This window comes from Aotus nancymaae, unplaced genomic scaffold (genome assembly GCF_030222135.1).
Source record: "Aotus nancymaae isolate 86718 unplaced genomic scaffold, 86718_ANA_hifiasm-v0.15.2.pri h1tg000006l, whole genome shotgun sequence".
Classification (NCBI taxonomy): Eukaryota; Metazoa; Chordata; class Mammalia; order Primates; family Aotidae; genus Aotus; species Aotus nancymaae.
In genome coordinates this window covers 44,570,340-44,714,518 of record NW_026988417.1, presented here as the reverse complement: position 1 = coordinate 44,714,518, position 144,179 = coordinate 44,570,340, and the positions used below count along the sequence as shown (strand labels likewise).

The 144,179-nt window shown below is 33.8% G+C and overlaps 1 protein-coding gene across 1 annotated transcript; it reads left to right on the top strand.

Annotated features, from left to right (window-relative positions):
* The first annotated feature begins 51,680 nt into the window (after positions 1-51,680).
* On the top strand, positions 51,681-136,948 carry GABRG1 (gamma-aminobutyric acid type A receptor subunit gamma1). Its single transcript, XM_012441179.3, has 9 exons — positions 51,681-52,216; positions 75,375-75,523; positions 94,858-94,925; positions 112,520-112,740; positions 113,582-113,664; positions 118,669-118,806; positions 118,914-119,066; positions 123,794-124,008; positions 134,337-136,948. The coding sequence occupies exons 1-9, from the start codon at positions 52,113-52,115 to the stop codon at positions 134,601-134,603; spliced, it is 1,398 nt and encodes a 465-aa protein (XP_012296602.1). The 5' UTR covers positions 51,681-52,112; the 3' UTR covers positions 134,604-136,948.
* Positions 136,949-144,179: the final 7,231 nt, after the last annotated feature.

The window sequence follows — 144,179 nt, the reverse complement described above, 5'->3', positions numbered from 1 at the left end:
TGAAGATCTGTCTAATATTGTCAATGGGATGTTAAAATCTCCCCTTATTTGTGTGTGTCAATCTAAGTTTCTTTGTAGGTCAGTAAAATCTTGCTTTATGAATTTGGGTGCTTGTATTAGTCCGTTTTTATGCTGCTGATAAAGACATACCTGAGACTAAACAATTTACAAAGGAAAGAAGTGTAATGGAGAACTCACCATTCCACAGGGTTATGGAAGGTGAACCTCACATGATGAACTTCAAAATCATGGTGAAAGGCAAGGAGGAGCAAGTCACATCTTACATGGATGGCAGCAAGCAAAAGAAGCTTGTCCAGGGAAACTCCCATTTTAAAAACCATCAAGTTTCATAAGACACATTAACTATAATGAGAACTGCTTAGGAAAACCCACACCACCTAATTCAATCACCTCTCACTAGGTTCCTTCCATTACAGGTAGAATTGGGTGAATTACAATTCAAGATGGAATTTGGGTAGGTATACAGCCAAACCATATTATTCCACCTCTGACCCTTCCTAGTTCTAATGTCCTCACATTTCAAAAGCAATCATGCCTTCCCAACAGTCCCTCAGAGTCTTAACTCGTTTCAGCATTAACTCAAAAGTCCACAGTCCAGCATCTCATGTGAGACAGGGCAAGTCCCTTTTACATATTAGACTGAAAAATCAAAAGCAAGTTACTTACTTTTTAGGTATAATGGGAGTACAGGCATTTGGTAAATACAGCCATTCCAAATGGGATAAATTGACCAAAACAAAGGGCCTACAGGCCCCATGCAAGTCCAAAATCCAGTGGGGCAGTCAAATTTTAAAGCACCAAAATAATCTACTTTGACTCCATGTCTCACATCCAGGTCACGCTGATGCAAAAGATGATTTCCCATGGTCTTGGGCAGCTCCTCCCCTGTGGCTTTGCAGGGTACAACCTCCCTCCTGGCTGCTTTCATTGGCTGTCATTGAGTGTCCACAGCTTTTGCAGGCACATGGTTCAAGCTGTCAGTGGATCTACCATTCTGGGATCTGGAGGACAGTGGCCCTCTTCTCACAGCTCCACTAGGTGATGCCTCAATAGGAACTCTGTGTGGGGGGGCTCTCACCCCACATTTCCCTTCTGCATTGTCCTAGTAGAGGTTCTATATGAAGGCTTTTTCCCTGCAGAAAACTTCTGCCTTGGCATCCAGGTATTTCCATACATCCTTTGAAATCTAGGTAGAGGTTCCCAAACCCTAATTCTTCTGTGCATTCGCAGGCTCAACACCATGTGAAAGCTGCCAAGGCTGGGGCTTGCACCTTCTGAAGCTACAGCTTGAGCTCTAATATGGTCCCTTTCAGCCACAGCTAGAGTGGCTTTTGCTTTATCCTTCATTTATGAAGCTTAGTTTGGGTTGATATAAAATTATGGGATGAAAATTCTTTTTTTAAAAGAATGTTGAATATTGACCCTCAATCTCTTCCGGCTTGTAGGGTTTCTGCTGAGAGGTCTGCTCTTTGTCTGATTGGTTTTCCTTTGTAGGTGACTTGGCTTTTCTCTCTGACTGCCCTTAACATTTTTTTCTTTCATTTTGACATTGGAGTATCTGATGATTATGTGTCTTGGAGTATCTTCTCATGGAGTATGTTTCTGGGATTCTCTGCATTTCCTGAATTTGAGCATTCACATGTCTTGCTAGGTTAGGAAGGTTATTCTGAGTGATATGCTGAAGTATATTTTCCAACTTGATTGTATTCTCCCTGTCTGTTTCAGGTACCCTAATCAGTCAGAAGTTCAGTCTCTACATAATCCCATAATTCTCAAAGGTTTTGTTCATTTATTTTTTTTCTTCTATCATTGTCTACCTGTCTTATTCAGAAAGACAGTCTTCCAGTTGTGAGATTATTTTTTTCAATGACCTACTCTGCTATTGATACTTGTGATGGAATTGTGGGTTTCTCATGTTGTGTTTTTCAGCTTCACTAGTTGGTTATGTTCCTCCCTAAACTGGCAGTTCTGACTATCAGCTCCTGTATTGTTTTATCATGATTTTTGGCTTGTTTGCATTGGGTTACAATATGTTTTTTAGCTCAGCTCAGTTTATTATTACTCACCTTCTGAAACCTATTTCAGTCAGTTCAGCCATCTCAGCCTCAGCTCAGTTCTGTGTCCTTGCTAGATAGGTGTTGCAGTCATTTGCAAGAGAAGAGGCATTCTGACTTTTTAGTTTTTAGTATTTTTGCATTGATTCTTCCTCATCTTTGTGGGCTTATTGACCTTTGATCTTTGAGTTTGTTGACCTTTGAATGAGGTTTGTGTGGGGTCTTTTTGTTATTGTTGTTTTCTGTTTTTTCATTTTTCTTTTAATAGTCAGGCAACTCTACTATAGGGCTGCTATAGTTTGCAGGGTATCTGCTGCAGTCCCTAGTTGCTTCAGCCACTCTTGCACCAGGTGGTCTTACCAGTGAAGGCTGTGAAACAACAAAATGACAGCCAGCTCCACTCTCCAGAAGCTCCATCCTGGGAAGGGCACTGACCTGCAGTCACCTGCAGTTGACAGCTGGGTACCTCTGGTGGGAGATCTAACCCAATCAAGAGGGGTGGGATCAGGGGTCCCCCCAAAGAAGCAATCTGGTTGCTTCTTGGTAGAGCAGGAGTGTTGCACTGGGAAAAACCCTTTTTCATTGTGACTGTCTGGATTCTCCACAGCTGGCAGACTGAAATGGCTGAGTCCCACAAGCTGCAGAGTTGGTGGCTGCCCCTCTCCCAGAGAATGTGGTCCCATCGCAGTCAGACTTTGATCTGCTGCCACTGGCTGGCTAGGATTCCAAGCTAGTGGGTCCCAACCCATGAAGTGTTGTGCAAATGGAGCACAGAGATTGATGCTGCTTGGCTTCCTGGATTCAGCCTCCTTCCTAGGGATACACACCGACAGAGTTTTCTACCTTATCAGGGATCTGGGAACCAAAGCATGTAAAACTCTTTGGTCTTTGAATGCCTGAACAGCTGATCTGCCAAAACTTTACACAGCTCTGGGTATTGGACCCAAGGCCCTGGTGGCATGGACTCGTGACTGGATCTCCTGATCCACAAATTGCAAAGATCTTTGGGAGAAGTGTGACTTCCTAGGTGGTGTTGCACAATCACTCACCACCCCTTCTGGCTGGGAGTGAGGGTTCCCTTGGCTCTGTGCTGCTCCTAGGTAGGCTGTTGCCTCCCCGCTCCACCTGTACTTCTCCTTGTTCTCTGGGTCAAGCTACTTGCCTTTCAGTCCCAATGCAAGAACCTGTATACTTCAGTTGAAGGTGTTGAATTCACTTGCCCTTTTTCTTTCTCTCTGTGAGTTCCACAGACCACAGCTGCTTCTTATTAGCCATGTTTGCCTAGTTCTGCAGGCTGTACAAAAGAATGCCTGGGAGGCCTCAGGAAACTTACAATCATGGTGGAAGGCAAAGAGGAAGCAAGCATATCTTATGGCTAAGAGATGAGAGAGTGTGAGTGTTCTTAACTTACTGCAGACTATCTGAATAAACGTACTGAAGAAAATGGCCCTCTACTAGAACAAAAAGCCACATTAGTACTTCTTTAGTGTCTTGTAGGCATTAGATTTGATGCTAAGTTTTTAACAATGAATGAGAAACAGAATCTGCCCTTCAGTCAGTTGTAACACACTCATTGAGACAAGCATATTGACATTTAACTAGGTTTAAATTTAGAAATCCACCATGGAGTGCTTTGGGTGCTTTTAGGGAGCACCTTTGGAGTTCTGGCAATATTTCCAAAAACAAACAAACAAAAACACAAAGCATTTGAACTGAAGAGGAAGAGAGGAAAAGTTATGTACTCTACAACAGGAATGTACTCTAAACAAAGAGATCTTTAGGTGACAGCGGATGGATGCAGTAAACCACCATGGCATGTGTATACCAATGTAACAATCTTGCAAGATCTGCTCATGTACCCCAGAACTTAAAATAAAATTAAAAAAAAAAAAAACAGGCCTCATAAGCAAAAGCACAAAAGTCTAAACCTATTAGATGAGTTAGAGAACTCATAGCAAGAAAAATTACGGGCAAAAAGGAATGGTAGGAAAAGACTTAACAAGAGTCAGAGTCAATTAATTTATCTCCTGAAAGTTAATTAACAATTAGTTTTTCATTTGTGAACAATAAATACACAGAGCAAATGAGATTTTGCTTGAGAAAAATAAACTCTTCATATTAATTGACTGACTCTTCTATTGAGGTCTCAACAATTGGGAATTTTCTTTTAACTAACCATAGTTATTTGATAATTTAATTCTATAGAATTTAGTTTCCTTATCTGAAAATTTTATTGCTTACTTTCTGCTTCTTACAAAAATGACAAGAGAGGAAGTACAAAATGATTTTTGTCTAAATAGGCACCTTTAAAAATGCAGAATATAATAAATGTCTAAGTCACATTATCAAGACCATTGGAGTTTAGAATATTATCTATTGTAATAATTTGGTTAGAAAGACTGTAAGAGATAGTTTAAAAATCATAAAGTATGGCTCTAACAGAAGGCATTAAGAATGAGATTTACTAGAAAATCTTTAATATGAGTAAGAAAAAGTAAAACATAATCAGATATAGATCTCTGGATAAATCCTCTATGTTGTTTGCTTTTACAGTCCTTATATAGATTCAACATTATTTTATTCAAAATAAAGCTATTTCACAATGTTGACAAAACTAGGCATTTGAATTAAAGTGGAGAAAAGAAATGACAAATACAGGGCAGGATATTGAACTCTATTTTAGCTTCAGGCCTCAGACTACTATTCTGGAATTATAGGTCTCAGGTTCATCATAACTTCAAAATCTTGCATTGAAAATAGGGATTGGTTTTTCTGTTGTGTTTCAAAATGATTTCTTTTTGTAAAGACAACAATGACTTGTTTTTTGCTATTTGACTCCTAGGCATGATGTTGACTTTTTGATTTAAGAAAAAAAACAGTAAGTCAGAAGCTGTGTCCCTGTGATACCATTAATAACCAACTGAAAACTAGTTATATTAAGCTACAAGAGGGGGAAAATGTGGACAAATATAGAAATATTTCTTTTTTATATATTTAAAAATAATAATGCCATTGGATGTTTGACATTATTCAATATTAAAGTGAGGTTGTAGCTATAAAATTTTGAAAGGCAGAAGATAGAGTACTTATTTTATTGACATAAAAGAGGAAGAGTCATTTATTTGAACATTGCATTCAAAATATTAGCTTTTGAAACTCTGGCATAATAACAATGAAATAAAAAGTTAAATCCTAGGTGATCAGAATGGAGGCAGCAAACCAGCATTGGCATGTGTATACCTATGTAACAATCCTGCAAGATCTGCACATGTACCTCAGAACTTAAAGTAAAATAAAAAGAAAAAAAATGTTAATAAATGTTCTCTCAAAAGGAATTTGGAGGAAAGAGGCATTATTTATTTGAAAAGTTTGCAAACTGGGAAGACACAGCTTTTGTGTAAAACAAAGATAGATTCCAGAGAACAAAAAGGGAGTTCAAAGTTTATAGCAAAATTTGCCACCCAGGTTCCCAATCATATCTGTTCGGTCTGGTTACAAATAAAGGATTCATGCTCACTTATTTCTGATTGGTGGGTAGAGCTCATTCCTGATTGGTTCATACAGTTAAACCCTAATTGAGTAGAACAGGTGATTTCTGATTGGTTTCCAAGTCCAAAACTGGAAGTCTCTGTCAGATGTTTTTTTCAAACTATAAGTTATTGGGAAGGGAGGAAGGATCTATTTGCAGCTTATTTTGACACTAACAACAAAGAACTGATTTGGCTTGATTGTAGAAATGGAAGTACTGTGATAAGTTGACAACATCTTTCTAGGAACACAGGGCACACGCTTATGCTCTCATCCAGCTATGGCTTCCTGGTTCTGATTCAAATTTTAGTACCTCAGTTAGCCATGCGAAATGCATTCTCTGTGTTAGCTGGGGCATAGTTTAACAGAACAAATGGAAGAAGGAACACAAAATGAGACATTTGATAAAGAGGAAGGAGGAAAGTACTTACATGTTTCTAAAAATTGTGTTATATAATCCTCACAATAAGCTAGTGAGGTGGATATTAACTTGATTTAATAGATGAGAATATTAAAGCAAAGCTATGTACCTCATCAAAGTATGTGTATATGTATTTATGTATATGTGTGCATATGCACCTATATAATCTTACCTCTTATCTACCTGTCAATCATGCCTATCACCATGTCTAAAAGAGAGTAGATGCTAAATATATGTAGATTTTCTTCCCTCATTCTCTTATTAAAAATCCTATATTTACCATGCAGATAAAATAAAATCTTCTTGAAATGGATCAACATTTTAGCCTTTTAGAAGAATGTATAGTCGCAAGGTAATTTAAACAGCACATTTTTTTTCTCTCTCCCTCATAATAATAATTGATTTGGCTAGCTTCTTTCCCAGTAACTTAGAATAAGATTTTTGGGTCTCAATGTTTATAGGCACCAGACTCATTCAAGGATTTTATTCATTTTCACCAAACACTTGGAATTTCTTTATACTTCAAATAAATTACAATGTAATATATCATATTTTTCACATTATTTGAATTTGTGTCTAGGGATTTCTAAAGTCTAAGAGCTTAAAAGATATACACAATGAATCTGAGAGCTAAGGAAATATAAAATTTAAAGAAATATATTCATTTTGAATGTGCTAACCTTTCCCCACAGACTCTGAATAAAATTACTTCTTGAAAGGAACAAGTTCTCAGAGGCTTTAGGCTTTTGAGCAAATGAGGTCAATACATAAACTGTGGTTAAATGCATCCATAAAAATGGTGACTTAAAAATCATATATGCTAACAAGAAACATTTATCAAGTCATATAGAAGCTTTTCTTATAAAACGTAGGCATCTCGATGTTGTTGTAAATAATGAAATTAAGTCAGAAATAAATGAGTTCTTTGAAACCAATGAGAACAAAGAAACAACATACCAGAATCTCTGTGACACAGCTAAAGCGTGTTTAGAGGAAAATTTATGGCACTAAATGCCCACAGGATGAAGTAGGAAAGATCTAAAATTAACATCCTAACATCACAATTAAAAGAACTGCAGAAGCAAGAGCAAACAAATTCAAAAGCTAGCAGAAGACAAGAAATAACTAAGACCAGAGCAGAACCGAAGAAGATGAAGACGTGAAAACCTTTCAAAAAATTAATGAATACAAAAGTTGGGTTTTTGAAAAGATTGAAAAAATAGATAGACCACTAGCCAGACTAATAAAGAAGAAAAGAGAGAAGAATCAAATAGACACAAACAAAATGAAAAAAGACAGATTACCACTGATCCCACAGAAATGCAAACTACCATCAGAGAATACTATTAAAAACCTCTACACAAAAAACTAGATAATCTAGAAGAAATCGACAAATTCCTGAACACATACAGCCTCCCAAGACTAAACCAGGAAGAAATCAAATCCCTGAATAGATCAATAAGAAGTTCTGAAAATGAGGCAGTGATTAATAGCTTACCAAACAAATAAAGTCCAGGACCAGACAGATTCGCAGCTGAATTCTACCAGTGGTACAAAGAGGAGCTGTTGTCATTCCTTCTGAAACTATTCTAGACAAAACAAAAAGAGGGAATCCTCCCTAACTCATTTTATGAGGCCAGCATTATCCTGATACCAAAACCTGGCAGATACACAACAAAAACAGAAAGTTTCAGGCCAATATCCCTGATGAGTATTGATGCAAAAATCCTCAGTAAAATACTGGCAAACCAAATCCAGCAGCATATCAAAAAGCTTATCCACCATGATCAAGTCAGCTTCATCCCTGGGATGCAAGGCAGGTTCAACAACACATGCAAATCAATAAACATAATCCATCACATAAACAGAACCAATGACAAAAAATACATGATTATCTCAAAAGATGTAGAAAAGGCCTTCTGTAAAAGTCAATAGTCCTTCATGCTAAAGACTCTCAATAAACTAGGTACTGATGGAACATATCTAAAAATAATTAGAGCTGTTTATGACAAACCCACAGCCAATATTATACTGAATGGACAAAAGCTGGAAGCATTTCCTTTGAAAACTGGCACAAGACAAGGATCTCTTCTCTCACCACTCCTATTCAATATAGAATTGGAAGTTCTGGCCAGGACAATCAGGCAAGATAAAGAAATAAAAGGTATTCAAATAGGTAGAGAGGACGTCAAATTGTCTCTGTTTGCAGATGACATGAGTGTATATTTAGAAAACCCCATCATCCCAGCCTATGTTCTCCTTAAGTTGATAAGCAACTTCAGCAAAGTCTCAGGATACAAAGTCAATGTGCAAAAATCAAAGTATTACTATACACCAATAATAGACAGAGAGCCAAATCACAAGTGAACTCTCATTCACAATTGCTACAAAGAGAATAAAATAGCTAGGCATACAACTTACAAGAGATGTGAAGGACCTCTTCAAGGATCTTCAAGGAGTACTACAAACTACTACTCAAGAAAATAAGAGAGGACACAAACAGATGAAAAACATTCCATCTTCATATGTAAGAAGAATCATTATCATGAAAATGGCCATATGGCCCAAAGTAATTTATAGATGCAATGCTATCCCCATCAACTTACCACAAACTTTCTTCACAGAATCAGAAAAATTTACTTTAAATTTCATATGGAACCAAAAAAAGAGCTCATATAGCCAAGGTAATTTATGCAAAAGAACTAAGCTGGAGGCATCATGCTACCTATTTCAGACTATACTACAAGGTTATAGTAACCAAAACAGCATGATACTGGTACCAAAATAGAGATATAGACCGAAGAAACAGAACAGAGACTTCAGAAATAGCACCACACATCTACAACTATCTGATCTTTGACAAACTTGACAAAATGTCATTGAGAAAATGACTCGTTTAATAAATTAGTTGGGAAAACTGGCTAGCCATATGCAGAAAACTGAAACTAGACTCCTCCCTTAAACCTTGTACAAAAGTTAACTCAAGATGGATTAAAGACTTAAATTTATGACAGAAAATCATAAACATCCTGGAAGAAAACCTAGGCAATACCACTCAGGAAATAGTCATGGGCAAAGACTTCATGAGTAAAACAGTGAAAGCAATAACAACAAAAGCCAAAATTGACAAATGGGTTCTAATTAAACTAAAGAGCTTCTGCATAGCAAAAGTAACTATCATTAGAGTGAACAGGCAACCAACAGAATGGGAGAAAAAATTTGCAATATATTTATCTAACAAAGGGCTAATATCCAGAATCTACAAAGAACTTAGGCAAATTTATAAGAAAAAGCAAACAACCCCATCAAAAAGTGGGCAAAGGTATGAATAGACACTTTTCAAAAGAAGACATTTATGTAGCCAACAAACATATGAAAAATATCTTATCATCACTTGTCATTAGAGAAATTTAAATAATTGTTGTATCTAAAAATAATTAGAGCTGTTTATGACAAACCCACAGCCAATATTATACTGAATGGACAAAAGCTGGAAGCATTTCCTTTGAAATGTTTTGTAAATAAATGTAATAATTGTTGTGTTTTTCTACTTGGTAGATGTAAATAAAAACCACAATGGGATACCATCTCATACCAGTTAGAATGGCGATCAGTAAAAACTCAGGAAACAACAGATCCTGGATAGGATGTGGAGAAATAAGAACACTTTTACACTGTTGGTGAGAGTATAAATTAGTTCAGTCTTTGTGGAAGACAGTGTAGGAATTCCTCAAGGATGTAGAACCAGAAATACAATTTGACCCAGGAATCCCGTTACTGGGCATATACTCAATGGATTATAATTCATTCTATTTAAAGATACATGCACATGTATGTTTTTTGCAGCTCTATTCATAATAGCAAAGACTTGGAACCACCTCAAATGCCCATCAATGATAGACTAGATAAAGAAAATTCAGCACATATCTACTGTGGAACACTATGCAGCCATAAAAAAGGATGAGTTCATGTCCTTTGAAAGGACACGGATGAAGCTGGAAATCATCATTCTCAGCAAACTAACACAGGAACAGAAAACTAAACACTGGATATTCTCTCATAAGTGGGAGCTGAACAATGAGAAGACATGGACACAGGGAGGGGAACATCACACACTAGGGCCTGTCAGGGGCATGGTGACTAGGGGAGGGATAGTATTAGGAGAAACACCTAATGTAGATGACAGGTTGATGGGTGCAACAAACCACCATGGCACATATATGCCTATGTAATAAACCTGAACATTCTGCACATGTATCCCAGAACGTAAAGTATAATAAAAAATAAAAAAATTAAAGCATAAAACACTAAATTATCAGTGATATACTTTCTCTAGGATAAATTAATCACACTGGATGGGTTTATATGTATTGATCACTCAAAACTTGATGTAAATAATAAATTATGTGTGTGTATGTGCCATAAAATGCCTAGTATATCAGAATTGATATATAATATATGCTGTGTTTACTTTTACCTCCACTCTTATACCTATACTGTTCAGTGAGTGTCTAGAAGGTTTTGGGCACTATAAGAAGATATAGTTATTATTCTTCCAGAAATGCCCATCTTGTCTACTACATTCTTATTTTGTCGATTCATAAAAGACATTTTGTTAACAATTTCACGTTTGAATTTTCTAAGTAGTTTCTGACGTACATAAGTGACAAAAGAAGCAGCTAAACATAATTTGATTTTAACTAGTTTCATATTATAAATTTTGTCATGATGAATGTTGCCACTTATATCCAGGAAACAGCCCAGTTCTGCCACATTTCCTTCTGCCAACACCTTAATTTTTACCTTTAGCATTTCACAGAGATAAACATGATGTAGTTTAACTAGCTGCCTGCACCACACTGCTTTTTCTCTTATCTATTCTGCATTAAGTCAAGTAAGCCTTCTGTTTCTATTCCTTTTTTTTATTGCATTTTAGGTTTTGGGGTACATGTGAAGAACATGCAAGATTGTTGCATAGGTGCATATGTGGCAGTGTGATTTGCTGCCTTCCTCCCCTTCACCTATATGTGGCATTTCTCCCCATGCTATCTCTCCCCAACTCCCCACCCACCACCGTCCCTCCCCTATTTCCCCCCAACAGACCCCAGTGTATAGTGCTCCCCTCCCTGTGTCCATGTGTTCTCATTGTTCAACACCCGCCTATGAGTGAGAACATGAGGTGTTTGATTTTGTGTTCTTGTGCTGAGAACGATGGTTTCCAGGTTCATCCATGTCCCTACAAAGGATGTGAACTCATCATTTTTGATGGCTGCATAATATTCCATGGTGTCTATGTGCCACATTTTCCCTGTCCAGTCTATCATCGATGGGCATTTGGGTTGGTTCCAGGTCTTTGCTATTGTAAACTGTGCTGCAATGAACATTCATGCACATGTGTCCTTATAGCAGAACGATTTATAATCCTTTGGATATATACCCAGTAATGGGATTGGCAAACACAAGCCTAACATAGAGTTTTTATGGCATTAGGCCTCATGTTTAAATCTTTAATCCATCTAGAGTTAATTTTTGTATAAGGTATAAGGAAGGGGTCTAGTTTCAGCTTTCTGCATACGGCTAGCCAGTTTTCCCAACACCATTTATTAAATAGGGAATACTTTCCCCATTGCTTGTTTTTGTCAGATTTGTCAAAGATCAAATGGTTGCAGTTGTGTGACATTCTTTCTGAGGCATCTGTTTTGTTCTATTGGTCTATATCTCTGTTTTTGTTACAGTAACCTTATAATATAGTTTGAAGTCAGGTAGCATGATGCCTCCAGCTTTGTTTTTGTTGTTGTTGTTGTTGTTTTTTTGTTTTTTTTTTGTCTTTTTTTTCTTAGGATTGTCTTGGCTATGTGGGCTCTTTTTTTGGTTCCATATGAAGTTTAAGGTTTTTTTTTTTTCCATTTCTGTGAAGAAAGTCATTGGTAGCTTGATGGGGAAAGCATTGAATCTATTAATTACTTTGGGCAGTATGGCCATTTTCATGATATTGATTCTTCCTGACCATGAGCATGGAACGTTTTTCCATTTATTTGTGTCCTCTCATTTCCTTGAGCAGTGGTTCATAGTTCTTCTTGAAGAGGTTCTTCACATCTCTTGTTAGTTTTATTCCTAGGAATTTTATTCTCTTTGTAGCAATTGTAAATGGGAGTTCACTCATGATTGGTTCTCTGTTTATTATTGGTGTATAGGAATGCTTGCTATTTTCACACATTGACTTTGTATTCTGAGACTTTGCTAAAGTTGCTTATCAGCTTAAGTAGATTTGGGGCTGAGACGATAGGGTTTTCTAAATATACAGTATGTCATCTGCAAACAGAGACAATTTTATGTTCTCTCTTATTCGAATACCCTTTATTTCTTTCTCTTGCCTGATGGCCCTAGACAGAACTTTCAATACTATGCTGAATAGGAGTGGTGAGAGAAGTTATCCTTGTCTTGTGCCAGTTTTCAGAGGGAATGCTTCCAGTTTTTTCCTAGTCAGTGTGATATTGGCTGTGGATTTTTCATAAAGGGCTCTGATTATTTTGAGATACAATCTATCTGTACCTAGTTTATTGAGAGCTTTTAGCATAAAGTGCTGTAAATTTTGTTGAAGGTCTTCTCTGCATCTTTTGAAATAATCATGTGGTTTTTGTCTTTGGTTCTGTTTATGGGATGGATTATGCTTATGGATTTGCAGATGTTGAACCAGTCTTACATCCCTGGATGAAGCTGATTTGATCGTGATGGAGAAGCTTTTTGTTGTGTTTTTTGACTTGGTTGGCCAGTATTTTATTGAGGATTTTTACATCTACGTTCATCATGGATATTGGCCTGAAATTATCTTTTTAAATTGCATCTCTGCCAGGTTTTGGTATCAGGATGATGTTGGTCTCACAAAATGAGTTAGGGAGGATTCCCTCTTTTTGTATTGCTCCTCCTGGTACCATTTCTTCTGAAACTATTCCAAACAATACACAAGTGTTGGAAGAGTGTAAGTGTCCAGTAATTTATCCATTTCTTCTAGATTTACTGGTTTATTTGCACAGAGGTGTTTCTAGTAATCTCTGATGGTAGTTTGTATTTCTGTGGGGTTGGTGATGATATCCCCTTTATCATTTTTTATCGCATATATTTGAATCTTCTCTGTTTTCTTTTTTATTAGTCTTACTAGCAGTCTATTTTGTTGATATTTTCAGCAACCAGCTCCTAGATTTATTGATTTTTTGGAATGGTTTTTTGTGTCAAATGTTTCAAATCATAAAGATTTGAGTTTTGAGACTTTTTGAGAGATGACAAAAAATTTAGTTTCAAAAAAAAAGTTTAGAACTAAATCAAGGCAGTAGAAAATATTTTAGAAAAGGGATTAGAACACAATTCTATGATCTTTCTCTTGGCATTAACCAAAGAAAGCACTCATTCTTCTTGAATCTTAGTGATGATTATCTAAGGGCACTAATTCCCTAATGTCCTATACACAGAGAAAACAAACTTCATTCAAATGCATGATGATTTAGTTGTGAAACTTTTACAACTTTAAAGTCTCCAGATTGAACTACCAGTCTTCTTTGTATTTGGAAGTCTAAATTTTGTAATGTCTTACCTCAAAGTTTGACATGTGGCAAGGACAGATTTTTATCAGTAATAACTGTTGCAATATGGAAGATAGTCCAGGGTGAACTGAACTCAAATTTGTATAGAAGTGACTGGGCATTTTAAAGAGAAAATGACAGAGTAGGGAAGGGGACAAACACAAGCTCAAATTCAGAGAAGTAAAAAATTTAAAAATTACGAAGTTTTAATTAATGTAAATGCAGTTGGTGCAGCTGTGTCTGCTAGTTGGCGGTTATTGAAGTTAGGATTCTATTCTCCAGCAGAACTTAGAGACAGAGGCCCTATTTTTAAGTGTTGGCTGAACCCAACAATAAATTGTTTTGGTGTCCTTGAATGTTTTCAAAAAGGCACTTTAAGGGATGGGGAGATGGAATAGCATCCTATTTGCAATACAGTCTTCAGCTGTTAGAACCATGTTACTGCTTGTTCAAGTCTTTATAGACCAAGGTTGATGCATAGTGGAGGAGGCCCAAAGGAGCCTAGCTAGAGTTCTGCACTGAGCAACTCTCCTCTTCTCACCTTTCCTTCCATTCCCATCCAAACCACAAAACTCCTCAACATGGATTACTTTCTCTCATTATTCAACTATAAATGTTCCTTCATGTCATGCCCCTAATCAATTCTCCAATCAAGGACCAAGTTTTCTCTAAAAGAAAAACTCAGGCTTGGTCGCTTACACCTGTAACCCCAGCACTTTGGGAGGTCGAGACTGGCAGATCACCTGAGGTCAGGAGTTAGAGACTAGCCTGGCCAACATGGTGAAACCCCATCTCTACTAAAAATACAAAAACCATCCAGGCATGGTAATGCACACCTGTAGTCCCAGCTACTCGGGAGGCTAAAGCAGGAGAATTGCTTAAACCCAGGAGGTGAAGGCTGCAGTGAGTCCAGATTGCACCACTACACTCCAGCCTGGGTGACAGAGCAAGGCTCTGTCTCAAAAAATAAATAAATAGAAATAATTTAAAAAAACTAATGTAACAGCCAGTAAGTTGTTTTGTTTGTTGTGCTTGATAAGAATACTATCTTTGCTCTTTTATTTAAACTTTCATTTCACATTCAGGGGTATATATTTAGGTTTGTTACACAGGTAAATATGTGTCATGGGCTTTTATTGTGTAGATTATTTCATCACCCAGGTATTAAGCCTAGTAATCTTAATTACTTGTCTTAATTACTTGTCTTAATTACCCCTCCCTACTCCCGACCTCCACCTTCTGAGAGGCCCCAGTTTCTGTTGTTCCTCTCTTTGTATCTATGTGTTCTCATAATTCAGCTGTTACTTACACGTGAGTAAATATGGTATTTGTTTTTCTGTTCCTGTGTTAGTTTGCTAAAGATAATGACCTCCAGCTCCACCCATGTCCCTGCCAAGGACGTAATCTTGTTTTTTTTTTTTTTATTTGATTTTTGTTTTTGTTTTTGTTTTATAACTGCACAGTATTCCATGTTCTATATGTACCACATTTTCTTTATCCTGTCTATCACTGATGGGAATTTAGGTTGATTTACAATGTCTTTGATATTATAAAAAGTGCTACAATGAATATACATGTGCATGTTCCTTTATAATAGAAAGCTTAGAGTTCTATACATACCTTTGAGTATATACACTGTACTGGGATCGCTGGGTTGAATGTCATTGCTCTCTTTAGGTCTTTGAGTAATTACCACACTGTCTACCACAATAGGTGAACTAACTTACACTCTTACCAACAGCGTAGAAGCATTTCTTTTTCTCTGCAACCTCACTAGCATTTTTTTTTAATTTCCTTTTTAGTAATAGTCATTCTGACTGGTGTGAGATGGTATCTCATTGTAGTTTTGATTTACATTTCTCCAATGATCAATTATTTGGAGGATTTGTTTTTTAATATGATTGCTGGCTACAGGTATATCTTTTTTTTTTTTTTTTTTGAGAAGTGTCTGTTCATGTCCTTTCTCCACTTTTTAATGGAGTTGTTTTTTTCTTGTAAATGTGTCTAAGTTTCTTATAAATGCTAGATATCAGACTATTTTCAGATGCATACTCTTCACAAATTTACTACCATTCTATAGGTTGTCTTTTTACTCTGTTGATAGTTTCTTTTGCTGTGCAGAAGTTCTTTAGTTTAATTAGGTCGCATTTGTCAAGTTTTGCATTTGTTGCAGTTGCTTCTTTTTTTTTTTATTTGGACAGGGTCTCATTCTGCGCCATCCTGGCTGGAGTGCAGTAGCATGATCACAGCTCACTGCAGCAGCATGATCACAGCTCACTGCAGCTTTGACTTTCCAGGCTGAAGCATTACCTCATGCCTTAGCCTCCCCAGTAGCTGGAACCACAGGTATGTGCAGCTATGTCCTGCTGAATTTTTAGAATATTTGTAGGGATGAGGTCTCCCTATATTGCCCTGACTGGTCTTGAACTCCTGGGCTCAAGAAATCCTCCCATCTTGGCCTCCCAAATGCTGTCACTACAGGTTTGAGTCATTACACCTTTTTATGAACACTTGTTAGAAGGAGTAACAAGTTTATTTTTCAGCCTGCCCTATGGTAAACACTCAACAAATACACATGATGGTGTGGGCAAGTTTACAACCACACTTAACATATGCACACAAGCCAAATCCCAAATAGTTTGATTCAGCAAATAAGGTTAGCAGTTCTGAAATCTTAAAAAAAAAAAAAAAAGGAAGGAAAGAACAACACATTACTGTTAAAGAGCCTTGCATTTCCCATAGCTTCATCTTTGATTTTAAAATTTTTTAAATATAATAATAGCAGCAGCAAGATTAATGTTTATGCTGATGATGTGCCAAAGTGCAAAATAAAAGGTGGCTTTAATTACTTTCCAGTTGCTCTAAATACATAGAGATAATCCAGTCCACAGAGAATAGTGGTTACTATAGCCATGTGGACAATAGTTGCAAAAAGTTTAATTAAGTTCTCATCTTTATAAATGATGGCATCAGTAGTTAACAGTGTGTATTAAGTGCCAAATGATGTGGAGAAGACTAAGTCTTGATAACCTTGGCCCACTAAATTGTTGCTGATGTGATATAAATATTCATATTTGAGATTTAATCTCAGAAAATTAACTCTCTTTCTCTCCTGATTTCTTCTTTGTCTCTTCTTTTGTTTGTTAAATCAGATCCTTGATAGAAAATTTTTATTTTTTAACAGAGTTTATAGACATGAAACATATTTATATTTGTATCTATTTTTTATAACTTAAAAATATTAGTATCTATATATATTTTTTCAAAAGATTTCTTAGTTTTCATCCCAAGCATATGATTTTTGTGAGTTACCTTTTAGGATCAATCCCAGGCATTGTTATCATTTTAGTTGTCCCAAGTCCCTGGATTGCCATTATAGTATTACCTCTCTTTGTACCAAATACTTTTTTTGTGTTCAGCTATAGATTCTCCCCTTTAGTCTTAAGTCCATTTTTACTTCTGTTGTGTATATGGGTGCCACATTGATAGTATCTAGAAAAGAAAAATTATTTTCTCCCATATTTCAGTGACACATTACCACTTCTTGCTTAAACTATATTATCTACACAAAATATTGCATTGGAACATGCAAAACAGTTTCTAGGTCAAAAAACTGAATTCTGTTTGCTTTTTTAGTATTGTTCTGCTATGTACGTTTTTGAATTTTGTCAGTTTTCACTGTTCTAGGTATATCTGGCCCCCACTATCCCTCTGGTCCATACATGCTATGTCTGCTTTTCTTTCTTAACTTATGTCACAGACTTGGTGTGTGACATGTGGCACAAATACCTGTAGGTTCCATGCTGGAATTCATTTTTTCATGGCTTCACCTGTTGAAAGTATCAACAAACTTTCAAATATTTTTTCTTCACTCTCAGTTGTGAAACGTGATGCCCATTGTCATTTCAATTTACATTTCCTCTTTTATTGCCTAATATTGCCTATTAACATACACAATCACAAGCTCCCACAATAGGCTTCTCTACAAGCTTGAGGAGCAAGGAGAGCCAGTCTGAGTATCAGAACTGAAGAACTTATAGTCTGATGTTCAAGGGCAGGAAGCATCCAGCATGGGAGAAAGATGTTGGCTGGGAGACTAGGCTTGTCTCTCCTTTTCACATTTTTCTTCCTGCTTTATATTTTCTGGCAGCTGATTAGATGGTGCCTTCCCTAGCACACTGACTGAAATGTTCATCTTTTTTGGCAATACCCTCACAGGCACACCCAGGATCAATACTTTGTATCCTTCAATCCAATCAAGTTGACACTCAGTATTAGCCATCACAAGTCCACCCCTTGTCATCTTGAACCCATACACATCTCCTGAGTTCATACTTAATCTTCAAATTAAGGCAATAATAAGGTCATGATTATGCGTAACATAATGCAACTACTTATAATGTACGACTGGAAATGCACCAATTATCAACCAAAATACTATTACATAAATTTAACAATACTTAAATGCTGATATTAATTCAATAAATCTTATGTCATAATATAAAAGAAAAGAAAATAATATGAAGATATTGTCTTAGTATGATTGTATACATGCACAAATATGTGTTTAACAAAAGAAGGAGGAAATTCTCATGACAATTACAGTCCTTGTTTCTTCGATTGGTCATGTGGTCATAGCTGGTATTGATGACTACTTTCTTATACTACACATTCTGCATTCTCTTTGCCATCAGGAAGCACCTCAGCAGGTCATGTTTTTTGTTGTTGTTGTTTTTTCCCAGTGCAGTGACTCAAACCTTCATTCCTGAGGGATCTGGGCTATTTTTAGTCCTGCCTGGATTGGGCTGTTGTATTTTCCCATTGACCCTAATTGCAGGACATTGTAATACTAAAAGACACCCTAATGTATCTCCTGTATTCCATTCATACACTTCCTTGCCTCCATTATAGAGTAGTAGACTGAATTCATCTTAATAGTCTGGGTCAGTCGCCCCAGCCAACACTGTAACTCCCTTCTTAGCCTGTTGACTTTAAGGTAAGAGGAGCCCAAAGTGTCCAGGTGGCAATTTTAACTTCCAGTTTAATGGAATCATTGTTGCGTCTCCTGGTGTCAGTGTTCCTCCCTTTGGAATTAAGATCTCTAGGCCAGCAGAATGTAATGTCATGGGAACAGAAAGCGGAAATTTTGCTAGTGGATTACTAGGGGTGATGGTGACTCCTTCTACTCCTTGACTCCTGGACCTGTGAATCCTGGCTACAGGAGAAACAGTGTCATATATTGGATGCTGATTCAGAGCATGCATGGCCTTCTGGAGAACTTTGACCCAGCCCTGAAAAGTATTGTCACCTAGTTGGTGGTGTAATTGTGAGTTCAAAAGGTGATTCCAACATTCTATCAATCCAGCTGCTTCAGGATGATGGGAAACATGGTAAAACCAGTGACTTCCATGAGCATGAGCCCACTGCCACACTTCTTTAGCTGTAAAGTGAATGCCTTAGTCAGAGGCAATGATGTGTGGAATACCATGATGGTGGACTTGGCAGAAGCATTGCATGCAGGGTAAGCAAACCCATATCCAGAGTAAGTGTCTATTCCAGTGATGACAAACCTCTGCCTTTTCCATGATGGAAGAGGTCCAATATAATTAACCTGCCACCAGGTGGCTAGCTGATCACCCAGAAGAATGGTGCCATATTGAGGGCTTAGAGTTGGGCTCTGGTGCTGGTAGATTGGGCACTCAGCAGTGCCAGTAGCCAGGTCAGCCTTGGTGAGTGAAAGTCCATGTTGCTGAGCCCATGCATAAGCTTAATCCCTTCCATTATGGCCACTTGGTTAATGGGCCCATTGGGTGATGACATGGGTGTTGGGGGTGGCTTCTGAGGAGAACAAACATTATTTTGCCAGGAAACTCCCTCAGGGGAGGTCATCATTGTTGCCTCATGCAACACAGGGTATATATTTTCAGACAAAGGTAGAAAGACTGATGGCAGCATGGATTAGGGGAGGGGACAGTGACACTACAGGTGATGGGTCAGCTGTTTTTTTCTGGAAAAAAAGATTCATCAGAGTTTACAGGATCAGTGTCCCTAGCTTCATCATGATTCTCCCACATGTCCCCATTCCAAGTTGCAGGGTCCCATTCTTTTCTAATCAGTGTCCTTATTTTAACAGTAGACACCCAGCGAGGCTGTGCATGCACCTTTTGTTGCAGGTAGCCACTTGCATGATATGAGTTTGGGTCTGTTTTTCCATAATTTCAGCTCTTTCTCTACAGGAGATAAAACTTTCACTCAAGGCAATCTTAGCAGATTTGAGGCTCAATATCTGCTTCTGAAGCCAGGAGACAGAATCCCTGAGTTCATTATTTACTTTCATCACTTTGTCCAATCAGCTTCATTACGTTTCTTGGTTCTCCACATACAGTCAAAGGTATTATGGATAGGGTCACTAAACTTCTGACTTGTCATGATCGATGAATTAGCAGTGTCAATTGCATTTATTTTGCATAACTCTCCAAACAGTTCATGCCAACGACTATCAGTGTTCTCCATACTATTAGAAGTAGAGTCCTTAGTATTTTTGAGTCTAATCATATTAAGCAACCAACTCCAGAAACCCAAAAACCAGCAAAAGAACTCCATCCTTAATATTCTGTTCCTCTAGAACCACTGGTACCCAAATCTGTATTAGTCAGGGTTCACTACAGAGACAGAACTGATAGAACATAAATATTCTATCAGAACTTATATATATATATATATATATATATATATATATATATATATATATGCACAAATATATATTCTATTAAAACTAATAGAATGAGAATATATACATGTTTATAGTTCATTAATTATTAACTCACAAGATCATAAGGTCCTAAAGTAGGCTATCTGCAAGCTTGAGAAGCGAGAAGAGACAGTCAATCTCAAAGCTGAAGATCCTGGAGTCTGATGTTCAAGGCAGGAAGCATCCAGCACAGGAGAAAGATGTAGGCTGGGAGGCTAGGACTGTCTCACTTTTTCAGGTTTTTTAATTTTTTTTTGCCTGCTTTATATTCACTGGCAGCTGATTAGGTAGTGCCCAGCAGATTAAGGGTAGGTCTCCCTTCCTAGCCCACTGACTCAAATGTTAACCTTTTTTGGCAACGCCCTCACAGACATATCCAGGATCAATAATTTTCATCCTTCAATCTAATCAAGTTAGCACTCAGTATTAACTTTCACAGTACTGAAAGAAAATGCAGACTGATTTACATAGCTACCTAATGTAGGTTTCCTTTGCAGTGGTGTAACTTTATTCCTCAAAGAAATCTCATCCCATAATTGAAGTGACAGGCTGGAGTGATGTCTGCATTTTCTGTGTAAATGAGTGAAATGTTATTTGGCCAGTGTCACTTTAGAGTATATAGGTTGAGTGCCGCAAGTCTGGTTTTGTGCTCCCCTAACTGCCAAAGTAAAGATGATTTTCTTCCTGTAACATTCACTATTGATTATTTTGGAAGACCTAATTTCTAGAAGCACTTTTCTATATACTGTAATATTTTAGGCTCCAACATACACATACTAATAAACCTATTTAGACAGCCATGCTGTTGTTATAAATTTAATTCAGGGAAAAGAAAACTGTATTATTAACTAAATAATGATCCTAAGAATTGACTAAGGGGCCCTTTTTATCACTCATTTTTTGACTCTAATTTTGGAATATTTTGAAATTATAATAATCAGTGCAGTAACCTGCTCTGGTATGTACTTTGCATCATAGTATGTTTTCTATCTTGTTTCTTTATTGTCATGATTGCAAAGACTGTTAATCTCCAGAAGTTTTTAAAAATATACACTGTATTTCTGGTTCATTTTTGTTTTTGTTTCTTTTTAACAAAAAGTAGCATTTCCACAAATCCATGATGTATAGGCTTGGAGAAAGTATAGTTTTCTGGCTTCTCTGTCTTGATCCAATCTTAAAATATCCAATTTTAGTATGTAAAATAATGTACTATCTTTTTACACAAAAGTGGGATTTGGGGTTGATAGACACAGTAGATTGGCCCACTTGGAAGCCTACTCCAATCTCCTTCTAGTGTGCTAAAACTACACTTCATTGATTTCTTGGAGCTAGGATTCTACACTTGATTTCAGCTTTGTCAACCAGATGAATCAGTATGGCATTTGAATTTAGGAATAATCTAAATAAAGTGAGTGGTGTACAAATAGTCTTTTTGTTTTGTTTTGTTTTTTCACTGCTGAGGAATTAGTGATATGGCTCATAGTTCAACAGTCTGGAAAAATGTTCTTGATTCCTGGTTATTACTACAAAGCAGTGTGCTTTTAGGACCAATATTTCCAGGAGTTGCTTTCTGGTTCTTCAATTTTCTGATTGTGAGAGAGCTTTAGGGACTCATTCCTGAAGGATTAGTCATGAATCTGTTTCTATGTTTCTTCCTGTTTAACATTCTTAAAAATATTTAAAACAGTGCCTGGCACAAGTTAAGTACCCACAAAATTTAAAGTATTATTATTAATCTAATTTTTGCTTCTTCTTACTGTATACCTAGGGTCCATGAAAGCTAGGACTGAGTCTGGTTTAATATTCTACACAAATATTGTCTTGGTGAATAGAATATGTACGTACCAAAAGATATAGGAAATCTTAGTGTAAATAATTGGTATTATTTACAAATTCATGCTATAAAACCTATACTGGATTTATATTGTACATTCAAAACATACAGCAGAGTCTTTTTTCTTCTTCTTTAGTAGTGAATACCCTTAAAAGAATATTTGCTTTTCATTTTCATAAAAAGGAAACAATATATTGTAATGTATTCATCAGCGCACACTATTATTATAAAGGGCACTAATGGAGAGGAACTAAATATGCATGATTATATTCAACCAAGGATATTAATAATTATTAAGAAAAACACAACCTATACCATTTTTAGTAATAATACACCAGTTGTAGCAAATTAAGAATCATTTTTATTAAGAGTGTGATGATGTGTTTTTAATAGAAAATAGTTACCCTACAAGTTTTCTTTGCCTTCGTTAAATTTATTACTGGCAGCACGAGCATGGCAATATTTTAATTAGATTAAAATTATCTTTTCAAAGCAACTGAAGAGTAAAATATGGAATTTAATATGAACCACACTTGAGAGAGAATCCTTAATATTTAATTAACTTCCTTATTTTATATATGTCTTTAGGAGTTGCAACTACATTGAACATTAAAAATAAGGTCCTTTAGAAGGAGTTACACAACATTGTAAGAAAAGCAAATTTCCTTTAAAAAAAGCTGAGAGAAATGTTTATTCCTAACACTTTGTTGATCAATCTAATTGTTTTAGATAGACATAAGTTTATATAGAAAGGCCCAACAATAGCTCAATCATATCAAGATAGGCAATGTAGGAGGGGATTGTGATGAAATGTTAACTGTAAAATATTTTGTTATTTAAACACAAATTATAGTATATTTTATAGCTACTAATTGATAAAGATCATATATTAGGGCAGTGGTTCTCAAGCTGTGTTCCTTCAAAATGTCATGGAAGAGGTTGTTGTTTTTGGATAGTGTAAATAAAAGGAAGAAACAACAATGAAAGAAGCACAGGAGTCTGTATAACTTGTGCCCTCATTCACCCACTTTAGGCCTATTCTTATTCATTGTATATATTGGGATTTGTGGTCACATTTTATTGGATAATAGGGTTCCATAACTAAAACAAAACTAAAAAATTTGAAAAATAAACCAAATTTTTATAAATAACAGATCTAGTTCAAGCCTATATTTTTGAATGAGGGAACTCAAGCCTGAAAACATCCTTTGATTAATGGCAAAGCCACAATTTAAGACCAATTTCTCATCCATGATCCAGTCCTCATCATGGAATGACACATTGCTTTTATTTTTGTTAGTCTTAATTCATTCAGACCTTATTCATTTTATGTCAACAAATATATTGAGCCTCTCATGTATTCCATGCATAGTATTAAGCACTGGGGACATAATGATGAATAATACACAATTCTCTCCCTTCCAAAATCGAAGCTGATTTAGGAGACAGATAGTAAATATAAATGTTAAAAATACATAGATAAATGCTGCTGTGATGTACAGCATGCCCAAATACAATGAGGCTTTGTTAAGGCAAAATTATTTGAGAAAGAGTTGTTATTTCAGGTTTTGTTCACTCCAGACATCAGAATCTTGATTCTAACATTCCGAAAATGTTGATGTAATTCATATAACGATATAGAACAGTATTTGAGTGTTTTCATTTTTGTTTTAACTGATAATTTTTGAAGTGGATAAAAGGATTTATTCAGCATAAGTAAATCCATGCTTATTTATAAAAACTACCTGGAATGTACTATACCATTGTACTGGTCCATTTTCACACTGTCACACATCTATAAAGACATACCTGAGACTGGGTAATTTATAAAGAAAATAAGTTTAATTGGCTCACAGTTCTGCATGGCAGGGGAGGCCTCAATACACTTACAATTATGGTTGAAGGAGAAGAGGCACATCATACAAAACAGCAGTTGAGAAAGGGAGAGAGAGAGAACGAGTGAGCAAGAGCTGAGAAAACTGCCTTATAAAACCATCATACCTCATGAGAGCTCACTCACTATCACAAGAACAGCATGGAGGAAACCACTCCCATGATCTAGTCACCTCCCATCAGGTCTCTCCCTCAACATCTGAGGATTACAGTTCAAAATGAGATTTGGATGGGGAAACAAAGCCTTATCATTCTGCCCCTCCCAAATCTCATGTCTGTTCACATTTCAAAATGCAATCATGCTTTTCCAACTGTCCCTACAAGTCTTAACTCATTTCACTATTAACCCAAAAGTCAAAATCCAAAGTCTCATCTGAGACAAGGCAAGTTTATTTCTGCCTAGGAGCCTGTAAAATCATAGGCAAGTTAGTTACTCCCTTGGTACAATGAAGGTACAGTTATTGGATAAATGCTCCCATTCCAAATAGGAGAAATAGGCCAAAATGAATTGGTTACAGGCCTCATGCAAGTCCAAACTCCGGGAAGGCAATCACTAAATCTTAAAGCTCTGAAATAACCTCCTTTGACTCCATGTCTCACATCCTGGTCATGCTGATGCAAGAGGTGGGCTCCCACAATCTTGCTCTGCCCTATGACTTTTCAAGGTACAGCCCCCTTTTGCTCTATCTTGGGCTGGCATTGAGAGTCTATGGCTTTTCCAGGTGAATTGTCCAAGCTGTCAGTGGATATACAATTGTGAGGTCTGGAGGATGCTGGCCTTCTCAAAGCTCCACTAGTCAGTGTCCCAGTGGGGACTCTGTGTGGGGATGCCAAATCCACATTTAACTTCCATGTTGTCCTAGCAGACGTTCTCCATGAGGGCTCTACCCCTGCAGCAAACTTCTGCCTGGACATCCAAGCATTTCCATATATCCTCTGAAATCTAGGCAGAGGTTTCCAAACCTCAATTCTTGAGACTTCAGTGTACCCACAGGCCCAACACCACATGGAAGCAGCAAAGGTTTGAGGCTTGCACACTACATATAGCTCAAGCAACAACTACATATAGCTTGAGATATATGTAGGTCCCTTTTAGCCATGACTGGGACACAGGGCATCAAGTCCTAATGCCACATAGAGCAGCAACGGGGCCCTATGCCTAGTTTATGAAACTATTTTTCACAGGCCTCCAGGTCTCTGATGGGAGGGGCTGCTGTGAAGGCCACTGACATGCCTTGGTGACATTTTCCCTATTGTCTTGGCAATTAATATTTGACTTATTTTTATTTATGCAAATTTATCCAAGTGGCTAAGTGACTTGAATTTCTCTGCAGAAGATGGGATTTTCTTTTCTGCCATATTATCAGGCTGCAAATTTTCCAAACTTTTATGCTCTGCCTCCCTTTTAAACATAAATTCTAATTTCAGATAATCTCTCTCAAGTTCAAATTCCACAGCTCTGTAGAGTGGGACAAAATGCCACCAGTCTCTTTGTTAAAGCATAGCAAGAGTGACATGTGCTCCAGTTCCCAATCTCATCTCCATCTGAGACCATCTCAGCTTGGGCTTTACTGTCCACATTGTTATCAGCATTTAGATCAAAATTATTCAACAAGTCTCTAGGAAATTAAAAACTTTCTCACATCTTACTGAGTTTTGAGGCCTCTAAATTGTTCCAATCTCTGCCTGTCACCCAGTTCCAAAGTTGCATACACATTTTCAGGTATCTTTATAGCAGTACCCCACTCTCTGTGGTACCAATTTACTGTATTAGTCCATTTTCACACTTCTAAAAAGACATACCCAAGAATGGATAATTTATAAAGAAAAGAGGTCCATATGGTCAATATGGCTGGGGAAGCCTCTGGAAACTTACAATGATGCTGGAGGGAGAAGAGGCACATCTTACATGGTGGCAGACAAGATAGAGCAAGCAAGAGTAGGGAAACTGCCTTATAAAACTCTCAGATTTCCTGAGAGATCATAATCACTAGAACAGCATGGGGGAAACCACCCCCATGAACCAGGCACCTCTCAGCAGGTCTCTCCCTCAACACCTGGGGATTACAATTCCATATATTTGGGTGGGAACGCAAAGCTTAACCATAGCAACCATTATCTTAAACAACTTTAAAGGATAGTAGCTTTTGTTATAAATATCCAGTTCTTCACCATGAATAACCAATAATAATTATAACCAATAATTTATTCATTCAATAATAAATAACCAATAATTTAAACCATTCGTAAAAGAGAATCTCTAATCTGTGTTTTCTTTGTCCTGATATTCAGCCTGTTGTTCTTTCCACATCTTCTCACTGATCCCAGAATGTTGTTTATGTTTCACTTCAAGGCCTTTGTTACTAATTTTTTTTCTGATACAATGATTAATCTCTGTCTCTAATCTAAATAATTATGTCCTGGGCTTACCATTGGATCCATATGTTCCTCCAGTGAGTTCCAGTCTTGTTGTTGGAAATAGGTTGTACTCAAGTCCCGTTAGCTACAATACTTCCTTTACTAAACTCAAGATGGAGTCCCCAGTTTACACAGATTCAGTTCTGGTCAATCATCATTAACAATAGCTCAGGACCCATTTCCTCACATGCTAGTCCAATGTCACATAGATCATACCCAAGTTGAAGCTCAATGTAAGATGAAATTATTAGAACTTGCAGTAGATTTTACTGGAAACTGTGTCCTGCCAGAAATGATGTTATAAACTGACAGATTTATCTCTGTTTTGAGTTATATACAATGCTGACTTCAAATATCTTTGAGATATAACCAATCATCTATTTTACTACTAGAGGGTGACTTAAGGCTTCAGAGAGCATGGCTTAATATTTGCTCATATGAAAGATTTTTACTGTATAGTATTCCTCTGTAGTCATGTTTACTTTTTGTTCAGGTTAAGTATACATTATCCAAAATGTTTGGGACCAGAAGTGTTTCAGATTTAGAATATTTTTGGATTTGGAAACATTTGCATATACATAGTAAGATATTTGGGGGTTGGAGCCCAAGTCTGAAAGAATATGAAATTTATTTATATTTCATATATACCTTATACACATACCATGAAGGTAACTTTTATAAAAATGTTAATAACATTGTGCAGAAAACAAAGCTTTGATTGCATTCTGCCCCATCACATGAGGTCATGGGTAAAATTTTCCACTTGTGGCATCATGTCAGAGCTCAAAAAGTTTCAAGTTTTGGAAATTTGGGGTTTTGATTTTTGGATTAGAGATGCTCAACCTGTATTTCTATACCTAATAAATTATGTTCACCTCAATAACACGGTGATCATTTAATTTTTGAGTAAGCCTATATTATCTTTAATTAGATATTGTGATAAAGACACTTGAGTTGATGTTTGTGAGACTGACTTCTTCATTAATAAATTCTAATACCCTGAATATAAGTTGTAATTATAAAAGTATTATCAATGAAGCCATGTATCTAATAAATGAATTAAAAGAACAAAGAAAAGTCATTGTGAGGATATATTTAAATTTCTGTTGCAAAATTAATTTTATTTGGTGTATTCAAGCCCAATATTTCCTTTGTGATTCACGAAATCAGTGATTTTTTACCATAGGTATTCAGTTTGCAAATTTCTTCTTTGATGTTTTGTGAGCATGATGTTACTTAAATGAAACAAATATGCTCTTAGCTTTAAGCAGCTATTTAAATCTTTTTGAAGCAGAGTAGAAAACAGCAGGGTATTAGAGTTAGGAAGTTCTGAGATTTCAGTATCAGCTTTGCCATTTAGTAGCTGTGTAACCTTGAGCAAGTTAGCTTATTTGAGTATTCATTACTCCATCTATAAAATAGATATATTAAACTGGAATAATTCTTCTAGGGATAAAGAAAATAATAAATCTATAAAAAGACAACACAGATTCTACCAAAAAGTAATTGTTCATTTAGTTGTAATGATTATTATTATATATTTTTTGACATCAATGAAATCCTATAGAATTAACACTTTTTTTTTTGGTAAGACATTTGGGAAATTCTGGTTTAAGGCTTTGACACTAAACGCTTATGTGGAGTTTTGAACTTTGAGGAACAGGGTTGGACTACGCATACTTGTTCCAGAAAGACTTTATGTATTCCTTTTCTATGGTCTTCATTGAGTAGACCAATTTGCTTTCTTGACTCCTTTCTAATAGACTCAAAAATTTCATTTTAATTGTTGTAGTCTTAATGGAAAGAAGAGTAAATTACTAATACACTCAAATAAAGGAGACTGTTGGCACTAGGTATATTTCTGATCTGAGAGTTAAATACTAGGTTATACTTATGGAGGTGCAGCAATTTGACGAAGACATAGTGAGAGGTCCCTGAACTTCAGCAGAGGTAGATATAGAAATCTAACAGAATAGACAATGGAATTATTGTTAAAACACAGATAAACTTTATACATTTATTTTAAATGGGAAAATTTAAATAAGGTACATAACAGTGTGATTAGCATATAATAGGTATATACTAACTCATACATTGATTCATTGTTGGTATTCTCGACTTTTTATGATGATAATCTATTTTATTTTTAAATATACATTTATTACTAATTTTTTATTTCTATATATTTTTAATTACAGTTTTAAAGTATTTTTTAAATTGCAAAATATTTTTGCATACCAATCAACTAATATGTGAAATAAAAATTTTATGCATTTTACACATCTATATTTTGAACACTAAGGTGCTCCATAATTTGTTTATATTCACATATTTAGAAAAGTATAAGAAAAGGGAATCTAAAGTATAAAACATATTCTCAATAACATTTCTCATTCTAATAATTTCTAAAAGAAAACACAGATTTTCTTTTCTACTTGTTAGTAGCAGTTTATTTTCCACTGGGAGCAGGGATTGTTATCATATTTTGCTATTAATTTGATTTATCATCTGTTTTCTAAATAACTTCAGTTGCATAAATATGTCTTTTAGTCTCTTGAATGATTCTCCACCATCATAGATTTTTATTTGTCAATGTTCTTAAAGTAGAAATACACAGAATTCAAATAGTACAAATGAAGTTTAATTACTTGTATTCAATATAAACTTTTTCTTGACCCTTATATAAAATTTTTATTAATTTAAATTTTGATAGATATATAGGTAGTCTTCACTTTCAGACTACACAATTGATTTATGTTAAAAAATTTTGAATGTGTAGTTGCATAAAACATGTGGTATTTTTACTTCTTCAAATGGAATATAGTCACACTAATCCCTTTATTTCAGAAATTATGCAATTATTATTTTTTTCTTTTCTGTTTCTTCCCTTGGTCATGTGACAAAGAGCAATTTTTTTTTTTAACTAAGTGTAGACTTTTGTTTCTGCTTAGGAGGTAAGAAGCTGTGAAGAATGTCACCACCACTCTAAAATCAAAAACAAAATAAGGTGAATAATTTACTTTTTTTGAGCTCATCAGAAAGATAAGGTTACCAACAACTAAGTGAACTGATTTCCAATTAGGACAGATGAGACACAAGAATTATTTCACTTTCAGCAAAGCACAGAAGAAAAGGGAAATCAACATACAATTGTACAATAAAAAATTGATTAAAAGTTTAAGAAGTAATTAAGGGCTAATTTCAGGGTAATGTACCAGTGTGGAATAGGTAAGGACCCCCAGAATAAATGGAAGTTCATTTACTAGGAAGCTCTTTCTAACAGGACTTCACCTTTTGGAAAAAGGCAATGAATGAATTTCAGTTTTGTCTGCTAAAACGTCCAGAGGTAGTACAGCCCTGCCAACACTGTAATTTAGGCCCACTGATATGGATTTTATACTTCTGGCCTCAAGGTACTGTGAAAAGAACATCTTTTTGCTGTAATCCTTTATGTTTGTACTAATACCTCTTTGCTATAGCACCAGAGGAAACTAATGTAAGATTCCTGAGGAATAGGCCTTTCTCCACCCCCAATAAAATGAATTGACAATTCCTAACTTCTATTTTCTGGAAGAATTTGTGTACCACTGAGACTATTTCTTCCTTTAATGTTTGTTAGTGTTTGCCAGTGATGTCATCTGAGCATAAAGTTCTCTTTGTTGGGAGGTACTTAACTAGAAATTCCATCTCTGTAATAGATATATAATCAATCCTGTTATCGATTTCTTTTTTAATGAACGTTGGATGTTTTTCTATCACAAAGACGTTTTGCATTTTATTTACTAGACTACATTTATTGGCCTAAATCTGTTCATAACTCTTTCTTATTATCTTTTTAATATGGGGCTGGCCAGATCAGTCTCACCACCTTTTATACACTTAATGAGGTAAAAAAAAAAATTATATTCTAAAGGTCCTAAAAATAAGCAAAATTATAAGAATATTCAACAGAGACTGTGTATGGCCTGAAAAGTCTAAAATATTTACTTTTGGTCTTTTTCTAGAGAAAGTTTGCCAATGTTTGCTTTAATGCCTGTAGAATCTAAAGATGTCCTCTCTTTCCTTCCTGATTTTGGCAATTAGACTCATCTCTTGATTTTATGATCAGTTTAGCTAAAGATTATCAGTTGGATTGATCTGTTCAAACAATCAGCTTTTTGCTTCATTGATTTTTCTTTAGTGTCTTTTCACTTTTAATTTGAATGATTTATGTCATCTTTATTATTCATTATATATAATATAGTAGCAGAGAAAGCAAATTCTTCCTACTCCATATTTTTCTCTATATAGACCTCTGAAAGATTCAATGAGGCTGACCCACATAGAAGAGGGCAATCTGATTTACTCAGAGTGCAGATTCAAATGTTAAATTCATCCAGAACACCCTCACAGATATACCCAAAACAATGTTTAACCAAATATCTGTGTACCCTATGTCCCAGTCAAACTGACACCTAAAAATAACCATCACACATAAATTGGACTGTAGAACTAAACCTTAAACCTACAAAACTTCTAGAAGAAGATATAAGAGAAAATCTTTCTGACCTTGGATTAAGGAAATATTTTTAAAAACATACAAAGTACAAATGATAAAAACAAATTGATAACTGTACTTTATAAAAATGATAATCACTCGGTCTTCAAAAGGTACTGTAAAGAAAATAAAAAGATGAGATACAGACTTGGGGAAAATATTCAGAAATTATGTATTTATTAAAATAATTGTATCCAGAATACATAAAGAACTCTCAAGATTTAGTAATAATAATAATAACAATAGGAAGAAGAATACATTTATTAAAAATTTAGGCCGGGCGCGGTGGCTCAAGCCTGTAATCCCAGCACTTTGGGAGGCCGAGGCGGGTGGATCACGAGGTCAAGAGATCGAGACCATCCTGGTCAACATGGTGAAACCCCGTCTCTACTAATACAAAAAATTAGCTGGGCACGGTGGCGCGTGCCTGTAATCCCAGCTACTCAGGAGGCTGAGGCAGGAGAATTGCCTGAACCCAGGAGGCGGAGGTTGCGGTGAGCCGAGATCGCGCCATTGCACTCCAGCCTGGGTATCAAGAGCGAAACTCCGTCTCAAAAAAAAAAAAAAAAAAAAAAAAATTAAAAAAATTGTTATTTTTTTCCAAGATGGCAGATTGGAGGCAGTGTTAACATTCCTCTCTTACTTGGAAGGAGAGAATAGTGTATAGAGATTCACACTGTAAACTTTTTTTCCAGGAAGCAATGCAGGAACTTAACAGGAAAACTGAAAGAATCCATAGACCCTTTGAAAGCAGCAGCAGACTGCAGCCTACTCCAAGAAAGGCAAAAAAAATGTAAGTCCCCAGACTGTAAGAGAGGGAGAGACTACCTCCACAATACAAATCCCCACCAAGGAATCTGAAAATTCAAGTCATGGAAGATGGCCTTGCCCCTATTTAGAGATAAAACTGATTAGGAACTGATGAGAAATATGAAAGTAGAAGTAGCAGTGGGAAGTGCCTTGAAGGCATTCCCAGTCTCCAGTATGGACCAAGGGGAAGCCATTCCTGATTATATTTCACAGGGGCCCTTGGGGAAGTCAGCCAACTAGCTCTGGGAGGACTTGCAGGGTGAAAGTAGCTACCAGTTGAATTTTGTGATCTAATCGCAAGTTGGAATGAACTCCCTTGACCAGAACCTGGGGAAAAGTAGGAAGTGCACTGCAGACACAAATGCAGGAGCTGGGCCTTCCAGGCAGACAGGGAAAGGCATGGCCTGAAAGTTGTGCTTGCTATCTCTGTGGGGAATGCTTATGCCCTGGAGCAGGTCTGAGTTCTGTGCATAGACAGCCTGGGTCTCAAGTCAGTGCTGTTAGGGGAGCACTGCAGAAGTGAGATCAGCCTTGCCAGCTGCATGGGAACTGAATGATGCTTACTGTCACCTGCTAGTCCCCTCTTCCTTTCATAATTCTTCTGTTCAGGATAGGCAGTTATAGTCCCTGGGGACATTGCTTGCCCCTGCCAAAGAGAGTCAGAGAACACACCCTCCTCATTCTGCCCCCAAATAGCTGTACCTTTCCACTCACTCTGGTAGCTTAAAATAAAGGACATAAGCTTTTGGGAGCTTTACATCTCCATCCATCACCTGAGAAACCAAAATACTTTCCCTGGGAAACTTAGGGCAAGCTCAAATCCCACTGCTACTACCGCAGCTGATGCAAGCACCACCTCTTGGCTGGAGGCCTGAGAATCCATTACAGCACCTCTAGGGAGAATCATACTATACCCAGGAAAGAGAAAACCACTGTGTGACCTAAGCTATAACCACTGCCTGCAACACCCTAACTAACTAGGTTCTGAGTCTGTCCATGTGACAAATTCACTACAATTATAACAAGTATTTAGGAAAGCCAGCACACTAAGCCTATCTACAACCAAAGAATCACCCAGAGTCTAAGTCACTCCTCTGCCACTGCCATCAGGGTTGATGCTGGTACCCACTTCTGGGAGACATGAAGACAGGTCACATCACTGGATCCCTTGAAGATATTCCTCAGCACCAACATGGAGTGTGGCAGTCCACTAGCTGGCTAGATCCAGAAGAGCAATAGCAATCACTGTAGTTCAGCTCTCAGGAACTCCTACTCTTAGGGGAAGCGGGGAGTGCCACATGAAGGGAACATCCAGTGAAACAAAAGAATCTGGATGGCAGATCTTGAGTCTCACATTTTTCTGCTAGTGGGAAGTTTCTTACAGCAGAGACACAATTGCAGTGCTGGGCACATCAGGGAATCTGCATTTCTACCCAAACAGGCAGGCAGCATTTGTGCTCATGAAGGATCTTGGAGATGGGATGCTTGTTATCCCCTAGTCCAACACTGCAGACGCAGCTGAGGCTTCTCCCATGGGTACTCAGTGTGGATACACTTATAGAGAGCCTTACTGAAACAATTCAAGGTGATTGCATCCCCAAAGGTAGGGCCCCAACCAGGTTTAGGCTTGTATGAGAAACAGAATCACAATTCCTCTCTACTTGGAACATCAAGTTTTCTACAGACAAAAAGAGGTCTCAGTTTTATCTGAATAGCCAGAACACTGGGACAGCAGTGAGACTGGGAGGTGGATAGCTTTCCTACTGATCTGGCAGGAGAGATGAGGTAGTTACCACCCTTCCCTCTGATAAAACTTTAGTACATCGAATTGAGAGTTCCCTCAGGCACTTTCATCAAGGCTGGGACTTCTGCCCACCATGAGGCATTGCATCTACTCAACTGTTTTAGCTACAACCAGTTCCCATCCAGGGATCCCTCCTATACTGGCCTGAAGCCTGATCCCTCAACTCAGTAAATAAAATACTGGGGAAAATACAAATCAGAGAGTAAAGTGCACGCAACAGGGGACTGAGATACACTTCCAGGAATTCTTGCCATTTCAACCCCAAAGGAAACAGTCAACTTGCTGCACACACATACCATGTATGTAGTAGTAGTACATAAGTACTACAACCAACATATGAGAAACCCAACACACAAAGACTCTTCATAACTAAGGAATACATACAGAGTTTTCAGCCCTGAAATCACCAAGAACCAAATTGAGTTTTAATAAACTGTAAACATTAAAGTCAGGTCCTTAAGAGGGAAGAAAATAATTTTTTAAGAAAATATAGCCAAGTCAGAAATAAATTCAAGAAAAATTTGAAAAAAATATAGTCTACTCAAATGAGAAGGAATCAGAAACGTAATTCTGGTAATATGACAAAACAGGGTTCTATGATACCACTAAAATATCACACTAGCTCCCCAGCAATGGATCCAAACCAAGATGAAATATTTGAAATACTAAATAAAGAATTAAGAAGGTTGATTATTAAGCTACTCAAGGAGATGTCAGAGAATGGTAAAAACTAACATAAACAATTAAAAAAAATTCAGGATATAAATACAAAATTTTCAGGAGATATATTCATAATGAAAAAATCATAACTTCTAAAAATGAAAGATAGAAAGACATAACAATTCAATGGAAAGCTTCAACAATACAAGAAGAATGAAGAATTTCAAAGCTCAAAGATAAAATTTTCAAATTAATGCAATCAGACAATCACTTAAAAAAAATCAAAAGAAATGAATAAAAGATGCAGAATGACAGAATGAATAAAAAAGGACCAGGCAAATATCTGCTGTCTTTATGAGACTCACCTAATACATAAGGATTCATATAATTCAAGATAAATAAGTGGAAATAGATAATCCATGCAAATGAAAACTAAGAGCAAACAGGAGTAGTTAGTCTTATGTCAGACAAAACAGACTTTAAATTAACAATAGTTAAAATAAAAGGACATAGAAGCACATTATATGATGATAAAAGGATCAGCCTAACAAAAATATATCAGAAATCCTAAATTTATATGCACCTAACATGAGAGCTCCCAGATTTATAAAACAATTACCACTAAACTTAAGAAATGATATAGCAACAAAATAATAGTGGGAGACATCAATACTCCACTGATAGCACCAGGCAGATTATCAAGCCAGAAGGTCAACAAAGAAACAACAGATTTAACCTATACCCCAGAACAAATGGACTTAACAGATATTTATATGACATTTTCCCCAACAACTGCAGAAAGTACATTCTTCTCATCAGCACATGGGACATTCTCCAAAACATACCATATCAGGCCACAAAACAAGTCTCAATAAATATAAGAAAATCAAACTTATAACAAGGATCTTCTCAAATCACAGTAGAATAAAAATGCATATTAACTCCAAAGGAATGCTCAATACTATATAAATACATGGAAATTAAATAATCTTCTCTTGAATGATTTGGGGGTTAATGAAATCAAGATGAAAAATTTTTAAAAATCTTTGAAATGAATGCTAATACTGACACAACTTATCAAAATCTTTGAGATACAGCAAAAGCAGTACTAAAAGGAACGTTCATGGCATTAAATACCTACTCGAAAAAGTCTGAAAGGGCACAAATTGCACAAATTGGAAACCTAATATCACACCTCAAGGAACTAGAGAAGCAAGAATAAACTAAACCCAGACCCAGCAGAAGAAGAGAAATAAGAAAGATCAGAGCAGAATGAAATAAAAATTGAAACAAAAAAATACAAAAGCTAAATGAAACAAATAGCTTGTTCTTTGAAAAGAGAAATAAAATTGATAGATTATTAGCAAGATTTACCAAGGAAAGAAAAGATCCAAATAAGCTTAAGTAGAAATGAAATGGGAGGTATTACCATTGATACCATGGAAATACACAAGACAATTCAAGGCAACTATGAACACCTTTATGTGCACAAACTAGAAAACCTATAGAGAATGAATAAATTCCTGGAAACACACAACCTTCCTAGATTCAATCAGAAAGAAATAGAAACCCCGAATAGAAAAATAATAAGCAGAGAGATTAAATCAGTAATAAAAAAATTGCCAAGAACATAATGTCCAGGACTAGGTGGATTCACAGCTGAATTCTATCAGATTCCAAAGCAGAACTGACACTAATCATACTGATAATATTCCAAAAGATAGAGAAAGAGAGAATCCTCTCAAAATCATTCTACGATGGCAGTGTTACCCTGATACCAAAGCCAAAAACAGACATAACAAAAAAAGAACACTATAGACAATATCCCTGATGAACATGGATGCAAAAGTCCTTAACAAAATACTAGCTAACCAAATCTAACTGGACAAAAAGACCTGTACATGTATGTTTATAGCAGTAACTGGAAACAAGGTAAATATCCATTAACTATTTAATGAATAAATACACCATGGGACACCTATACAATGCAATACTGTTCAGCAATAAAGGGAACAAAATATTGCTAATATTTAATAAGGCAGAATCTCAAATTTATTATGTTAAATTAAGGAACAGACACATAAGACTACAGACTTTATGATTCCATTTATATTATATCCTGGAGAAGGTGAAAGTATGGGAATAGAATTCAGGTTAGTAATTTCTAGGCACTGGCTACGGGAATGAACAGACTATAAAGATGCATAGTGAAATTTGTGGCGAGTGTTCTATGTCTTCATAGTGACAGTGGTTACAAACTGTCAAAGCCAATGGAATCATGCACACAAAAGAATGAGTTTTAGTATTTGTGAATTGTACCTAAATAACTATTATTATACATACCTAAATAGTTTTTACAGCCATTCTGATTGCATTTTAATTACATCAGATTTTTTAGAACAATTTCATCATTCCCTCATATAAGTAAACTTTATTTCCTACCTCACGTTTTTCACTATCATGAAAAATATGCCTTTTAATCTCCCTTTAGGGTGACACTGATCAATTTAATCTATACTCTCCTTGCTTGGTTGATTTACCAACTTTGAATCTCACATAAAGTATTGCTACTTAACAGGGTAAAGTAATGTGAACTACAAGGACATCAAAATCTGCATACTTGTCAGGAGCAAGTTCTAGCAATGTGCTCCATTGAGCCATAGAGATGGTTGATAAAATTATCTCAAGGTAGCAATCTCTGCCTTTAATTCCATTATTAAAAATAAAAAGTAAAAAACCAAACCTCTAAGGCTATTACATGTGTAAAGTAATGTGGGAAAATGGCAGTATTTGACCTTGTTTTTTACTCATACTGTATTTTTTTTAATTCTAAGGACACATGTTTGTGGTAATTGCACTGAGATTTGAAATTTAAATGATGTTGGTTGTGTGTCTGAAATAAAGATTGGCATACAGGCAAATTAATGGCTATATAAATACTGATGGCATTAGTTTTTAATCTTTGAAGGAAATCTTTATATGTAGTCAAATATTTGCTTCCTCAATGATGAGATGGAATCTCACCTCAGAAAAAAAATAATGCATAATATTTGTATAAAGAGGAGTTTGAAGACTATAGCTCTCATCCATCATTTCATTAAGAGGTCATCAGCCCTAAGAGGTAGTTCACCCATGTATTAATGATTGTATTGATCTTAAATACTTAAATTCTAGGAAATATTTTAACATTCTTAGAAAGTGATGAATTTAAGAAAACAGCAATTAATTCATTTATATATTCACTGAAAAAATATATAGTGACTACATTTTGCCACTGTATTTGGTAACAGCATTTTCAAATGCAGGTCTGCATTTACATAACAGTCTCTTGTGAAGCTTCTTTAACATACATATTTCAGGATTTCACCTATTAAACTCTAAATCAGATTGTACCTAGCGGAAGAATTTTATTTTTAGAGACTCCATTAAGTCTTTCTGTTAAACAGCCAAGATTGGAGAAGCCAAGTTTTGGTTCAAAAGTAAACAATTCTTGTATCTACTTTTCAGTGTTTATAAAGGTATTACATTATATTACATGTTCTTTAATTTAGCCTTATTTTTAATAAAAATTACTGATTATAAATGTATTCTTAAAGAATTTGGTAGATATTCTCATGTCTTTATAACCATTTCAACCATTTGTTTTGGGCAGAAGAATTTATAGGCACTTTTAGCAGTAAATAAAGAGCTATTACTAAATGAACGACTGACTTCAAGTAACTAATACTGTATTGTGAAAATAAAATTCAATCTTCTGAGAATAACACAGAGCTGATCATAATGCTTATGGTGGAAGAAACATCACTGAAACTGACTCTAAAAATCTGTACTATTAATCAAATATTTGATTGTGGAGAAATATTTACAATATTATGCATATATGTTGTGTAAATCTGTAGACACTTTCTCCTCTCCAGTTACTCTGCTTATAAAACATTTTATTACGCATTTCCCCCATTTGTTTCTGAATTCCTTGTTTATGTGCCTCATAATATTTCAGAGATTAATTGGCATACTCTTGTTCTTTGTCACTATCCTAGATATCCAGACAAATGTATTCCTTTCTTTTACCCATGAGATATGACACAATTTCCCTGAATTTAACTGTCAAGTCTTATTTTGTCCAACAACACTGTAAAATACCATAATTATGAAGAACTCAATAGTAACAAGTCCTTGAAATATCTCAATTTCTAATGAGAGATTCTTTCTCATATTAGTCCTTAGGTATTTAACCCTTTGCACCCAAATAAACTGATGTTTTTAATTATTTACTATGTTTTCATGACTTAAATTTTGTCATTTTGCAGATGATAGTTAAGTAGATAATATGTTAGGCCATTCTTCTGTTGCTGTAAAGACATAATTAACACTGGGTTATTTATAAAGAAAATAATTTTAATTGGCTCATTGTCCTGCAGGCTATATAGGATGTGTGGTGCCAGCATCTGCTCAGCTTCTGATGAGGCCTTGGGCTTCTTACAATCATGGTGGAAGGCAAAGGGGCAACCAGTTTATCACATGAGAGCAGGAACAAGAGAGGTGTGAGAAAGGTGCCACACACTTTTAAACAACCAGATCTCATGACAACTCACTCACTATTATAAGGACAGAGCCAAGCTATGAGGGATTTGCCCCCATGACCCAAACACCTCCCACCAGGCCCCATCTCAAGCATTGGGGATTACAATTCAAGTGAGATTTATAGGAAACATCAAAGCTGTATCAGATGGATGTATAGAGATAAATAGATAATTGACAACAAATTAACTCTTTTTCATTCAACTCTTTTTCACACACAAGAAAGTGCCTAGTGTTGCTAGGTATTAGGGACACACAGCTAAGAGAGAGTTCCTGACACAGAGTCTTCTATTTCGTAATAAACCAAAATCACCATAATAAAAATATAAATAGCTATAAATAGACCACATATACAGTGTGGTAGAAGTATAGAAAAATCAATGTTGGTTTTTCAATCCTAATCTTCCTCCCACCCTCTCACCTTAAGTAGACCTTGGTGTCTATTATTCCAATCCTTGTGTCCATGTGTACTCAATGTTTAGCTCTAACTTATAAGTGAGAACATGTGGCATTTGGTTTTCTGTTCCTGTGTTAATTTAAGATAATGACCTCCAGCTCTATCCATGTTGCTGCAAAGAATATGATTTTATGGCTGCATAGAATTTTGTGCTATATATGTAGCACACCTTCATTATTCAGTCCACCTTTTATGAACATCTAGGTTATTTCAGTGTATTTGCTATTGTGAACAGTGATGCAATGAACGTACATATACTTGTGTCTTTATGGTAGAACAATTTATATTCCTTTGGGTATATATCCAATAATGAAATTTTTGCGTCAGATAGTAGTTCTAAGTTCTTTGAGAAATCTCCAAACTTCTTTCTGCAGTGGCTAAAACTAATTTACATTTTCACCAACAGCATGTAAGTGTTCCCTTTTCTCTACAACCTCACCAACATCTGTTATTTTTAACTTTCTAAATGATAGCTATTCTGACTGGTGTGAGATATCTCATATTGGTTTTGATTTGCATTTCTCTGATGATTAGTGATGTGGAACATTTTTTCATATGCTTGTTGGCCACATGTATGTTGTTTTGAGAAGCATCTGTTCATATATTTTACCCATTTTCAAATTGGGTTTTTCATTTTTCGCTTGTTAATTTGTTTCAGTTCCTTATACAACTTTGTCATATGCATATTTGCAAATATTTACTCTCATTCTCTAGGTTGTCTGTTTACTCTATTGATAGTTTCTTTTGCTGTGTAGAAGCTCTTTAGTTTAATTAGGTCCCACTTATCAATTTTTGTTTTTATTGCAATTGATTTGGTGTCTTCATCATGAACTTTGCAAGGGCCTCCATCCAGACAGTATTTCCAGGTTCTCTTTTAGGGATTTCATTGTTTTAGGTTTTATATTTAAGTATTTAATCCAGCCTTAATTAATTTTGCATATGGTGAAAGGATGGGGTCCAGTTTCAATCTTCTACATATGGCTAGCTGGTGATTCTAGCACCATTTATTGAATAGGGAGTCTTTTCTCCTTTGCTATCAAGTGACTGATTGGTGGTCTTCGAGAATATAACCATTTTTGGGCTAAATATGAGGCTCTACTGTAGATAGGCTGGACAGTGATCAAGTCAGACAATAGCTGGTGAGTAAAATTCCACGTTGTTGAATCTATGTATAACCTTCATCCCTGCTGCCTTGTTTACTTTTAGAGCACATTTCATATGGACAGGGGTGGCTGTTGAAAGGGAGTGACTAATATCCACACAACAAATGATCTTGTTCACCTGATTATGAGTATCTTTCTCTGCTGAGGCTAATCTAGTGAGAATTCACAGACGGAACAACAACAACAAAAAATCTTGATTCCCTGCCCATTTATAGAGGTCTATCCAAATTTGTCTCCCTTAGTCCTACTTTTCACCAACTTTTAAACTGTGTCCTTTCCAGGTATCTGACTCTTGGCCACAGTCTAGGATCAGTGTAGATCTTATCTCTGGCTAGCTCTCATTTCAGGAAGAAAAAACTGCAAACAGGTATCCTCTTTGAATTTACTGAAGATTTTTTTCTTTACCATTTTATTCAGAGATACCCTGGAGTAGGATTGTACAACTATGGTTTTCTTTTTGGGTGGTTCAAGTTAATACTACAGAATCATTTGTATACAAAGACTGATTTTTTTCCTTCCTTAATTAAGTAGTATAAGGAAACTCTTAGTTAGGCTTAAGGGTGAAAGTTGATAGAAGGAGAAATAAAGCTAGAGTAAGGACCATGAACATCTGGGTGACTTGCTCACATGGCTTATCTACATCTTCACGCACCACTCAAGCCTGATACCACATGTATCATACGTGCTTTATAGTTAGCCTCTGTCCATGCTTTATTTTATTATTTGTTGGTCAGACAATATTAGTTTATGATGGGTAGCTCAAGTTATATGGCAACTTGGTGGTTTGTAGTAAGTGTTCAGTCTCTACTAGATACCAGTAGTAAACCATAGATTATTTATTATTTCTTTAAAAGGGGATAATAATTTTTAAAGGATGGCATAGCTTATAGCTTGGTCTAAAATCTTAAAAGTCTATTTTGTGATTTATCTATAGAATCTTCCCCAAAGGGCCATACAGTAACCCTATCTGCTACAATCAATTCAAACATAATTGAATCTTCAGTATTCTGTGGCCCCAGCGAGAGAAAGCTTGTGCAGTAGTCTAAACTTATTGCAAGCTTTCTCTTTCTCCGAATCCTAATAAAAATAATAAAAGTCTAATGAAAAACAGAGTTAAAGAATACTTGGTAAATGGGTGGGAGTAATAAACCTAGATAAAATATATACTGCCTCCAAAATTGAAAGAGACGTGCTTCTTCCTTAATGATAGGAAAGAGCCTGATGAAGCAAATTGCCCTTTACCTTCACAGGGTTGTGCAGACCATTGAAACCCTAAAAATATCATAAGGTATCAGCCCCTTGATTTGTTATGAGATTACTTTTCTACCTTGTATGTATGTGTCTTATGAAGGTTCTAGAGTATTTCCCTCTTCATGTTCACCAGATTCAATCAGCATCATGCCATCCCTGTAATGGAATAGCATGATGTCTTATAAAACAGACAGCCAATCAAGGTACCTTTAGACTAGATTATGTCATGGGACTGGATGTTTGATTTAACACTGAGGCAAATCAGTTAGCAGTGAATTGTTAACTCTCTCAGCTGAAAGTAGATTTCTTTTAATGAGTTTTGCCACTAAATCTTTGCTACATAACAGGTGTCAGGAGATTGTTAATTAACTGCAGCAATAAAATCACATCTGGGATAGCAGCTACAAATGAAATCATTACCTAATTACATTTTTAAAATAATCTACCATCATTTTCTTTTATCCGTCTGCCTTCTATACAAAGCAAATAAGCAAACTGAATGTACATTTGATAAGAAATACCACTCCTTCACCTTTCAAGTCCTGGATGAGGCAGACATGTGGTCTTATGTTTTTCTTAAGACCTTATGTTCTCAAGGTCTTATGTTTTTCTTAAGTAGAAAAACCGGCTTTCACTTGGTTTTATCTCCACAGGTCAAAAAACATTTTGTTTTCTGCCAGTGTCTACATTTCTTACCACTGCACATTTTTTAATTAGGATAAAACCACAGGATACATACAAAGAGACATAGTCCTACAGTGGGCCTAACCATAATCACAGTTATTCGTAGGCTCTTACTATGACAACTAGACCACAATGGCATTTTGAGTACCGAGAAATATTTGTCAGTTAGTGCCAGGGCATTATAGTCTCTAAAAGATTAGTTAATCCCTTTCTAAAATGCTCAATCCCTCTAATAAATGGTGGCAGGATTTCTTGGAGGAAGACTAGGAAGTAGATTTTCAGTATGTCACATCATTACCTAAAGGAAACCAATCCCCCCTTTCATTAAGATACTCTGGGTTCATAAACTAGTGCATGACTAAAACTGAATAGGAGATTTGGCATCACAGTGGTACTTGCAATCCCATCTCTAGTTATCAGATCTATTGCCTTTTTGCCTGTATGCATCAATAAAACTCTGTAGAACAATCATCTACTTCAGTTCTGAGGACAACATAATCAATTAACTAGCTCTCTTAGTCAGTTACATACGCTATAATAGAATAACATAGACTGAGTAGCTCAAACAAAAATTTACTTCTTACAGTTCTAGAGTCTGAGAAGTCCAATATTAAAGGGGTCAACAGATCTGGTGTCTGGTGAGGACACTCTTCCTGGTTTGCAGATGGTGGTCTTCTAGTTGTATCTTTATGTGACCAAGAGAAAAATCTCTTTCAAGTTTCTTCTTTTAAGAGCACTAATTGTATTCACAGGGGATTTGTTTTCATGATATATTACCTTACAAATCCCCCACCTTCTATTATCATCATATTGGGGTTAGAATTTGCACATATGAATTTTGGAGGGATACAAACATTTGATCTATAACACTAATGCCAAGGATATTTTCACATCAAACTTCACTGTTTACTGGTAGGGTTCTTCTGTCCAATACTGTAATATTAAATCTGCTGCCCATATTAATTCTTAAGGTACCCATTTTATCTCTTATTATTGATGCCAATTGGCCCCTGCCATTCTGGAATCTTATCATGCCCACTGAATATAGAGAATTCCTGAGATCTCATTGTTCCTATTGAATTTCAGGAATACAGTTTGATCATGCTATTTCCTACTATCATCCCTGTTCTGTAGGTAACAGTCATCACAGAGTTCTTTAAATCTGCTGGAGTTTCCCTCATAAATACATTAGTGGAATTAGCTAACAGGTCTTATAGGACCAATCCACCCTAACTACCATTTTTTCCTAAAACTTGGAATAACTGCTTTGCAGATCCAAGGACATTTCAACTTCATTATTATAGATTACCTTTGAGTAAAGATTTAGTCAACTATTGATGCAAAGTGTCAGAAACACTCTTTACCTTCTTGATTTAATGCATTGAATTCAGAATCTTTACATAGTATACCAATCATTTTAACACATTTTGCCAATCAAATATTATAGTCTTTCCAATCTGATCCAACTGACTTAGAACTCATTCCCATATGGGCTCCACAGATTGAAGAATGGTAATTCTGTTGGTGTGCATGGTACCTCCTCATGGGACTATAAATAATTTCCCAGTATTTACACGCAGTTACTGAGTACTTTGGTGGACTGGAAGCTACAGTGAGACAAATGAGAGGGAAAATATGCAAGTAGAAGAAGATTCTTTTTCTCTCTGGACCCTTATGGCCATAGGAAATTATATTATTCTTTAGCTGCTAGCCAAAGCCACATAAATAGACACATCACAGGCTATAAATTGGATGAGTAGAGAGTTCGGTACTGGATGGGACCCATTCAAAGATGCCCTGGGGGTTATTATTTCAATGCCAGTTCTGCAAGCAAGGCATTTTTAAAATAAAATATATTAGGCTATATATGAGGTAAGTGAGTAATTGATATAAAAAAAACTCCATCAAAACCTTTAGGGTTTTCATTAAATGTCAGGCTACAATAAATTTCCCAGTGCTGGACTCTTTCCTGTAAGTGTCTGATATCTTAAACAGGATTATATTCTCTTGAAACATGGCTACATGAGGGTCATTCTTTAAAAACTCTTCACACTTTTGACACTTTTATGGCATGGTCCTTTGAAGTGAAATATGAAAGGTTTTCACAACAATGATGCCCTGGCATGTAGTCACTGAAATAGCCACATTGGTTAATCTGAGGGGGGAAAAGGTGGCCTTGGTAGAAATATGAACAATTTCTTTTAAAGCAGATATCATGACTCATCTGCTGTTCAGTACATATCATGTAGCTGTTCGAAACCTGGGCTCTGAAACCTGACTCTAGGTTCAAGTTTCAGCTTCATTCATACTTGCTTTGTGACCTGGGAAAATTACTAACCCTCTTCTCTTCAGTGTCCTCATCTATAAAATAAAGGAAAAATAGTGGTAACTGCCTGATAAGGTTGTTGTAGGATTTAAATAAACTAAGTTATCCAAATGAATTAAGATACATAATATGTAGTAAACTACAACGACTTGTTAATTGTAATTGTTAACTCTTGATATTTTGTGTTTCTTTATTATGCCTTCTTTGATTCCTGTCATTTTGTACCAATCATCAAAAAGTAATAGCAATAATATTAACAACTATATTTCTACATCACAGTAGTTTACGAAGAGGTGCAGTAAAATTATTTTATTTGATCTTCATACTTACCCGTAATGGTAAGAATAATCATTAACTTCATTTTGTAATTGAGAAATTTAAAGTTCAGAGAGGTGCGATTTGCCAAAGATTACAAAATAATTAGTGCAAGCAGGATATAAATTTATGTTATTTGACTCTACATTTCTTCTTTTTGCAAAGATAACATAATTTTGTGATTCATGATGCTTACAAGCATTTACCCTCCTGACTCCACATCCCTACCATTTATTGAGGACAGTTTTTTGGTAGACATATTATTTATATTATATAATAATATTACCTCAACTCTGCAAATTTCATATTAATAACCTAACTTTTTATAGGAAAGAAATTAAGTGTACAGAAATGAAGAGTAATACCCAAATTATAGACATAATAATATAGAAATGTTGCAGTTCATTCCTTTCTTCATTTCTTTATTTAATAAATGGCTATGGTGGACACTATTCTAGACTAGGAATAGTGTAAATAAAGAAAGAAGACAATAATCACTGGCCATCAAAGAGTTACAGTCTAGAAAATAAACAAAAATTAAACTAATTGTAAAAATATTTTTAAGAATAAAAACATAAATTGTACCATAGGAAGTTCAACAGAATGCAACAGAATAATCTTTATGAGAGCATAAATATCTGTCTGCTTTTTTTGTTTATGATTGTACATAGAAGGGTGCTTGAAACCCAGGTGCTCAGTGACTATTTCTTGAATTAAATGAATCAATTAATTATAAAATGCATCAAATGTCAGGAAGGAAAAGTGCTGAGTGCTATTAGATGTTATAATGTGGAGTTAATTTAAATGGGAGAACTGAGGTTTCTTTAAGGATTGGCTAGTTAAGCTGAGAGTGAAAATAGGACAAGGAAATAGCTGAGGAAGGGTAAAAGGTGAGATAAAGTGATTAGGATATAGAAAAATCATCGACAAAATCATTAGGTGAACATAAGGCATGGCAATGAAGAACCTAAAGGAAAGTCATTCTGGCTGGAACACATTGAGAAGAGGAGAGAGCTGTAAAGACAGAGAGGAGAGAGTGTCTCACAGGCCATGATAATAGTATTGCATTTTGTCCTAACTAAATTATGAAGACAAAATTTCAGGTTTTCACCTTTTATAAGGCCATTCTAGTAGTTATATAAAGAATAAGTAAAAGGTTGACAAGATTAGAAATGGAAGGTGACTGCAGTGTTTTTATGGCCACTTGGATTGATTGGCTGTAGACCTAGAAGGAAGTTGAATATTGATAATAGCATTAGCAATGCTTGTTAAGATTAACTGATCACTTAGTATGTGCTAGGCCCTCTTCTGAGTGTTTCATATAAACTAACTAATTTAATATTTACAGTAACCACATGAGAACGAAGGAATTGAAAACATAAGTAAATAGAAGACTTGGTTTTGAACCAAAGTCACCGTATGTATGAACCAATGGTTGCCACAATCTATTTACACTGGATAGTTTGAAGATAAGTTTTGGAAATATTGTAAAGAGCTAGTGATAGATTAGATGACATATGTGTCAAAAGAAAAAGAAAAACCTATAAGGTCTCCAGTTGTACTAGCTAGCTGGTGTTATTTAGATTTAGGTGTCTGAAGCCCATTAAAGCTTCTTTGACTTGCAATATGATTTAAGGAGATATTTTAAGTTCTTACAATAGTATGTAAAAATTTGATAATAGATGAGGTTGCCAATGATGACAGCGTGATGCAAAAAGAAGTCAAACTGATATTTCTTTTGAGGAACTCCAAAGTATTGAAGTAAGATAGAAAAAGCATGTTAAGAAGCCTAGAAATAATTAGCAAGAGTTGCATGGGAAAAAATGATATAATAACTCTCAGGAATATTTTGAGAAAGAAGGAATGATCAAATGCAGATGAGAGATCACACAGGTGCATTGGAAACTTCTACTGGATTAACAACATGCAGGCATTAGTGTCACAGGGACAAAAGCTAGAACAGAGAATTTAGTGAGTGAATGGCTGGTGAAGAGAGAAGGATGGTTTTAAAAAGGCATGGATGGCTAAAGAGGGGGAAAGGAAAACATGGTTATATGTATCCTTGAATATTAGACATGAGAGCACATTTACGTGTTTGCGGGAAAATCAAGTAAAAGGCAAACATGGAAGATATAAGAAAGAGTAGAGATAATTAGTAACAAAAGTTCAGATTCAGAAATTATAATACAGAAACAAAAAGGCTAAAACAATAATGGTCTGTAAGTTGGAAGCCGTAGATCCATTCCTATCCGACACGTCTGAACTCTTTGTCTTGGCAGCACTCTAGAGTCCAGGTAAAGGATTAAGATTGAACAGGGTGACAAATAAACAGTACATGCCTTCAGCCTTTTAAAATATCTTTGTGCTGGTCCTCACCTCTGTTTGATTATAAAAAATAATCTATTTACATAAACTGAAGTGGCAGGGCCTGTTGGTTTTTGTTTTGACAAGCTGTGAATCAGAAAAATAATTGCTCCTCATGGTTTCATGGGAAGGAATAAGTCAAGCATCAAAATCTGGAATTTGTCTACTTGGATCTGAAGACTTGTGCCCACTACTAAGGAACAGAGATCCTTTTATAGCTCCCTTCATAGCTTTATAGCTATATATTCATAGCTTTTGAATATATATCAAAATGTTAAAGTTATTCATTTGCTTATTTAGTAAATTATGCATTGAATCTGTATTCATTCTACAAATATTTATCGACTGCCTATTATCTGCTAGCCACTGCTCTGGTTGAAAGGGATGCAGAGGTGATGAAAACAAATTAAAGCCCTACCTTCATAGAGCTACATTCTACAGAGAGAAAGGTACTAATTAAATGTGCACACATAATATTAAACACATGATATAATACCAGATCTGATAAACACTATTAATCCTTACTATATAAAACTTTAAAACAGAACTGGAAGTTTAGGTAGAAATACAGACAGTTCCTAAAAATGTAATATGTTCTATGATGCAGAAATAAAGCATTTGCTTTAGCAGGACAGGTAACAGTGTGCACCAATAATCTAGAATTGCTAAAAACAGTGCAGGGAACACACAGCTAATGCTCAAAATGATTAACCATTATTGTATATATGGTTAATATATATTAACTCTGTAACACAGACTAGAGTGCAATGAACAATCAATAAAGGCTTCTTTATTTAAAAAAACCTTACAATTAATCAGAAAGAATGAAGAAGGATTAAGCATATGGTGAGGAGGGAAGGGTCTCCTAGGGAACAGCATGTGACAAGACAAAAATGGATGATTTTGCAGGATAAGTTTAGGAACCTGAAATTGATGCATTAGCTGAAGTATGGAGTTTTGGCCATCGGAAGAAAAGTGTATCAGAAGAAGTAGAACACAACTGAAAATGTCCCCTTGATCTGGAGAAAGCAAATTTCAAGATAATGTTGAAGGTAGAGTAAAAACCATAGTATCTCCTAATTCTCTCATTTCTTCCTAATAGACTGTACATTTTACAAATTGACTATTCTGTAGCAGATGCTGTAGTAGAGACTGGAATGAATAATTATATTTGAAACCTATCATCAAAGAGATAACATTATTAACATTTTGAGTAATTTTAATTATCCAGGCACTGTTTAAAGTGATCTCCATGTATTAATTTACTTAATCCTTTAAAACACTCTATAAACTAAGCAGAATTATTATTCTCTTTTTTATATACATATAAACCAAGGCAGTAAGTTTTGTTCACCATGGTATTTCTAATTCCAGGCCTAGTTCCTGACATCACAGTTTCTTAATAAATAGTTTTGAATGAATTAATTAACAATGGACAGAGGAATCATACTGAATCCCTTCTTTACTAAAATCATGGTTTCACATATATGATCAGGTCTCTGTCTCACTGGAGTTATTTTGTGAGATGATGGTAGGACCTTGGTCCTCAAACTCAGATGCATAAAAATATCCAGAATTTCTTGCTAAAAATTATATTATATACAATGGTGAAGCCCATGAATCTGAATTTTAAAGAGATAACCCAAATATTTTATTTTCAGGTGATCCCTGAACAAATTTTGAGGTAAATAATTGTTGTGCACTATGTTGATAGTCATTATAACTAGATATAAGCCTAGTGAATAATGACTGTGGTTCAGAAGAAGGAGAAAGGAAATGATGACATCGATGATAACATAAGGAAATCATCAGTTGCAGTAGAGTCTGGTTGCTATTCTCTTCACTCATGTGTCAGGGCTTCTCAGCCTTGCTAGTATTGCCAGTTTGAGTTCTGTAATTCTTTGCTGTGGGAGGGCCTTCTTTTGCATTTTAGTACATGTAACAGCAACACTAGCCTCTATGCACTGTAAACTAACAGCTGCCTTTACCCCTAGATTGTGAAAACTGGAAATATCTCTAGACATTGACAAAAGTTCCATGGGGTCAAATTGCCTTCACTTGAAAACCACTATCATAATGTGAAGATAGAGAGCTTTCTTCACTTCCTTACCTATAGCAACTTCTAGTATTCTAATCTATAATACTGTAAGACACCTGGTCTTATTTCCCCATGAGTACGTGAATGTGCCCTTGTGAGACACTGTTTGATGAGTATGATGTACCTTACTTGCTTTTTTCAGAACTGACAGTATGTATCTTTCCTCACATTCCTCCTCACCATACATAGAGCTGGTTTGTCAAATCAAATGAGGCAGACTGTCAGGGTCAACAGATGGGTGATATCTAAGACCATCATTCCTTTTCCCCAGGTTCCACAGGATTCAGATCCCCTTTACATATAATAGCCCATAGGAAATTACGATTATTGCAGAATAGGATTAGTTTCCCATAAAACACATATTATAAAAAATAGAATATATGTATCGAAGGAGGAGACATAGAAATAGTCAAATAAAAGTGCTTGAAAGAAATAAATGAAACAAGTTGGAAAATACTTTAGAAAAAATCTGCAAAAACCTGGATTTTGGAGAAAACAAGAAATTTTCTTCAGTTTTTAAAAATCTTTTATTAGAATAAACAGGCAAATTCTTACTACCCAAGGAGATACCCTTCAGCTTTCCTCATTAATTCATTTTAACTGTTCCTAGTGTCTTTCAGTTACATATATAAAATATAAGAGTAAAACCTTGTTAAGAATTATTAATGGAAGGACTATCAGCTACTGTTGCATGCAACATTATAAAATGTCATATTCCCATGAATGCATACAAACCTTACCTAATGTTAGCAAAATGCAAAGGGTAATCAGAAAAGTATTTGTTATTCACGACATGCTTCTAATGAATTAATTCCTAGTTCTCTGGCTGATCAGATAAGTGAATTAGTGTGTGCATGAAATGAAACAGTTAAATAGCTATCCAAAGCACATTCTTAATTGAAGCAGAAAAAGAAAAAAAAAACCCTCAGATTTATATTGATATCACATTTTACGTAAATTTATTCACCCTAAAATCTATTATGATTAAACTTTATTGTTTTCTAAATTATTTGATATGAGCTACCTTGACTAACGTGCTTTGTGGAAGAGAAAAATACTGCCTAATTAATGTGTAGGGGGAGAAGAAAAACAAGGCGGGTAAATGCGCATTTCCAGAGGAGACTAAAAGGATGGAGAATCAATCAAAGAGAGGGAGAAACGCCTAGCACTGCACCATTTGTTATTTCGGGCAAGAACAAGAATCAGTAACCTCCTGTGCCCTATCCAGTTTCTTTAAGTGATTTCAGGAGGTAGAGCAGCAACAGTTACCTTACCGCCATGCACAAACACTGTTACTTCTGGCTTGAACGTTTGAGGCAGACAAACACGCTCAGGTAACTGGGTAGTAAATTACAGTTCAAATCAGAATCGGGCCAATTCTGTGGGGTGGATTAACAGCTAAATACTCCAACCCTAGGAGGCTTCCGTCGGAAGCAGGTTCTTGGGAAAGCGTTTTAAGGCAGAAGATGGCTGGGCAGAGAGAGCGCCTGCTTCCATCACCTCCAGCGTCTTCGCCTGTACAGTTGTTCCAGCTGCCAGAGGCTTTCTGGTTGCCACGGCAACTGCCGGGCTCTGCTAGGAACTCAAAGCAGAGCCTCTGAAGTTAGGTACCAAACACTGGAGCTTAACAGATGCAAACGCAGATGGGGAGTGGGGAAGAGAACTAGGATTGCCCATCTATAGGACTACAGCTCTTATGACTAAGACAATCTTTATAAAATCAGACTTTTGTTTTCGTGTTTGTGAGATGACATAGTTCTTGCCCGGCATTATTCATTAGTGTCATCTTTTGGTGCCTGGCGGGAGAAGACTGCAAATCCTCTCTCACTATTAAGGCGGCGGAAGGAGTATGGGGCAAGCAAACGTGGTAACCAGGAATGCATGGAGCCTGCTCATTCATTCATTCAATTATATATTCAACATCTCCTGAGTGCTCATTTGTGCGGGGCATCCTGCCAGGTGCTGGATCTGCAAAGAGAAAGGAGACACCGCCCCACCCACAAAATTAACAAGATAATTAACACAAATTAACAGAATCCTCACGAACCTGGGGAAAACCAATTAGGCGCTGCCTGCTTCCCAGGGGTCTCTCTTGGAAGACAGATTCAGAATCTGAACGCGGGAGAAGAAAGAGGCAGTGGCCCCGAAATAGAGTCAGACAAGAGAAAGAGCGGAAGGGAAGGAGAAAGGCAACCTCTCCCTAGGGAGGGATTCTGTCACGGCCACTCAAATGTTTCTCCGCGGCTGCGAGGGAAAAGAGGTTTGTTTTTCTTTTAGAAAAACGGAGCCCTTTTCCCTACTGGGCTCAATTTCTAGTAGGAGAACCCCGCCTCCTTGGGCTACTGATTGGCTCAACTCTTTTTAAGGTAATTTATGCCAGCATCCTCTCGGCCTGATTGGCTCCCTGGCTCAATTCTGCTGGGAGTCGCATCCTACCTGGTTGGGAGGTGCACTGCCTTTCCACACTCTCCCTTCTTATACTCAGCCAGCTGCTGCTGAAGTGGGAGGAAAAGTCCTGGCTGGGAGAATTGAGCTAGTGCAGCACACACAGAAAAAGCGATTCCGATGGGTCCTTTGAAAGCTTTTCTCTTCTCCCCTTTTCTTCTGAGGAGTCAAAGTAGAGGGCTGAGGTTGATGTTCTTGTTACTGACCCTGCATTTGGGAAACTGGTGAGTAAATTCAGGGGCTTAAAACTATTCTTTGGTATCTACCCTTTCCTCTTATTCCCCTTTATTTTAAAAATTGTTCTACGCTAAGTAATTACATATATGTGATATTTACCATCATTGTATTTTCTGATTAGATCTATTCATTCTCAGATAGAAGGGAATTAACATATTTTTGAAGCATGAGGTTGGTTCAGTTATTTTTTACTTCAAGCAGAGTACAAACTAGTGAGGATTCAGTTACTGGAAGGGAGTGAAGGGGAGTAGGAATGACTTCGCCAGTAAATTTAGTGAATGAATGTCAACCATGAACTTTCAGGATGATTCTGTATTTTAAAAATAAAGTTATTGCAGAAACTTGTTGTTACACAGCATGTTATGTATGATGCTTTTCTACCTTCTGCTATTGCTTTTCCCCTTTCCTCGTTTTTGGTAACTTTCTGGAACAAACCAGTGTTTTACATCGAGAAAGATTATGAATCTGGCTAAAAGCAAATCTTTCAGCATTACAAGTGTATAGTATTCAAGTAAAAATTAACCATGTATATTTTATTTGAACCAGCTTTGAGTATTTTTTTTTTAAATTGGCCATCAATCAGTAATTAAAAATGTATGGCAGCATGAAAGTCTTGGCTCTGTGTTTGTGTGTGTGTGTGTGTGTGTGTGTGTGTGAGAGAGAGAGAGAGAGAGAGAGAGAAGAAAAAAAGACTATTACCAATCACAAACCTCAAAATTAACAGGAACAAGACTGGGCTATGTAATACCTTTCAATAAAACTTTAAAATCTTTCTGTTAGAAAAATAAAATGCTCCAGGTATCATTCCTGGATTATATGTAGGAGTATTGGTGACTTGAGCTAAAATATGTTGATTAAGGCATAGACACTTATAAAGGTCTGGGATGTGGTACTCATGCCATGCAACTTGTTTCAAATAAATGTACTTTTAACATTACGTTATTATAAGTGTAATACTGCATATAATTCAAAAGTAAAGTACAATCACTAGGAAGTTAGAAACATGACTTTATAACTACTTGTAACATTGCTAGAAGGAATTATTATTATAAACTTAAGTGTAAAGATAGTTTGAATCTTTTTTGCCATACCAGCAGATAGAGCTAGTATATATTCTCTCGGAAAATAGAGACTGGATTAAAGTATGCTAAGTAATATTATACTTGTTAGAATTTTTTAACACTTAGTGCTTTTTGAGCATTAAAGTTTCGGTTTATTCACCCTGTTTCCTTGGATTCTTAAATGTTTGACATGAACATAAACGTACTACAGGATGAATTATTCTTATATATGTTGTGTCATGCTGGCTTATTCTTTGAATATATTATAACATTTTATAAAGATTTTTAGGTAAAGCACATATATCATATTACAAAACTAAAAACAGATTTACCCAGTGGTTTTCTGAAATAACAACATTTTGTCATTGTATACAAGTTTCCCTTTCAACCAAACAGGCAAGCTACTTAGTAAAGGACATTTTATCTGTCCCAGAAGATGTTTTATTTTAAATAAACATGTTTTGTTTGGGGGAATATTTACATTTGTGATCATTATAATTGGCTCAAGAACCCTCGTCAAGCTCTCAGAGTTAAAGAGATGTGTGCTGTAGGAACAGAGTACAGGGTTTGCAGCCTGGAGACATGATCTCATATGTCAAGGGCCTTTAACCTCTCTGAACACAGTTTCATCTACGAAATGAAGGATAGTAGTAGACCACATATGATTTCTTTAGATTTTCACATTCAATACCTCTATGATTTCAACTGAAACATGAAATAAGTCAATGGTTGCTTCACTGTTTTATCTAAGTAGTTTTCAAGAGGGAAATCTAAGTGTGAATGCTATGTAATTTTTAAACATATATATATGTGAGAAAGGTATTGTACAGTTAACAAATAACTTCTATTATCATAATAATGTAGATAATCTGGATTATTTTGTCCAGTAAATAAATACCTACTAAAATACAAATTTATAAGCTGTTCTAATTAGCCCTTAAGGCCTCAGTTATGAGAGATTATGTTTAACTTTTAAAAGTACTCCCTAAATCCATAATTTTTAAAACATGAGATGGAAAGCTATCAATAAAAGGCAAATGTAAGTATGCTTTCTTTAAGATGCATCATAAACTATTTTCTTCAGTGAATGGAAAAAGTTTGACACAGAAGCACTTTTGTAGGGAACCCCTGAGAATGTTAATATAACATGTTTCTTTCTCCACTGGGTTCTGTGAGACTAAGTTGGGAAACATAGCAATGAAAAGGAAATATAAGCATGCTTTTGCTAAAAATAAATTTAAAAAATAATGTTGTAATGAGCCTGTAATCCCAGCACTTTAGGAGACCAAGGCAGGCAGATCATGAAGTCATGAGTTCAAGACCAGTCTGGGCCAACATAGTGAAACCCTATCTCTACTAAAAATACAAAAAAATTAGTTGGGCATGGTGACGCATGTCTATAATCCCAGCTACTCTGGAGGCTGAGGCAGGAGTATTGCTTGAACAGGGATGGAGGTTGCAGTGAGCTCAGATACTGTCACTGCATCCAATCTGGGCTACAGAGAGATACTCTATCTCAAAATAATAATAATAATAAATAAAATAAAGTAGCTACGGTTGAGTGAACTTTATTAATATTTAGTTGGAGATAACATGCTAACATGTATAAATCATGTATGATCATATTTCTCTCTCCTTTTCCTTTTCTTTTGGTTAGTTTTTCCTTCCAAGACTAATCATAAATATTTCTGTTTGTAAGCGTTTTAATGTCTTATATGATTTCCAAAGTACATCTTGAAAGTCATCTATTTTTGAGACTTCCTAAATTGGAAGCAATTGTTTTTTATATTTAATCAGTTGCAATGCTTAGTTTCCTCATTAATTTCCATCAAGAGCATAGAGGAGACACACTATTTTTTTTTTTTTTTTCTTATTGCTGAACTATGGAAACCTATCCTATCATTGTAACTGAAACTGTAGTCATGGTTCCTGTGTTTCATTCTCTAGGAGACTCTTTGGCATCTTGACAAGTTCTTTAGAATCTCTTCAGCTTGATTTAACTTCTTTGTAATGTTGAAAAAAATCTGGTTATAATCAGTTTTTTAAAAAGAGATTTTAGCTGTTCTAAAAAGTAATCTACAATAAACCTTGACTAAGAGTTATATATTGAAAAACCTCAAGGAAAAATCACATTTTTGTTTTTCAGTACAATTTCCATGAGTCAGTAATCACACAGTGTGGCGTTCAGTTGCCAAATTGAAAATATTCGAATACACTTGCTTTAAAAATGTATTATTTTCAAGTAATTTTGTAATATATTTTGTGTGTGTATTAATGAATGAATAACTTTTTAAGTGTCTAGATTTTTCGCTTAATTTTGTAATAAAATGCTGATGGTAACCTTTCAAACATGAGAACCAAATAACTAAGTAATGATATTCTATGATAGTTAAATATGCAAAGGACTGAGAGGAAAATGATTTCAAAACTAAAATGCAAATGACAAATTGGGCGCCGTGCCTCATGCCTGTAATCCCAACACTTTGGGAGACTGAAGAGGGTGAATCACCTGAGATCAGGAGTTCGAGACCAGGCTGACCAACATGGAGAAACCCTGTCTCTAGTGAAAATACAAAATTAGCCAGGCTTGGTGGCATGTGCCTGTAATCCCAGCTACTCGGGAGGCTGATGCAGAAGAATCCCTTGAACCAAGGAGGCGGAGTTTGTGGCAAACCGAGATCGTGCCATTGCACTTCAGCCTGGGCAACAAGAGCAAAACTCCATCTCAAAAACAAATAAATAAAATAAAATGCAAATGTCATAGTCGATAACCCCCCTGGGTACAGAGTCTTTTAGTTTATCCAAACAATCAGTATCTTTCTTCCATTCTATACGATGAAGAACATTTCTGGCTAAGAAATAAGAGGAAATGTTTGACATTTTATTCAAATATTAAATAGATTAATTGAAATTAAGAATATAATAATGAAAGTGGAGGCCCAAAGGAGGGGAGAAAAGAAAGAGTAAAAAAAGAACTGAAAAATGACTCTGGAGATACTGAGAAAATGATTACCAAAATATGATAAATGACTGCCATGAGAGGAAAGGAAGAATGAGCTTCCAGAGAGTAATTCACATATGGGCAGGGTTTCAAGTGAGAATCCTGGCCTTTACCAACAGATCTAAATTCCAGTTTCAGCTCCACCATTTCTCACTGGAGTGATTTCAGACAAATCTTTGAGGCAGAAAATCTTCATTAGTGTGGAGCTGTCGTATGTATTTCCAGAAATGAAATTTCCAAGAAAAAAAAAATCTGTGCAAAGAAACTAGCACTTAAAATTTTATATGAAAAGAAAGTCATAACAGATATTCTGTGGAATTATAGTTATTCTAGTATGATATAGCCTAAAGTGGTTTGAAGTGCAATAGAGTGAAAACCATGGATTCTTGTGTGCTCTTAAATATCTTTTGGACTTGGAAAAGGTCAATCATTTACTTAGTCAACAAATATTTATGGAGTACCTAGTGTGTGCCATAAAAGAACAATATGCTGGGTTTACAGTGGTGATTAGAGTAGATATAAGTACTACCCACTTGAAGCATATACTTATTCATTGCTAAGACCTAGATTTATGACACTAATTAAAGAAAAACATTTTAATCAAAATAAAAAATATACCTTCAGAACTTTAAAGATAAACAAAGGAGTCTAAATTTTTCAAGATAGAAGATGCTGAAAGAATGGGTCATAACCAAGAAAAAATAACTAAAGAGCCAAGAGATTTCTCATCAGCAATACCAGAAGACTATGGGGAAAACATCTTCAAATCTGAAGGCAAGTATTCAGCCTAGAAGATTTTACTTAGCCAAATTACACAATGAGAAGACGAAGAAGAATATAGCCTAGATGTTGTTATTCTCTCAGTTTTACAGATGGAAAAACAGGGAAAAGCCATTTTTGTGAACTTATTAAAGGTCATCTTGCTGATAAGTGTTGAATCCAAAATTCAAATCACTGTTTTCTATGCCCCACCTGCATTTGAACTACCAAATCTCTCAGATTATGAATGTAATATAAGTCAAAACAATTAACGTGACTTTTGACAATTTTTTTAAAAAAGGCAAAGTAGAAAAAAGAGGAGAAGAGAGGAGAGATACTATAGTAAATTGTGAGTTCATTGATAAAATCGCATTAAGTAGAAAAATCTACTTTGTACCTATCACATACTTTCTGGAATATTATGGGTAGTGCCAGATTATTTTAAGGAAAACTTTGACACACTGAAGTACTTGAAGTAGAAAAAAATGCACCATAGGATATTTAATTTACATAAGTTTTGCTGAGGAATTGAGTGGTAACCTTATTTTAAAGGATAAAGGCAAATAATAACCAGGTAGTGAAAATTACATGAAGGCAGATTTTCTCCCAATACAAAAATTTTCTAACATGGTAATGGATGCTTTATCACTAGACTTGTTCAAGCAGAAGCTTATTAGAGTGTTCTTTACTCTGTAGGAGGCAGATAAAATTTATCAGTTTTTTTTTGTATTTTCAAACATTTCATTATCTTTCAGTACTAAAATCATTTAGCCAACTGAAGTCCCATGTTCCAAGAAATAGTCTTAGCTATTAATTTATTCAGTAAATACTCATTGAGCATCACCATTCATTCTGCAAATACTTACTCAGTGCCCATTGTGTGTTAAGCAGGGTTCTGGGAACTGGATATAATGGTAAGCAAGACAAAGCCATTGCTCTATAATGTTCAAGTGGTATAAATATGTCATATATGCTAGATGAGCAGGATACAGAAATCAGAATTCCTTCTATTTGAACTGAAAGTGTAGTAGTTTGTGTCAAGATAGCTTATTAATATAAATAAGTAAAAACAATAAAATGTTGGAATTGCTACTCAGAATTCTAGAGGAGTTATAGTGGGGGCACTAAAGAAGTTGCCGTCAGTTGCAACTCTGGGAAAATATTGTATGTTCTCAGCTGTCATAGGCATAAGTTCGGGTCAGTATTAGCTAAGGATATATATATATATATATATAGTGTGTGTGTGTGTGTGTATATATAGTGTGTGTGTATATATATACACATACACACACACTTACATCTGAGGAAGGGGTAAGTTGTATGTTCTTATATGTCTGATAGGGGGTTGAGGACAAGGGTAAGCACTATTATACCATAGCTGTGGTATACATATAAAAGCAGTATTATACCATAGCTATTTTATATATATATATGAAGAGAGAAAGAGAAAGAGAGAGAGAGAGAGAGAACAATAACATTACTATCTTGTGCCAGAGGTGGAGTCTCAAAATTTGGTAGGAATTTTTGTATATAGATTTCCTATGTCTTTTAGGTGAGCCTTCTGGTTATGTAAGATGTGGCATTAAAGTAGAAACCTCCTGTTAAAAGCTATATAATTTAGTTTAATTTTGAAATTCTGAAATGGAGAAATCCTTTCCTCCCAGAAACAATATCTTCTGAGATTTAACACTTCTCTTTATTTTTTAGACTAGTCTTAAATAACTAAGAAGTAATAGAGATTGTGGTATGCAATAGAGATATAGAAGTAAACTTAATATAGACCCTGCTCTCCAACCTATAGCTAGATTGGGCAGATCACAATCTCTATGATTATAAAATAGTAACTTTAGTATATATTAATATTCATGTCAGAGTGTGATTTATTTCCCTAGATAGCTTTAAGGTGCTAGAATCAAGGGTTCTAGCTACTAGGTTAATCTTCAGGTAAATTTCTAGAACAATCACTAATGGTTGTACAAGAGGTACAGTGTGCTTAAATACAGGGATACCATTCACCTCTTGGTCATCCTAGATGTGTATAATTATAATAATAATTTTCCAGCATGTATAATAGAGTATGTTTAGTAAATAATACCTGTTCCAAAAAATTGCCATATTGACTAGCACTGAGTAGCCCTATTGTATTAATTCAGATGCCTGTATTTTATAGACTAATTTCTTACTCTCTAAAGGTGGCTTATGAATGTATATTTGTCTCTGAAATTTCTTAGTAACAATTCATTTTGAAAAACATCAGATTGTCATAACTAGAATAGACTGGAGTGAATACATATTCACTTATTTGTATTCTCTTAGTTTGTGAAGTGAATAATCTAAGACAATCTTTTATGAATTAAAATATCTGACACTCATTTAAGATCACAAGCCTTAGGAAAAAAATACATGTTTCTGCCTTCAGAAGTATGAATTCTCATTTCTTTCTTTCACTTTTAAGGTCTTTTAATTTAATAAGCCTCAATATAATGCCTCAATGTTGCAAAATTTTGCTGCTTTGAAGAATGTATCTGAAACATAGATACTCCAAAGTCTTAGAGAGTGTGAATTTCACCCAGATTTGTATTTTTTCTAAGTCTAACTTATGTTCTGTCAGGCACTATGAATATAAACTGAAAAATGATGAAGTTGTTGATAATTTCAGTATACTCAGTGTTCAATTTTTCAAATAGACTATAATAAAAATTATGTTTTCTTTCTCTTACTCCAGAAAGCACTCACATAGAAATGGTCACAAAATAACACTTACGATTTCTGGGCATTCACCAGCCTTCCGAAGACTTCATTGGATGGGTGGTTCCTAGTTTTCTAAACTGTTTAAAGAAGAAAGTTGGCATGCTAAACATAGCAAATAAACAACGAAAACAAAAATCCAAAGGTTGCCAAACTATATTGTTTTATTTGTAGTATTTGTTCTTTTATTACAAATAAATCAATAAACTACAGAAATTTTAAATCTATAACCAAAGGCATTAAGAAAAAAATCTGTTTTATAATTGTCTGTTTTTATCTTCATGTTTTTTAGAAAAACATGCCACTATACCAATTACTTTTTTAAATGTATTCTGATATTATTATTTTTAAAATTAGCTATCTTGTATCTAATCTCATATTTTAATCTAACTAGATAACTATGCTCTGACAGGTTTACGAATTGTCCAGACTTCTTTTTTTGAAAGTAACAGGGATAAACTCTGTGCTGAAGCAATTTGTATTACTATTTCTTTCCTAGTTTAGATGTAATTTTGAAGAGTTCTGTATCTTCAGCCTTACCAAGAAAATCATATAAAATAGACCATAAATGAAGCTGCATTTTACATTTCTCCTAAATCAATTTTCCACATCTCAAACTGTGAAATCATTGATGTATAATCTCATTCAAGCTCTAGTCTATAGACAGAAAATTAATTTGAATTTTTCACTCAATCTTATTTTTCTTTACTTGCTTTTCAAAAATCATTTTCAAGTTGTTATTGTTGAAATGTATGGAAAAAAAATGGTTTTCCCTAATGACATAATGTTTTTGCTTGTATACTATAAATGTTAAAATGTTGAAGTATCTTATCCATTTCAGTCCTCAAAAAGAAGTTAGCAAAACAAAAAATAGTTCATTAGACTATACATACAATTAATAGCAATGTTTACCTCTAGATGAAGTACAGAAAAGTTTTTGATTTCATTGATCAAAGGTAAGAAATCGCCGAGGACATTAGGTATTTAATTTCACATGTTATTTATCTTGTTTTTACAAGAAGAATATATGTCTAATTAAATTTTATAATTTTAATGAGGACTAAGCTAAAATTAGAGAGACAATATAGTTTGATACTGTCTACCAGAAAGATGTCGATAGGCTTTCTGTAAAGAAGAAGAACAATAGTGAAAGGACAAAAGGAGATAGCCCATCTTTTGCCTTGATACTCTAATCTTGTGTTTCTTTCCTGAGAGGGACCTGAAATAACATCCTTTATTCCTGGGGTTGGTGAGTTGGTATGGTGGTGAGGCAAGGAGAGAGTCTATTTGGTGGCACTATTCATTGATTTTGGGGAAAAAATAGAACCTAATTTATTGATTTAAAAAGCAACTACTTAGCAACTTGTAGCCTTTAATTCCAGATTTTTCCATGAATTTAGGTAGATACATATGTATGTGCGTGTTTGTGTTATGTGCACACATACATGTGTACTCTTAAAAACACAAATAAAATCTAACTAGTTTTTGACGTAACTAACGAAAATATCTTTCTAAATCAGTATACTTATTCTACCTCTTTTTTGAATGACTATGTAATATTCTATATGATAGAAGAATTTTAACATTAAATTGTTCCTTAATATATTCTCTTATATTTTGTCTGTCATTAACATTTTTATGTACATATATCCATATGTACATGCCTTTAATATCTATATTTTGATCAATATCAAATTACTGTAAAGCAAATTCCATCTCCTACTAATTGTTATAAAAATGCCATTTATTTGTATTATCCTCAGTACTGGATGTAATGAATCTTTTAACATGTTGCCAATGTGATGGCTAAAGATCATCATCACATTTTAAACTTATTTTCCCTTGCTACCAAAAAAGTTAGCATGCATATATATTTATTGGTCCTTTTCTTTCTTAAATTCTTGTATATCAATTATGTTATACATATTTTTCTCTCAATTAAACTTTTGTCTCTAGTCTTACATAAAGTTTCCTATTCCAACTGTAAGTTCTTTATACAATTTTTCTTTCAGTTATTTTTTATTTTGCTGGTTTGCTTATATATTGCCTAGCAAGGCATTCTTATCCCAAGTGTCAAAAACATTTTAAATATCTTCCTTAGTAATATTATTCTTTATTCACTTTCTTTTTATCTTTAATATATAGCAATTTATTGTTTAAGGTGGAAATCTAATTTTATTTTCTTCAAAAGGGTTAATTGGGATTTCAACACAATTTACTGGATAATTATTTTATTTCTAAATTGACAATTCACTTTTATCATATATTATATTTCTATATACTAGAGATCTTATTTTGAAAGCTTAATTTTATTTTCACTGACTATGTATTCCTACAATAAGGTTTTGATAAACTTCATTTTGTTTTCTTTTTATTCTCCTCAGATAAATTCCATCTAAGAATTCCCTTTTTAAATAATTTGTTATAAGCTCTCATGTTGATTGTTCTACTTAATTATAATGACTTTAACCTGTCACACACAAAAGATGAGATGCTGATTAAACCTGTATGAAATGTATCAAAAATTTAGGAATAATACATTCATAATATTTTCATAGGCAAAATATTTATTTTGCGTTTTTTGTTCATATGTTCCTCAATAAAGTTTTGTTGTGTTTTTCACATTAGATATATACCTTCCCTGTTATAGTCCCACTTAATCATTTCTCATAGGTCACGTTGTCTTTGTCAAATGAGTACTTTTTTTCTTCTGTTTTTATTTTTGATGACCTTAGTACTGGTATCAGAACATTACTGTGTTTAAATTCGTTTTATGTTAGGTTATCTACCATAATTTTCAAATTAAGGACCACGGTTATAGTTTTAGTTATCTTTATTCACAGTAATTTTATCTGAAAACAGCACAATGATCTATTCATTTACTTATTCAGTGATTTTTATTAAATTGGGAGAATACTATGTATCAGATTTGTGGGTAGGTGCTGAGGGTATCACATTAAATACCTTAAAATCTAAGGCATTTAAATACCTAAATACCTTCACATTGCTTAAAGCTTAGAGGAGGGTTCTAAATAAATACATAATTAATTAAGATACAATGTGATTAATTGCATGGTAGAGCTAACCACAGGACAGATTGGAAGCATACAGGGACACACTTACCTAGTATTCTAGGCTTGGCTCTATTGTGCCATTTCAAGTTTCCAAAGCATCTCTTTATGTGTGTTAAGTGATAGGTTCCATTTTATCTTCCTTTTTGCTCATAAAATAATCATAGAATTGAGTGGATTATCATTTCACATCTTCAAAACTCTGGAAGTTTAGTGCTTGCTTCAGCAGCACATATAATACAATTCTGAAAATTTAAATCTATAATGCTGTTATTTATCACTCTTAATTATTTTGCTTTCCTACAGCTTTATGTGCAGTACAAATATTCAGAATTACAACCCTAGAAAGGAACTTTTGTACAAAAGAAATTAGTAGCTCAAACATGAGGAAAAAAAGAAAAAAGAAAGAAAATTTATTTATTTTTTGACTTTAGGTCTAAAATCAGCGATTTTTACCTACTCTTTGAAAAGTAAGTTCTTATAGTCCTTGACATTAGAGTATCTTCTACTTAGAAAGTTTAGAAACCAGATATTTCTTTTCTGGAATTTTTCCCTGAATGACTGTGCTTATGAAAATGTGTTTGATGGTGGCAAAAAAATACCATGTAACTTGTCATTAACAACAGATAACAGATAGGGCCTGTGGAGACGACATATATTTGTTTACTAACAAATATTTATTAAAACCTTGTGTGTGACAGACACTGTTCTAGAAACTTGTGATATGGTCATGAACTAAAGATAAATCACCTTCTACCATTTTAGAGTTGGCACTCAGGAGGGAGAAATATACAGTAAACAATAAGCATAAATATAATATTAAATTAGAACTTATAAAATTATCTTTTTCTCCAAATGGGCAAGTATAATTTAATGGGTTAAAACTACTTTGTCCTTCATTATTTAGGTATAGGATTTTATAAGTAAATTAGAGCTACGGTGATATGGTTAACTTCAAGTCTCCACCCAAATCTCATCTTGAATTGTAATACCCATAATCTCCATAATCCCCAGGTTTCAAGGGAGAGACCAGGTGAATGTAATTGAATCATGGGGGAAGTTACCCCCATGCTGTTTTCATGATAGTGAGTGAGTTCTCATGAGATATGGTGGTTTTATAAGGGGCTCTCCCCCCCTTCAATCAGCACTTCTCCTTCTTTCTGCCTTGTGAACAAGATGCCCTGCTTCCCCTTTGACTTCACCATGATTGTAAGATTCCTGAAGCCTTTCCAGCTATGTTGATCTGTGAGTCAATTAAACCTCTTTCCTTTATAAATTACCTAGTCTTGGGCAGTTCTGTATAGCAGTATAAAAATGGACTAATACATATGGAAAAAATAAGCTGGGCAAAGAAGTGTGGAATTTGGTTAGAAGAGCAAATAATGATCAGATAGGCTTCAATGATTAAGTAATATTTTAACAAATACTAGAAGTGAGTGAAGCTTTCAGTCATGCCACCTGAGGGTTGGAGATAAACATTTGAAGTGGAAAACCATAATGTGGGGTCTGGTAGTTGCTACTTATTCTTTTTTTTTTCAACTTTTATTTTAAATTTAACAGATGTGTGTGCATGTGCAGGTTTGTTACCTGAGTGTATTGCATGATGCTGAGCTTTGAAGTAGGAATGATCACAATAGCCATGTATGAATCATAGTACCCAATGGTTAGTTTTTCAAACCTTACCCCACCCTCCCTTGCCCTCTCTAATAGTCTGCAGTGTCTATTGTTGCCATTTCTATATTCATGAGTCCCCAGTGTTAGGCTCACACTTACTAATGAGAACATGGGGTATTTACTTTTCTGTTCTCCAAAGGACACAATTTTGTTGTTTTCTGTTTTCTGTGGCTTCTTTTATGGCTGCACAGTGTATATTTACCACATTTTCTTTATGTAATCCACCACTAATGGGCACCTATCAGTTGATTCTATGACTTGGCTACTGTGAACAGTGCTGCAGTGAACATGTGAGTGCATGTGTCTTTCTGGTAGAATGATTTACTTTCTTTTGGATATTGGGATTGCTGGGTCAAAAGGTAGTCCTGTTTTAAGTTTAGAAGTCTCAAAACTGCTCTCCACAGTGGTAAAACTAGTTGTTTATTCTCATCAACAGTGTACAAGCATTCCGTTTTCTCCACAGCCTAGTCTACATCTATTGTTTTTTCTGGCTTCCTAATAGTAGTCATTCTGATCGGTGTGAGATACCTTGTTGTGGTTTAGATTTGCATTTCTCGGACAAGTAGAGGCTCGGAACATATTTCCTTATGTTTGTTGGCCGCCTGTATGTCTTCTTTTGAGAAATGTCTTTTCATGTCTTTTGCCCATTTTTAATGGGGTTATTTGTTTATTGCATTTCCAATTGTTTAAGTTCCTTATAGACTCTAGATATTAGATCTTTGTTAGATGCATAATTTGCAAATACTTTCTGCCATTACCTAAGTTATTTGTTTACTCTTTGACAGTTGCTTTTGCTGTGTAGAAGCTCTTTAGTTTAGTAAGGACTCACATGTCCATTTTTGTTTTTATTGCAATTTCTTTTGAGAACTTAGCTATAATTGCTTTTCTAAGGCTGACATCCAAAATGGTGTTTTCTAGGTTTTCTTCTAGGATTCTTATAGTGTGAGGTTTTACATTTAAATCTTTACTCTATGTAGAGTCAATTTTTGTACGTGGTGAAAGGTAAGGGTCCAGTTTCAGTCTTCTTCGTATGGCTTGCCAACTATCCCAGTACCATTTATTGAATGGAATAAAAAGGAATGAGTCTTTTTCTCATTGCTTATTTTTGTCAACTTTGTTGATCAGATGACTGTAGGTATGCAGCTTTGTTTCTAGGTTCTTTTCTGTTCCATTGGTCTATGCGTCTGTTTTTGTACCAGTATCATGCTGTTTTGGTTACTGTAGCCTTATCATATTGTTTAAAATTAGATAATGTGATGATTCTGGCTTTGTTCTTTTTGCTTAGAGTTGCTTTGGCTATTTGGGTTCTTTTTTGGTTCCATATGAATTTTGGAATAGTTTTTTCCTAGTTCTTTGAAAAACTATTTTATTGGCTTAATAGGAATAGCATTGAATCTGTAGATTGCTTTGGCCAATATGGCCATTTTAATAATATTGATTATTCCAATCTACGAACATGCAATGTTTTTGCATTTCTTTGTGTCACTTATGATTTATTTTAGCAATGTTTTGTAGTTCTGTTTGTAGAGATCTTTCACCTCCTTGGTTAGATATATTCCTAGGTAGCATTTTTGTGGCTATTGGAATTGAATTCTTGATTTGACTCTTAGCTTAAACATTATTTTTGTATAGAAATGTGACCAAATTTTATACATTGATTTTGTATCCTGAAATTCAATGAAGTGGTTTATCAGTTCCAGGAGCCTTTTGGTGGAGTTCTTTGGGATTTTCCAGGTATAGAATCATATACTCTCTAAACAGGAATAGTTTGATTTCTTCTTTTCTTATTCAATGCTTTTTATTTCTTTCTCTTGACTTATTGCTCTGGCTAGCAGTGTTAAGAAGAAAGTTTATATGCTAACCGTGTATCTGAAAAGGTTAGAATAATCTCAATTTAATTATCTAACATCACACCTAGAGAAGCTGGAAAAATAAGAACAAGCTAACCCCAAAGCTAGCAAAATAAAAGAAATAACTAATATCAGAACAGAACTGAATGTAACTGAGATCCAAAAATTTATACAAAGAATCAATGAAACCCAAAATTGATTCTCTAAAATAATAATCAAGATTGATAAACTGTAAGCTAAATAAAGAAAAAGAGAGAAGATCCAAATAAGCACAATCAGAAATGGAAAAAGTGACATTACAACTTATCCCTAAGAGATATAAAAGATCCTCAGAGACTATTATGGACACCTTTATGCATACAAACTAAAAAATCTGGAGGAAATGCATAAATTCCTGGAAACACACAATTTTCCAAGATTGAATCAGGAATAAATTAAAACCTTGAACAGACCAATATTGAGTTTCAAAATTGAATCAGTATTTAAAAAAACAAAAAACACTAACCAAAAAAAGCCCTCAGCCAGATGGATTCACAGCCAAATTCTACCAGGCATGTAAGAAAAGCTGGTACCAAATCTACTGAAACTATTCTAAAAAATTGAGGAGACACTGTTTATTCTAAGAGATATGGAAAACTCTCTAACTAAGATCCAGGCTTTTGAGCATAGAAATGATATGACATAATCTGGATTTTAAAAACATTACTGTGTGTGTTATATTGCTAATGTTATCAAAGCAAGGACTGTGTTATCAATGTAAGGGTGAAATTAGACCCTTTTTAAAATAATTTGAGCCTTCCTGATGAAGTTTACCTGTGATAAATTCTACCTTTGCCACTAACTAATAGTAAGAACTTTGGTAAGTTATTTAAATCTCTTAGAAACTGAGTGATCTTCACTTATAAAATTAGGGTAAAATACCTACCTTATAAGATCTACATTCATCTTTTCATTCATACAACAAATAATAATTGAGTGCCAACTTAGTGCCCATCACTTCTCTAGTCACTGGGGATGCACCAGTAAACAAAACAAAAATCCCACCCTCCTGAATAGTGGTAAGGATAGTGGTAAAGGACCCCACACTCATGGATAGTGGTAAGGATTAATATGTTCAGAATCCTAGCACAAAACTTCTGTTATTAGGTAACTGTGAGTGAATTTCTATAGTTTTAAACAAGTTTTAAGATTCTTGAGAGCAGAAACTCAACTGTTTGCTCCTACATGACTGGTGTAAGAGTAGGCTATATTAAGCAAATCAAATGTGAATTTAACAAAATCGGTTTCTAGTTCAAGTGACTGTGCAAAATACTACTTCTCACAGGGAGATTTAGTGACATATAAATGGAATATATGTGCCAAAAATTTACTACATTTACTAAGCAAAAATTTTTCATATTTGGCTTGAACATGGCAGGCCATAATGCTTGTTTACTGGCATAAGAAATGTGTGTGATAAAAGTATTAATTCATGTTCCCTTCTAGCTAAAAATTCCCGATACTATACATTTGTTAGAATTTTTTCATTTCACAATTATTACCATCATTTACACAGAATATTTCCCAAGTATTTCCAATTTACTAATAAATATTTTTTTCTCTATTTCTAATGTTCCTTCTGATATATATTTTAAAATGCTCAGAATGTGCTAGAAAACCTATTGATTTACCTTCCCATTATTTCTTGTCATACCTCCCCTAGCATAGATTTTTGTCTATCATATATACATAATATTTCACCAAATACATAAGTAAAGACTTATTTTATTGTTGATCCCTCTTATTATAATCAAGTTATATCACCACTTGTAGAAGAGTATTCTGATAGTAGTAGTCTAATTTAAAAAATAATTAATCATAAAGTATTTTGAATGTCAAAGTTTTCAGTAGAAGTATTGTTCAACTGGAAAGTTTGTAGAACATGAGATTTTTGTAGAGTAAAAACAAATTAACAGAATATTTGAAGAAAATAAAATAAAATAGGATTTCTGATATCTCCAAAGGCAATATCAAGAGAATCATCATTTCTGTTTAATGATCTGAAATTATATAATTTAGTATCACCATCATAATTCACATATGAGGAAAAAAGAGAGGGAGATAGCGATAAGGGAAAGAAGGAGGGTGGGAAATCTGGTGGAGAGAGAGGGAGAATGAGAGAAAGAAAGGAAACAAGAAAGGAAGAAATTGAGTGACAATGAAGATGGTGTACATGTACATTTGTGTGTGTGTGTGTGTGTGTGTGTAGAATTTAGAATGACTGCATTGAAATAATAAATAGTAACATTTGTAGTCATGTTAAAAATAAAGCGTTGCGTATATTATTATAATGTATTACCTTGGGAACACATAATATTAATCAATTTATACCATTTCATAAAGCATATTTAAAATTTTTGCTGATAAATGCAAACTATGAGTTTCTAGTTAATGATAAGTGAAAAGAAAATAATATTCAAGAGTAGGAAAAAGATCAATAGACAATTGTGAAACCACATAATGGGTACAAAAAAAAGAATGAAGGAATAAAACCTACTACTTGAAAACATAATAGGGTGACTATAGTCAATATAACTTAATTGTGTATTTTAAAATAACTTGGAAGAATGTAATTGGATTATTTGTAATGCAAAGGATAAATACTTGAGGGGATGAATGCTCCATTCTCCATGATGTGCTTATTTCACATTGCATGCCTGTATCAAAACATCTCATGTGCCACATAAATATATACACTTACTTTGTACCCACAAATGTTTTAACTTAGAAAAAGTAAATGTAGTTGTATTTGGAGCTGGAAAGATGAATTAGGTGACTATGCATACAAGATTCTTCCTCCCTCATGATTCTTTTTCATATCCAGCTTAATGACACACAAAAAAATTTTATAGTAACTTCCAGTTGTTTTATTTCATTTACCAAAAAATCTGACTGGAAATGAACAGTTTTTAAGGTCAGGATAAGTCACAAGGAAAGAAGGTGTTAAGTTAGAAAAGATAAGTTCATATACCTAATTATTGAACTGAACATATTATCCATCCTGAGCTTAATTCAGTTGAACACAGTAGAACCAAGTGTTTATTGCGTAAGCTATGAGCATTTATGTAAATTTCACTTAGTAACAATGCTCTGGCTATATTATGTTTTCAGGAACTAAATCTGCTCATTTACTACAAATGCAAAATAAAGCAATGGGAAGATGTCTTTGCTTTTCTATCTCTTTGTCAAAGTATTTTGTAGTATAAGTTTCTTTTCATTTTAAATTACAAAACTGCACATAAGCAAACTAACCAACAAACCAAAGTAAATACATAAGTGACTAATTATGGGGTATCACCTGGGACCCAATGAAGGACTGATCAACCAAACATCAGGAAAGCTGGGGATGGGGCAGTCTTGGTAGCAGAAATTCCTTCTTTTTCTCTAGCTATGCTTTCGACCGGGTTGCACTATAAATTAGCTATTGCTTCATTTATTGGTTAAAATTCCCCACTCTCAGAAATGAAAGGCTGGCTAAACATTTGGAGGTCAAGTGTTCAGCTGGATCTCCCAGACAACTTGGCCTGAGAAAAGACCTAGGGGTATAAACAGACCTGCCTGTTGACTGCTTTTATACAGGGTCAAATTATAGTTCAGTAGGTGATAATACTCACATGTGCCTATAAAACTAGTTATTTCAGGAAGGAGAGGAAAGATCAACTGGAATCTGGAGAAGAAAATAATTCTAGCCAGCTAATTGGTTGAAATAGAATTTCTTCACTTGTTTTGCTTTTTATCATCAAAACAATCAATACAAAGAAAGAGCATACACAGACTAACTTGTAGAGAATATCTGTCTGTCGATCTATCGATCTATCTATCTATCGATCATCTATTCTATCTGAATACCTACCTATCTTACCTATCTATACAGGTAAGTAATTTTAGAAAATTAAAAGATTATGTGTCTGTAGATAGACAGTATGATGTTCATCAAATCCATATTTGACATTCAAATTAATTATGGCTGTATGAATATAGTTGCAGGTGAATTATGTTGTATGGTGTAATGACAATTTTTCTGAACTTAAAAAATTTCCTCAAGTCAATAATTGTCCTTCTAAAACATTTCTTTTCTTTTACATGTATTAGTCATTTAAAATAATGTCCAATTTTTCTCCAAATCACCTAAATATACAGGTAGCTAAGACAGGCAGCTATAGGGTTATTCAAAGTGCTGGAACTGTCTTCTTCCACATTACGGAAAAAACAGCAGTGTGCATATATAGCTGTGTCATTCTTCCTTCGGTCTCAGCAAATTGGCTTTTGTTTCATTTTCTTTTGTAAGCCAGTTTGGTTTCATTTTCTTTTCTTTCTTTTTTTTTTTTTTTCCACTTTCATTTACTTTTGCGAGTCAGTTTAAAGATGATCCACCTCTGCCAATGGTGCATCTGTTTGTTGACCTTGTATCAAGCATTTGCCCCTGGCCCTTATTAGAAAGGACCGTTCTGCCAGCTTCCTCAGATACCTATGGTTCTTCTCTTTGTTTGTGCTTTGGATTTCTGAAGTCTCCTTATTTATCAAAAATGGAGTTTGGGAAATCTGGTTTTCTATCCCCTTGCTACTTTTGGTTGATTCCAGAGAAAGGAAGGATGGTGTGTCCACTTTACCATTTTCAGGAGAAAGCTCTGAATTACCTTTTACAAATGCAGTAACATTTAATATATATTTATTATCTAAGAGTTTACAGAAATATAAGCCTTAAAAGTTTGATGAGGAAACTGTGGCTCAAAGATTTGTAACCATTTGTTTAAATCTCACACTATCATTAAAAGATTAATGCTAATAGTTAAGCCTTCTATCTTCCTTGAGCTTTCCTCTGGGGGCTGCTTTATTCATCTTTGCATCCCCTGCATCCAGGAATGCCAGATGCTCAGCACACAATAAGCATCTAATATTTGTCAAATGAAGTTTAATAGAATTCTTGTTATACTTGTTTAAAAAGTATTAAAATCCCACTAGAATACAATTTACATAAGGCAAAATACCCAAAACACATAAATAGGTGCTCTTTTTTATAATAATTACAGGAATGCAATGAAATGAAAATTAGACACTATTTCATATCCATTAGATTGGGAAAATGGATTATGTGACTACACACAATATATTATGGCTATATGTAACTTTCTGTCATTCAGGGGTATATAGGTATATGTAACTTAGTGTCATTCAGGGATACATAGGTAATGGTAAAATGTAATAATTAACTAATATTAGTTAATATAACACAGTAGTATAACACATGTTATATTTACTACAACATGGAAAAAAATTCATCTTAACAATTATAATCTCTGAGGATGATGAAGAGCATAGAGCAGTTTGCTTCTTAAACTGTGTATTGGTTTCATAGACAGTTGGTGATTGCATCATCATCTGCTTTTTAAGAGTTTCTGACATACTTCATAACTTCCTTTTACTGCAAACTCTCAGTATGTTTAACTAGAAGACATTTCTCTAAGTAACTGATATATAATGTGTTAAGTATGACTGTTGATACATTTGAAACATTATAATCATTTTGTGAATATAATTATATGAAATTTTTGGCACTAAGTAACTGGGAAGACTTAATGAAGTCATTTATACGTTTAGAACTCCAGTTTCCTTATTTATTTATGTTAGGAGTAGGACATGAGGATATCTAAAGATGCTCTTACTTCAAACACTATGTTTCTGGAAATGCTTACTGTGGGGGCTGACAATTTAAAGCATATAGAACTTGTGTAGAGATTACTTGTAGCTAATCATAACTTGAATTTGGTTTCTTATTGTTATATAAAATGTTAGTTTTGAGAATGTACCTATACTTTTTGTTTCATTCTAACCACTTATGCTTTTTCTCAGATATCTAAATGAGCACTAATAGGGATGCCAAGACCACCCAATTGTGTTTATTAATAGTAACAAAATATTAATTAATAAAATATTAGTAGGAGTAGCAAAATTACCCCCAAAATTAATTCTAGTCAATGACATTCAAATGATGAGAATAGTGTTGGTAGTCCTGATTTCTGAACATATTTATTTATTTTCTAATTAGAAAAGGCAAGAATCTGGATTTCTTGTGTAACCATATCTACCTATTATCTGGGTTGTATATTGATTCACTGATTAACTTGATATTAAAATAATTTTAGCTCCACTTATGTTTAAAAGATAGGGCTATGATAACCTCAAATGATAACCTCAAATGATAACAAAATGAATAACCAAATTTTATATTTATTTTAATAAACATGGTGGAACCTTTCCTAGTGAGAAAATAATGATTATTTATCTAACCCAAAAGTGTTTATGAGGAAGTACCAGTGACAAAATATTTATTATATTTGCTGCCCAGTGAATTTTTCCTGTACATATACTCAGTACAAGTAGCACTCATCATTTTTCTTCTAATGAAATATGTAAATGGCCTCATCAATGAATTTCCCTCACAATTATAACTTTTTTTCACACTGTGGGGAAAATAGTCTATAACTATTCCTTCAGGGTTTTCTCATATTCCTTGGGCACTTTATTAAGCTACTCTGAGCGTCATCTCTGCTTTCTTAACAGATTAATGGAAGAAGCTCCCTCATGTGTCAGAACCGGGAAATTTGCAGTAACCTTTATATAAACTAAATACAGGGTGACTATATAATTAATCATGCAAAGTAGGCCATTTTGTGATGAGAAGTTGCTATTAAAAATCATTTCAGGACAACAGGTGTAAACCAAGATTTTCCTGGGCAAGCCTCAATGCATGTTTATGCATAAAAAATAGTTTATATTAATTGACTGACTTGCTATAGGCATGTAGTTTCTCTCTAGCAATAAAGATGGATTTTCTTCATAATTTTATGGCAAAGCATGCCTTGTCTCTATTTAAATTAACTCTTTGTTATTAATTTGAAACACTTGTTTGTTATATAGAAGAAAACTAATATAGTTATTAAAGTTTTTTTCACATACAGTAATTTCCTATGTCACCAAAGAAATTTGTAGGATATATTAAAGTAACTGAGCTTAGTAAGATAAAAAGAAATAATCATATACTAAATGACTCAAAGATGTTCTTTAGTAAATAGGTACAGGTTGCATGCAATTGAATGTGAGAAGCAGAAGCCTTTGAGAAGATGTCAAGATGCCCTCAGATATGTAAGAAAAGATGTCAAGATGGCCTTATTTATGTAAGAGAGAAATGCTTAGGAAAGTTAAATGAGAGGAATAGGGAGTGGCAAGAGAGGCTTCAAGTAACAAAAGATGTTTGAAATGTATGAAAGTAAGGGGGGAAGAAGTTTTGGATTAAAAGAATCTGAATGCCGTTTACATATTCTAAGAAAGTTTTGGCCATGCCAGTGGGAATCCTCCAACACAAATTGTCCTTCAGAGTAGCTCCTAGTCTGGCAGCAATGGATCTGAATTAATACTCGTACTGTGTTCAGTTATTGACTGAAAGCAGCCTGGGACAACTCGGGTCAGATGCAGACTCAGGGCTGATCCTTAGTGCTGGCAGGCAACTAATGTTCCCACGGTGGGAGAACCAAGTGGCAAATTTTCAGGGCTACCACAATGATTTCCTTAAGAGAGTATGATATTCTACCTCTCTCTATAAAACCCTCTATTTAATTATTCATTTTATAATTCGAAATTTATTTCGAATTATAATTCGAATTATCTGGTATAAAAGAAGAAGAAGTTCATTCTTAGGTTCTTGTCAAATTAACTCCTTTTTATGTATTTATATTACACAATGTGTACATGAAGATTTCAAGATAAAATTAACATACAAAAAATAAATTTTCTATGGTCTAGTATAAAATATTAAGTATATACATTATTCTATTTTTTCATCAAACCTTTTAAGCCACTTTATACATAGATGGCAATGAAAGCAAATTGTTTCTGTTATTTTTCATGTAATATTCAATTATGAAAATAATTCGATGCTTTTATAGACTCTTACAAGAGATATATACCTTTTGTTAATAAATTATTATTTATTTAAAGATACTCTTATGGTTAAAAAATATGCAATCATAGATATAATACTGTGATAAGTATCTTAATGTCTGATGCTTTTCTGTGTCATTGACTGAAAATGTTTTCTCCTTTATTAGAAAATGAGACCATCTAGATCAAGACTATAATTAAAGTCTCAGTTTTGTCAATAAATTGATTTGTGTTTTTGCTATGTTTCAGTGGTCTTTGGTTTTCTCATTTACAAAATAAAGGAAGAGAGTTACTTAATCTCTCCAATGTCACTTCAAGTAAAATTTGATAGTTATAACTCCTCCCAAATGTATGTGGAAGATGAGTCACCTATTGATAATTTGATGATCAGAAAATCTTTGACAATGTTCTTGGAAAAAGATGGCTGGGTCCTTCTGACTTAAAAGAAGAAAATGGTTGTGTTCTTCTGACTTAAAAGATGGCTGGGTTCTTCTGACTTAAAATGTGCACAACATGTTTTCCTTTTTATTCAAACCTTTCTTTACTCATTTTTTCTTCTTCTTTTCTACACATCCATTTTTATACATTTTACTAGACTAATCATTACACCTTTTCCTGTAATTATTTACATTTTAAGGTTTATTTTTAGTTGTGATGGTTTAAGGTCACCAAATATGGATGTGCAGATCATATGTTATACAAATTTAGGGGACACCAGTCACATTTTGGTGGAATAATTTTTATGAACGTTAATGGCATTGTGGGAGTGGTCAAAATTTACTTTATTATTTTAATATTGTATATTTCTTGCACGGAATTCTCAATTTTTGTGTATTATCACATCAGGGCACTTTGTATGACAAATGTGTTAGTTTTACTAAAAAATGTTTTTGTAATGCCTTTTTGTACCACATTATGACTTTCTTACTCAATTGTAATATTCTTAAACTATACTTTTATATATAATTCAATTGAACTTTCTACCATTTTTTAAAATCATTTAGTGTTGATAAGGCAGAAGATGAAGATGATGAGGATTTAACAGTGAACAAAACCTGGGTCTTGGCTCCAAAAATTCATGAAGGAGATATCACACAAATTCTGAATTCATTGCTTCAGGGCTATGACAATAAACTTCGTCCAGATATAGGAGGTAAGTTTGAGTTACCATTCTGGTATTAAAAATATTATCACTGGTACTATTTTAATCATTTATTTCTTATTCCTGGAGTGTCTGATGTTTGTCAGAGGATCTGCTGGATTTAAGGATTATTGGTTGGAATGGTCACTAATGTTTTGAGGAGTTCACAGTCTGAAATAAGAAAAAAAAGAAAAAAAAATTGTGTAATTATTTTCCAGCTGCTACTATATTTGACAAAGTTTTGGTAAAGCTGTCTAAAACACTGAGCAATATGTCATAAAAAGGCTAATATTTGAAAGATAAGTCAGTTCCAATTTTGTACAAATGCCAGACTGTTCTAATTAATATAGAATTATAACTCTTGATAGTATAGTTGGTACAGGTAATCAACTTTGTACCTCTTCAACATTGTTATTTTTGGTCTTTGGCAGTTATGCATAAATTTTAAAACTTAATGAAATTGTAACTTTTCCCTAAGATTCCTTAAAATGAAAAAATTATAAATCATATATTTCCTTAGTCATCAATCAATATATGGAAATTGAAATTTTTAACAAATTCAATTTTTACCATACCAAATTCATGAGAACATCATATATTCTTCTATTTATATATTTACTTTTTATTAATGTTTTCCATAAATTAATATTGCCTGTGTTGTGTTAGATTTAATTTTTTTCTATTTGGAGTTTTTGATGCAAGTATAAATTCACCTTTTTAAAGTTATTTTCTGATTTGTATTACCAGTGTGGAGAAATATAAAAGACTTTTTACTCTGTTCTTGGAAGCCTTCCTAAATTTGTTTATCAATTTTAATTATTTATTTTTAGATTCTCCTGGATTTTTATAAGATAGAGAATAATGACCATTTTCACAATAATGAATATTTTATATTCTCATTTCCAAAATTATACTTTTTCATGCCATATTGCACTGGGTAAGACTAGAGTGTAATGTTGAATAACTCAAATTGTTCCTGATATCAGGAAAAGCAAGCCCTATTTCACTGGTAGGTATGATGTTTGCTTAAACATCTTTTTTAAAGACATTTTTTTGGTTACCTTCTCTTCTTATTTTGCTAGAGTTTCTTCTTTCTCTGCACATCTACAATATGTGTGATGTGAAAACACAGTCTTCAAAACAAGTTTTTTCTGTGTAGAGAAAAATGTCAGAAAGCTAGAGAGAAGTGTGCTTAAGAAATTGAATGCTGAAAGGAAAAAGAAACAAAAGCGTGAATTGTATGCTGAACTCTGGCATCATATATTAGTAGTTTTTGTTATGTTATCTATTTGAGCAGTGAACTTCTTGCATTTAATTAATGTTTGTTTTATTTTAGTATTTTGGGAGTTTCATGTTTTTGTTCTAGTTTTACCCTTGTACTTGTATCTTAATAGCCTTAGTCCTCCATTTATTGGCCCTTTCTCAGGATTCTTGGTTGTTATTGATACTATTTAACCCCCACATACTGTCTACACAACAATCAATGAGATTTTTCTATTTCTTTTTTTCCTTCTCCTCAGTTTTATTATTTTTAGTTACATATTTTCTGCTTTGTCACAACATATAATATTTGTAAATTTGTTTAACACCATTTTCCCAATCTTTGTTTCAGTCTTTAGGCTCTATCAACATATGCTAGAGGCTATTATTTTTAGGAAACTAACACAGGAACACAAAACCAAATACCATCCATTCTCACCTATAAGTGGGAGCTAAATGAGAATTCATGAACACAAAGAAGGGAACAAGAGACACTCTAGTCTACTTGATGATGGAGAGTGGGAAGGGGGAGAGGAATAAAAAAGGTAGTGGGCTTCATACCTGGGTGATAAAATAATCTCTACAACAAACCCCTGTGACATGAGTTCACCTATGTAACAAACCTTCACGTGTACCCTGGAACCTAAAATACAAGTTAAATAATAAAAAAAAACTCTCATCATTGGTGTATTTTGCTAAAGTTATTTTAGTCATATCTTTCTTGAGTAGATTTTCAGAAAGTTGTTATATGTAAAAATTATTTTTTGATTGACTGGAAATGTGAAGGATTTAGTGGCTACATACAAAATCCTCAGTTTATATATATTTTTTCATTGAGTTTTCACTTTAATAGCCTAATCATAACTGGTAACTTGCTTTGTGTGTTATTTTTGAAAAGTCTAATGCCAGTCTATTATTCAGCCCTTGTAATTTATTTAACCTTGTTTTTTTCTCCTACAGGCCATTTGGATTTATTTAAAAAGCTTTCCACTGAATTCTTTTCTTAGTAAATGTTTCAGAGTTGTTCAATTTGGGTAATCTCTTTTCTAGACACTGATACATTTTTTTCAAAATGTAATTTCAAGTTTTCTTTCAACCTTGGGAAAAGTTATTTACTTATGTATGTATTTATTTAGGAATAGAAAGTTGAATATTTGTTCTGTTACGTTGTTGGGTTTCTTCTTCTTGAATTCCCACTGTAGGTATGTTAGTCACCCTTTGCCTGCCGTATATTTGCATGATATTCTCTTTGACATTCTGAATTCTGTTATTATCATTTATATTCTCTTCATTTTTTTCCTGCCTATTATTAAACTGTTTTAGTTGATTTATTGGTGATCAACATAATTTTATCTTTTTCTTCTCTTTTTTAAAGTCCAAACAATTTTTATTTATTTCTTCCTGTTTGTGTATGTGTATGTGTGAGGAATGTATTTATCCTGCTTAGCTTCCAAATTATTTTATTCAAGATGATTTTTTTCCTATTCCTAAATTTTTGTTTGAATACACTTAACTGTAGGGAGTATTTTCTTACAGTTTCTTCTGCTTATTATTTTGGGTGAGAATTTTCCACAATTGAGCTGTATTGGATTTTGATATCTTATTTCTGCAATAATTCGTTTGTCCTTTTTATTTTGTGGTTTGTGGGTGTTTTACAAGATTCTTAGTTTATTGGTATATTTTAATGTCATGATTATAAAGTTCAGATACTTTGGATTTGATTGTGGTATTGGAGTATATTTATTTTGTGGTGGGGAAGGAATTCTATTACTTCCGTTTAATTGATTCTTCTTTTCCTTGTAGAAGCACAAAGTACTCCCCTTGACTTTTCCTTGTCACTGTACAGTTTCTTAAGCTCACTTCTGTTTTTGTTTTTGACATTTTTCTTGGCCCAGAAACAACCTATTTTGAACATCGCTCTTTCACATCACACATACTTATAGATCCTTTTCCTCTTAGTTCTTGTGCTGCTCTCCAAATACATTCTTAAATACTTTCATATTAATGGTATACTTATTTTCTCTAGTGGTCTTGGAGATCAACTTTAGGCCCACCACTGACTCCCTTCTGTCTTCTGCAGAGCCTATTTCAGGCTGCTGTATCCATCATAAAGTGTTGCCTTAGAGTAGAGGTGAGACAATGTTTGAGAGATTTCTTTCCACGATTTGGTATTTGGAGTTTTGTTTGTTTGGTTAACTTTTATAGTCATTTTGAAATGTGGGTATTTTTTGTCTTTAAGTTATGCAGAGGACTGAATTTTTGATTGCTTTTGTTTTTCCCTTTTTTGGTTTTTTATACATTTTTGAAGGAAATATTGGGAGATAAAGACATAGGACATTTATGTACATTTTCTCATGTACTGCTTTAGAGTTTTACAATTTATTCCTTTGTAATTTCTTCTTTATCACATGGAGTAGTTAGTGAATATTGTTTAATTTCAAAAATTAGCCTGTGTTCCAGGTATGTTTTTGTTATTAGTATCTACATTGATTTAATCTGTGTCTGAGAACATACTTGAGTCAGATTTATGATTCTTGTCATTCAAATTATCTATACATCTACTGAAAGAGGTGTGTTAAAAGTCTCTAATTACAATCATTTACTCAGCCTTTTAAAACTTTTTTAGTTCAGTAAGTTTTTGCTTTATACATATTGAAACTGTTTCAGGTACACACAAATTTAGGATTGTTATGTCTCCTTTTTAAAAAAATATTTTACTTTTAATTTTTATGGGTACGTAGTGGATGTATATACTTATGAGGTACATGAGACATTTTGATATATGCATATAATGTATAATAATCATATCAGGCTAAATGGGGTATTCACCTCAAATATCTGTCATTTATTTTTGGTACAAACATTCAAGTTATACTCTTTTGGTTATATTTTAAATGCATATTATTATTTATTATAATCACCCTCTTATACTATCAAATAATAGATACTATTTATTCTGACTATATTTTTATACCCACTAAATATTCCCACTCCCTCACCTCATTACTCTCTGGTAACCATCATTCTATTCTAAATCTATGAGTTCAATTGTTTTGATTTTTAATTCCTATACAAGTGAGAACATGTGAAGTTTGTCTTTCTGTGCCTGACTTATTTCACTTAACATAATGTCTTCCAGTTCCATCCATGTTGTTGCAAACGACAGAATCTTATGCTATTTTTGTGGCTGAATAGTACTCAGTTGCATATATGTACCACATTTTCTCTGGGACTGTACAGCTTCTGTTGAATAGCACTTTTATCATTAGGAAGTAATTCTGCACTGTAGAACACATTTTTCTATAACGTTTAATTTGATTGGTATTATATATCTAGATTTGCTTTCTTTGGATTATGATTTGACTTTTTAATATCTTTTTTCATACTCTAATTTTCAGTATTTTCGTGTTCTTTGTTAAGTAATTTCTTTTAGAATATATATATATATATATATATATAGTTTCTGTTTCCTAATATTCAAGTCTGATAATTATTTTCTTTTAAATGAAGTGAATAATGCAGATATGGTTAAGGTAATTATTAAATATTTTGTGTTAAATCTACCTTTCTATTGTTTTATTTTGTTAATCTATTTAATTTGTTCTCTACTGCTTATATTTTCTCTATTCTTTCCCTTTTTGAATTCATTAAATATATTCAGTGTTGTTTTATCCATTATTGCATTGTATACACATTCATTTATAAATTTTAGTGAGTAAAACATGCATTTCACTTTATTAGATTAAACATAAATCAGTAACTTTATCATAATTTAAAGCAATTTCAGACCTTTTTGATAAACTACAGTGCCATTTTGTTACTATGTCCACATATTTTATTCTATATTTATTTGATTATTATTGTTTTAAAGTGTTTAAAAGCCATTAACTTAAACCAATGACATCCTTTCTGGTGTTATTTCCTTTCTTAAATACTCTATTTCCATTTAAAAAATTTTCTCTGTAGTTTTTCTTTTGGTACAAGTCTCTCAAAATGAAGTACTTTATATGAAAGTTTTATATGAAAATTATTTTATATTGCCTTCTTTTTGAACGATATTTCCAATAGATATGGAAACCCTGTTATTTCCTTTCCAAACTTCATAAATATCACTCAATTTCTCTTGACTTTTGCTATTCTGTTGCAGAGTCACATTTCAACATTAATGTTGCTATTTTGAAGATAAAACTTATTTTATCTATGGATAATTTTAACATTTCCTTAGTCTTTGATTTTCTACCATTTTATTTTAGTGTTCTTAGATTTGTTTTGTTTTGAGATTTATACTGAGGAGTTTACAGGGCCTCTTGAATCTGTGGGTTGAAACTTAGCTGCTTTTGAAATTCTTGGCCTATATTTCTTCAGACATTTTTCTTCTGTCTTAATTTCTCTGCAACTCCAATTGCAGGTATGTTTGACCTCTGCCATGTCACTACATCTCATACATTCTTCTGTAATTTTCTTTGTACTCTATTTGTGTTTCAATCTGCTCTTTATTACCTACCTCGTTTCCAGTTCAATATTTTTTACCTGTAGTATTTACGCCTGATTTTTAAATCAATTTCAGATATTCTATAATATTTGCCATTATTTCATCTATATTCTTATACATATGAACAAAAGTTATTTTAAAATCTTTGCTAACTACAATGTCTTGATCACTTGTGTAACTTTTTAAAATTTTCTTTTGCATTATATCTCTTGGTTTAAGGTGATTTGGTTCTATTTCATGGAATGTTTCTTAATTTTGTGTTGAATGTGAGTAGGGTTGTGAAAAATAATGGAGATTCTACATGACATTATTTTCTTCTGGAGAAGAGTTAATTTTGTTTCAGTAGTCAGATTGAGTAAAGAACTCACTGTCATTTACTCAGAACTGGTGTAAGTCCCTTGGTAAAACTCTTCTTTTGTCCAAGACACAACCATTTGAGATGTCTAGACTGACAACCTGAGGTTTATATCAGGAACCCCTCTCCCTGGCTTGCCAGACATCCCTAAAATATTCGTGATGCCTTAGATGCTTAGGAGCTGCTTGTACTTGGTTTGTCAGAATCACATATCTATGATTTAGGAATCAGCAAATGCCTTAAGGGAAAATCACATGTAGAATGTCCAATTAGATGCTGTGTGTGTGTGTGTGAGTGTGTGTGTGTGTTTCCAGGCAAGTCCTAGCTGTCCTGATAGGCCTTAACGCCAAGTTTTGTCTCTGCAGCCAAATACGACAGCTAAAAGCTCTGAGCTGCTCTGTTTTGTTCAGTCAATTGGTGAGCTGTCAAACAGCAAATATACCAAGGGGGTAAAAAAAGGCCAAAGAATAGTGTAGAATTCACCTCATTTTCATTCTTTTCAGAAAATTGTTACATCAAATCCTGGCTATCTTAGTTGCTCTGTTTTCTTCACCATCTGTGGATGTTTATTAAAAAATAAATTTTATAGTTGTCTTTATTGGAATGGATATTTTGATATCAATTAAACAACAAAGGAAGCATCAGAAGTCTGTATTTCTGTTTTACTCCTCACACTTTACTAATATTTTATGTCGGTTTTCTCTAATGTATGTTCCTTAAAACTATAAATCACTGTATTCCTAATTGCTAAATCAATGCCTAAAATATAAACTAGGTTCTCTTAATATTTATCAGGTATTTGGAGAATAGAATTCATTGTATATAGTCTTTTTTAGTCCATGTGTGGGTATTTTGACAGTTGCCCTACTCCATGAATTTTGCATTTTAAGTACATTTATTTCAAATCAAGATATGAATGTTCAAAATTTACATACACTTGTGATATTATCACTATGTTTAATACATTAGATTAAATATGTCCTGGATACCTTCATAACTGTATCTTGCTTAGTAGCAATAATTTCTGTGCATCTTAGTATACATCACAGGTGGCTTAATTATTTTTTGTATGTATTCCTTTCTGTCCAAAATACATTTTTGTACCCTTTGTCTTTGGTGATGCTATGAAAACTTATATTACCAACTTACTGAGGTCTTCTGAACTTAATGGAGAATTAACATGAAAAGGTTTTGTTCATCTAGTTAAGCTTCTATTGTTTTATGATAAATATTATTTTCCTTTTTTTGTTTTGGTTTTGAGAGAGGGTCTCAGGCTGTCATCTAGGCTTGAGTGCAGTGGCGTGATCACAGCTCACTGAAACCTCAACCTCCTGGGGCTTAGCTGATCCTCTCACCTCAGCCTGCTGAGAACTGGGACTACAAGCATGCAATACCTCACCCAGCTAATTTTTGTATTTTTTGTGGAGACGTGGTTTCACCATGTTGCCCAGGCTGGTCTCAAACTCCTGAGCTCAGCGATCTGCCTGCCCGAGCCTCCCAAAGTGCTGGGATTGCTGGTGTTAAGTCACCAAGCCCAGACTATTTTCCTACTTCTTAAGAACTTTTCAAGTAGATTCTATGACTTTCCGAACAGTTTCAGTTATTAAAATAGTTCAACTTAATATAAAAATTTAATATTCAGATTAAAAGACATCCTCTCCTGAGACACAGGGCAGACAGGCACCACTAGAGAGACACTGGGGGAGTCATAGAATGGTTAGGAAGAGAGTAGTGTGGCCTGTTGTTTTATTACATCTCTACCTCTTCTATGTTTCTAGTGATGGAAGTATGGGAGATAAAAAGAAAATTTGTCTATGTGTTTTAACTCAACATAGTTGCAACCTTGGTCTTGTTACTTGTTACTTCTTTTTGGGTTAACACCAACTGGCCTTGGTGTAAGTTAAGGGGTAGACATATAAATAATGACTTTTATGGTTAGAAGGTATAAATAATTTTTGTTGTTTTTCATAGGCATTTTATATGGCTCACTTCCCCAGCTTGGGAAATCTGGAAGCTTTTCTGTATCTTCCACCTGCCTTAACTCCTTTCATTAGCAGTCTTACTTGAAGATATGTGCTGCTGATGCACAACTGTCTTTAGGTCAAAAAACTTGTGAGATGCCGCTAACCAAGTTATTTTCTTTTGACTTGCTTTATATCCACAGGAAAATAAAATATCCTAAAAGTGCTAAAGAGTAGGTGTGCAGCTCTTCCTCTGCTCTTTATTCTTTAAGCCCTATCACTTCTCTCTTTCCTTCTCCCCAATCAGCTGTGGGAGCAAGAGCAGGTTGCCAAGTCTGCTGCCTAAAGTAGAGAATGAAAAACCAGCCTTCGATTTTCCTGAGAAGACGTTCTTGGGGGAAAAAAAAAAAAAAATATATATATATATATATATATATGTATACACACACACACACACACATACACACACGCCATTTAAATATATGGTGTGTGTATATTGCATAGTGGAATATATACTACATGACACCTGTATTGTAAGGTGCGAAAAGTAATTTATAATGAAATATTTTGCATTCTATATGAAAATACTCAGATTTAACTACACTGAAAGAAAAGATGAAGTTGCCAGATGCTTGCATTTATACACATATGACTGTATATTGGAAAACCCATGTAAGTCAAGAGATATAACTGTGTCTTATCAATGACTCCAGTACTACCAGCAACATAGTAATTGGTGATATGGCTATCTAAAATGGTATACAATATTTTGTAAATATCAGAACAAAATGAATACAATCTTCCTGTGTTTTATGTAATAGTGAATTCTGCAAAAATTCAGGAATTCTTGGCAAACACAAAAATACTTTGTGTTTATATGTAAAACAATCTTATCTTTTAAGTTCAGGCCATAAGGCATACTGTTTTACGTATATAAATGCTAGACAGGATATTCAAAATCTTGTTAAATGTAGGACAATTTTTCATTGTATGTGACTGTTTTATGAAGTTCAAGGACTTCATCTACTAAAAATTATTACTAACAATCTCAATTTTTGTGATAAACACAAACAGCTACCCAGAAATTTTCAAAATCATTTACAAAGGACATGCCATTCTCATTGAGAACCACTGGTAAACACCGTTCAGTAAAATGTACTGAAATGATAGAAATCTTGTTACACATTACCCATTTTTGTAAGCACTAGCCACAAGTGGCTGTTCTGTGCTTGAAATGTGATTAGTGTGGTTAAGAAAATTTTTATTTCTTTAAATGCAATTAATTTCTATTTAAATTTAACCTACCATATGTTTCTGCTGGCTATGATATTAGACAGCACAGCCTTAAGAAACTACTCATGCCTATGTACCTGTTCTTTTTTTCTGACATTATTTTTTATTATTATTATACTTTAAGTTCTGGGATACATGTGCAGAATGTGCAGGTTTGTTACGTAGGTATACACATACCATAGTGGTTTGGTGCACCCATCAACCTGTCATCTGTATTAGGTATTTTTCCTAATGCTATCCTTCCCCTAGTTCCCCACCCACCAACAGCCCCTGGTATGTGATGTTTTCCTCCCTGTGTCCATTTGTTCTCATCGTTCAACTCCCACTTATGACTGAGAACATGTAGTGTTTGGTTTTCTGTTCCTGTGTTAGTTTTCTGAGAATGATGGTTTCCAGCTTCGTCCATGTCCCTGCAAAGAATATGAACTCATTCTTTTTTATGACTGCATAGTATTCCATGGTGTATATGTGCTATACTTTCTTTATCCAGTCTATTATTGATGGGCATTTGGGTTGGTTCCAAGTCTTTGCTATTGTGAACAGTGCTGCAATAAACATATGTGTGCATGTGTCTTTATAGTAGAATAATTTATATCCTTTGGACATACAGCTAGTAGTGGGGTTGCTGGGTCAAATGGTATTTCTGGTTCTAGATCCTTGAGGAATTGCCACACTGTCTTCCACAATAATGGAACTAATTTACACTCCCACGAAGAGTGTAAAACCATTGCTATTCCTCCACTTTCTCTCTAGCATCTGTTGTTTCCTGACTTTTTAATGATTGTCATTCTAACTGGTGTGAGATGGTATCTCATTGTGGTTTTGATTTGCATTTCTTTAGTGACCAGTGATGATGAGCTTTTTTCGTATATTTGTTGGCCACATAAATGTCTTCTTTTGATAAATGTCTGTTAATATCCTTTGCCCACTTTTTGATGGGGTTGTTTTTTCTTGTAAATTTGTTTAAATCCTTATAGATTCTGGATTATTAACCCTTTGTCAGATGGATAGATTGCAAAAACTTTCTCCTATTCTGTAGGTTGCCTTTTCACTCTGATGATAGTTTCTTTTGCTGTGCAAAAGCTCTTTAGTTTAATTAGATTCTATTTGTCAATTTTGGCTTTTGATGCCATTGCTTTTGGTGTTTTAGTCATGAAATCTTTGCTGATGCCTATGTCCTGAATGTTATTGCCTAGATTTCCTTCTATGGTTCTTATGGTTTAACATCTTATATTTAAGTCTTTAATACATAATACTTGAGTTAATTTTTGTACAAGGTGTAAGGAAGGGGTCTGTTTCAGTTTCCTGCATATGGCTAGCCAGTTATGTGAACATCATTTATTAAATTGGGAATCCTTTCCCTGTTTCTTGTTTTTGTCAGATTTGTCAAAGATCAGATGGTCATAGATGTGTGGTGCTCTTTCTGAGTACTCAGTTCTGTTCTGTTCTGTTGGTCTATGTATCAGTTTGGTACCAGTACCATGCTGTTTTGGTTACTGTAACCTTGTAGTATAGTTTGAAATCAGGTAGTGTGATGACTCCAGTTTTGAGCTTTTTGCTTAAGATTGTCTTGGCTGTACAGGCTCTTTCTATTCCATATTAAATTTTAAGTAGTTTTTTTCTAATTCTGTGATGAAAATGAATGGCATCTTGATGGAGATAGCATTGAATCTATAAATTATTTTGAGCAGTATGCCATTTTCCCAATATTGATTCTTCCTATCCATGAGCATGGAATGGTTTTCTATTTGTTTATGTCCTCTCTTATTTTCTTGAGCAGTAGTTTATAGTTCTCCTTGAAGAGGTCCTTCACATCCCTTGTAAATTGTATTCTGGTCTTTTATTCTCTTTGTAGCTACTGTGAATGAGAGTTCACTTATGATTTGGCTCTCTGTTTTTCTATTACTGGTGTATAGAAATGGTTGTGATTTTTGCACATTAATTTTTATACTGAGACTTCACTGAAGTTGCTTATCAGCTTTAGGATATTTTGGGTTGAGGCAATGGGGTTTTCTAAACATACAATCATGTCACCTGAAAATAAAGACAATTTGACTTCCACTCTTCCTATCTGAATACACTTTATTTCTTTCTCTTGCCTGGTTGCACTGGCCAGAACTTCCAATACTATGTTGAATAGGAGGGGGGAGAGACTTTGACTTGTGCCTGTTTTCAAAGGGAATGCTTCCAGCTTTTGCCCATTCAGTATGATTTTGGATATGGGTTTGTCAGAAATAACTCTCATTGTTTTAAGATCATTTTCCATCAATACCTAGTTTTTTGAGAGTTTTAGCATGAAAGGGTGTTGAATTTTTTTCGAAGACCTTTCCTGCATCTATTGAGATAATCATTTTTTTTGGTCAGTGGTTCTGTTTATGTGATGGATTACATTTATTGATTTGCATATGTTGAACCAGCCTTGCATCCCAGGGATAAAGCTGACTTGATCATGTTGGATAAGCTTTTCAATGTGTTACTGGATTCAGTTTGCCAGTATTTTATTGAGGATTTTTGCATCAATGTTCTTTTTCTATTGTTTGGAATAGTTTTAGTAGCAATGGTACCAGCTCTTCTCTGTACCTCTGATAGAATTTGGCTGTGAATCTATCTGGTCTTGGGCTTTATTGGTTGGTAGGCTATTAATAACTGCCTCAATTTCAGAACTCGTTATTGGCCTATTCAGTGACTCAGCTTCTTCCTGGTTTAGTATTGGGAGGGTGTATGTGACCAGGAATTTATCCATTTCTTCTAGATTTTCTAGTTTATTTGTGTAGAGGTGTTTATAGCATTGTCTGATGGTAGTTTTTATTTCTGTGGGAACAGTGGTGATCTCCCCTTCATCACAATAGTTTCTATTGCAACTATTTGATTCTTCTCTCTTTTCTTCTTTTAGTTTGGCTAGTGATCTATCTATTTTGTTTGTCTTTTCAGAAAACCAGCTCCTGGATTCATTGGTATTTTTTTTGAAGGGTCTTTCCTGTCTCTATCTCCTTCAGTTCAGCTCTGATCTTAGTTATTTCTTGTCTTCTGCTGGCTTTTTAATTTGTTTGCTCTTGCTTCTCTAGTTCTTTTAATTGTGATGTTGGTAACAATTTTAATTGTGACATTAGTGTGCAATGTGGTGCTGAGAAGAATTTATATTCTGTTGATTTGGAGGGGAGAGTTCTGTAGATGTCTGTTAGGTCTGCTTGGTCCAGAGCTCAGTTCAAGTCCTTAATATCCTTGTCAATTTTCTGTCTTGTTGGTCAGTCTAATATTGAAATTGGAGTGTTAAAGTCTCCCATTATTACTGTGTTGGAATCTAAGTCTCTTTGTAGGTCTCTAAGAACTTGCTTTATGAATTTGGGTGCTCCTGTATTGGGTGTATATATATTTAGGATAATTAGCTCTTCTTGTTGCATTGATCCCTTTATCATTATTTAATGCCGTTCTTTGTCTTTTTTGCTCTTGGTTGGTTTACAGTCTGTTTTATCAGAGAATAGGATTTGCAAACCCTGCTTTTTTATTTTTTCGCTTTCCATTTGCTTTGTAAATATTTCTCCATCCCTTTATTTTGAGCCCATGTGTGTCTTTGTACATGAGTTGGGTCTCCTGAATACAGCACACTCATGGGTCTTAATAATATCAGTATTAACCTTAAATGTAATGTGAACTTTAAATGTAGTGTAAATTTGATCTTGTCATTATGATGCTAGCTAGTTATTTTGCCCATTAGTTGATGTGGTTTTTTTATAGTGTCAATGGTTTTTACAATTTGGTATGTTTTGGAATGGCTGGTACAGGATCTTTCTTTCCAATTTTAGTGCTTCCTTCAGGAGTTCTTGCAAGATGGGCCTGGTGTTGACAAAATCTCTCAGCATTTGCTTCTCTGTGAAAGATGTTATTTTTCCTTTGCTTATGAAGCTTAGTTTGGCTGGATATGGAATTCTGGGTTGAAAATTCTAAGAATGTTGAATATTGGCCCCCACTTTCTTCTGGCTTGTAGGGTTTCTGCAGAGAGATCCATTGTTAGTCTGATGGGTTTCTCTTTGTTGGTAACCTGACCTTTCTCTGTGGCTGCCCTTAACATTTCTTCCTTCATTTTAACCTTGGTGAATCTGATGATTATGTGTCTTGGGGTTCCTCTTGGGGGTGGTGTTCTCCGTATTTCCTGAATTTAAATGTTGGCCTGTCTTGCTAGGTTGGGGAAGTTCTCCTGGATAATATCATGAAGAGTGTTTTCTGTCTTGGTTCCCTTCTCCCCATCACTTTCAGGTAAACCAACCAAATGTAGGTTTGGTCTTTTCACATAGTCCCATATTTCTTAGAGGCTTTGCTCATTTCTTTTTATTCTTTTTTCTCTAATCTTGTCTACATGCTTTATTTCATTAAGTTGATCTTCAATCTCTGATATCCTTTCTTCTGCTTGATTGTTTTGTCTATTACTTGTGTGTGTTTCATGAAGTTCTCATGCTGTGTTTTTCATTTTCATCAGGTCATTTATGTTCTTTTCTAAACTGGTTATTCTAGTTAGCAATTCCTCTAAACTTTTTTCAAGTTCTTAGCTTCCTTGCTTTGAGTTAGAACATGTTCCTTTAGCTCAGAGGTTTTGTTATTACTCACCTTCTTAAGCCGACTTTTGAAAATTCATCAGACGCATTCTCCACCATTTTGTTCCCTTGCTGATGAGGAGTTGTGATCCTTCAGAGAAGAGGTGTTCTGTTTTTTGGAATTTTCAGCCTTTTTGTGCTGGTTTTTCCTCATCTTCATGGATTTATTATCTATCTTTGGTCTTTGATGTTGGTTACCTTAGGATGGGGTTTCTGTGTGAATGTCTTTTTTGTTGATGATGATGCTATTCCTTTCTGTTTGATAGTTTTCCTTCTAACAATAAGGCCCTTCTGCTGCAATTCTGCTGGAGTTTCCTGGGGGTCCACTCCAGACCCTGTTTGCCTTGGTATCACAAGCAGAGGCTGCAGAACAGCAAATATTGAGGACTGTTCCTTTCTCAGGGACCTTCATCCTAAAGAGGCACCTACCAGATACCAGCCGGAGCTCTCCTGTATGAGCTGTCTCCCAGTCAGGGGGACATGGTGGTCAGGGATCCACTTCGGGAGGCAGTCTGTCCCTTAGCAGAGCTCAAGAAGTGCTGTTCTGGGAAATTCACTGCTCTCTTCAGAGCTGGCAGGCAGGAGTGTTTAACTCTGCTGAAGCTGCACCCACAGCTGTCCCATGGCCCAGGTGCTCTGTCCCAGGGACATGAGAGTTTTATCTATAAGCCCCTGACTGAGGCTTCGGCCTTTTTTCAGAGATGCCCTGCCCAGAGAGTAGGAATCTAGAGAGGCAGTCTGGCTACAGTGGCTTTGCTGAGCTGCACTGGGCCTCACCCAGTTCTAACTTCCAAGTGGCTCTGTTTATACTGTGAGGGGAAGACTGTGTACTCAAGCCTCAGTAATGCTGGCCCCTCTCCCACCACCAAGCTTGAGCATCCCAGGTCGACTTCAGACTGCTGTTCTGGAAGCCAGTATTTCAAGCCAGTGGATCTTAGCTTGCTGGGCTTTGTGGGGATGGGATCTGCTGAGCTAGACCAACTGACTTCCTGGCTTCAGCCCCTTTTCCAGGGCAGTGAACAGTTCAATCTCACTGGTGTTCCAGACACCACTGGGGTATGAATCAACACTTTTGCAGCTAGCTTGCTGTCTGCCCAAGTGACCACCCAGTTTTGTACTTGAAGCCCAGGGCCCTGGTGGCATAGGCACCCCAGGGAATCTCCTGATCTTAGGATTGTGAAGACTGAGGGTAAACTTAGTATCTGGGCTGGAATGCACTGTCCCTCATGGCACAGTCCCTCAGGGCTTTTCTTGGCTAGGGGAGGGAGTTCCTCAATCCCTTGACTTCCCAAGTGAGACAATGCCCCACCCTGCTTCAGCTTGCCCTCCATGGGCTGCACCCAGTGTGTAACCAGACCCAATGAGATGAGCTGGGTACTTCAGTTGGAAATGCAGAAATCACCCACCTTCTGTGTTGATCTCACTAGGAGCTGCAAGACTGGAGCTGTTCCTATTAGGCCATCTTGCCAGCCTATCACCTTTTCATCCATATATATCCACATGTAACCTGGGATACATTTGGTTTTCTGGGAAGGTTGATTTTCAAGTGGTGTTTGACATTTCCTTGTTAAATAAGGCCTCAGAAAAAGTATCTGAACTCAAGCTTGACATCTGTCTTTGATTCAAGGACCTCTGCTGTATAGTCTAGAGAAGCTGGAACATGTTAATCATAGTTATTTTAAAGTCTATATGTGATATGGGGCTGGAGTTTCCTTTCGTGGGACATGCTTATAAGCCCAAAACATTTAATAACTGTAGGCTATTAACTAGATCAAGATTTTATTTTTGTCAATTTTATAGCCTGAAACATAATTTTTCTTTTTGATTTTTGAAAAATTGATTTCCTCCTGATTTTTTCCTGATTCATGGATTATTTTTTAAATGTTACTTAATTTCTAAATATTTTGGGATTTTTAAAGATTTGTTATGGACTTCTGTTTTAATTTTTTTGAGGTAAGAGAATATAATTATATTATTTCAAATTATATAAGCATGATACAGTCATCAAAACCAGAAAGATAATATTTATATGTTACTACCAGTGAATACTCTGCCCCCTTCCCAATTGTCTTAATAATATATTCAAAGAAGGATTATTCAGTTTAGAAATAATATTACGTTTTTGCTGCTTTGCTAGTGATTTTCACCAAATATATAAAAAAGAACTAATATAAGTCTTACACAAATTCTTTTGAAAAATAGAGAAAGAGTGATACTCAACTCATTTTACTAAACTAGCAAAATCCTGATAACTAAACCAGACAAGGATATTACAAGAAAAAAATTATACACTCATATATCTTATGAATGTATTGGTTGAATGAAAGAGTTGGTACCTTTATGAGAACAATTTTTTGCAGATAAAAACACTTGACTCCCTGGAATAAACTTTCAGAAAATCTTATAGAAGCTGTTCTGCCTATGGAGTAACCATTCTTTTATTGCTTTGCTTTCTTAAAACAAAAACAAAAACAAAACAAAACAAAACAAAAAACTTGCTTTCACAAAAAAAAGGAAATCTTCATAGAAATTTGAGTACAGCTTGGTAAAAATACATTTGTATATGGGCAAGGATAGAAGAGAAACCCAAAGCAATTAATTGTATAAGAGTGCTCACATTAGGTGGTTGTGTTCCTTCTTGGTATTGTGCCTATATCATTTACAAACAATAATATACTTGGCTGAATGAAATATTTAAATTTGAAATAAAATTTATATAACATAAAATAAAGAAAAAGAGTCTATGTGTGATAACTGCAATATCTGAATCAGTGGACTATTTCTCTTTCTTAATGCGTATTCTGTGACAATAATAAAAGTGTATAAAACTCTCCAGGATTAGAGTTTTAATTCACCTAAATTAATTTTAATATACAAAAGTGACCAAAAAGCTACATAATCTGCTAGAGAAATCTTAGTGAAATTAGAATAGTGTGTCCAAGAAACCATGGTTAAAATCAATTATAAAGAAAATATTTTTAAAATCCATTGTAGTTTATATTTTCTCATTGATACACCAATTACCCCCCTCTACAATTGGTTCCCCTAAGTTTTGCCTTTGTTACTTGGAATCTGAATGTGAAAGCTTTATTGATCACACTGCTTTTTTTTCTTTTTAAATTTTTAAATTTTTTTCCCTGTTTCTATTTTCTGGATGTTCTTTAAATTGCCCTGAACTTCTATTATTTCTATATACTAGCTCCCACAGGGAGAATATCTACATATATCCTGTTGAGCAACTTAAAGCAAAATGCTTAGAATAACAGCACAGAAAGAAACCTTGCAAAATAATCCAATGTTGTATCTACCTGCTTATATATACATACATACATACATACATATATGTGTGTGTGTGCGTGTGTGTGTGTGTGTGTATGTGTGAGATATGCCATGGCAGTACATGGTTTTCTTATGCATCATTATGCTATTACAAAGAAAGAGGTCTTGATCCCCGTGTGTATTGATGAATTAAACATAGTCTGTGCTTACTTTCAAGACATTATTTAGAGTCTGGAATGACAATTCCCTGTTAGTTTCATTTTTCTAGTTTTAAATTAAAATATGACATTTTAGTTTTTGAACATCACTTACATCTTGCAATTGAACGCACTTTGGATTGAGAAAAATCATAGTGCTAAGAAAGAGTACTTAGTCCATTTCCAAGAAGCCTGTATTTTAAGTAAACCCATAAGTATTGTTCATAGTATAAATCAAAGCAACAATGAGTCATTATTAAGAAGCAATTACAGATTTCTGGTTTTTTTTCTTAATTATATTTTAAAGCATGTCACCAGCTGTGGTTTCAAAATTAATATGATATATTTTAGTCTAGTTTGGGGTTTATTCTTCTTTGTGTTTCGGTGCTGCAGATTCAAGGATCAGATTAAATAGCATCTCAAGTGTACAAAATGGGGTACAGAATAACACAAAAACATTCATAGCTTTCAAATACATATTTAACAATGATCAGTTAAGTATCTTCTCTATTAGTAGCAATGTCCTATGTTGGACTTACTGACATGACTCTTCTTTTGACTCATCTCAGGTGCACTTGCTGTATGCTGATCATAAAATACTTTGGTGTCTCCATTTCTATTAACTCATGGCAAAATGCCAGAGTTAATATTTTTTGAACGTATATGTTTATCTTATAATTAGTTAAGAAATGTTGATATCAAAAAACCAGGACAACTAACTTATACCTATAATCTTTGACACTGTAAATGTAGAAAACATTTATCCTGTAAATGAAATTGTCCCAGGAACAATTTCCCTCGCAATGTAGACAGTGTTCAGCTTTGAGTATGTGAAATAAAAGTAAGTGCTCGGCGTTTGCTGATTTATCCGTTTAACTGAAAAGAAATCTCATTATATAAGAGTGGTACATTGTTTATATCAGTTATAATTACTTATAAGTGGTAATAAATATACTTACAAATGGAACTAATAAATCTATTGTCTTGTTGTTAATTGGCTTTCATAAAAGTCATTCTGTAAATGTAAGTATAATTAGCTTAATTTTATGTGTTGACTACAATTCATAGCTAGTCAGAAACAAATGAGAAACAGTTAAAGCAACTTATCTCAGAAGTCAGCCTACATTAAATTGTAAATCCTTCTATAAATCATATGACTTATTTTATTTAAGATATCTAATTGATGGCTAACAAATGGAATTGCATTTTCAAGTATTGTGTAGGTCTAGAAACATAGCTTTGTGTACTAAAATTAAATCTGTGTTATTAAATATGTATGCCATATAATAAAACTTTTGCTTAAGGAAAAGCAAACTATGTAAGTGTTGTGTGTTTTATTAAGGGTATTTTTAATTGCAAGGGGTAAATATATTGCTCTAAAATTTGATAGACATTATTTTGCAAAATGCTTCAAGTTTTTAACTGAAGTTTGATTAGCTTCAGGGCTCTGTCAGATTGAAAAAATGCCAACACTGGGAGAGTGAGATGGAAAAGATATTCAGCCTGGCAGACTTGGGTGTGCATTAAAAGAATAAGTACATCTTGCCTGGTCAATCACAGCATTGAGATTACGAGTGATAAGTACTAGGTCATAAAGGGAAAACAGATGAAGTTTGAAAAGGATAACTGAGGATGTATGACTAAAAACATGCCACAATAACAGAAAAACTTTTAATCTACAAGGTCATTTTTCTGCATTATCTCATGTGCTTTATCTGTATATAATTATCTCTGATTGATTTGTAAACTGAAAAGGTTGTTTTTGTAATGGCACGTTTCCACATCTAATAATAAAAGATGATTTATTTATGATTAAAATGATAAGATATTATTAGTTACTATGATTTATTTAAAACTAAGAATTACTTATAACAATATCTGATCACATATTTGGCCATTCTTTTTGTTGATATTTTGCAGTGAGGCCCACAGTAATTGAAACTGATGTTTATGTAAATAGCATTGGACCAGTTGATCCAATTAATATGGTGAGTAAGAAATATTAAAAATCATTATCTGCCATAGAGATCTCTCAAGTGTATACCTCTAAAATAGAATTGGGATGTGAGTAATTTTTGATAGTTAATTCTGAAGTAATTCAGATGAACATGTACAATTACTTTGTGCCACGTATTGGCAACTGGAGCTAAAATATACCTGTATCTAAGAATTTGTATTTCATTATTCCAATATGTTGTGTTTGGTAGAACCATGCAAGTGCGTAACAAATTATCATCTAGTCCACCAAGAAGAGGTCCCTAAGGAAATCTGGAAAGAAAAAAAATCAGAGAGCCTGAGGGGGAAGTAGTCAATCAGGGTAGGAAAGGGACTTACTGGCAGAGAAAGCAGCATGCACAAAGTCACAGAGGAAGGAAACAGCCTGATAAGATCAGGGGCAATTCTATCAATTTGATGTTACTAGAATATAAAGTGCAAAGTAAGGAATTGAGGCAAAAGGGATATTTAAGGGTCTTACGATAACAGTTTTGTAAGCCACCATAATAGGAAGCTTGTAAATTGTATTATGTATGAATTGTATTATTTGGGATAAGAGAAATAACTGGAAACATTTTATCAGAGAAGTGTCAAATGTGGATTTACATTTTTTAATACATTACTCTTATAGAAGTATAGAAGGTGGAAGTAAGAGTCCAAATTAGGGTTACAGAGACCCATTACAGGTTATTGTATTAGTCTGGACAATAGATCTTCAAGGTCTTACCTACTGCAGTTGCAATCTAGTTGGAGGTGACAATAATATATTGTTTAAAAATTCAGTAATTTTTTGAGAATTTGGTGACTTATTAATTTTGTGTAAGCTGAGTCCCAGGTATAGAGATGAAGAGGCTTTAAAATGGTAGAGTCATTATCAGATGTAGGAATACAACTTAGGCCTCTGTGTCCCAAGTGCTCATGGTGCATTCAGGAGGAGCTGTCCAGCAGCATTTTGCCTTATAGACCTGCTATCAGGGAAGATGTTAAGATAGAATATAGTTGTAGACGAGAAAGGGAAAGGAGACAAACAGCATATAGTACAGCTTACGACATCAAGAATGTGTGAGATGATATAAGAGAAGATTCAGACTAAGAAGATCACAGATCTGAGGACCAGATGGTGTAATGAGATGAATGTATATAAAATACAGTTGGCAGAAAGGGAAGCATGGAAAGGGGACATACTCAGAAAAGTCAGGGGGGTAGGAGAAGAAATGAGAGAATATGATATTATAAAATGTGAGAGAGTAAAGAGGATAAAGGAGAGGGGTACGATAATGAATTACAAATGGACATGAGAATACAATAAAAATGATTTAAATTGTGATCCCTGGCATTGGCACATAGGTGGTAGTGATGATCTTTGTTAGAAGAGATTCAGTTGGAATGGTGAAGGCAAAGAGGGATAACAGCTGGATCGTACATCCCTCTTTCATCCTCAAAGCTGCTCTCGTGTCCAGACATTTCTGCCATAGAGCCTTGAGAATATATATGGTTCCTGCAGGGATAGTCATGTAGCCATGTGCTGGTTTCCGGGTGCTAGGGAGTGAGTGAGAATGTAGATTTAATTTTATAAACTACTATTTTGAGAAACTTGGCTTAGGAGGAGATGAAATAAGAGTATGGGGATAGAGAAAGTAGAGGAGAGAATACGAGCAATAAGGGAGGGAGAGAGAATATCAGAAAATATCAAGACAGGATCATTTAGAATAAAAATTAAGCAAGTGTGATATTCATTCTTTGTGTTTTATACATAGAATAAATAGTGTTTTATTACTAATGAAGAACACAATTAGCAACACTAATATAAGTAACAGGCATTATTAAAAAAAAAAGACTTCATGATGTTCGGTTCCAAACCCTGATAATCCCATTCTGTGAGTCAAACTACTGGGTTCCATTGAATGCATTCAATAATGTCTTCTCCTCTTCTTCACTTTTGCCTTTGGTATCAGTCCTCTAGGGTTGCCACAACAAAGTAGCACAGATGGGGTGACTTAAATGACAACAATCTATTCCTTACAGTTACAGAGGCTGGAATTCTAAGATCAAACTATTGGCTGGTTTTGTTTTGTTTTAGGTCTATCTCACTGGCTTGCAGAAAGTCACTTTCTCACAGTGTCCTCAGATGGTGTTTTCTCTGTGCCCATGTATGCCTGGTGTCTCATTTTGTATTCAACTTGTCTCTTCTTATCACAAGTCGCATTATATGAGGGCCCACCCTAAAAGCTGTATTTTGACTTTAAAGGCCTTGCCTTTAAATATAGTCACCTTCTGAAGTTCTTGGGATTAAGTCTTCAACATATGAATTTAGGGGGTAACACAGTTAAGCCCATAAGACATTCAAAGATAATTCTCAAATACTTTGCTGATTTTCTTATTCATTATATTTATTCAATATTAAAACAGTCAAATCATCTCTTTATTACAGGCTTTGCCACTTTATAGCTGATGGACCTTTATAATTTGCCTATCAGTTGCCTATATATGCTTACTCCTCTGGTCTGACAGTCACACTCAGTTTTTCTCTTACTCGATGTAATCTTCATACGACTCATCAACTTTTACAGTTGTCTGTACTAATTATTGTAGTGACAGCATTTTAGCCACACCATAAGTGACATCTTTGTCACCTTAGTGTAAGCAAATATGAACTGGCTGTGGCTAAATTGAATTTGAGAAGATGAAGGAATGTTCCATTAGACTGACCTAGAAGTTAGTCTTAAATTAGGGCTAACATTCAGGGAAAAGTAGAGGCTGGGACCAAGTCTTTGTCAGGAATGCTAAACCTCTGTGAGATGGAGGAAACAGCTTTAAAGTAAAGACAGAAGAAAAAAGAAATGAATAGTAGACCTTAGGGAACACAGGTATTTAAGGACCTGAAAGATGAAGCTGAGACAGTAAATGACACATCAAGGTTGGCAAGAAAATGACAAAACTGCTGAGGAAACCAAGTGAAGAGAAAGTTTCAACAAGTCTTTTTAGTATTAGTTCTACCCAAAACAAATTACTATACAATTAGTTGGTTTTGCAAACAGAAAAATTTTAATATACATGTGTAATAGGTTATAGTTTTAATAATATGCAAATATCAGGTTTCATAAAGTAATACATTGCTAAAATGTTAATTTTTTTTAGAATATTATAATGTTTAGTTTCTAAGTAACCAATGCCTAGAGAAAATAAGCCTGTTTGAGCACGTGGGAAAGTCTGCATTTTCTTGAATTGTACATTTTTTGTTTGGGGTTTTTGTTTTTAATTTGCATGAATACATTAAATAAAAATATGGTCATTAAAGTAAAGAGAAACAAGATTCAAGTATGTATTAGTATTCTGGAAACACTTTGACAGGAATGGCTACCAACAGGCTTCTACGATGATCTTCCTATATAAAAAATTCATGGTATTAAAGATTTAGTTTCCCCAGTGCGGCAAATTACACAGACTTTTAACTTTAAACAGTGATCATTTTGAAAAAAACCTAATTAAATAAAATTACTAGTGATACTAAAACAAGTAAAAATAAATAAAAGAACCCTATGGAACACTTGATAGTGTTGATTTTAAAAAAAGCATTGTAGTACTAGGGATGAATAAGAAATAGGTTAGAAGACTATTTTAGCTAAACAATACAGGGAAATTAGAATTCACTTTTCATAAAATGAGCAAAATTGCTTTGAATGTGAGTGTAATCAAGGAGGCCGATTGAGCATAATTAAGCAAGCAAGAGGGCGCCACCCCTGTAAGTACTCATATAATTTAAGTTACTAGTAAGGAACAAAATTAATGTATTACTTTAATTGTTTTTGGTAAGTTAGCCAAAATTTGTTTTGCTGCAAAATGGGTGTTCTTTTTAAACTTAGATACATAAAGTGGCATTTCTATAGATAACTGAATAATGTCTAAAACAACATTATTCTACAATGGAATATGCTTTTCTTTTCACAGTCAAAAGAGAAACAGATGCACTAATGAAGACTGGGGAAAAAATAGAGTAACTTGGAAGGAAGCTGTTCAATTTTATATATGCTCTGAGTAAAACTATCTTCAATATAAGCAGAACAAAAATACACAATCAGAATTGAAGTCAAGAACATGTTACTAGAGATTATTAGACAAACCAGTTATAACTTCTTAACTCTTCAGATTTGGAGGAGATTATGTATCTTTACTCTTCTGAGCAAATATCTCACGATGGTGGCTACCCTCTGACTAGCAAGTACGACACTCAAGGGCCATAGCAATTCTTTAAATCCAAGTCAAAATCAGTAAGAGCTCTAGGAAATTCCAGATGAGATTATGGGTCTCTAACAGGAGGCTACAGCATAAGATTAGTAAGTACAAAAGTATTTACAACTAAAAATTCCAGGTATAATTTGGACATGAATTTAATTGTAGAAACTGGTATACCCTTATATAATCCAATATTAAGAGATGGCTAATATGGAAACTTTGAAAGAAAGGGACAAGGAAAAACTAATAAAAACTACTTAGATCCCAGTTCTCATCTGCAGAACTTAATTTAAATATTTTCTAATTGGAAGAGTGATATGTCACACGGTCCTAAAATATACTTCTGAAACTGAATAGAATCTTCCTGCTGGAAATTCTGATTGGTTTTAGTAATGGAGACAAGGCTGAGGAACAAGGGCACCAGCTATGAAGATGGCAGTTTAAAAAGAAACTAGGAGGTGACCTGGGCTAAACTTGAAAATAACTGCCTTGACTACAAGGGGGTGAGGAGTACTCAAAGAAGATTAGGCAAACTTAGCAAATGACAGAATGCTTTCTCTCTGGCCTATGCAGAAATATGTAACAGAAATGCCCATTTTCAGCATCTTTTTTTTTTTTTAACAGAAAAGGACTATCTATTCTCTACAAAAGAAAAAAAATCCTTTTTAAACAACAATGTATGTGGAGCTACAGAAGTCACAACCATTATTTATTACAAAATGTAAATAAGGGATTTTTTCTTAGTAATAATTTTTTTCATTTATTTAAGTGAAATGGCCAAATATCAAACCTTAATGTGGAAGGTGAGGAGGAGTGTAGCTTAATAGGTTGTTTGAAAATGATGAGAATTGATTTTTAAGTAAGCCTCTTTATCTTATCAGATTCTTTTGATAATAAGCTCTCAAGATATAACTTGTATGTAAGCATTCTAAGCATCTGGATAAACTTGGTGCTCATAGAGATATTCTTTCCATATAATTTATTCCATTACAAGAAACACATATTTCGTGGGTGGTTCATACAATTGGTTCTAATATTCCATAGGTTGATCTCTTTCTCACCTTCTCTTTTTTTCCCTCCCACCTTCATTGTCTCCCTCCCTCCTTTCTATGTTTCTAGGCTTCTAGTTTTAGAAGATAAAACCTTTAGCTATAATTTCTACATATCAAAGAAATCCTTTGTATTTATTTCACTACATTAACTGGAAAGAATCAATTCTCGCCAAGCAGATTAGCTTGAAGAATTATGAAATAGCAAGTGCTTGGGAATAAGATTTTGTTTGCTATTGTAATAACTGACCTGCATATGTTAATGGTGGGAAAAATGGTATTAGTCTTCTTAGATGTGATGAATTGCAGTACTTAAAGAAACACATTTATATTTTTTAAATCTATTATAAGTTTATTTTCTTGGTGTATGCAGTATTTGAAAGCCTATCACTATTGTTTTAATTACTTTGTTTCTCCATATTAACATTTTTGTCACTATATAACATAAAATCTATTTTTTTCATAGATCTTAATTTAGAATAATAGAATATTTAGTTACTTTTGATTCAACATTTGTAGATATAAAATTAAATATTAGAAATAAATAAAAATCATTTTCATCCCTGTTTCTTTTAACTAGTATATTCATTGGCTCCATAAATATTAAGTGAAAGTTCCTAGTATTAGCAAATTAAATTAACCTTAGAATCTCTAAAAACTATCAAAATAATTTTATTTCTTAATTCAAACACACATTATATATATATATATATATCTCATTGTTTTATTTGTTTGTCATATGCTTATTTACAATTTATTATGGTGAAAATTGACTCACTGTTAAAAAAGATATTGGAAAATATATGTCATCCTTTCTTCAGGAGAGCATAAAACCTAACAGGAAAGATGGCTAAAAATGCAAATAAGACCAAGCAGAAGGGAAAAAGCAGGAAAAAGACTGTATGTACCTATACATATTTTAAATTGTAAATGGTAATCCTGATGCTATTTTCTTCTAAAAACATTTTTTATAAAAAGTTTTTATTATAAAAGAAATACATACTCAATCTGAAATAAATAGATACAAGAAAAACAATCCTGAAACATTGTATCTAGTGGTCACCGTTGTTATGATCATAACTTTATGTACATAGTTTTACCAATGCTTTCTTAAGTTCACTGTTTTATAACATTATGTTTTTCTATTTGTTATATTATGTCATTTTACTTAATTACTTTTAAAAAATTCATTCAATGTTGCAAATATTTGATAATGAATTATTATAAAACAAATTCAAAAATTTTCTGAATTTTTTGACACTTCAAGGCAGACACTCAAGGTAGACAGTCTTGAATTAGTTACAAGTTTTTTAGATTTTTGTGAGTTAGTAAACATAGAATGTTGTAGAATGTACTGCTTGGTAGTTCTGGCCTCTGGTTAGGTTTATGGGAAATGTTCTGACAGAATGAATATCTAGTTTGCTTCAGCTCATGATAATCATACATGTACTTAAATAAAACTTGGTTTCTGGTCTTGCTTTAACCAGCTGTTCTAATTCTCTATTGCAAATCTCAGATGTTATAGCTGATTCAAAGAGACTGTTATGATTCCTAATTTTTAACACCTTTATCTACACATTTATTTATCGGAGAAGAGTAACTTTGCTGATAATATGAAAACACACCAAACCATACATGTCTAAGAAAAAATAATTTAGCACATATATATATATTAACATGACCTAAGACAAATTTAGGAAGTACATATTTTGTTATCTTAGGAGATTACATTCTAAAATTGTGTAGGGCTACATATATGAGTTGAATGTTAAAAACCAAAATTTCCTGAAATGTACACGTGCCACACTCACAAACAGACATTTTCGTATAGATTTTAGTATAAGAGTTGAGAAAAATAGTAGCTTCCATGATTGAGACTGAAATGAAGAGTGTTGGACAAATTTTTTAATCTGTAGGTTTTTTAATTTATATAAATTTATGGGGTACAAGTGTAATTTTGTTACATGGATATGTTGTGTAGTGGTGAGGTCAGGGTTTTTAGGGTAGCCATCATCACAATAATGTACATTTACCCATTAAGTAATTTATCATCTTCAAAATCCCTCTGCAAGACAGCCTCCTGAATCTCCATCGTCTCTCATTTCACACTCGTTCTACATCCACGTGTACACATTTTTAAGTTGTCACTTACAAATGAAAATATTTGTACTTATCTTTCTTTATCTGACTTGTTTTATTCAATGACCCCCGGTTCCATCCATATTTCTACAAAAGGTATGATATAAACTCCAAAATGTACTTAAGTGTTCTAGAATTCTGCAGTTAGTTATAATTTACTTTGTATAGCAAGGACCTTTCTTTCTTCTTTTATTTGATTTTTTTGTAAATATAAACACCTTGATGAAGAAATGGAATATGAAGCCAAACTTTTTCAAACCTTCATAACCCCAAGTGATAGACAAGTTAAAGGCAATTTTTGGGAATAAAGAAAAACCAAGTTCTCAAGCCAGGGGAATCTGATACAGTAATCTGAGATGGAGGCTTGGAATTAGAATTTTGAAAATGCTGGCTGGGCACAATGGCTCATGCCTGGATTTCTAGCACTTTGGGAGACCAAAGCAGAAGGATCACTTGAGCTCAGGAGTTCAAAACCAGCCTGGGCAGCACAGGAAGCTCTTGCCTCTAATTCTTTAAAATAAAACATTAAAAATAAAAAAGAATTTAAAATATATTAAAAATTAATAAAAATAATTTTGAAAGTGCTTATCAGAGAATTCTAGTCAACCAGGTTTGGATGTTCCTAATATAAGCCATTTTCACCTATAAATTTAGTAGGGATTAGGTAGGATTAAATGAAGGTAACAATGATATTTATAGACTGAAAATATATTTATGAGGAAGAGTCATTGGAAGAAACTGTATCCACCTTAGGCTTTATCCCTGTTTATAGGTATGACTTTTTTTAAAAAACATGTTAATTTCTAACATTTTATAATGTTCTCATGAACATAGTCTTGGAGCTGGAAAAGACAGTCATGACAATCTTGCCTTGTGCCCACATTTTGCCAATTAGAGTGTATAAGTGACTTGGTCAGCACCCTACTCTACTAAGTCTCAGAATCAGAATTATGACAAAATTTCCTCATTCCATCCAATCAGCATTCTTTGCATTACACATTACTTCTTACTAGAATACATACTTTGTATATAGTCAGTATTTGTTCTATTGATTATCTGGAAAGTATTTTAAATTATGTATGTAATTAAAAGACAATACCTTATCCCTTATTCAATGTGTTATTTTTATATCTAGGAGTGCAAAGGCTTAAAATAATGTAATAAAGTTTTAAGTCTTAGATCAGCAATGAATTTGAACTAACACCAGCTGCTCTTCAGTTTAATTAAAATGTGAAGTAGAGAAAACTTGTTTAAATGTCTTGACTTTTGACATTTTGCTATAATAAAAATGGTAACAAATTACCATAATTGAAATTGTTAAAATTATGTGATAACCCTTGAATTTCCTGGTAGGAGTACCTAGCCTTGTGGTATGCACAATAGGATTCAAATTTCTGAGGTAAACAGAGGAAGAAAGTGCTCTGACAACAGTGCAAATAATGCCCCACTCACAGGATACAATGTTGGAAAATTCTTCATTTTCTGCAGTTGGACTGTGGACGGCAGTAAGAATTTTATAAACTGGTAATAATATAAATAATCTAAAACATGAGTCATGTGGATTATTTCTAAATATATCATTTCCAAATATAGTGTTCTGTCTTGCTCAGATAGACAGACTAATTCAGACATCAAGAAAATATTTTTAGTACAGGGCAGTCACAGATGTAGAAACACTTTTCCCACTCAGATCATACAGCAATTAATCTAGCTGTTTAGCATTGGACCAATCTATAAGAAATGCTGCACATATGGATAGAAAGCATGTTTGCCTAGTGGTGGTGAAGCTTTTCTAGGAAGCAGAGTCTTCATCTGAATATCAAACATTTAGCACAGAGAATTTCTTACCATGCTGTTAATTGGTGATAAACTGTAATGGGAAAGTATAGTTTGAGTGTGTTTATATGGTAGTACCTCCTGATCTGTGGTTTTGCTTTCTGTGGTTTCAGTTATCCATGGTCAACAATGCTCCAAAGATAGGTGAGAGCAGTACAATAAGAAACTTTGAGAAGAAGGTAGAGATCACGTTCACAGAACTTTCATTACAGTAGTTTATTAAAATTCTATTTTATTATTCATTGTTGTTAACTCTTACTGTGCCTAATTTATCAATTGAACATTATCATAGGTATGTATGTATGGAAACAAACATAGTGTATATAGGGTTCGCAACTATTTGAGGTTTCAGGCATTCAGTGGAGATATTGAAATGTATCCCCATGAATAAGAGTGATCTTTTGTATGTTTGTTATCATACTGTGTTTCTTACTTAGGAAGCGTGCTTCATTTAAGGTTAGATTCATTCATTCATTTATTCATCCAAATACCCCATGGTGACAACATAGATACAAATGCCATTAAAGTAAAAAACAAGATGAAAGAAAGGTAAGTATGAAATAAGTGACCAGAACTAGTAATTGTGATATGATTTTCATCTCTCTGGTTTAAAAATCTGTGTCCCATATGGATGACCTGAGTTATGGCATAGAGGTTAAAATTGTGGAGTACATGATCAGAACCTCTTATGTGTTGTATGATCTTGGAAAGACTTTTTTGTATCTCAAATAAAATGAGGAAAACGCAGGAAAAAATGACAAGATAGAGCTTGGCAATATAGAATAGTCACTGGGCAAACAAAATTTGATGGAAACTGGAAAGCAAATTAAAATGTTGTGAAGGGAATTACATTATCTTTCTCTGCTTAAATGAAGGGCTATCAAATATATATTTGAACTGAATTTAATAAAGGTTTATGAAAACATTTCTAATTTATGAAAAATAGCTCAGTTAATTTACATGTTTTTGGATAATTATTTTTAAAATTATTTCATGGGCATATGAAAACTCTTGACATAAACTGATTTCATGAAATACTTTACTCTTTTGACAGGTTGCTAGATTTTAAATAAAAACCATACTATCTTTAATATATCTAAAATCTGTCAAATATTAGTATTTTTATTAAGAACTGCTCCATTTCAAATCAATACTGATTTTCAGCAGAGACAAAGTAAGTTTAAAATAGGTTTAAAAACCAGGTAAACACACCTATATCTCATTTAATTGAATAGTTCATTGCAATGTAAAGCTAGCATCACAATGGTTATGCAGTCCTTATTTTCTTGAAACTTCACTCAAAAATCTTATGTTTTCAGGGCTAATCACTTCTTTTCAGATTTCATGGTCATTCAGATCAAGCTCAAACTGCAGAGAAATAGAAGCAACAACCTATAGGTAATGTAATTTTAATATATTACATTTAATAATGAGAAATATAAAGCCAACTTCACTGAGATCAAGAGATGGGACAAAATGACAAGAATGTAGATTTTCATAGAGAAGAAGAGATGGAAGAATATGTTCCTTCTTGGCACAGTATAAATTGTCCCTCGTGTGGAGAAGAAACATGTGGATAATTTTTGTAAAAGTGTTCTGAATCCATGAGTGTCTATTCCTACTGTTAATAGCTCTGTGATGGTTAATTTTACTTGTCAACTTGGCCAGATTATGGTACCCAAATACAGTTATGTATCACTTAATGACAGTAACACATTATAAGAAATGTATCTTTAGTCAATTTCATTGTGGAAACATCATAGAATGTACTTATACAAACCAACATACTGAGGCTATGTGATATAGCCTATTGCTTCTAGGCTACAAACCTGTAAAGAGTATCATTGTACTCAATGTTGTAGGTAATTGTAACACAATAAGTATTTGCATATCTAAACATACCTAAACATAGAAAAATTCAGTAAAAATTTGGTATAAAAGATAAAAATGGTATACCTTAAAAGGGGCTTATTACTGAAAACTTGCAGAACTGGAAGTTGCTCTGGGTGAGTCAGTGAGTGGTGAGTAAATGTGAAGGCCTAGATATTACTGTGCACTACCATAGACCTTATAAACACTGTGCACTTAGAATACACTAAATTTATTTTTAAAATTTCTTCTTCGGTAACAAATTGTTATTAGCTTACTGAAATTTTTTATTTTATAAATTTTTTATTATAAATTTTTTGACTTTTTTATAATAATAGCTTAAAACAAAAACACTATACTGCTGTACAAAGTATTTTCTTTGTGTAATTATTTGGTAAACTTTTGCTTTTTTTTATTAAATTTTTTTGTTTTTTTAACATTTTGTTAAAAACTAAAAAAGCTACACATTACCCTACATGGTCAGAATCATCATCAAAACTGTCTTCCACCTTCACATTTTGTCCCACTAGGTCTTCAGGGGCAATAACGTGCATGGAGCTGTCATCTGATCTGATAATAATGCTTCTTCTGGAATGCCTATTGAATGACCTGCCTGAGGCTCTTTTACAGTTAACATGCATATGTTACATATACATATATGTATGTAGATACATCAAATATATAAATACATAATATGTATTACATTATAAAATATTTATATAAAATATATATAACATAAAATGTGCATGTGTATTTCGGTTTATGTATTTATCAAGTTATACTTTCTTATATATTTGTTATGTGTGTACATATGTGTATGTGTGTGTGTGTATAAAGTACAAAGAGTATAATCTGAAATGACAATAGAAAGTATTGTATGGTAAATATGTAAACCGGTAATAAGCTAGTTATTTATTATCATTACCAAGTATTATGTACTCTGCATAATTGTATGTATTATACTTTTAAACAACTGGCAGCACAACAGGTTTGTTTACACCAGCATCACCAGAGAGATGTAAAGAACGTGTTGTGCTAGGATGATAGGATGACTACAACATCGCTAGGTGGTAGGAACTTTTCAACTGCATTGTAATTTTATGGAACCACTGTTGTACGTGTGGTCCATCGACTGAAAACATCTTTATGCAGTGCATGACTGCATTTATGCAGTCCAGATGTTGCTGTGAAAGTTTTATTTAGATGTGATTCACATTAAAATCAGTACATTTTGAGTAAGGGAGATTACCCTTTATAAAGTAGTTGGGCCTCAACCAATCAGATGAGCACTTGAAAAATTGAGTGAGGTCTCTCTAGGAAGAAGGGACTCAGGCTCCAGACTGCCTTTGGCCTCAAGACTGAAACATCAACTCTTCCCCAGTTCCATAGCTACCAGTCTGCCCTGCAGATTTTGAACTTTCCAGCTCCTACAATATCATATGATTTAATTCTCTTTTCCATTTCTGTCTCTCTTATCTACCTATCCCTCTACTTCTCTGTCAGTCAGCATCTATATGTCCACCCATTTATCTTGTTGGCTGTGTTTCTGTGGAGTACTGTTACCTGTTACTAACACAAGTCACAGAGTAGCTTGCTCCCTTGCTTCTACCCCAGATCTCCCATGCCAATATTAATGTGTTAATATATAATATTATGTAATTACATAGTTGTATATTACATATTAATATGGCATATTAATACATATATATATGTATTCCAAAGTCTGGAAACTGACCTTGTCTTCTCTATTTTATTGTAACTTCTTAAAGACTGGGAGTTCATTCATCAGGTTTATAAAACCCTACATTTTGTGTTACTGCATCTTCAGTAGAGTTTAACTGTTCTGTGAATATAATGTTCAATATTTTACTCTTTGGGCTTGTATACAGAATATTATACAATATATATTCTGAAAATATAGTTACGTATTTCCAATAGGAAATGTATGACTGAGCATGATGTAGAAAATTAACACATGAAGTACTAGGATTTTCAGCTCATTATTCTCAGTGCAGTGTTCAGAATTGTTTCTAGGGACCAGGGTCAATTATTGGAAATAGGTAATTTTAGATAATAGTTGCTAAAAAGCTCTTCCAGATGTAGGATAACCTGTGTATTTGAGGAATGTACATTCCATGACATACAGAAAATATGCTACTTTTTCACTATATATGGCCTGCATTTTTTATTTTCCATTCTGCCCTGCACTTTACTGCCTCTTTGTCTTCTCCTGCCCCCACCATTTACTAATTGATGCATGAATCAAAATATTTCCCAGTCTTACAGGTTTCAGGTTAAATGCAATTTCTGTCATGAAGTCTTTCTTAGTTTCCCCTAACTAAAAATAATCTCTACTATTTCTATTTCTCTTTATATCCCTTCTACATTTTATTAATTTCCAGTTATATTATGTATATGTTCAAACTAAGAAGTCTCCATTTTCATCCTATAAACCCAGTACATTATAAAAGTAATAAAAATGCTGAAAAAATATTTGCTAAAAAATTAATTGATAAATGCATATGATGTTATGTGCCTTTGACAATCTACGTTCATAGACATAAAAAGAGAGCACAAAGGGTTAGTAGCTGAATCCAGAATATGTGTCTACTTTTTTAATCTCTCTCATGTATTGCTGATGACTTCAATGCTTTAAGCAACTGGCATAACCTCTTTTCTCCTTATTTCTCTATTTCAAACATAGAAGAACACCAAATTTTTTATTTACTCTATCCTGCTAGAATTCGGACGTTGGTGCTTGTACAATAATTAAGCAAACTGGAGCTGATACCTATATACTTTTACCACTAAAGGTGTTTGTTTGTCCTGTGGATTAACTATACTTGTACTTTTTCTTCACATGTCTATAACTCTGTTATTTGAATTACTGCTAAAAATTATTAAGTCTACCATTCTGTTCTTGCCATGTGACTAGACACTTTTGGAAGACATCAATGATAGCATAGGAAGAACAAATCAGGGTTAATCAAATTTAATGATGAAATTATGCACCTAGGTTAATTGCTTTGGCAGGTCTTGAATTTTGTGTGAAGTTTCTCCCATTACTAGAAAGGCAGTAATATTGAATTAACTAGTACTTTGAAATGTGAGATACAGTGCATAATTGCAAACTGACAATGTAGTAATGAGACTGCACTATACACTTATCAATTATGGTTTGATTTTATTAAGTTAGGAATCAAAATGACTCACTTCACACTTATTCATTAATGCTGTTTTGTCAGTTAACTTGCAAGGAGATACAGTACATTCTGTAAAACACATTGGATGTCAAATTTTAAATGCACTGTTTCTTTTCTCAAAATGTTTATCCTAGAAGTTATTGTATTTGTTGTTCTAAGTAAATAGAAGTTTCGTTTTATGTTTTTCTTTTGCTTATTTCTTATTATAACCTGTGAATAGGAACAAGAGCAGTTTGGTCATTTTCTGGAAATTACACTAATACAAATGAGCAAACAAAACTGAATTTTTTTTGATTACATGTAACATGACATGGACTTTAATGATCTTATATCAGTGAGGCATTTATTAAAAATTGGCAATTTATAAGGGCTTAGAAGTATTAGCTTCTGCGAAGGCCTTGTGAAGGTCGGCTTATCAAGACATATGTCTTTCTCTTCTTGATATTAGATTGAGGGAACAACTGTGAGTAGAAAACTTTTTCTGTTTCTGATCCCTTGGAAGTCATAGGTCTTCTAATGGTGATTAGCACTTTCAGAATCAGGGATTCTAGAGAAAGTCCTGCCAGATGCTAAGTAGTATTGACAGCTGCTTTGGAAATCCCAGCCCTAGACAAATTAGTTCTCAAGTGCCACCTTTAATGTCCTGTTAGTTAGGAACACTGCAGCTAAGTATAACTGCCAAGTAGCATCGCATTCCCCCTACCAACCAATGTTGAATATTTGCCTAGCCACAGTCATGAGTGGTATCAAACAGTTTCTGATGTTTGATCTCATGCAAAAATACAACATAATTCTGGGAAATAATGTTGAATACATGCTCTTTCCAGGGCATTTAGTTTACCATAGAAGGTGTATGAGTCTTCTGTTTCTATTTTCTATTAAAATTAGATACCATGTCATTAGTGTAGGTTGCACTGTTAGACTGAATGGTTGGTCATTTGTGTCAGGTGAAGAGGCTGCTTCCATAAATTATAACTGATTCCAAAGACAAGACATCTGGTCTTAGATCCAAGCATGCGGAGTGGGGATTAACGACAACTTCAGTGAAGCTGTCCAAGAATTTTTCACGAGGTTCAAGTAAATACACCAGTGATATTGTATATAAGGTTATCTTGGATCTCCTAAATGCATGCACAATTTATGTATTCCTCCATTAATATTACTCAATAAGATAATTAAACATCTACAGCATACATATGAATTATTATGTATTATGGGATGCGGTTTGCCTTATGACTCAGCTTGCACCATAAACACAGTATATCAGCAAGGTTGTGGCTATATATGATTTATAAGGCTTACCTGGTTGCAAAAGTGCTTTCAATCTGTATTCCACAGCACAGTTTGATCTGTGCCATCCCATATTAAGTTGCAAAAAAACAAAATTTTAATTATTTCCTTCTCTAAGGTACTTCAGCATGGCAATCAAAACTATGTAAAGAGAGAGTCATGATGCAAGCATTTTTGTGCACAAAAACTTCATGTTTTAAATAGATGTTAGGTAGGTAGATTGTTGGATGATTGCACATTACTTCCTTATATGAAGAAATTATTCATAATCATGCATGCATATATTTTAAGCCCTTTATAAAACACGTCTCATACTCAATTACATAGTTTTTGGCTTTATTTAATTTTAAACAATTATTATGTATGTGCTTTTCCAGAACTGTAAGATTGTTCATCCAAAATAGGTAAAATGAGGTACCCTCTCAATTTGTTTTTATATTCCAGTTAAGCAAATTATAATTTTAAGTAGTCTACCCAGAACCTAGGGATTCGACCTAGCTTCCTATAAATAAGTTGACTTCTAGTTTGTTTTCTAATTAATCTCTCATAATTTTTTTTCCATTTTTCTTTTATTGGACAAATTCCCAATTATACTTCCATTTCTTTGTTAAATATTTTCCTTCAGGAAAATTGGCCAATTGCTAATATGACATCCAGTACAAGTAATCAATCTTTCCCACCAGAAGTAACTTATATAATACCTCATATTTTTCAATTTATTTCTTCTTTTAGATATCAAAGTTATATACACACACATGCAAACATACATACACACACACATATATGCACACATATGTACACACACATATATATATATGTATTTTATATATATATATATATATATATATATATATATATATTTACTTCCTTTCCTTCATGGCATTGACCGCTGCATTCTTGTTCATTTTATTTATTTTAAATGCTTATAATTTTGCAGTTATTTTTTCAGGATATCAAAGGTAGATAATATCTAGTTATCTATTCCTGAATGTTCTCTGTTAATCATGAAATTTCCTAATTACAGTTACTTATTGACTATGGACAAAAGCTTTGCTCCAACTTTGGAACCCATCAGACTTCTTGATAATCGTCATTATATGCATTTGTTATGGGTGGGGACTTCAAGTTTAGCCTGCAGTCGCTCAATTTCCATATCAACTGCTTGTTAGTTCTGTGGTGTGAGAAGAATTTATTATTATTATTATTTTAAAGACTAGTCAAGTGCAGTAGTGAGAAAGGGGGAAACAGTAGAACAAGGAGTTTGATCTGTAACTGACTGCGAACAATCGAGATAACTCACTACTTTCGGACCAGCCGGTATGAGAAGAATTATTTTATATTTCTAGTAATACATGTTACTGCAAAATAATGATTATAGTAGTACATATTTCATAGTATTGCAATAAGGATTTAGTGACATGACACGTGCAAAGCTTTTAACATATGCTTGGCATTTTATAAGTGCTCAATAAGTTAGTTTGTGGTTGCTTTCAAACATTTTTGTAAAAGTAGATACAAATAACTGGAATTAACTTTTTGGACAAAGAACAATATAAGGGCTGTTATGCAATATTGGCTAATTTTTGCATCTAGATTTTTTTGTTTATGATTTTTGTGACAAACTATGTATAAATTAATATAATGTTAAAATTAAGACAATTTGCTTTTAAGTTTAATGAGTACATCCTACATACTATAAAATCTTGAGTAAAATTTACACACAAAAAATAAAAAAGAATAAAGCCACACTGGGCAACAATAACTACAAGAAATCTTGGATTTTATTTTACGTGACTCATGCAAAGAAAAAGATAGTTTAAAATAATTGCATTTTTTTCTCCAAAAAGACTGAGTTTAACTGTTACTTACTTTGAGAAACTTTACAACGTAAAAATTCAAACTTCTGAGAAAAACAACTAAAATAGTGACTTTTTTTAATATGTTTTTACTCTTCTTCTTATCTTTTAGGAATACACAATAGATATAATTTTTGCTCAAACCTGGTTTGACAGTCGTTTAAAATTCAATAGTACCATGAAAGTGCTTATGCTTAACAGTAATATGGTTGGAAAAATTTGGATTCCTGACACTTTCTTCCGAAACTCAAGAAAATCTGATGCTCACTGGATAACAACCCCTAATCGTCTGCTTCGAATTTGGAATGATGGACGAGTTCTATATACTCTGAGGTAATATTGGTTTTAAAATCTGCAGTTGCTCTCATTTATTTTCCATACTAATATTTAATCAACTCCTAATTTTTCCTTTCTCAAAGTTGCAAAGCCAAAAATATGGAGCTCCTTTCACATGCTAAAATATAAAATAGTGAAATATTTTGGCAATACTTTTTAAAGCTCAAAGGTATTATTATGTGAAAAGGACTAAAAACAAAGAGAAAAAATTCTTTTATTTTCTTCTTTGGAAGCAGAAGAAGTTGCAGCATAAAGATTATGATTTTCTTAACCTGCAATGCAAGTAATTGAGTAAGATTTTCTCTAGAAACCCACCCTGCTATAAAATGTCATAATATCTAATTTTCAATGGTGTAGTAAAACATTCCTAAGAAAGGATTAAATGAAGGTTGGTGTATAAGGTTCAAGTTTATTTAACTCATTTCCATGAACATATCTGCTTATAAAGAACCATCCTTCATGGAAAGATGTAATAAATTAAGAGAAAAAAATACCATACTTAACCATTTATAATTGGCTAATCTGTTGTTTTTGCACGTGTTTGTGCATGTGTATTTGTGAAGATATTGAAGTATGAAATATTAAATGTAAACACAGAGATTATATAGAAGTATATACAGAGGTAATGTAATTGACTGAAGAGGAAATTGTTAGAATTATCATATTTATATATAAATGTTATATTATTACTATATACTACTTTAGAATCGTTGTTATATTCTAATATGTCACAATCTATTATCATATGACAGAATCTTGTTTTAAAATTAGGCAAGAGATTTTTAATGCTTCAAATTATTTCTCTTTATTTATGCTTATTTTTTTTCCATCTAAATAGACTGACAATTAATGCAGAATGTTATCTTCAGCTTCATAACTTTCCTATGGATGAACATTCCTGTCCACTGGAATTTTCAAGCTGTAAGTGACAAAACACTTGATAATTTCATAGAATTTTAGCCTTAGAAACTGTTTATTTAAAAATGAAATGAAAGAAAACAAATTATAATTTTCAGAAGTGAAAATGATGTTCAGTTCTTTTAGATAAAATAATTACAAATAATATATTTCCTTCTTGCTTTTATATTAAAAGGTTTCAATTAATGTGTACTGAATGCATATATTTTACTAAAACATTACTTATAGCTTCTAGTTTTATTCCAAAGCTATTTGCTTATTTTTATTAAATAAAGGAGTATTAAAGATAGATTTTTATTCAAATGTTTTTATGCAGCCACGAATAAAAAAGTTGATTCGAATTATATTCATCTTCCTGAAGGCAAGATTTAACTTTATTACATTAGATTTTGAAATCTGTTTCAAAAATTGGTTTGGCAAACAGTATTTATTGCATGAATAGCAAATATTTGAGACTAATAAGTCAAAAAAACCAAGGTAGAAATAAGTTGATTTTAATTAAAAAATGATTGATTCATAGGAATATGGTTAGAGCTGAATAATTTTAGTATACAAACCTGGTATTTTCTTTCAAGAAAATAATTATAACCTTTCCAAAGCCATATTAATTTTATTTCATATTTACTAACATCTTACCCTCACACATATTTTTATAAAGGTGTTTTTCTAGATACATACAATTGTCTTAAAAACATATAAAATGACATAAAAATGTGGTTGCCTATATCGACAAATTGTCAGATGCTATTTTCCTTCTTTTAAAATTTGTTGTTTTCACAAATCTCATTCTAGAATCTATTAGTGGTAGAGTGTAATATGATAATTAATTTATACGTATAACCCTATTTTTTCACTTACTACATTTCCACATATTTTTTGCCTTTTATTAGTGATGATGAAATTTCTTAATGATTTGTCTCATTAAAGTATTCTTTTATATTAATGAGCTATGTACTGCTTTGATTTTTAAACAGTAACTTCAAAATGAATAAAACAGCCAAAGAGCAACAAATACTTGATTGATAGGATTACTCAAGGAAAAGTTCACATGCAAATAGTTGATAGCAGTTGTTGTACTTCATTCTAGGAGTCATTCTTAAATTTTCATGTGGTATTTTTGTGTTTTGATTGTTGTCAATGGTAATTAATCATATATCTCTGTGAATATAATTGGGTGTCAATAACACACATATAATAATGATAGCTATTTTCTTTTAGACAAACTACATGGGTCCAGTAGAGAATTAAGCCATCTGCATCTACTATTTCACAACAAATATGCGTGGAAGATTTAATTACAGTCCCAATTTTAAAAGTCAATATCATAAGATTCAGAGTGGCTATTTGCCAACCATGTTTATTTGTGCCCACACTACTGTATACTATGTCTATACTCTAATGACTCTAAAACTTTTTTAAAATAAAGAAAGAAACTATAGAGGCCAGGTGCGGTGGTTCACCCTTGTAATCCCGGAACTTTGGGAGGCTGAGGCGGGCTAATCACCTGAAGTCAGGAGTTCAAGACCAGCCTGGCCAGTATGATGAAACCCTGTCTCTACTAAAAATAGAAAAATTAGCCAGGCATAGTGGCATGCACCTGTAATCCAGGCTACTCAGGAGGCTGAGACAGGAGAATCACTTGAACCTGGGAGACAGATGTTGTCCTGAGCCGAAATCGTGTCATTGCACTACAGCCTGGGCAACAAGAGCCAAATTCCATCCCAAAAAGAAAAGAAAAGAAAGAAAGAAACTATGAAAATCAAGATAGCTACAACCCTAGAGAGCAAGTGAAAGAAGATGGAGAAGAGGAAAGACAAAATAGGTTATTAAATAGATCAGTAGAGATGATAACTATTTCATTGCATGACTAATAGAGATCTTAGTGCAAAATATATATTATTTTGGAAATATTGAGTATACTATTTTTGAAATTTCAAGTTAATTAGTGGATTCTATTTCTGTAATGTGGTAGACCAATCTTTCTGTTGAAAACAAAAATGTTATACAATTAAAATCTTCTAAAAACATGTATGTGATGACAAATGCAAAGAACTTTTTAGCTACAAACATTTACATGAAAACTATAAACAAGGAAGGTAAATTTGCAACCTATCATGACCTGAAGACATTGACAAAACGTGATAATTTCCTTAAAGTTTTGGGATGGAAGTGTAATAGAACATAATCTCCACATAAAGTCTGGATACAAAAGTCTGGGCAGTTGAGATCACATGAAGAATTACCTACCTACACACACACACACACACACACACACACACACACACACCCCAAAAGCTAAAAGGGAAGTTGCCTCTAAAATCAGTATACCAGGGTGAAATAATTCTTCTTGAGAGAATCTAATTATAAGTCTACCCTTAAGTAGATTTTTAGCCCAATTTTTTTCACTGGGTTGGTTCAAAAAGTCCTCAAAGACATTCCTTACACAAGGCAGAAGCAAATATATCTTTTGAAAGATAAAAGGATAAATCTCTGTTCCAGACATCTACAAAGTAGACAAAAACATTTTCAACACAAATAACTAACAAAGGACTAGAAGCAATGACAACAAAAGCCAAAATAGACAAATGGGATCTAATTAAACATAAGAGTTTCTGTATAACAAAAGAAACAATCATTAGAGTGAACTGGCAACCAATAGAATGGGAAAAAATTTTTGCAATCTATCCATCTGACAAAGGACTTATATCCAGAATCTACAAAGAACAGAAACCAATTTACAAGAAACAAACAAACAAACCCATTCAAAAGTGGTGAAGGATATGAACAGATACTTTTCAAAAGAAGACATTTATGAGGCCAACAAACATATGAAAAATGCTCATCATCACTGATCATTAGAGAAATGCAAATCAAAACAACACTGAGATACCATCTCATGCCAGTTAGAATGGCAATCTTTAAAAAATCTGGAGACAACAGATGCTGGAGAGGATGTGGAGAAATAGGAACACTTTTACACTCTTGGTGGGAGTGTAAATTAGTTCAACCATTGTGGAAGACAGTGTGGTGATTCCTCAAGAATCTAGAACTAGAAATACCATTTGATCTACAATCTCATTACTGGGTATATACCCAAAGGATTATAAATCATTCTATTATAAAGACATATGCACATGTCTTTTATTGTGGCACTGTTTACAATAGCAAAGACCTGAAACCAACCCAAATGCCCATCAAGGATAGACTTGACAAAGAAAATGTGGCACACATACACCATGGAATAATATACAGCCATAAAAAAGGATGAGTTCATGTCCTTTGCAGGGACATGGATGAATCTGGAAACCATCATTCTCAGCAAATTGACACAAGAACAGAAAAACAAACACTGCATGTTTTCACTCATAGGCAGTTGTTGAACATTGAGAACACATGGGCACAGGGAAAGGAACATCACACACTGGGGTCTGTTGGGGGGTGGGGGCCTAAGGGAGGGACAGCAGGGGGTGGGGAGGTTGGGGAGGGATAACATTGGGAGAAACGCCTGATGTAGGTGATAGGGGGATTTAGGCAGCAAACTACCATGGCATGTGTGTACCTATGCAAGAATCCTGCAAGATCTGCACATGTACCCCAGAACTTAAAGAACAATTTTTAAAAAAAAGAGGAAAATAAGAGAAAGTAAAAATAAATAATGGGCAATTGAACAAGCAGTTCCTCAAAGAAGCAGTCCAAGAACCTAATAAACATACTTTTTAAATGCTGGGTTTTATTAGTAATCAGGAGAATGTGAAACAAAACACACTTCATGGATTAGTAAAAATGAAGAAGGCTGTATATATCAAGATTAATGAGAATACGCATTCATGTGAATTTTCACACTCTGTCTGATAAGAGAATATGTTAGTGGCCAGGCATGGTGTCTTATGCCTATAATCCCAGCAGTTTGGGAGGCCGAGAGGAGTGGATCACCTGATGTCAGAAGGACAAGAATAGCCTGACCAAAATGGCAAAACCTTGTCTCTACTAAAAATGCAAAACAATTAGCCAGGCATGGTGGCAAGCACCTGTAGCCACAGCTACTTGGGAGGCTGAGGCATGAGAATTGCTTGAACCTGGGCAGCAGAGGTTGGCAGCGAGCCGAGATCATGCCACTGCACTCCAGCCTGGGTGACGGAGTGAGACTCTGTCTCAATTAAAAGAGATAGACAGAGAGAGAGAGAGAGAGAGAGAGAGAGAGAGAGAGAGAGAGAGAGAGAATATATTAGTATACGCTCCATGGAAAAAAGATTGGCACATGGGCACTACCTCATAAAGTTGACATTATATGTAACCCATGACCCAGCTACTCCATACCTAGGTGTATATCCTAGAGTAGCCCTCTCATATACACTTTTGAGGATGCATGTATAATAATGTTACTAGCAGCAATGTTGGTTATAGCCAACAGAAAATATCACAAATGTCTAAAACAGTATAATGGATAAATTTTGATATGTTTTTACAAGGGAAGAAATTTAGCAACATATAACAATATTGATGACTATCATAATATATTTTAAAAAGATGTTCTTAGACAAGGTAGCATGAGGAAAAAGAAGAAAAAAAGTATGCAAAATAATGCCTTAAGTATGGCAATGATCAAATAAAGTTCAAAGGAACCCAAACTATGCTATACTTTTCAAAGATGCATATGAAAAATCTATATCAAAAAGAAAAGATCATCACAGAAATCGGGATAGTTGTTACCTCTAGATTGTAAAGAGAGTACTATATTGGGGTGGACATACTGGGTTTCATATATGTTATCAAGGTTCTATTTCTTAATTTAAGTAGGTTACATGGTATATCATTATTTGATCCATGTATGATTATTCATTAAACTATGCTTATTTATATTTATTGTATGCAAATGTTCTATGTTTGACATATCTAATAATAAAAAAGGAGGAAGAAGTTCCAATAATTTACCATTGGATAATGTTGGTATTACAATGTTATCAAATTTGGATCTCGCTAATCTAAGTATTTTTATTTTTTCTGTAGATGGATACCCTAAAAATGAAATTGAGTATAAGTGGAAAAAGCCCTCTGTAGAAGTGGCTGATCCTAAATACTGGAGATTATATCAGTTTGCATTTGTAGGGTTACGGAACTCTACTGAAATCTCTCACACAATCTCTGGTAAAGACAATACTCAAATAGTGAATTATGTCAGCATTAAATCACATTTGTATTTTAAATATATGGATTGAGATTTATATTTTATAGTCAAAATATTTTTTTTCCAGGGGATTATGTTATCATGACAATTTTTTTTGACCTGAGCAGAAGAATGGGATATTTCACTATTCAGACCTACATTCCGTGCATTCTGACAGTTGTTCTTTCTTGGGTGTCATTTTGGATCAATAAAGATGCAGTACCTGCAAGAACATCATTGGGTATGCCACAAAATATTATGCTATAATGCCCTAGAATTTTAAAAATAATTTTAATGTGATAAAAGTTTATACTCATATTTATTAGAAATATTCTTGTAGACTACAATCAGGTAAAAATGGACAGAAACCATAGGACAGCACCATATTGAAAGAGATATGTACAAAAACAAGTAGAAACTGGAATTGTAAAGAACTTGAAATTTTAGAAAATTCTTTCTTTTTTTCCTGCTAATTAAGGCCAAGGGAAGCATAGATACATCACAGGAATCAATACATGAAAATCATACATAATCCCTAAATCTTATTTTGGTTGAGATTAAACGTTTATTTAATGAGGTGTGCAGATGGCTTTGAAATAACCTGCTCTTAGAACATTGCCAGTGAAGTGAACTGCTCCAAAGGGCAAGTAGCTGAAAGGAACAAGAAGCTCTCTGGCTTCTGTCATATGTAAAATGTGTACTTACTCTGTGAACACTTGAGAGTTGTCTGTATAATAACATTGATTAACGGGGTAGTTGTAATTCATACTTGGCAAAACAGACTTTTGCTCTTTTTCTGTGGCAATCTATTGCAATAATCAAATCATATAACAAAATAAGTGACTAATTATGATACAGTTATTTAAGAAAATGATAACCTGCATTCAGGTATTGATACACAAAGAAAACTTGCTAATCAATTGATTGACCCCTCAAAACAGTGAACAACATGAATCACATTGCTGATAATTGTATCTTAAAAGTATATAAAGGTGAGATGGTTTCCATTTTTAACCACAAGGAAGTTTCTATGTGATTTCTATGATAGATCGTAAATAATTCCATCTAATAAGTATAGTAAAATGCAGGTCACATAAAAGTGACAAAGACAATGCTTGAGGAACACAGGTCTCTACTTGAAAATGAAGTTCTCTTGGGTGTTGAAACAGAAGTAGTGGCATAGTGGACAAAATCCATTCATGCCTTAATTTTGTTTCCTTTCATTGTTTCAAATTATTTTACATCCTAAGTTGTATAAATTATTTTAGGTTCTTTGTATGCTACTATAACTTAAACATGATATTTTTTGCTTCTATTTCCATATTTTTCTGGGAATGTAAGTTAGTATAACCACTATGGATAACAGTTTGGAAGTTACTCAAAGATAAATTTGAATGGATTATTTATACCACTGGATTTGTATAAAGCTGTATGCTGGAGTTTCATGAAGAGAAAAACCAATTGTAAAGTCGTTTTTGCATAGATTTATTTTTATTCAATATTAGCATATCAGTTGTAAAGATAAGTACAGCCAGATGTTACTTGACAAATATCTCTTGTAATTGTGGACCCTACAACTATTTTAAATATACATACACATACATATCATTGAAGGACAATTTGCTGAACTTAATGAACTCAACCTTGCATGTTACTAAAATTTATCAAATACTTTCTATAAAACAAGCAGTGTTTTTGGTGATGCAGTGTTAACAGTGAATACAATTTTAAAACATTCATGTTTATGCTGTTTACATTTTAGAAGAGAAAACAGGCAATGTAAAAATATAAAAAGCATACAATAAAATTTTAGTGAGTCATGAAGTCTGTGAGGAGATAGCAAAATCAATGTTCAGAAAATGACAGGATGTGAGTGGTGTGATGTTTGCTATTTTATATTGTGGAGTCTCAGTAGATATCTCTGAGAATGTGACATTTGAGCAGTAACCCAGTGAAATGTGGTGCTAGCCTGGTGGATATTGAACAGAAAAATATTTCAGGCAGGGAGAACCATATGGTTCTGAAGCCAGATCTTTCTGCTATGCCATGCTTGGGGTTCAAAAAGATGACAAATGTGGTTGGAGCTGAATGAATAGTCATAGAAAATACATTTGGAAAAGTGGACAATAGTTAGATTATATAAGATTTGTGGGCTATTTTAAGGACTTCAAATTTTATTTCAAATGTGATGGGAGACTATTGTAGGATCTTGAGTAGGAGAAGCCATGGAGAAAATAGCAATGATATCCAAAATGTTTTCTCGATATCCTGTTAACATCCTAAATGTTTTTTATTATGATGGACTCAGAAATATTTTAATAGAAAATCCACCATGTTCTTCTCAAGGTAATCACAGGAATAATAATTACTAAATTAAATAAATATCTGAAAGCAAAGTTCTGCTTAGTTTTTCTTGTCTTATTAAAAAAAGATAATAGCAACTTGCAGTCATGGATAATAAAATCAAACTATACATTGGATTTAATAATTTTTAAGTAGATAGGGGACATAATTGTGGAGGCAAGAAACACTTTGGAAACCTACCTTGGACTAACTATGGGAACAATGTCATTTAATAAGCTTGTGTGGGAGTTGAGGGAAAGAAAATCTTGTATATATTATTTTTTTTAGCCTTTACCATAACAAAGCCTTTAAAATATAGATTTGGCTTCAAAATAATTGAAGTAAAAGCTGTTAGGAATAATAAGAGAAATGGACAAATCTGCAATCATTACTGTTTTCTTATTTGTAGTTAGAACTACAAGAAAAAATTGATCAGGATATAGACACTTCGAAAAATAAGTATTATCAACAACTTTACCTGATTGATGTTTATAGAACACTCCACCTAACTTCAGAATACACAATATTTTCAAGTGCATATGGAACATTAAACAAGATCTTACAAATATTCAAAACACAACAATTTTCGGAGTATATTTTCTAACAAAAATGGAAGTAAATTAAAAATTAATCAAAAATATAACCGATAATGGCCTTGTATATTTTAAAATTTAAAAAACTAATTAAATTAGGTATCTTCTGTATATTTACTACAAGTACAAAGCAAGATATTATTTATTTTTTTTTTAATGAGAGGCACAAAGCAGTTGAAAATCTTTGTTAAGGTCACAGAGCTAATAGGTAGAAGGGTAAGAGACTGAACCTAAATTTGTCCTATAATTCCAAATTCATCACAACTGTGTCACCTTCTTAATGTTTTCTCTAATCCTAAGAAGTGATAAAAGTGAAGCGATAGGTGTGTGAGTAGAATTGTCAGGGTATGTTTCAGTGGAGACATGAAGGGAAGAGGTGGCTGTTACTGCCTTCACTATACCACAGAGACTATGTTGCTGCAGCTCTTTTTGGTTTATTTTTCATCATAGATGTTGCCATTCTGTAAATATTGGTCAAATTAAGAAGCATTTAGCTTATATTTTAGTACTTTTAAGAGAGCAAACAATTCTCCTCATAGGGCCATATTTTCTGGGAAAAAGAATGAGAATTATGTAAGTTTAGGTTTAAAAATATATAGCATGTGCATCTGTAATTTAGGGGACATTAGATTAACTGTGGTAAGAACCACACAAAGACAGATGAGAGACAAACCCCTTCAAGGACACACATACAGGGGTGGGGCCCTAGAGGACCTCCCAATTATACATTCTGACTTCTCAAAAATAAAACGATTTACTCTGTGCTTTCAAAGCAGTATTCCCTTGATATAACTGTGCCAGTATTCCTCACTTAAACATTAAGATTAAAAAGTAGCTATGCCAAAGTTTGTTCCCATCCTATGCACAATGAAATGCCAGCAATTCTGGTTATGGAAATAGTTTCTGCAGGGGCAGAAGTGGAGAGTTTCCGAGGTCCTTTGGAAAGTCACATCCCTGTATCCTGGAGCCGGAGGGCAGGGTGTGTGTGGACAAACTGCTAACCTAAGTGTCTCAGCCTTGACTCGAAGATAAATTCTTCTGGGCATTCGCACGAATCCCACCCAAGCAACCTTTCTGTACAATATAGCTTATAATAAGACCTTGCTAAAATAGATTTTACCATTTGTGGTTATTGGAAGAGATAAAATCAAAGTTTTCCCTTTTACCTCAGAGACAATTATTTCCATAGAAAATTAAAGCTGTTTACAAAATTATACGGGAAATTTTACTTAGTTTTGTAAAAGACTTAAGACATTATCTTCAGTGTGACTCCAAATAATAAATTTCAATTTAAGGGAAAAAAGTAGGTTTAACTCAAGTGTTATAAAACCAAAAGCTTTGTTAGTTTGGATTAATTTTGACTGTATATGTATGGTGGGAAATGTCAAATCATTGTCACTTCAATTAGAAGAATTTCTGTTGCTTATGTGAAAGTCTAGGGGTAGGTATTTCAAGGCGATACATTACAGTATGAGAGATGCAGTCTCCTTCTAGCTTTCTCCTGTATTGTAATTTTAATTCCCAAGATTATATAATATTTTAGATAGTTGCTGTTGGTCTGGTCATTGTATTCCAACAGAAGGTAATGAGAAGGAAAGAAAGGCATTCCTTGTCTCTTTAAGGCTGTCTTTAGGATACTGTGTGTTGCTTACATTCTTGACTTGGTTCTCTTTGGCTAGATCTCAGCCTGTGGCCACACTTAGCTGCAGAGAGATGGCAAATAAAGTTGTTCTGGGCAACCAGAGACCAGCTGAATATTTGATGTTCTATTACAGTGGAGGAAGGAAGGAATGAATATTGGGAGTCAACTTGCAGTCTGCAGTAATTTAAATGATTAGAACTCACAGAAACAAAGAGCACATTGGACACAATATAGTTATGACTACCAATAATTCATTCTGTTCATTCTGTAAATTACTAGTAATCATATTTTTTCCATTGTTTATTTTCACTCACAATAGTGCCGAATCAGATGGAAGAATAAATGTGTTCTATTACTTTTCATTTTCTATTTTGTTTTCTCTCTCCATAGGTATCACTACAGTTCTGACTATGACAACACTGAGTACAATTGCCAGAAAGTCTTTACCTAAGGTTTCTTATGTGACTGCGATGGATCTTTTTGTTTCTGTTTGTTTCATTTTTGTTTTTGCAGCCTTGATGGAATATGGAACCTTACATTACTTTACCAGCAACAAAAAAGGAAAGACTACTACTAAAGACAGAAAGCCAAAAAATAAAGCCTCGGTATGTTAAAAAGAAAAAATCTCGATTTTATAAACCCCAACTTACTTAGTGATACTGTTTTGAATATTCATGTGATTGTTTAAAGAAATAGGGATGCTTGAGACCCATAACCAAAGACAAATAAAGCTAAGATGAAACTGGAGTACCTAACATTGCTCACCAAGAAAAGTGTATTTCTTTTTTTAAAATATCTCCCATTGGATCACCTGTGTAGAGTGGTTTGCCATGCTCTGAATTTTCCCACAAGTAGTAGATTCTTAACACCTCAAACATTATTTGTGATTTACCTGTGATTCGATTTTTGTGTTAGGATTTGCATTTCTAACAAAATTACCTTACTTTTAGTGATGAAGATTCCTCTTTAATGTTAGTATCCATAAAATGTGTTTGAAAGTCATGACCACAAAGTTCTTCTCTATTTTTGTATATTTGTACTATTTTACTCTCACATCTCAATTATATTTTTACCTTAACTTATATTGCATCAAGTTTAATACATTAAAATGGATTCTACTGAGTGTAATATAGTCATGTATGGGATGATTGACTATGATTTTTTTTATATTATCAATTATAGCAACCTGAAAGTAATATCTAACCCTTATTGAATGTTCCAGACACTCCAATGATTTCATATAGACTTAGAGCAACCCTCTAAGTAGAAATTCAATGATTTGCACAAGGACATCCTTAGTAAGTGAAAGAACCAAGACTCAGACTTGGGTCTTTTTTGGTGCCAGAGCTCAAGCTTTTGACCCTTTCTTTATATATCTTGTTCTCACAAGGCTGAGAAAAGTGGATGTTTATTTTTTTTAATTAACAACAACAACAAAAAAAAAAAATTTCAGTAAATGCTTTCAAAGATTTGTTGGAAAATACTCAAATAAATATGCATGAGTGGCAAGCTTGGAAGCCTACCATAATGTATATATAATGAGTTTTCCATGTTATCTAACTTTGTAAGTTCTAAGAGTCAGTGCATTTTTCCCTCCTCATTTTTTCCATTGGTTTCTTTATAAAACTCTACTATACTTTTAAGTTATGTTTTACTTTTCATGATGTATTCCAAGGTCAAAACCTGGTATATTTTGCTTTCAGATACCCACAATATTCCAAGAAAGCAGAGCACATTGCTAGCAGTACAAATTTGATATCTTGCATTGTAGAATTAGGCCATGAATCCCTCAACTTGACTTATCTGTAGGATATATCCTGGCTCCTAAATGTACAAGTCAGAAGACAATGATGTCAACTGTAATATCCATTGTTAAATTTTTAGATAAAGAAAAATGAAGGCTTTCTACCATTTTCCTTTCAACAAAGTCATGCATCTTCCCTGGATTTTCCATTTTATCATTTACTCATCTATGTTTAATTATTACCTTGAAAGTTTTATTTCTGGAAATTTTGAATGGAAGTTTAAAATATAAACAACTAAGGTAGAGGCCAGGCAATATACAATCTCACATGGATTCTCTAATTTCACTCTAAGAATAAATAATTAGGTACCACTATATTATCGAAGGACACAACCAAAACATGGCTACTCTAGAACTGTAGCTAATCAGTTTGGCTGCAGCTCATGTACACTCAGCCACAGTTCCAATGCCACTCTTACTCAAGGGACCTTGATTATTCGAGTATAGACTTTAATCTTATGATGTTATTCAATCATTCATTTATCAAATATTTATTACGGACTTCCACAATCTAGGCATTGTTCCAGAATAGTTATTTTTTTAAATCTGTATGTCAAGTCTTTAAAATTTAGCATCACCCGAGGTCACAATCCACTAATTATGAAAAGTAAAGAATAAAAATCAAATGATAACATTGAAATACTAAGTGGCAAATAGCAACAGTTAAATTGAAATATTATAATTGACTACTTGAGTACCAAAAATATTTTCTTTAATGCCGTCTATAATGAAATTTGATAGTCTCTTTTCTTTGTTCAATTATGTGCTTTATGAAATCTTTCAATCCTAAATGATATTTTGAGTGAAAAAGCAGAATCAGTAATCAAATCTGACTCCTGACATGGTTCAGTGTACAGCCATATGGTCTTGCTAATCAGGTAAATCAGAATGTACTTTTATGAGGAATAGGCAGCTCTGTTTGCTGTTGTCTAAATTCACCTACTTAAGGGCTTTCTGGAATTTATGTTTTTCTTTTCTTGCAAGATATGGTAGCATCTTGCCATTAAGCCTGTGTTAACTGTTTGTGATTTCACCTCCTCCCCCCACCTTTCTCTTCCTCTTTTCTTTAATTGCCCCATTTTCTTTATTAGGCTCAAAATTCTGAGTAGTTTAAAATCCAAGATTTTCCATTTAAAAAAAAATGTTTATGGCTATAGTCAGGCTAGGATGAAATACTTTGGCTAGAGTCGCTGAAAGGTCGACATGTCTGTGACTAAGCAAAACTAAAATCCTTTTCTTGACATCTCATTGACTGCTTGTTCTCTTTCTTTCATTTCTCTTTCATGCTTGCTTTCTATCTTTCCTTCCTTCTCTTTCTTTTCTTCCCTTTTCTTCTCCTTCCTTCCCTTTCCCCCTCCCTTCCTCCCTTCCTCCCTCTCTCCTTTCTTCCCTTCCTTCCTCCTTCCTTCCTTCCCTGCTTCCTTCCCTCCTTCCTTCTCTATTCCCTTATTACCATATTTTTATTCTTTCTATTTTATTGTACATGTCAATGACATTTTGGATTGCTCCATATGCACATCCAATATATATTTTTATTGTTAATTATTAAGTATATAATTCAGGTGTATTTGTGCCAACATTTATTTTTAAGAAAATCTATGAAGTTAGCTTAATTATGTTTAACTAAGGAATCAAGACATTTTATGCCACAGGTAAAGGCAACAGAAACGCAATAGTAATAAACCAGCCATTGCCAACTAAAAAGTAGTTTATGTTGAAACTTGAATATTCAGCCCATAGGCTATCAGAAATCTCAGGAAACCATGTTGTACCTACCTCAGGGGCCTGCTATAGCCATTTGAGCATTGAAATTAGTTATTTTTAATCTCCTGATTTTATTAAGATGTGAAATTACAGAAATTTATTTCACCAGCTATGGACAAGACACTATGGAGGCAAAAAGAGATAGAATGTGTTCTTTGCTTTCAGGGATAGTTATGAAAAATATATCACAAATACAAACATAGTAAGATACAACATAAATTACAATCCAAGATAAAAATCAAAATTAAACCAAGAGTCTGTGAGGTAATTAACAATCAGATGAATAGTTTCTCACGCTTTTTCAGAAGTAATATATTTTTACAACAAATATAAATATGGTATTTTATTATTTTTAAATAACAATACTCTCAAGCCTGTAATCCCAGCACTTTGGGAGGCCGAGGCGGGTGGATCACGAGGTCAAGAGATCGAGACCATCTTGGTCAACATGGTGAAACCCCGTCTCTACTAATACAAAAAAAAAAATTAGCTGGGCACGGTGGCGCGTGCCTGTAATCCCAGCTACTCAGGAGGCTGAGGCAGGAGAATTGCCTGAACCCAGGAGGCGGAGATTGCGGTGAGCCGAGATCGTGCCATTGCACTCCAGCCTGGGTATCAAGAGCGAAACTCCGTCTCAAAAAAAAAAAAAAAAAAAAAAAAAAAAAAATAACAATACTCATTAAAAAAAATTTTCATGAAAACATAAAATGTATTTTTAAAGGAACTGTTCTTGTTGAAACAAACAAGTATCATAAGGCCAGACTTACATGGCCTACGCCTAGCATCCCAGGCAATCTTCAGACATCATGTAATATGACCTGTGAAACACTGAACAGGCACACAGTGTTGAAAAGAAACTTGCGTCAATTTCAGTCACAGTGGAGTGGAGAGGATTCATTTCATTTCATGTGTAAATAATTCATTCATAAAGCATGTAAACTAACAGAAGTTTGGCAGAGAAAATTCCAGAGAAAATGTGGCTTCGCTGAAGTAATATTTTGAGGAATAAATTGCAGTTTTTAAGACAACAAATTACGAAGAACATTTTAGATAGAACTATGTCAGCTGGATTGAGCCTCACATGTGAGAATAAAAAGGATTCTAGTATATGTCCCAAGCTGTGTTGTCCAATATAATAGCCACTAACCACATACAGATAGGTTGGGTTAAATTAATTAAAATTAAACAAAATATAATATTCAGTATCTTAGTAGCACTACTTACATTTGAAGAGCTAAATAGCCACATGTGACTTATGGCTATCATATTGAAAAGTGTAGATATATAGAACATTTCTGTCGTCACAGAAAGTGCTATTGGGTAAAGTTGATCTAGAAAATAGGAACCTTAGGGAAGAAAATAACCTATGTTGAGGATAAAAGAGTGGTTTGAGGCCAGGTTGTGCAAAATCTTTAATGCCATGCTAAAAATTTACATTTTGTCTTATCACTGGCAAGTTACACGTGTTTTTAAGCAGCATGGTATATTTCTATGCATGTTTTCAGAAGGTATTTAGAAATAGTATACAGTATACACTTCAATGGCAAAAGAGGTAGGGAGATAAATTTGGAGACTATTGCAATAATCCAAGAAGTAATATAATACTAAAAGCTGAAACCAAGATATTAGGAAGAAAATAATGCATAACAAGTTTCTGGGTCCCCCTCCACCCTGCCCCACCCCACAGTCCTCACCCATGGCTCCTTTTCATCAAATAAAAGACTTTCATTTCTGTCAGTGCATCCCTATTTAATAAACATTTGTCTACCTCTCAGACTACTAAAATAATGAAATGCTGTATCAATCCACAATTTCACAACTTAAAAAGATTCTTTCTTATAATAGTATTTGGCAAAGCTCCCAGGAAGGATTATGTGATATTGGTGAAATGTGAAATACAGCAAGAAGGTTACTCAAACAATTGTAAAGAGTCAGTGCATGGTGGAATGTTTTCAATAGATAGAATACCAGTTGCGACAATGGTCATATGATGATTCACTGAAGTGTATAGATACCATCAACAACAGCTCATTTTTCTACCTTGGCTTCCAAAGAACACTCTTATTTGTATTTATATATTTATAGATATTTTTATCCTTTATTTTAATCATGTATTTATCTTCCTACTTAAAACATCATAGGTATTACAGCAGAAAGGGACCAGATTAATCATTGAGTGTAATTCCCATTAAAAAATTAATTTTAAGTATACCATGGGATCCATGCAGAGTACCACTTCTGATGCTGGAAGTGCTGCCAAGAAGAAGAAAAAAATAATTTTAACAATAATAATGGAGCATGGTTGAAACGAACAAACACAGAACAACTCATAAATGTACAAATGAATAAAATTCTCTACCTAGCACTATTTGTCCCAAATCTTAGAACCAACCACATTGTAACCATTTCTGTTTTTACATTCTGGTGATGATTGTTTTCATTGTACTTCTAATTCTTGCAGTACCAAATTTCAAGGTATCTATAACTCTTTGGTATAAGAGAAAAATTAGCTCTTTTGTTGTCTCTTATTCTATCTCTCAATATTTTAACCTGTTAATAGTTATTATATTGGTTAATTTTAAAACTTTAAATATACCCTTAAATCTCTACTTCTGAACTTATTAATTCTAGTGACAATTTTATTATTATTATTTGCAGATAAATCTTTTTCTTTTCTTACCTGAAACTTTTCATTATCATGTTTTTTAGAGTGTAGAAAATTTCTTAAGGATCTGTACAATTTTTGTGTGCTTTGATTTCATTTGTTTCTTCATTATTCAATATTCTTATGTTTTATCTTTAAGAATGTTATCAATTCTTTGTTTTAATTGAATCTATTTTCTCCTTGGAAACTACTGGTAGTTGGATTTTAAACTTTCTAGGTTCAGTATACATTCCAGATTTTCTTTTTATCATATTTTGAGGCATTTTTTTCTATACTATGAGCAGGTTTTTTTTTTTTTTTCAAGATTTCTTTTTAAAACTTTTAGCTTTTTAAATATTTACAATAACCTTATGAATTTCTGAGAGGTCTTAATTTCTAACTGTTCTCTCTTCATTTTTGCTTAAGTGGATGCGTTATTTCCTCAAGTATTTCTGAGTGGACTAACTAGAAGATTAATGTTCTCATATTTCCTGAAATATTAAAATCAGTAATTCCAGCTGTTCATTTTCACTTTTTCTCCTTTGTGCTGTTCACTTGCCTCAAAACTTCTTTGTGATTGCTCCCCAAATAGGCCCAGTAAGTTTGGCATGCAACTGTCAATTTGCAACCATCAGATTTTTATTTTTAATTATACTTTAAGGTCTGGGGTACATGTGCAGAGCATGCAGGATTGTTACACAGATATACACATGCCCTGGTGGTGTGCTGCATCCATACCCCAGTCATCTACATTAGGTATTTCTCCTAATCTTATCCCTCCTCATTTCCCCCACCCACTGCTATCACTCCCCTATCTCTTCCACCCCCCAACCAGGTACTTTTTCATGTATGTGTTTGTGGGGCATGACATATGATTCCTTCCAAATATACACACATACCTTCTAAATAATACGATGATGGTCCAATACTAGGACATTCCAGTTCCAAAATCAAGAGCCTTAACCTTTCCCAGGTAACTATAGAAGTTATAGAGTTTAGAGATGAGCAAACCCCAACTGTCAGCATCTTAATTCTCTACACGCACAGTACGTTGAGCTACGGTTCAAAAGAGTGCAGCCGATCTGGAGGTGGACATTTAGTCAATACCATGTTTTCCATCCCATTTATTACTCCCATTCTGCCTTCTTTGTATTGAGTATCTCTGACATTTTGATGGGAAGAGTAGATTCCACAGCATTGTTTTCAATTTGCTGAGCCTTTCTGAGGTGTGTCTTCTTTGGGTTTGATTTATCCATTGGCCTATTTCCATCAGCTTTTTATATTTCAGAAATTTTTCAGAATTCTAAATGCTGATTGGCAGCTCCTTGTCACCAAGATTCACCTCCTGTCAATTTTTTCTGTTTTTTAGACAAGGTCTCACTCCATCACCCAGGCTGGAATGCAGTGGTGCGATCAAGGCTCACTGCAGACTCGACCTCCCGAGATCAAGCTATCCTGCCACCTCAGCCTCCCAAATAGCTGGGACTGCAAACCCATGCAACTACACCCAACTAAGTTTCTTTATTTTTTCCTCTCTCTCTTTTGGTAGAGACGGGGTTTTGCCATGTTGCCCATGCTGGTCTCAAACTCCTGGGCTCAAGAAATCTGCCTGGCTCAGCCTCCTGAAGTGCTGAGATTACAGGTGTGAGCCACCACACCCAGCCTTATCCTGTTGATTTTTTAATGCCAATGGGATAATCTCTAATTTTGGAACATCCCAACTTAAACAGGATTTTATGAAGGAGGGGTAGAGAGTGCTTAGTTTAGCATTTTCAGGTGCAACATTTTATATGGGAAATTAATAATAGTATATAGTCAGTATTTTATAATCAAACAATATTTGCTATTCATATTACTAATATTTAATAATTTTAAAGATATTAGCAGATGATATAAATAATACTTATCTGTAAATGCTGATTTATTTATGACTTAATATTTATTTGATATTAGTATAACTTGGTGCTTAAAATATATTTTACTAATATATAACTAGACAAAGATATATTCTTAATAGTGAAAATGGGATGAATTTCTCAAAATAGTAAGTTCAGCTATATTCTTAACAATTTTTGAAATTTTAAAAAAGTATATTTTAAAAATTATTTCATTTAAAGTAGTATATTCTATTCAATTATGTTGTTTCTTTTTAAATTGCTTTAACTGATTTATTATTTTTTAATGTTTGCTTTTATCGGGAGAAGCAGAGTCTATACTTGAGAAATTAAGATGGGTAGCATAGTTGAACTTCAGATATATAAGACTTGGACTGTATATATTTTTCTGATTAATTTCTCAGTGGTTTCCAGGTCAGAAATCTGGGTTTTATCAACATTTTATTTTATCGATATTGATTTAGATTTTTGGCTATTTTTCTCAACATGTATAAAGTCCATTTCTGTTTACCTTCATCATTCATTGAAGTGTAGTTTCTTCCAATTCATGAACTTGAGTTTTGAAAGGATGGGGGTCGGGGCAGAAAAATCTAGAAAACTGCAAATTTAAAATGTCTTTGCAACAGAAACTCTCCATGATACTGCTCACCAGAAATTAGTCCATTTTTTTTAAGTAAACCACCTTGCAGTTTTTCTTCATTTTGGTGCACTAAAATTTAGTCATTTATCTCACGAACAATTAATATCCTCTGAAAAACACACCATATTTCCACTTATGATAATGCTGCTTCATATATGGAATGTGTTTTCTACCACATAATCTTCAAATTGCCTGCTAACAATTTTTAAAAATTAATTTTAATTCTGATTAGCATATGATCATATGCTATTCCAGTGTCAAGTGACAAGGAAACGGATACCAGTTTGTCTCCCTCTCTCTCTCTCTCTCTTTTTTTTTTTTTAAACATGATTTTAGTGCTCCATTAAAATTTAGGAATGTAGTCAACTATCCCCAAGTTCCATCCTCAAAAGATCTGTCATTATCATTTAATAAGATACTGCCTCTGCTTTTTATGACATAGCTAAGCAAGTTTAATCATGAACTTATTTGTGTTTATGACATTTCTCCTTATTTTCAAGGTGCACATTTTGTCTCTAATAGGAATATTGTGACCTGCATGGTATTTTAATCTTTTAAAAATATTACTAAATATGAATATTTAATTCGTTTTGCATCTACTGAAGTTTTAATATTTGGTGACTTAGATTTTATGTTTCTTTTTAGAAACAAAATGGACATGAGCATAGGTTCAAGTTGCAAGATATTTTAAACTTTAGTTTATAATTGTAAAAATGTTTTTCATAAAATATTTAATTTTGTTGATCTATTTCAAAATTTAGGATGACAACATTTAACAAACATTTGCATTAGAAAGGCTGTAAGATCTGGTTAAAAACATTTTTATAAATTTGGGACTATATTTAGTGTTTAGATAGTGAAATTACTGATTACAATAAGTTGTAAGATTTCCATCTTAAGATAATCCTCAAGATAAGTGGAGTTCTGAAAAATGAAGAATTACTGAAACTGAAATCTTTATATTTTACTTGCAAGTTTATTAGTCATTAGTTTTTTTCCAGTAACATTTTTCTGTGGTCTAGGACTTTGTTGTAGTTTCTATTGTTATTATTAGTATTTTTATCTTAGCGTGAATTTTATGATCAATTGTGATATAGCCTCATCAGGAATAAACAGTAGCAATTACAGCAATAATGGTGTTACCTACTGGCAGGTGATTACTTGCTATGTTTCAAACATTTTGCTTCATGTTTTATATCCATCATCCCATTTAAGAATAAAACAAACCTACAGTATTTGTATTGCCATTTTTGTACAGAAGAAAACATAGTAGCAAATGAACAGTCGTAATTTCAGTTTACATTTATACAACTTTACTGGGCAAAGCTAGAAATTTGGCACACGTTTGACGGAGGTGCTTGCTTTAATGTTCTATATTATTTTAATTTCGTCAAATGTATAATACTTTCACTTTTTAATTATTTAAGTATTATTCAAAATCAAGTATTATAGAAAGTTAATTTAACATGTTCCACATCAAGCTGCTAATAATAGTAGCTATTAACTGAGCATGATGGAGCATTGATCCTTTTACATAAGCTGTGAAATATACTTATCATAGCTGTCACAGAAATTAGGTGCTAATATAATTCCAACTATGAAGACAGCTACATTGGTAGAATGAGCAGAATTTGAACACCAGTTGTTCCCACTTCTGAGTTTTTAATTCCTGCACATCCTCTTTCCCAAATATGGTACCTTGTGCTTACCCATCAAAAACACCATATTTTTTTGTTCATTCATAGCTTCTCAAACCTTTTGCATTATCAAAATATCTTCTTTGCTATTTATTATCATTTTTTTAAAAGTAAATAAATAATATATAACAACAAAAAAGACATAGCACTGTTAATGTTTTAGTGTAAAATATCATAGAATATACAGTTGATTTTTATGTTAGAATTAGATTTGTGATAAATAATAATTTGGTAGGTCAACTTTCTAAAGGTGTAAAATGTATTTCATTTTTCAGGACTATTTCATTTCTGCATAATAGAATTTAATGCATGTTCTGTTGCAAAGTAAATTATAATATAAAAATATGTTCTAGTTGAAAATACTGATTTTTTGAAATCAAGATTATTTTCATTACATATCAGTCTCCTAGAATTTGCCTTAAGGGAGAAAATTGATCTTTCCTTATGCTCTTTTTTTGGTGTCAAAAATTCATTTATTATTTTTCTCAGATGTCTCCTGGTCTCCATCCTGGATCTACTCTGATTCCAATGAATAATATTTCTGTGCCGCAAGAAGATGATTATGGGTATCAGTGTTTGGAGGGCAAAGATTGTGCCAGCTTCTTCTGTTGCTTTGAAGACTGCAGAACAGGATCTTGGAGGGAAGGAAGGATACATATACGCATTGCCAAAATTGACTCTTATTCGAGAATATTTTTCCCAACAGCTTTTGCCCTGTTCAACTTGGTTTATTGGGTTGGCTATCTTTACTTATAAAACTACTTCATGAGCAAAAATCAAAAGAAGTCTGACTAAATTCAGTAGAATCTCTTGTACTTCAGTAACTTGAAGTTTAAATTTAAAATGCAGAGAAACCAATGGTTAAAATATGAGTAGTATTGTAACTATTTTAAGGTCTTCAGAAGTAAATAGCATAGCAGCTTTTAAAAACTGATTAGTTGCAAAATCCAGTAGGTTAAAATACTCACATATTTTTACTTAAATTTTCTTTAATTTACTTATATGTATTATAATTTTGAATTTCTAAGTTCTCTGATTCATGTTTTAAAGTTGGATTGATTTTAATACATATTTTGTTTAAACATAATCTATATTTTTTTGTAATTTGAGACTAAAGACTAATATTTATGTAGAAACATTGTGCCAAAAAAGATTTTTAATTTTTTTTTCTTGCTTTTTATTTGTACGCCCTGCTTGAAATACAGTTACTTAATAACATAAAGCCATAATTTTCTTTTCTTGGATTCATTTCCAAGATACTGTATTCCCAAGAAGAATCCGATTTATTTTTAACTTATCAATTACAGAAGACCTATGAAGAGGTCAATTTTTACCTGTCTTTTAATACAGTCCATTTTCTAACACAATATTAAACAGAACTCCAGTTACATGTACTTAGGTGATTTGCAAACTTGGAAGGAAGCCACCAAAGTCATTTTTTAAGACTGCAAGATAAAAATTCAGACAAAATCTATCTAACCATTTTATTCTCTGCTTCATAGCATTAATAATGTATGATGAGGTTAACATTGAAATGTTAAAATCTACCAATGCAAATTAAGTGTGGAGAGAAATGATTATTTTTCTTTATGTTTTATGAAAGTGTTGCAGACCCTAAAATAACAAAAATATTGAGAAACAATGCTTTTATTTACTCATGTCGTGAAAAATTATTACCTGGCAAACTGAGTTGCAGGTCATATTGAGGACAAAATCTTAAATATGTGCTATTAGCATTGGTTTTAGACTAGTAATATTCAGAAAACAGTTATAGACCTGCATTACATATTGCTTCTTCCGGCTCCAAAGTTCTGAACCCTGTCAGTTTCAAAACAACATTGTATATTGTTATAATATTCTTTTTTACTAGAAAATTAGGGAAGCCTCAAAATCATGTTAAAGAGGGAGTTTTGTTGAGGCATCTTTAATGAACATGAGTGTGAGAGCCCTCTAAATTCTTAGAGTCTCACAGGATGTAAAATCTATCAGTTAATAGTTTTCAAAATGTCTCTTTTGTTAAGAAGACAGTTAAATCTAGGCTTCAATGGTTATAATCCTGTAAGTAGTTTGACATATCAATTGTTTATGAGATTCATCACATAAATTTCTGGAGAACTACCAGGGTTAGCTTGGAAATAATCTTTGAAAATAGTTTCTGTTGCCAAGACCAGTGATCATGATGTAGAGTTTTATGATCACGGCCTAACTTACTTAAGGTTTGGAGGGGGCAGTTAACCTGTCACCTGTGCAATTGACACTCTAGTTTTTAATGTTATAATTCTGCCATATGGTTAGTGAATCTCTGGCATGGTTATACATATGTATTAGAAATATATAGGTTTCCTTTATTTTTAATTAATTTATTGTTTACTTTGTATTCCCTGGTAACTCTGAATTTTTTCACTTGCTCATAAACTGCTGGAAAAAATAAGCATGAATCAAATGATAATGCCCAATATCCACCGACACTGCTTTTTCTTGAATGAATAGCCAAATTAAACTTTGGCCAACTATATATTCATTTACACATTATTCATACATTCATTTAAATAACATTGAGTACTGATGGATGTTTTTAAAGTTAGGCATTCATTTAAGGATAAATAAAAAAGTACTCATAAAAAATAAAATACTTCACTAAAATATTGTATGGCTATTTTCATGTTTTAAACTGTAGCTTACTCATTATCATGAGAGAGTTTTGATTTTGGGACTCTTTCAAGTGTATCTGAGCATGACTATATTTTAAAATACTTAAAAGTGCTTGATATAAATAGCGTTCCTTCAGAAACACAGTTCTATGTAAAAGAAAAAACCAATAGCTTTGATTTTCTCATTGCTGTTTCATTAACTTGGTTTTAAATGTTGACAATATTTACAAGTGGAAATAAAGTTTATAAATATGTGATAGATGCCTTTCCTTGTATATACCATCAAGCAAGCACTTTGTTTTCAAAGCAAGTGGTACTTTGATCAGTTGTATGTAAATGTGCAGTCAGAAAGAATGGTGTACAAATCTTATTTCTAAAAATAAGACTGAAAAGGTAAAAATGCATTTAGACTCCTTTTTCAAGAAATCAAATACAGCTTTTTTTCAAAGATGATGTAGTCCATTTCCTGTTCCTCTGTTCCAAGTATAAGTTTCACCATCTTGAGAAATAATTTTTAAAAAATCTTCCCCTTTCTCTGGGGAGTTATACCATAATTTATGGAATTAATGGGAACTTGAATTTCCTGGATGCTTTAAATGTTTTTAACACTAACATAGACCCTAAAAGTGGATATAAAGAATTGGGAAGGATAACTGGAGCACAAGAAATAGGATCATTTATAAAAATGTTTGTTTATATAGACCTATTCTCTAAATATGTTACCAGGATCTAGAAATTCTGAGACGTGAAAACATGTTTGGCATAATTTTATTCTCTTAGATCTACAATGACATGGTCATATTTTATTTTATTTATCTTTGAATTCCATGGACAAAATTAGGCTCACTTGAAATTAATTTTTGTAAAGCCAAGTAAGTTCAGGGAAAAAAATGTAAAAAATACATAGATTACTTAAGAATTTAGTAGAGATAGGGAAAAATGTCCCAGTAAGTCTAACTGAAGTTTTGATATATGTAGGAATTAGCAATTCATTGGAGGCATTTTATTTTAAGCTGAAGAGAGATTTCATTAATAAGTTTTTAACTTCAAATTAAAGCACAGTAGATGTGTGTAAATATGAAGGCAATCATAAGGATTATTTTTTTCATTTGTGGTTCCATATTCTGGCATTAATGTATCACCATAAAATAGACTGTTTTTGTCTCAAGAACAATAATAAAATTGAAGTCTGCATTCATGCCAATTCAGCATCAAAAAGAATGGCTGACAGTTCTTTCACACCAAGGGCCCCATAATTATAAATGTGAAATTGTATTCCAGGTCAAAATGTTGTGAAAAATGCACAAAACACTTTAATTTTACAAGAGAGGAGCTTTAGATAAGATGATTTTAGTAGATTAAAATAAATAGCCAGTATTGAAGTAAATGTATAACAGATGAATAGATACATAAATAAAATTTTCAAAGCTATACCAGTGCCTATTTTTACTGTAGCAAAATTTCCTGCAACAAGATACTACATTGGAAATTATTTCACTGGTCTTAGCACTGGGAATGAAGTCACCCAGTAGACACTTAATGCTTTACTGCTTGTCTCATTAGAAACATTTATTTCTGACCTACCTAGTTTTCTTTATATCATCAAATTTATTCAGCTTCTCAGTGCTATACCATATGACAGCAACACATACTTGGTATTCCATTTCTGTTGGCCATTCTTTATTGCTTTTTACTGCTAGGGAGGTCTTGCCAGGCTCCTATACAGTTACAAAAACCATTACCAACTCTTTATAAAGGACTTTCCAAATGGAGTTTTCAAACACTATTAACCATATTGCTCTAGTTGATTTAAGGTCAGTTCTGACTTTTTGTGTTTGCATTTTGGAAGTGAGGTAACCTTATTCAAATATTTATGCAGCACTTTCCGTGTATAAAGTACTGTTCTAAATACAAAAGGAAATATAAAGATGAACTTTCAAGGAAAATATAATGTAGTCAGAGAGATGAGAGGATTAGTTACACAATTTAAGGGAGGGAGGATATCTCTAGGAAGGTTTTGTGGAGGATATGTGTTTAGGGATGGGAGCTTGGGGATTCAACAGGTGAGAGGGACAGAGATCACAAATTCCAATTGGGTAAACAGCTTGAGAAAAGAAACAGAAGCATGAGCACAAATGAAAATTCCAGTTTCTTTGGAAGATTCATATAGAGACAATGAAAAGTAGGTTAGAACAATAAACTGAGAAGCATGAATGTGGACATCAGGAGGCTAGGTAAAATTATGAAGTCATAAAGAGTTCACAGAGTTCCTTAGTACAAAAGATACATTATTAAAATTTCTGCAGAAGTTTCATCTTATTGGTGTGTGATGGTTTGGAGTTTAACAAGCCAGTTAAGAATATAGGTTTATAGTGAATAATATGAGGATGAAATCAGTACCCTTATGACAGAAGTCTTCAGTGGAAAGAGGGAAAGATAGCCCCAAATAGAAAGAAAGACATTAAGCTTTGACCAACAGACAACATTACTGAGACACATGGTGTGTTGGGTGGAAGGGATCCTGTAATAGATACTTGTTTGCATGTAGATGGGCATAAAGACACTACTAGAAAATTCTAGATGTAATGAAATCTTGTTTCCTGTTCCATTTTTATCAAATGATTATTTTTTCTATTGATTTATCTTTTTCACACATAAAGGATGAAGAAAAAATAATTTGAAATGTAAATCATAATGTGATCTCTCCAGATTCTTTTTTTTAAAATGTTCCTCACTAAACAGGTTTTCTATTCAAATAAGCTTTTCCTGTTTTCTAACTGGAAAATATTATTTATATATATATATATATTTTTTTTTTTTTTGAATGAAGAGAATAAGAAAGGAGAGTTGTGGGTAGAAATAGTCTACTGTGTGAAGAGAAAAATCCAGAAAGCTAATTTCTGATCCTCAAACAATTTCTGAAATATTTCTGTCAGAATAAATAAAATAACTGTTATTGTTGGAAGCTGAAACACACTTGGACTCTTTGAGTGTGTGATGGTAAAGGCTGTGATAACTGAAATGCAGTTAAGCAAAAAGGGCTAATTAGTGGACTTTTAAGACATTATTTACCTAAATGGAAATAGTTTGGTTTTCAATCCTTCATTGTAATAACACTTATTTGCAACCATTAAGTGTATATAGTCATTTCCTATAATAAAGTTTTATGGCTTGTGATTATAATGGCTTCTGTTATTCTGCTACTGCCTCATCGTTTTGAGGAATATTTGTAAGTTTGTGGCAAAGTATCTCAATTTTTCAAAGTGTTCTTTACTTTCATGATCCTTAGTACAAAAATAAACCCAGTAACTTGTTACAAAATAAATATTTACATTCTCTTAAACTGTGTCTTTCTTGATAGTCTTCATACAAATATATTCCTTCACTGTTTCAAAGTATGTGATCATAGCTTTAGTATTGAAGTTCATTTCTGACCTATGTAATTTCACATTTTTTTTCAATTAAGTACCTTAAAAAGTTTCTCCTTGATTGAGACTTTTGAAAAGGAATTTAACTTGAAAAGGTTAGGTAAACATAATTGAAGTTATGCATGATTTTCACTGGTCTATGAATGTCTGGATTATTCTAACAATTTGCGATTTTACCCTGATGTAAACAACCAGATATTCTTCAGTAGGTGTGCCAGTGAGAGCAATATATATTAGTTAGGATTAATACCTAGACCACTCCAGCTATCCCACGTTATAGAAAATTCTATTCCACAAGAAGGAACAGTTACTGAAGAAAATTAAAAGTCAGAAAATCAGGAGATAAGGTATTTTCTGCTTCATCTTCCTAGTTCTCCCTTCCCTGCTGCCACGGTACAATATTTTTTAGAATTTTGTGATTTCTTCTCTCAGGTCCAAAATAACAGATATGCTATTTTCATAAAGCTGAAGAAGGCAGGGGATGACTGCTGTTTCCGGAGTACCTGCTATGTGTCTGGAACTATAAATACATTATATATTAACAACTTAGTTTTCAAAGCAGAGAACTGTATTTAACAGGTGAAAATACCAAGGCTCAGTATAGTAGATATATTCTGCAAGCTCATATACCTGCAACCTAAAATTAAATTTAGATGCCTGTAACTGTAAAGACCTTCTCTTTCATTTATGTGGAATGGCTCTGATGGTAGTGACTGCACTTATTCCAACACTAGAACATCTTTCCTTCACAGAAGAGAAGCAAAGAACTGAAAAACAGCCCACTACATTTGTTTAAAGCACAAAAAATCTACATTATTTAGTAATTGTATAATAGCATCCTCTTTCTATCCCTTATTTCCAAAGTGGATTTCATTTCAGCTGAAACATTTTAAACATATACTAGATATGTTTTTAAAAATTACTCCTGATATTCAATCAAAATATAGAGAACTCACTTCTTAAGAAAGCTATTGGCAAACTATGGCCACCACAGTGACTTGGGACACAATCATTCTGTTCATTTGCTGTTGTCTACGGCTGCTTTTTTTGCTATAGCAACAGAGTTGAGTAGTTTCAACAGAAATTAAATGGCGCATGAAGTCTAAATATTTACTCGCTGGTACTTTACAGAAAAACACTTTGCCAACTATTGTTTTAGAAAAATTTTACTGCTCTAATTAAAAAGTGCCACATATTTAAAGTACATTTTTAATATATTTTTTAAGTTTAAAAGTAAAAGATCTTCATTGAAGATGTGAAGTAATGCAATTAGTTGCTCTCCACTATACTTCAACCTCTTAACTTCTCTCAAAGAGACATTAATGAAAGCTACGCCCTCTTTTTTAAAATCTGTGAAAAACTATTATAAATGTTTCATTAATGAAAATACATGACTCTTCCTAATTAGTTTAATACTATTGAAGTAGATAAAGTAGGTTAATCTAGAGAGAAGGTTGTTGTCACCACTAAAATTGAAACAAGATGCTTTAAGTAAAATAAAAGTGAGAAAAGCAAATATTAAAGTAATTTTGAAGTTTTCCCTCTTGAGGCAGCATAAGGTATGTTTTCCCATTAAAATTGCTTGTGTCAATATGAAATCTTGCTTTTTTTTTTTTTTTCCCGAGACGGAGTTTCGCTCTTGTTACCCAGGCTGGAGTGCAATGGCGCGATCTCGGCTCACCGCAACCTCCGCCTCCTGGGTTCAGGCAATTCTCCTCCCTCAGCCTCCTGAGTAGCTGGGATTACAGGCACGCGCCACTATGCCCAGCTAATTTTTTGTATTTTTAGTAGAGACGGGGTTTCACCATGTTGACCAGGATGGTCTCAATCTCTTGACCTCGTGATCCACCCGCCTCGGCCTCCCAAAGTGCTGGGATTACAGGCTTGAGCCACTGTGCCTGGCCGAAATCTTGCTTTTAACAATATTTTTTGCAGCACTAAAACCCAAGCAACCCTTTATGAATAATTTCTTCAGAATAAATATTTAATTCACTTTGTACATTACTCATGTGCTTTCCTTCTGCATTTCAGTATGCAGATTTCAATAATTAAAATTTATATTTAAAATAATCATAAAAAGTAGTTTGTTAAAAAATGTATACTAAAGGAGGAGGTAAAGATAAAGGACCAAGAAGTGGGTATAGTTGTAAAAAGCTATAAAATTGCTATGTGATCAACATGGTGAAACTTTGTTTCCACAAAAATGCAAAATATAAAAAAACAAAAATTAGCCAGGGGCATGATGGTACACACCTCTAGTCCCAGCTACTCTGGAGGCTGAGTCAGGAGAATTGCTTGAGCCCAGGAGGTGGACGTTGCAGTGAGCCAAGATTGCACCACTGCACCACTGCATTCTACCTGGGCCAGTGAGACTCCATCTCAAAAAAAAAAGAGAAAGAAAGAAAGGAAGAAAAAGAATTACTGTGTGCAAAAAAAACATCTGACAGGAAGTGTGGCCTTCATCAGTTAAAGGACAGACACAGACAGTTGTGACAACACTGCTGGAGGGAACCTGAGGAACAAATACTCCAGTGGCGTGATTTCCCTTCCTCCCTCTTCTCTTCTGCTAGTCTTCTCCACTGGCACACCCTAAGCAGAGACCAGATGGCAAGGGGGCCATTGATCTAAGCCATACATCTGTTTTCTGTGACACGGTGTAGAGGGCAGAAGGGTGGAGAGAAGATTTGGAGGGGAAAATGGAAATACTTAGAGCATGTGAGGATATTACTAGAATTCAAAACAGATTAAAGTTAGTGCACTTTATGGACACATACATATTTTTTTCTTACATGAAAACAAGAGCTAGAGGCACCCCTAGCAAATCTCAGTTCTCTGCCTAATGTTACAGGGTCCAACAGCCGTGGCTTAACCAGATGACTTGGCAAGCTTGACCAGTGCATCAAACAAGACTGATCTTTTTCCCTCTGGCTCTGTATTTTCTGATACTGGCAAATAAAATTTTTGGCACATTGGTGTTGTAAATTTTGAGACATATGTTTGTTGTAAGAGCCAAAAACTAATTTACTAGATTTCTTAAATTTACATGTGTTGCCAAAGTCTCTGTTAGCCAAGAATATATATTTTGGTCTCCACTGCATACCTTTCTTTGACAATTTAAAGGAAAAAAAAAAACCTGGACCACGACAAGGTCATGGTCTTCTTGGCTGTTCCTTTCTTGCTAGGAGTATAACAATAAAAATGGCATATTTTCTGGCTATGTCATTTAGAATCAAATAAAAAAACAAATAATAATCAGATAATTGTGAACAATCTGATACAAGCTATGTTGAGGAACTAAACTGAGGATCATATAGGTTAACATAATTCAGGCTTAACTAAGCAGAAGCCAACCTGAGATGTAAAAGATTATTAGGAATAAGCAATTTAAGTGATGGTATGGTGGTAAGCAAGAGAATATTCTAGAGTATAAAAACTGATTATTTTAATTTTAATGCTCCTTTATCCTCTTTGTTCAGAGTCTCAAAGGCAGTGTTCCTTTATTTTTAAATCTGTATTTGAGCATTCTGTAGTGTTTTATACAGAAAAATCTTCGAAAGATATATTCTCCCTAGAAAAGAACTCTGACTCTATGAGTTCCTTATTGTCTTAAGCTCTTGACAGTATCTATCACCCATAATCACTACCCACACTGCCAGACTTTCTAAACACCTTTTAGCCAATATTTCACCAAGGAGTGCTTGGCAAACTGCCTCCATTATGTTTAGGCACTAATTTAAAGACATATGAATTTATTGCCTTACAGTAATTTTTTTCTATTTATAAAAGGAAGTCTTATTGGAAGCAACCAATTTCAGTTGAAGTTGTAGCAACTGCTTTGAATTGTATTGCTTATCTTGCAGCTGGTTTTATGTGTATAGATACTGGATCAAACACTATAGACAGATCATTTCTTGAAAGGTTGGCTTTTGTTCTCACTGGCATTTTTACTTTGATGAATACTTTCCTACACCTGATCTATCATAGGCAATAAATACAGAAGAATCCTTTTCAATTTTTACTTGTGTCATGACACTAAAATAAAAACTTTGATGCATTTTATAAAACAGTTTATGAAAAATTCTAGAATTACTAAGATGACTATGTTTTCCAGTATAAATTTAATACAACTTATTTCTCACTTTGGTGCATATTTATTCAATTTTTCCTAAGGAGGTATGCATACACAGACAGCCAAGTGAGAGAAGAATCATTAATTGTTATAGAGTAAATTTTATATACTGAGTTTTTACTAT

Coding starts and splice junctions, on each gene's coding strand:
- GABRG1 (XM_012441179.3), top strand. CDS start 52,113: ATGGGTCCTTTGAAAGCTTTTCTCTTCTCCCCTTTTCTTCTGAGGAGT. Junction 75,524..94,857: donor ACTTCGTCCAGATATAGGAG/GTAAGTTTGAGT, acceptor GATATTTTGCAG/TGAGGCCCACAGTAATTGAA. Junction 113,665..118,668: donor TCCACTGGAATTTTCAAGCT/GTAAGTGACAAA, acceptor TTTTTTCTGTAG/ATGGATACCCTAAAAATGAA.